The 116,331-nt window shown below is 42.9% G+C and overlaps 4 protein-coding genes, 1 long non-coding RNA gene and 1 pseudogene across 9 annotated transcripts; 3 read left to right on the forward strand and 3 right to left on the reverse strand.

Moving 5' to 3' along the window:
• Positions 1 to 4,430: 4,430 nt before the first annotated feature.
• On the reverse strand, positions 4,431 to 27,032 carry LOC129841283 (N-acylneuraminate cytidylyltransferase-like). Its single transcript, XM_055909480.1, has 8 exons — positions 26,676 to 27,032; positions 19,021 to 19,163; positions 15,606 to 15,761; positions 12,277 to 12,407; positions 11,801 to 11,895; positions 10,228 to 10,399; positions 7,578 to 7,740; positions 4,431 to 6,383 (listed from the first exon to the last, which is right to left on the reverse strand). The coding sequence occupies exons 1-8, from the start codon at positions 26,894 to 26,896 to the stop codon at positions 6,169 to 6,171; spliced, it is 1,296 nt and encodes a 431-aa protein (XP_055765455.1). The 5' UTR covers positions 26,897 to 27,032; the 3' UTR covers positions 4,431 to 6,168.
• Positions 27,033 to 50,564: 23,532 nt separating this feature from the next.
• LOC129840953 (N-acylneuraminate cytidylyltransferase-like) lies at positions 50,565 to 62,581 on the forward strand. Of its 2 annotated transcripts, XM_055909016.1 has the most exons (9): positions 50,565 to 50,984; positions 51,916 to 52,058; positions 53,023 to 53,178; positions 56,340 to 56,470; positions 56,852 to 56,946; positions 58,349 to 58,520; positions 61,008 to 61,170; positions 61,744 to 61,865; positions 62,364 to 62,491. In XM_055909016.1, the coding sequence occupies exons 1-9, from the start codon at positions 50,758 to 50,760 to the stop codon at positions 62,391 to 62,393; spliced, it is 1,239 nt and encodes a 412-aa protein (XP_055764991.1). In that variant the 5' UTR covers positions 50,565 to 50,757; the 3' UTR covers positions 62,394 to 62,491. The 2 variants fall into 2 exon arrangements, with proteins under 2 accessions (XP_055764991.1, XP_055764990.1); XM_055909015.1 differs by lacking the exon at positions 61,744 to 61,865 and having other exon boundaries at positions 50,568 to 50,984; positions 62,364 to 62,581.
• Positions 62,582 to 67,487: 4,906 nt separating this feature from the next.
• LOC129840954 (sialic acid synthase-like) lies at positions 67,488 to 75,749 on the reverse strand. 2 transcript variants are annotated; one of them, XM_055909018.1, is made up of 7 exons: positions 75,486 to 75,749; positions 74,425 to 74,640; positions 73,183 to 73,282; positions 72,827 to 72,981; positions 72,355 to 72,621; positions 71,789 to 71,998; positions 67,488 to 68,717 (listed from the first exon to the last, which is right to left on the reverse strand). In XM_055909018.1, the coding sequence occupies exons 1-6, from the start codon at positions 75,615 to 75,617 to the stop codon at positions 71,789 to 71,791; spliced, it is 1,080 nt and encodes a 359-aa protein (XP_055764993.1). In that variant the 5' UTR covers positions 75,618 to 75,749; the 3' UTR covers positions 67,488 to 68,717. The 2 variants fall into 2 exon arrangements, with proteins under 2 accessions (XP_055764993.1, XP_055764992.1); XM_055909017.1 differs by having other exon boundaries at positions 67,488 to 68,853.
• An 861-nt stretch (positions 75,750 to 76,610) lies between these two features.
• Positions 76,611 to 87,106, reverse strand: LOC129841089 (sialic acid synthase-like; annotated as a pseudogene).
• A 3,462-nt stretch (positions 87,107 to 90,568) lies between these two features.
• On the forward strand, positions 90,569 to 93,528 carry LOC129841313 (uncharacterized). Its single transcript, XR_008757302.1, has 3 exons — positions 90,569 to 90,940; positions 91,275 to 91,688; positions 92,839 to 93,528. It is a non-coding gene; the product is annotated as an uncharacterized LOC129841313 (long non-coding RNA).
• Positions 93,529 to 100,485: 6,957 nt separating this feature from the next.
• Positions 100,486 to 110,555, forward strand: LOC129840961 (clathrin light chain A-like). Of its 3 annotated transcripts, XM_055909029.1 has the most exons (7): positions 100,486 to 100,793; positions 103,918 to 103,955; positions 104,246 to 104,363; positions 104,668 to 104,779; positions 105,831 to 105,884; positions 107,961 to 107,996; positions 109,544 to 110,555. In XM_055909029.1, exons 1-7 carry the CDS (start codon positions 100,601 to 100,603, stop codon positions 109,713 to 109,715), a joined length of 723 nt encoding a protein of 240 aa, XP_055765004.1. In that variant the 5' UTR covers positions 100,486 to 100,600; the 3' UTR covers positions 109,716 to 110,555. The 3 variants fall into 3 exon arrangements, with proteins under 3 accessions (XP_055765004.1, XP_055765005.1, XP_055765006.1); XM_055909030.1 differs by lacking the exon at positions 107,961 to 107,996 and having other exon boundaries at positions 100,488 to 100,793; XM_055909031.1 differs by lacking the exons at positions 105,831 to 105,884; positions 107,961 to 107,996 and having other exon boundaries at positions 100,488 to 100,793.
• The last annotated feature ends 5,776 nt before the right edge of the window (positions 110,556 to 116,331 follow it).

A 116,331-nucleotide genomic window follows, 5' to 3' on the forward strand; every position in this document is an offset into this window, starting at 1 on the left:
CCTGATGAGGTGGCGGGTGGTCTCCTGAGGGATCTTCTCCCAGACCTGGACTAAAGCATCCGCCAACTCCTGGACAGTCTGTGGTGCAACGTGGCGTTGGTGGATGGAGCGAGACATGATGTCCCAGATGTGCTCAATTGGATTCAGGTCTGGGGAACGGGCGGGCCAGTCCATAGCATCAATGCCTTCCTCTTGCAGGAACTGCTGACACACTCCAGCCACATGAGGTCTAGCATTGTCTTGCATTAGGAGGAACCCAGGGCCAACCGCACCAGCATATGGTCTCACAAGGGGTCTGAGGATCTCATCTCGGTACCTAATGGCAGTCAGGCTACCTCTGGCAGGCACATGGAGGGCTGTGCGGCCCCCCAAAGAAATGCCACCCCACACCATGACTGACCCACCGCCAAACCGGTCATGCTGGAGGATGTTGCAGGCAGCAGAAGGTTCTCCACGGCGCCTCCAGACTCTGTCACATGTGCTCAGTGTGAACCTGCTTTCATCTGTGAAGAGCACAGGGCGCCAGTGGCAAATTTGCCAATCTTGATATTCTCTGGCAAATGCCAAACGTCCTGCACGGTGTTGGGCTGTAAGCACAACCCCCACCTGTGGACGTCGGGCCCTCATACCACTCTCATGGAGTCTGTTTCTGACCGTTTGAGCAGACACATGCACATTTGTGGCCTGCTGGAGGTCATTTTGCAGGGCTCTGGCAGTGCTCCTCCTTGCACAAAGGCGGAGGTAGCGGTCCTGCTGCTGGGTTGTTGCCCTCCTACGGCCTCCTCCACGTCTCCTGATGTACTGGCCTGTCTCCTGGTAGCGCCTCCATGCTCTGGACACTACGCTGACAGACACAGCAAACCTTCTTGCCACAGCTCGCATTGATGTGCCATCCTGGATGAGCTGCACTACCTGAGCCACTTGTGTGGGTTGTAGACTCCATCTCATGCTACCACTAGAGTGAAAGCACCGCCAGCATTCAAAAGTGACCAAAACATCAGCCAGGAAGCATAGGAACTGAGAAGTGGTCTGTGGTCACCACCTGCAGAACCACTCCTTTATTGGGGTGTCTTGCTAATTGCCTATAATTTCCACCTGTTGTCTATTCCATTTGCACAACAGCATGTGAATTTTATTGTCAATCAGTGTTGCTTCCTAAGTGGACAGTTTGATTTCACAGAAGTGTGATTGACTTGGAGTTATATTGTGTTGTTTAACCTGTTGGGGATGGGGGCGCTGTTTAGACTATTTATGCTAATTGGGTAATTTTTGAAACAGCTTCCCACAAAATCCTTGATCGTACAATATGCATATTATTATTATTATTGGATAGAAAACAGTCTATAGTTTCTATAGGAGTTGAAATTTTGTCTCTAAGTGGAACAGAGCCCATTCTACAGCAATTTCCCTGACATGGAGTCAGATTTGAGAAATGTTGGCCACTGTTCTGAAGTCAGTTAAAAGGGCACTGTTATTGCTATGACTATACGGACACTTCTTACGTCTTCCCCTGGATGCCTTTACGTGATGACGATTCCAATGGGGTCGATTGCGCGTTCACAGGCACTACAAATGAAAAAACCCTGAGGCTAGTCATTCTTTTGGAGCTGCGTCATGCGCCTAGAGGACACCGGCCCGCACCTGTTCCAAGCGTTAGTTTAGCCTGTTATATTTCTCCGGTCATCTTTTCACTCGTTATAGGAGTTAAAAACATCATAAGGTAGTTAATTTGAAGCGTTTTATAGCAATTTATATCCGTTTAGTGCGATTTTGGGACATTTATTTTTGAAACGATGTGAATAGTTGGGCACGCTTTTCAGTTCATCCCGAACGCAGTTGGCATTTCCACATGGCAAGAGGACAGCTTTCCACCAAAAGACGATTACTCCCAAGAAAGGATCCTTTGCCCAAGATACTGATGGAAGAACAGCTCAAGGTAGGACATTTTTATTATGATAAATCGTGTTTCTGTCGAAACATTTTAGTGGCTTAGGACGCCATGTTTTTTGACGTAGCTTCGCTTGGCGCAAACTGTATTGAAAAGTAAGGATAAATTAAAAAATGTAATTCCGCAATTGTATTAAGAATTAAATTGTCTATCAATCCCTGTCCACCCTATATTTTTTAGTCACGTTTATGAGTATTTATGTATAAGAGTAGATCACTGTCTAAGTGGCGCAAGGACATATTCTGACCAGCTGAGTTACATTTCACATTGTCTAACCATGATTTTGGTGGCTAAATATAAACGTTTTCGATCAAACTCTATATGCATTGTGTAATATGATGTTACAGGAGTGTCATCTGAAGAATTCTGAGAAGGTTAGTGAAAAAATTAATATATTTTTGGCGATGTTGACGTTATCGCTCACTTTGGCTAGAATCAATGCTGGGCTGCTATGTGCTATGTGCTATGCTAATATAACGATTTATTGTGTTTTCGCTGTAAGACACTTAGAAAATCTGAAATATTGTCTGTATTCACAGGATCTGTGTCTTTCGATTCGTGTATGCTGTGTATTTTTACGAAATGTTTGATGATTAGTAAGTAGGTAAACACGTTGCTCAATGTAGTTTTTCTATTCCATTTGTGACGGTGGGTGCAATTGTAACCTATGCCATCTACCTGAAATATGCACTTTTTTCTAACAAAACCTATCCCATACCATAAATATGTTATCAGACTGTCATCTGATGAGTTTTTTTGTTGGTTAGGGGCTATAAATATCTTAGTTTAGCCGAATTGGTGATGGCTACTGGTGTTGGTGGACAAATAAAAGATGGTGGATTATGCTAATGTGTTTTTAGGTAATAGATGTACATCTTTACATATTGTGTCTTCCCTGTAAAACATTTTAAAAATCGGACATGTTGACTGGATTCACAAGATCTGTGTCTTTCATTAGCTGTATTGGACTTTAATGTGTGAAAGTTAAATATTTTAAAAAAATATTTTTTTTGAATTTCGCGGCACTGGTTTTTCAGTGGGGGGGGGGGGGTGTGCCGCTAGCGCCACGCTGATCCTAGACAGGTTTTTAAGTGTTCCCTTTATTTTTTTGAGCAGTGTGTATTGCGTGCACAATTATTAGACAAATTGTTTTCCTCAGGATTCATTTTATTGTTGAACAAACACAATGCTCTCAGTCAATCAAATGTTATTGAACCTGAACTTGAATGTTTAACAAAGGAAAAGTGAGTTGTCTTTCTCAGGGGAATATATGTGTGCAGAATTATTAGGCAACTAAATTACAAAAATAATTTCTCCCAACTTGTTTATTCTCTGTTTTTAGAGTAAGCGTAACATAAGTAACACAAAATGACAAATAACATTTTTGGCCTTTCAAAAATATTCTGTGACCAATATAGCCAGCCTCCTTTTCAATAACTGTCATGAGCGTTCCATCCATGGAGTCTGTCAGTTTCTTGATCTGTTCACGATCAACTTTCACTGAAGCAGCAACCACAGCCTCCCAAATGCTGTTCAAAGAGGTATTGTTTTCCCTCACTGTAAATATCACATTTGAGAAGGGCCCAAAAGTTCTCAATCGGATTTAAGTCCGGTGAGGAAGGGGGCCAGGTCATTATTCGGACATCTTTGAGGCCCTTGCTGGCTAGGCAAGCAGTGGGGTACTTGGATGCAGGTGATGGAGCATTGTCCTGCATAAAGATCATGGGCTTCTTGAATGCTGAGGACTTCTTCCTGTACCACTGCTTGAAGAAAGAATCTTCCAGAAACCGGCAGTAGGTTTGGGAGTTGAGTTTCAGTCCATCTTCAACCCAAAAAGGTCCAACTACCTCATCCTTAATGATAGCAGCCCATACCAGTACCCCTCCACCTTGCTGGTGTCTGACTCGAAGTGGTGCCCGGTGTCCATTACTGATCCAGCCATGTGGTTCATCCATCTGGTCCATCAACAGTCACTAATTTCATCTGTCCATAAAATCTGTCTTCAGGTATTCCTTTGCCCAATCTTGACGCTTCAACTTGTGAATCTTATTCAGTGGTGGTCGTGTTTCAGCCTTCTTGACCTTGGCCATGTCTCTGAGCACCTTGTACTTCTGGACACTCCAGGTAGGTTGCAGTTCTGGAATATGGTGGCACTGGAGGAGAATGGGTTTCTGTTAGCTTGGCGTTTAATTCTTCTCAAGTCTTTTGCAGTTCATTTGCACCTTTTCTCCTCCATGCGTTTTTTTGCGCCCCAGTTGACTATTCGCAACAAACCCTTTGATTGTCCGGTGGTCACGCCTCAATAGTTTAGCTATTTCAAGAATGTTGCATCCGTCAAAGGCATTTAACAATTTTTGACTTTTCAGTGTCAATTAAATCTCTTTTTTGGACCATTTTACCTGGGGTAATGAAGCTGCCTAATAATTATGCACAGCTTGATAAACTCAGCAAAAAAAGAAATGTCCCTTTTTCAGGACCCTGTCTTTCAAAGATAATTCGTAACAATCCAAATGACTTCACATATCTTCATTGTGAAGGGTGCCTTAGGCATGCTGCAAGGAGGCACGAGGACTGCAGATGTGGCCAGGGCAATAAATTGCAATGTCTGTACTGTGAGACGCCTAAGACAGCGCTACAGGATAGACAGCTGATCGTACTCGCAGTGGCTGACCATGTGTAACAACACCTGCACAGGATCGGTACATCCGAACATCACACCTGCGGGACAGTTACAGGATGGCAACAACAACTGCCTGAGTTACACCAGGAACCCACAATCCCTCCATCAGTGCTCAGACTGTCTGCAATAGGCTGAGAGAGGCTGGATTGAGGGCTTGTAGACCTGTTGTATGGCAGGTCCTCACCAGACATCACCGGCAACAACATCGCCTATGGACACAAACCCACCGTCGTTGGACCAGACAGGACTGGCAAAAAGTGCTCTTCACTGAAGAGTCGCGGTTTTGTCTCACCAGGGGTGATGGTTGGATTCGCGTTTATCGTCAAAGGAATGAGCGTTACACCGAGGCCTGTACTCTGGAGCGGGATCGAGGTGGAGGGTCCGTCATGGTCTGGGGCGGTGTGTCACAGCATCATCGGACTGAGCTTGTTGTCATTGCAGGCAATCTCAATGCTGTGCGTTACAAGGAAGACATCCTCCTCCCTCATGTGGTACCCTTACTGCAGGCTCATCCTGACATGACCCTCCAGCATGACAATGCCACCAGCCATACTGCTCTTCTGTGCATGATTTCCTGCAAGACAGGAATGTCATTGTTCTGCCATGGCCAGCGAAGAGCCCTGATCCCAATCCCATTGAGCACATCTGGGACCTGTTGGATCGGAGGGTGAGGGCTAGGGCCATTACCCCCAGAAATGTCCAGGAACTTGCAGGTGCTTTGGTGGAAGAGTGGGGTAACATCTCACAACAAGAACTGGCAAATCTGGTGCAGTCCATGAGGAGGAGATGCACTGCAGTACTTAATGCAGCTGGTGGCCACCCCTGATACTGAGTGTTTGTACAGGGACACATTATTCAATTTCTGTTAGTCACATGTCTGTGGAACATGTTCAGTTTGTCTCCGTTGTTGAATCTTGTTATGTTCATACAAATATTTACACATGTTAAGTTTGCTGAAAATAAACGCAGTTGACAGTTAGAGGACGTTCCTTTTTTTTTTGCTGAGTTTATAAGGTGTTATTCACTTTCGCCACATCCTCCTACACAAATATGATTAAATCCAATAAGCATTCAAGTTTATATGGTTTGGAGTTGTAAAACCAAAACTACCTCGATCTGACAACCTGTAAAAAACACCTCAGCCTGAGCTAAGTGCCTGAAAGTGAGTAAATACTCCAGAGAAAGTATTGAGAATTGTCAATAAGCTTCAAGGTCATTTAGCCTAATCTTTAGCACAGGCATGAGTTTAGGTTTGTCTGATAGTCTAGAATAAAATAGCCTGAGTGCCAGTCTGTTTCTGCTCTCTAGTTAACTCTTTTTGGAATTGTAATGCCAAATATGTTTGGAGTGACAAGGAGCTGGCAAGTGAGCAAAAACAGACTGGCACTTAGGCTTCAAGAATGCAACTCTTTGTTTAGAACATATCTGAGCCAGATTAGAGTTAGAGCACATTCTAGAGTTTAGAATGCATGTCTGTGACTTTAGAACAGATTCTAGAGTTTAGAATGTGTCTCTCTGACTTTAGAACACATTCTAGAGTTTAGAATGTATTTCTGTGGATGCGGTCCTGTTCCATCTGAGACTTGGCCTTCTTCTTGAGCAGCAGGATGTGTTCAGAAAACTCCCTCACAGCCCCGAGGCCTGCAACATTGTGGCAGGAGTATTTAGCAGCATTGATTGCTACCACTGGGGCATCCCTGGGTACTGCACTCAGCCCAGCCAGGTTCAGACAGTCAACATCTGGTGCATCGTTACCTGTAGGAGGGATGGAATGAGTTGAGTTTGTTTATCTATTAAAGTGTCCATAAGGTGGTTCTGGAAGTATTCATAGGATGATTAGTATGTTGCAAAAACACATTCATTTTTTTTGCTAAAACACATGATTTAAGGAAATCATAGAAATATATTTTTTTTAATGAATAGTTTACAATTTTGGGTTTATCTTAAAATCTTAAAAATGAATTACTGAAATCATACACTGAACAAAAAATAAACGCAACATGCAACAATTGAGGCTACAGTTCATATAAGGCAATCAGTCAATTGAAATAAAGACAGAGATTCGTCCGTGAAGGGCACGCTTCTCCAGCGTTCCAGTGGACATTGAAGGTGAGCATTTGCCCACTGAAGTCGGTTACGACTCCAAACCGCAGTCAGGTAAAGACCCTGGTGAGGACGACGAGCAAGCAGATAAGCTTCCATGAGACGGTTCCTGACAGTTTGTGCAAAAATTATTTGGTTGTGCAAACCCACAGTTTCATCAGCTGTTCTTAGATGATCCCGAAGGTGAAGAAGCTGGATGTGGAGGTCTTGGGCTGGCGTGGTTACACGTGGTCTGCGGTTGTGAGGGCGGTTGGATGTGCTAGATGAGGCGGCTTATGGTAGAGAAATTAACATTCAATAGAGTGGCCTTTTATTATCCCCAGGACAAGGTGCACCTGTGTAACAATCATGCTGTTTAAATCAGGTTCTTGATATGCCACACATGTCAGGTGGATGGACTATATTGGCAAATGAGAAATGCTCACTAACAGGGATGTAAACCAAAAAAAAACATTTTAGAGAAATAAACATTTTGTACGTATGGAAAATATCTGGGATCTTTTATTTCAGCTCATGTGTCATGGGACCAACACTTTACATGTTGCGTTCATATTTCTGTTCAGAATAGAAATTGATTCATTTTAAATTGAATCTCAATTTCTCCAGGACTTCACAGCTGACATCACCCTTCTCACATTGCCCATAAATATTAATTGACTGACAGTGACATGAACTCAGAACAATACTAGTAGTTTTCTGCAGTGGTAGCCTAACCTACATGCAGAATGCAAATAGAGAGCCACTTTACAAATGATCACTAAACAAGTGAATGTAGTAGCAAAATTATTATTAGTAGTAAGTAGTAAGTAGTAGTAGTCAGTTAAGTGAAAAGAATAGTGAGTTTACCCATATAGGCGACTTCCTTCCAGTCCAGATCCCTGTCGTCCATCATGGCTTTGGCCTCACCCTGGATGTCCTTGCCCAGCTGTCTGACCTCGCAGCCCGTCCTCTGGGACAGCTTGTCAGCCAAGGCCTTGGTCAGGTCCTCACTGGACGAGATCAGGATCACCTGGAGGAGACAGCATAAAACACTTGATTTATTGTCTAAGTTCTCTATGCAAGCTCTGATTTGTCCTTTTTTTTGGGGGGGGGGGGGGGGGGGACTCAGTTGGGGTCTCAACTTCCTGTTGAGTTAGAATAATAGAATACACAAGGTACAATTTCAACATTTGGTTGTGCATCAGCAGCCACTCAATTAGCCCAAGTCAGAATTATTATTATTATTTTTTAAAGATTGTTAAGTTAGTCTATCAGCCAGCTTTCTAAACTTGTGGTAAGCATGGACGAACTACCGACCGAGGTGGGCCGATGGATCATCAGTTATCATTAAAAACGGCAAACATTTAGCTCCACCCTATTGCAAATTTGTAGAATTGAAGGAAATTTGCTGTAAAACGGGATTTTTTTATTATTGACCTCTGCCTGACCCGTTTTGCTGCCCCCTGTCGTTTTGCCTGCCCCCTTTTCTAGGAATTAACTTTTGTTACTTCGACACTATCTGCATCTGGGTCTCTCCTGAAACGTGATACACATGACAGCTAGAGTAAATAGTGGTCTGTGAGTGTTTAATGGGTGGTGGTTTCAGTGATGAGCTGTGGCTTATCTAGATATACCAGGGGCAGACAGTAACTTGGCTATTGTGCTGGACTCAGGTATCTAACAGAGGTTTATTTTTTTTATAGCATGGCTTTTAAATGAAATCAGATGTTTGTGACTTATATTTATCTAATATATACACAGTGCACAAAACATTAAGAACAGACTTCCTAATATTGAGTTGCTAATATCAATTCATTGGGCAAGGACTCTATAAGGTGTCGAATGTGTTCCACAGGGATGCTGGCCCATGTTGACTCCCACAGTTGTGTCAAGTTGGCTGGATGTCCTTTGGGTGGTGGACAATTCTTGATACACACAGGAAACTGTTGAGTGTGAAAAACCTAGCAGCATTGCAGTTCTTGGCACAAACCGGTGCGCCTGGCACCTACTACCATACCCCGTTCAAAGGCACTTCAATCTTTTGTCTTGCCCATTCACCCACTGAATGGCACACACACACAATCCATGTCTCAATTGTCTCAAGGCTTAAAAATCCTTCTTTTAACCTGTCTCCCCCCCTTCATCTACACTGAATGAAGTGCATTTAACAAGTGACATCAATAAGGGATCATATTTCACCCGGTGAGTTTGTCATGGAAAGAGCAGCTATTCTTAATGTTTTGTACACTAAGTGTATATATACCTTGTAAGAATTTGTATCTGTCATGTGAATGTTGCCGTTTTTTTGTTTACTATATATCTTTATCTTATCTAACTTGCCACAACTAAAGTGTCTTCTGGAAAAATAAAGTAATTATATTCTAATACTAATTCAGAAGGTCCGGTCACACACATTTCCTAGATGGCAAAGGTTCGGATGGATATTGTCATTTATCAGCATATTAACAAACCTCTACCTCGCAACCCCAAACTGTTCGCACCCCTCTTGTTGGCAGAGAGAAATATGTGCAGTTTTGAAACTCTTTTCCCGCAATTCTACACATTTTCCATGTCTTATGTGTGTTCAGATCATACCATGAGTCAAATCCTAACAAAATGTCCCCCTCCCCCCAAATTGTATTTATATTCATATAATTATTATTTTAAAAACTCGGTCAGAACCCGCAGTCCGTACTGACCCCGTTCTGGGTCCAGATCACAGTCCGCCTATTTTTTTTAAAATAACTAGGCAAGTCAGTTAAGAACAAATTCTAATTTACAATGATGACCGGTGAACAGTGGGTTAACTGCCTTGTTCAGGGACAGATCACCACATTTTTACCTTGTCAGCTCGGGGATTCTCAAGGTACTCAAGGTGCAGGTTGATGGTCACTAGACTTGATACTGAATGTTTTGGATTATTCTCCTATCTGTTGATAGTAGTTGACGCCAGACTGGATGTACAAGGACCGAGGACACACTGATTATTCACTGTTGCATTGTATTGATGACAACCTGTGAACACTGTGATTCTGTAGCAGCTGACAGTTGCTGCCTTTTTGTTTTGTCTTCCTACAAGCCTCTCGGGCTGGTGTTTACAGAACATTTGGTGCTGTCTGATTAGGATAGAAAGGCCCCGTCTCCAAGAGGTCAGTTAGACGTGTTCTCTGCTTCTGGGCTGCATGGTGTCTCCCTTTTGCAACTTGTAATAAAACCAATATATTTTTGATTGACTTTACCAACGCTGTCCTTTTTGTTCACCTGGAAGTTCCTATTACAACATAGACAACACATGTATTTGTGGAAGCAGTAATCACATGATTGGGATTCTCTTTCAACTGTAAAAAATAAAGTAAGCCTGTCTGTCACTATTTGCTGTTACCATATGTGATCTTTTAAATTCCAATGAATCTACGTCAATCTTCAATCATCAGTATTCGTCGCATTATCTTTGTACTGTATCTCTTTTCCCTCTCTGGTGTATGTTCTATATGTTCTATATCTATAGTCTACGTACCTCCACCCCCTCTCTCTGCAGCATGCGGATACCCATGGTATCTCTGGTGTTGACAGAGATCATCTCCTCTCCAGAGACAGAGATGAGGACGCGGCCGTCAGTCAGACAGCCTGAGATGTTACACAGCAGCAGACGCACCACCTCAGGCTTGTCCAGGCCAAAGTAACCAAACCTGGAGAGGAACAGGTCAAATACAATTGTATCAAATCTTATCACATGCTTCGTAAAACAACTGGTGTAGACTAAAGGTGAAACGCTTACTTACGGGCCAATCCCAACAATGCAGAGAGAGAAAAAAAAGTACAAATTAACTCAAGTAATACATACACAATGAGTAATGATAACTTGGCTATATACACAGGGTACCAGTACCGAGTCATTGTGCAGGGATACGAGGTAGTTGAGGTAGATATGTACATATAGGTAGGGATAAAATGACTAGGCAACGGGATAGATAAACAGTAACAGCAGCGTATGTGATGAGTCAAAAGAGATTAGGGCAAAAACAGTCATTGCAGATATTCCAAGTAGCTATTGGTTTACTATTTAACTAACTATTTAGCAGTCTTATAGCTTGGGGGTCCTGTTGTTTCCAGACTTGGTGCATTGGTACTGCTTGCAGTGCGGTAGCAGAGAGAACAGTCTATGATTTAGGGCTGGAGTCTTTGACAATTTTTAGGGCCTTTTTCTGACCCCGACTGGTATAAAGTTCCTTAATGGCAGGGAGCTCGGACCTAGTGATGTACTGGGTCATATCCACTACCCTTCGTAGCGCCTTGCGGTCGAATGCCAAGCAGTTGTCATACCAGAACACACAGGGAAATACATCTGTATAACGGCTCCTCTGTGTTACATCAATGTTTATTGTGTTGCCTCTTGAGGATCCGCCCTTTTTTTCAATTTTCGCCTAAAATGACATACCCAAATCTATCTGCCTGTAGCTCAGACCCTGAAGCAAGGATATGCATATTCTTGGTACCATTTTAAGGAATGTAGGAGAATATAACACAATAGATGTGGTAAAAGATAATACAAAGAAAAAACAAACTGTTCTTTTGTATTTTTTTGTACCATCATCTTTGAAATGCAAGAGAAAGGCCATAATGTATTATTCCAGCCCAGCTGCAATTTAGGTTTTGGCCACTAGATGGCAGCAGTGTATGTTCAAAGATTTAGACTAATCCAATGAACCATTGCATTTCTGTTCAAACTGTTGTGTCATGACTGCCCAAATGTGCCTAATTTGTTTATTAATAACTTTTCATGTTCAAAATTGTGCACTCTCCTCAAACAATAACATGGTATTCTTTCACTGTAATAGCTACATTAAATTGGACAGTGCAGTTGGATTAACAAGAATTTAAGCTTTCTGCCAATATCAGACATGTCTATGTCCTGGGAAATGTTCTTGTTACTTACAACCTTATGTTAATCGCATTAGCCTACGTTAGCTCAACCGTCCCGTGGAAGGGACACCGATTAAGATTGTTCAAGTAAACACAGAGAGTGAAAGAGAGAGAGAGAGAGAGAGAACGTGAGAATGTGAGGCTCTGAGTTAGTGACTTCAGACTACCTCAGTACTCTCTGTTCTGCCACGGGCCAATCGATATCCACATCAATATCCACACTGTACTCTGGCAGCATCTCATAGTAAGCCCACTTTCCCCCCTGAGAAAGACAATGCAAGAGAAAGGGGATTTCAATTATCATTTGAAACAACGGCAGTTGACAATAGAATATCTAGAATTATAGATCAGCAAGTCGATTTCTCAGTGTGTCTTTTGTCTCTGGTCAAGCTCACATCCACTGAATGACTAAACATTATTGATCACCTGAGGAAAATAGGGTTCACCTCCAGCAGCAGACATACATATCAGGGCCAGTGTTCATAAAGCGTCTCAGGATAGGAGTGCTGATCTAGAATCAGGTCCTCCCTGCCCATACAATCTTATTAATAATGATAGAAAAGGGAAAACTGATCCTAGACCAACACTCCTATCCTGAAACACTTTGTGAGTATGGGCCCCGATGGGGTATAGTGCCAGTTACCTGCAGGCCTTCCTCTATTGTCGCTCTGGTATGAATGTAGAAAGATCCATTCTCACACAGCTCTCCATCCCAGTCCTGTCTCCGGGGCCTGTTAGACGGGTCAAGGTTCAGTGGCTTGGTGGCAACACTACCTGAAGAGGAGAGAGCAAAATAATCAATATTAGTTAATAGGTTCTAACTATGGTTAATACTATCATTAAGCTCGAGGCCCTAGGTCTGAATCTGGGTCCTGGACTTCCTGACTGGCCGTCTCCAGGTGGTGAAGGTAGGAAACAACACCTCCACTTCGCTGATCTTCAACACAGGGGCCCCACAGGGGTGCGTAATTAGCCCCCTCCTTTACTCCTGTTCACCCATTACTGCGTGGCCACACACCTCTAACTCAATCATCACATTTGCAGACGACACAACAGTAGTAGGCCTGATTACCAACAATGACGAGACAGCCTACCGGGAGGAGGTGAGGACCCTGGCGGAGTGGTGCCAGGAAAATAACTTCTCCTTCAATGTCAACAAAACGAAGAAGCTGATCATGGACTTCAGGAGACAACAGAGAGAGCACACCCCTATTCACATCGACGGGACAGCAGTGGAGAAGGTGAAAAGCTTCAAGTTTCTCAGCGTACACATCACTGACAATCTGAAATGGTCCACCAACACAGACAGTGTGGTGAAGAAGGCGCAACAGCGCCTCTTCGACCTCAGGAGGCTGAAGAAATTTGGCTTGGCCCTCAAGACCCTCACAAACGTTTACAGATGTATAATTGAGAGCATCCTGTCGGGCTGTATCACAGCCTGGTATGGCAACTGCACCGCCCAGAACCGCAGGGCTCTCCAGAGGGTGGTGCAGTCTGCCCAATGCATCACCGGGGCACACTGCCTGCCCTCCAGGACACCTACAGCACCCGATGTCACAGGAAGGCAAAAAAGATAATCAAGAACAAAAACCACCCGAGCCACTGCCTGTTCACCCCACTACCATCCAAGAAGGCGATGTCAGTACAGGTGCATCAAAGTTGAGACTGAAAAACAGCTTCTAACTCAAGGCCATCAGACTGTTAAATAGCCATCACTAGCCGGCTACTACCTAGTTACTTAACCCTGTACCTTAGAGGCTGCTGCCCTATGTACATAGACATGGAATCACTGGTCGCTTTAAATGGAACACTAGTTACTTTAATAATGTTTACATACTGTTTTACTCATTTCATATGTTTATACTGTACTCTACTGTATTTTAGTGAATGCCACTCAGCCAATGCTTGCCCTAATATTTATATATTTCTGAATTCCATTCTTTTACTTTTAGATTTGTGTGTATTGTTGTGAATTGTTAGATACTACTTCACTTTTGGAGTTTGGAACACATGCATTTTGCTACATCTGCATTTTGGGGCTAGGCCCCTTTTTTCTAAATTTCCGCCTGAATGACGTGCCCAAAGTAAACTGCCTGTTGCTCAGGCCCTGAAGCCAGGATATGCATACAACTGGTACCATTGTAAAGAAAACACTTTGAAGTTTGTAGAAATGTTAAAAAAATGTAAGAGAATATAACACAATAGATATGGTAGGAGAAAATCCAAAGAAAAACCAACCAGAATTTTTTTGAGAGAGAGCATCCTCTTAGAATGGCAAGTATAAGGTCAAACTGAAAATTAGCTCCCTGCAATTCCTATGGCTTCCACAGGGTGTCAGCAGTCTATTTTCAAGGTTTCAGGCTTGTAACTTCAAAAATGAATAAGAAATATCAGTTTTAGTACAGGGACACAGTCTTGGAAATTCGTGTTAGGGCGTGCCATGAAGACAGGACGCACCTGCTAAAATCGGTTTCCTATTGACCATACTTCTTTCTGTAAGAAATATTATATTTTGATTACATTTTAGGGTATCTGAGGAGTAAATAGAAACGTATTTTGACTTGTTGAAACAAAGTTTAGGGGTAGATTTTCGGATTCCTTTCTCTGAATGTTGAACGAGTGGATTACTCAAATCGATGGCGACAACTAAACTGACTTTTTGGGATATAAAGAAGGATTTTATCTAACAAAACGACACTACATGTTATAGCTGGGACCCTTTGAATGACAAATCAAAGGAAGATTTTCAAAAAGTAAGTGAATATTTCATCGCTATTTGTGAATTTATGAAACCTGTGCTGGTGGAAAAATATTTTGATGTGGGGAGCCGTCTTCAAACAATCGCATGGAATGTTTTCGCTGTAATAGCTACTGTAAATCAGACAGTGCAGTTAGATTAACAGGAATTTAAGCTTGCAACCGATATAAGACATTTATATGTACCTAAATGTTTAATATCCGTAATTGTTAAGATTATTTATTTGAATTGCCCACCCTCCAGGTTCACTGGAAGTTGTCCTGCTAGCGGGACTCCTAGCCCTTAAAGGTTACGTCTACTAAATATGTGTGTGACCAATAACATTTGATTTGATTAGATTTTCCTGGTCCAGAGGAGAAAAAAACATACTTGTCTAATCACCCCTCATCTCTCTATTGTGATACACAGTGATTGGTGGTGGATGGGATGACTTCCATGTATTGTGCTTGTGAAAGGCACTATATAAACAATTAATTATCATTGAACATTAGCATCTTACAACAAGCTATATTGGGTAGGTATTTTCAAATACAACATATCTAGGTCACTCAAGTTTTTCCTTGTCACGCCCTGACCTTAGAGATCCTTATTTATTCTCTATGTTTGGTTGGGTCAGGGTGTGACTCGGATGGGAAAATCTACGCTTTCTATTTCTTTGTTGTTTTGCTGAGTGTGGTTCCCAATCAGAGGCAGCTGTCTATCGTTGTCTCTGATTGGGGATCATATATAAGTTGTGATTTTCCGTCTGAGTTTTGTGGGGTGTTATTTTCTGTTTAGTGTCTGTGCCTGACGGAACTGTGCGCTTTCGTTTTTGTATTTGTTATTTTGGTTTGAGTGTTTCTTGTAAATAAATATCATGAACACTTTCCACGCTGCGCTTTGGTCCACTCTTCCTTCCACCGACGACGAGCGTTACATTCCTGGCTATGTTGATGTGGCCAGGGCAAACTCCTGGGACAGCTTTTCCTCAGGCACAGATTAAGCCTAATCCTAGACTACAAAGAATTTAATGGAGATTCTCCATTTACCTTTTATAAATCCAGGAATAGGGTTAATCTGTGTCCGGGAAAACAAACCTACGTGTAAGGCCCTAAACATAACACAAGGCTATCCTGGAAGTCCCGAAACATAGCACAAGGCTATCCCGGAAGTCCCGAAACATAGCACAAGTCTATCCCGGAAAGCTCTAAACATAACACATGGCTATCCCATACCTCCTTTCTTGACCTCCTGCCAGCGGAAGTGGTGTTGTCGGGCCACGGCGAAGACAGACGTGAAGCCCTGATTGGTGATCAACTCCAGGGCCTCCTTCAGGTGGAAGGGGTGCAAGCAGGGAGACGTAGCCTGGATGTGACAGATCACATTCACCTCTGGAGGAAGTCAACACAACACAGCAGATATTGGATTTATCCCTTATTTAATCAGATGGTCATATGATATGAGATATGAATAAACCTATATGGTCACTGTTGACATTTGTAGCTACGGAGTGAGTCCCACATTATTTGGATAATCTCCTATTCATGGGTTGTCTATAGTCACTCTCACACTATCAATAAGCTATCAACTGAAACTCTGTTTATACTTGATATGCAACAATTTACTCGGATTGGGATTATGTTTAGATTAGAAATTGAACTAAAAGACAACACATTTTCATTGATGACAGTCGTGCTGGTTTTGTTTCTACCTAGCTAGACAAGAACGGCCACTGATTGGCTGGAGAGTGGTGAGTCAGACAGTACATCTGGTTTCCCAGCAAGTGGTTCTCAGGCTCTGATTAAAAGGCAGGAATGAAAACCTGCAGCAGGCACTACGGCCCAGGAGGTCGTATGTAATAAAGTGTCTCAGAGGAGGACTACAGATTTACAATCAGTTTTGCCTCAAAGAACTAAGAACTAATAAGACTACATGGGCAGGGGGGGCCTGATCCTTGATCAGTATTATTGCTCTGAGATGCTTGATACATATCTCCCCAGAGCCGTAGTCTAGCTAATATTCCCAAAGCAGAAACCGTAGATTGATGGCAGCATTCGCGTGAAACTGAAAGCGCGAACCACTGCTTTTAACCAGGGCAAGGTGACCGGAAACATGACCGAATACAAACAGTGTAGCTATTCTCTCCGCAAGGCAATCAAACAAGCTAAGTCCCAGTATAAAGACAAAGTAGAGTCGCAATTCAACAGCTCAGACACAAGAGGTATGTGGCAGGGTCTACAGTCAATCACGGATTACAAAAAGAAAACCAGCCCCGTCGCGGACCAGGATGCCTTGCTCCCAGACAGGCTAAATAACTTTTTTGCTCGCTTTGAGGACAATACAGTGCCACTGACACGGCCCGCAACCAAAACCTGCAGGCTCTCCTTCACTGCAGCCGAGGTGAGTAAAGCATTTAAACGTGTTAACCCTCGCAAGGCTGCAGGCCCAGGCGGCATTCCCAGCCGCGTCCTCAGAGCATGTGCAGACCAGCTGGCTGGTGTGTTTAAGGACATATTCAATCAATCCTTATCCCAGTCTGCTGGTCCCACATGCTTCAAGAGGGCCACCATTGTTCCTGTTCTCAAGAAAGCTAAGGTAACTGAGCTAAACAACTACCGCCCCGTAGCACTCACTTCCGTCATCATGAAGTGCTTTGAGAGACTAGTCAAGGACCATATCACCTCCACCCTACCTGACACCCTAGACCCACTCCAATTTGCTTACCGACCCAATAGATCCACAGACGACGCATTCGCAACCACACTGCACACTGCCCTAACCCATCTGGACAAGAGGAATACCTATGTGAGAATGCTGTTCATCGACTACAGCTCAGCATTTAACACCATAGTACCCTCCAAACTCGTCATCAAGCTCGAGACCCTGGGTCTTGACCCCGCCCTGTGCAACTGGGTCCTGGACTTCCTGACGGGCCGCCCCCAGGTGGTGAGGGTAGGTAACAACATCTCCACCCCGCTGATCCTCAACACCGGGGCCCCACAAGTGTGCGTTCTGAGCCCTCTCCTGTACTCCCTGTTCACCCACGACTGCGTGGCCATGCACGCCTCCAACTCAATCATCAAGTTTGCGGACGACACTACAGTGGTAGGCTTGATTACCAACAACGACGAGACGGCCTACAGGGAGGAGGTGAGGGCCCTCGGAGTGTGGTGTCAGGAAAATAACCTCACACTCAACGTCAACAAAACAAAGGAGATGATTGTGGACTTCAGGAAACAGCAGAGGGAGCACCCCCCTATCCACATCGACGGGACAGTAGTGGAGAAGGTGGAAAGTTTTAAGTTCCTCGGTGTACACATCACAGACAAACTGAATTGGTCCACCCACACAGACAGCGTTGTGAAGAAGGCGCAGCAGCGCCTCTTCAACCTCAGGAGGCTGAAGAAATTCGGCTTGTCACCAAAAGCACTCACAAACTTCTACAGATGCACAATCGAGAGCATCCTGTCGGGCTGTATCACCGCCTGGTACGGCAACTGCTCCGCCCACAACCGTAAGGCTCTCCAGAGGGTAGTGAGGTCTGCACAACGCATCACCGGGGGCAAACTTCCTGCCCTCCAGGACACCTACACCACCCGATGTCACAGGAAGGCCATAAAGATCATCAAGGACAACAACCACCCAAGCCACTGCCTGTTCACCCCGCTATCATCCAGAAAGCGAGGTCAGTACAGGTGCATCAAAGCAGGGACCGAGAGACTGAAAAACAGCTTCTATCTCAAGGCCATCAGACTGTTAAACAGCCACCACTAACATTTAGTGGCCGCTGCCAACATACTGACTCAACTCCAGCCACTTTAATAATGGGAATTGATGGAAATTATGTAAAAATGTACCACTAGCCACTTTAAACAATGCCACTTAATATAATGTTTACATACCCTACATTACTCATCTCATATGTATATCTATATACTGTACTCTATATCATCTACTGCATCTTGCCATCTTTATGTAATACATGTATCACTAGCCACTTTAAACTATGCCACTTTATGTTTACATACCCTACATTACTCATCTCATATGTATATACTGTACTCTATACCATCTACTGCATCTTGCCTATGCCGTTCTGTACCATCACTCATTCATATATCTTTATGTACATATTCTTTATCCCTTTACACTTGTGTGTATAAGGTAGTAGTTGTGGAATTGTTAGGTTAGATTACTTGTTGGTTATTACTGCATTGTCGGAACTAGAAGCACAAGCATTTCGCTACACTCGCATTAACATCTGCTAACCATGTGTATGTGACAAATAACATTTGATTTGATTTGATTTGAATATGTTCTTCTGCATATTTTCCATTAATGCCTGTCATCTATAACAAAGCGCTGCCTACGAGTCCTAACAAAGACAGTGAAGCATCAAGGAGGGTGTGGTTTTGTCACAATAAATTATAACAAACGTTGATACTTCCCTGGTGCTATGCCATTGAGTAAATCACAATTGTATTATCTTGATTCCTCACACTTCCCTCCTTGTCTCCTTCTCACAGCACATTGGAGCAGAAGATTTGCAGTTCCTCCACTCAGATCTCCTCCTCTAATGCATTTCGAGAAGGAGGCAAGGAGTGAGGACATGAGGAATCAAGGAAATTACAATTGAGATTCACCCCTTACCTGGGTTTAATCGGGCAAATTCCTGGATAGTGTCGAGAGAGCTGGAAGAGTCTTTGGACACCTCTGGGCTCCTGCGGTGAACCTGAGCTCCCCATGCCTTGGCCACCTTCTCAATGTCATCATGATCAGTTGATACCCACACACTAGTGGGAGAAAGAACTGAAGAAGTTGATTCCTCAGGCTTTGTAACAAGTAGGCAGTGGTGGAAAAAGTACCCAAATTGTCATCCTTGAGTAAAAGTAAAGATGCCTTTATAGAAAATGACTCAAGTAAAAGTGACCAAATAAAATACCACTTGAGTAAAAGACTAAGAAGTATTTGGTTTTAAATATACTTAAGTATCAAAAGTATAAATAATTTCAAATTCCTTTTATTAAGCAAACCAGATGGCATGATTTAAAACATTTTTTAAAATTTTTATGGATAGGCAGGGGCACACTCCAACACTCAGACATGACTTAGAAATTAAGCATTTGTGTTTAGTGAGTCTGCCAGATCAGAGGCAGTTGGGATGACCAAGGATGCTCTCTTTATAAGTGTGTGAATTGGACCATTTTCATGTCCTTGTAAGCATTCAACGTGTAACGAGTACTTTGGGTGTCAGGGAAAATTGATGGAGTAAAAAGTAAATTATTTTCCTTAGGAATGTAGTGGAGTAAAAGTACTCAAACATATAAATAGTCAAGTAAAGGACAGATACCCCAAAAAATGACATAAGTAGTACTGCAAAGTATTTTTATTTAAAACCTGTTGAGGACAGAGGGCGCTGTTTTCACTTTGGGGGAAAATCGTGCCCAATTTAAACGGCCTCGTACTCAATTCTTGCTCGTACAATATGCATATTATTATTACTATTGGATAGAAAACACTCTCTAGTTTCTAAAACCGTTTGAATTATATCTCTGAGTAAAACAGAACTCCTTTTGCAGCAAACTTCCTGACAGGAAGTGGAAAATCTGAAATCGATGCACTGTTCTAGGGGCTGCCTATTAAAGTCCTTGATATTTATTAGTTTAGATGCACTTCATACGTCTTCCACTAGATGTCGACAAGCAGTGAGAGAAGAAATTGAGTGTGTAACTTGATCTGGACTCGAATTATAGCTCTTGGCATGACGTGTCACCAGTTTCCTGTTTTCTGGAGAGCGCGAGGAGGGACCTGGATTTGCCTTCTGATAAGCTGACGTTATGGACGACTAATATCTCCGGCTTTGATTTTATTTGATACATGTGACAATATCATCGTAAAGTATGTTTTTTCAATATAGTTTAATCAGATTATTGACATTTTTTCGGGAGTTTTGCCGTGTTCCGTTCTCTTCCGTTTGTTGACGATGGAGAGATTCGTGCCACTTGGCAAGTGTGCTTGCTAAATCGAGAGGGAAAAAGGCCGTTCTAAAACCAAACAACGATTGTTCTGGACAAAGGACCCCTTGTACAACATTCTGATGGAAGATCAGCAAAAGTAGGACCCATTCTATGATGTTATTTCATATATCTGTCGTACATGTGAACTAGTCGTTTGCGCCCAGCTTTTGGGTACTCTCTCGCCATAACGTAAACTGCATATCGTAATGAAGTTATTTTTAGAATTCTAAAACGGCGATTGCATTAAGAACTAGTGTATCTATCATTTCCTATACAACATGTATTTTTTAGTTATGTTTATGAATAGCTATTTGGTCAGAATATGTGTGTCAGAAAAAGTGTCAGAAAAATATCCGGACGTTGTGGGAAAAAGATGCTACGTTAGCACAACGTTAGCACAATGTATAACCACTGATTTCAGCTCTAAATATGCACATTTTCGAACAAAACATAAGTGTATGTATAACCTGATGTTATAGGACTGTCATCTGATGAAGTTTATCAAGGTTAGTCAAAATTATATATCTTGCTGGTTAATTCGCTATCGCTAACGTGCCTATTGCTATTGCCTATTGATTCTCTGACCCACCTCTACGCAGACGACACTATTCTGTATACTTCTGGCCCTTCTTTTGTCACTGTGTTAACAACCCTCCAGGCGAGCTTCAATGCCGTACAGCTCTCCTTCCGTGGCCTCCAATTGCTCTTAAATACAAGTAAAACTAAATGCATGCTCTTCAACCGATCGCTGCCTGCACCTGCCCGCCTGTCCAACATCACTACTCTGGACGGCTCTGACTTAGAATATGTGGACAACTACAAATACCTAGGTGTCTGGTTAGACTGTAAACTCTACTTCCAGACTCACATCAAACATCTCCAATCCAAAGTTAAATCTAGAATTGGCTTCCTATTCCGCAACAAAGCATCCTTCACTCATGCTGCCAAACATACCCTTGTAAAACTGACCATCCTACCAATCCTCGACTTCGGTGATGTCATTTACAAAATAGCCTCCAAAACCCTACTCAATAAATTGGATGCAGTCTATCACAGTGCCATCCGTTTTGTCACCAAAGCCCCATATACTACCCACCACTGCGACCTGTACACTCTCGTTGGCTGGCCCTCGCTTCATACTCGTCGCCAAACCCACTGGCTCCAGGTCATCTACAAGACCCTGCTAGGTAAAGTCCCCCCTTATCTCAGCTCGCTGGTCACCATAGCAGCACCTACCTGTAGCACGCGCTCCAGCAGGTATATCTCTCTGGTCACCCCCAAAACCAATTCTTCCTTTGGCCGCCTCTCCTTCCAGTTCTCTGCTGCCAATGACTGGAACGAACTACAAAAATCTCTGAAACTGGAAACACTTATCTCCCTCACTAGCTTTAAGCACCAGCTGTCAGAGCATCTCATAGATTACTGCACCTGTACATAGCCCATCTATAATTTAGCCCAAACAACTACCTCTTTACCTACTGTATTTATTTATTTATTTTGCTCCTTTGCACCCCATTATTTCTATCTCTACTTTACACTTTCTTCCACTGCAAACCAACCATTCCAGTGTTTTTTTTATTTGCTATATTGTATTTACTTCGCCACCATGGCCTTTTTTATATTTTTATTTATATATATATATATTTTATATATTTTGTTTGCCTTCACCTCCCTTATCTCACGTCACTTGCTCACATTGTATATAGACTTATTTTTCACTGTATTATTGACTGTATGTTTGTTTTATTCGATGTGTAACTATGTGTTGTTGTATGTGTCGAACTGCTTTGCTTTATCTTGGCCAGGTCGCAATTGTAAATGAGAACGTGTTCTCAATTTGCCTACCTGGTTAAATAAAGGTGAAATAAATAAAATAAAATAAATTGTTATCGCTAACGTGCCTTGATGAATGAATGCGGTAGTGTGGTAGGCTATTGTAGTAAGCTAATATAATGCTATATTGTGTTTTCGCTGTAAAACACTTAAAAAATCGGAAATATTGGCTGGATTCACAAGATGTTTGTCTTTAATTTGCTGTACACCTTCGATTTTTCAGAAATGTTTTATGATGAGTATTTAGGTATTTGACGTTGGTGTCTGTAATTATTCTGTCTGCTTTCGGTGCAATTTCTGATTGTAGCTGCAATGTAAACTATGATTTATACCTGAAATATGCACATTTTTCGAACAAAACATAGATTTATTGAATAACATGTTATAAGACTGACATCTGATGAAGTTGTTTGTTGGTTAGTTTGGTTGGTTCTTGGTTAGTTAGGTTGGCTTTGTGCATGCTAACTGTGCTGTGAAAAATGTCTGTCCTTTTTTGTATTTGGTGGTGAGCTAACATAAATATATGTGGTCTTTTCGCTGTAAAACATTTTAAAAATCGGACATGTTGACTGGATTCACAAGATGTGTATCTTTCATTTGCTGTATTGGACTTGTTAATGTGTGAAAGTTAAATATTTCAAAAAAATATCGTTTGAATTTCACGCTCTGCCTTTTCAGTGGAATCTGGGAGTAGTTCTGCTGGGCGGAACGCCTGAGCCAGACAGATTTTTAAGTACACCACTGCAAGTAGGCTACGTCAATGCAAACCGGTCTTGCGTAGCCAAGACAAAGTCAGTGTCACGCCCTGGCCTTAGTATTCTTTGTTTCCTTTATTATTTTAGTTAGGTCAGGGTGTGACATGGGGAAGGTATGTGTTTTTGTATTGTCTAGGGTGGTTGTATTGTTTAGGGGGTTAAGTAGAGTAGATGGGTTTGTGTTTAGTGTAGGTGTCTAGCTGTGTCTATGGTTGCCTGAATGGTTCTCAATCAGAGACAGATGTCATTAATTGTCTCTGATTGGGAGCCATATTTAAGACAGCCATAGGCACTAGGTTAATGTGGGTAATTGTCTATGTTGTACGTTTGTAGCTTGTGTGTGCACTTACGTCTATAGCTTCACGATCGTTTGTTGTTTTGTTTCAGTTTGTTAAAGTGTTCGTTGCGTGTTTTTTTCCTTTCTCTAAAATAAAAGAGAATGTATTTTGCACACGCTGCGCCTTGGTCCACTCTCTCTCAGCAAGACGATCATCGGACCAAGCGGCGTGTAAAGCTGCAACAGGAGCAATACACAAATTCATGGCCCTGGGAGGAGATACTGGATGGAAAGGGTCCTTGGGCACAACCGGGAGAATATCGCCTCCCTCGTGAAGAGCTGGAGGGAGCTAAAGCTGAGAGGAGGCGATATGAGGAGGCAGCACGGAAGCAAGGCTGGAAGCCCGCGAGTACAACCCAAAAATGTCTTGGGGGGGGAGGCTAAAAGGGAGTGTGGCGAAGTCAGGTAGGAGACCTGCGCATAGTCCCTGTACTTACCGTGGAGAGTGAGAGTACGGGCAGACACCGTGTTATGCAGTAGAGCGCATGGTGTCTCCTGTGTTCATAGCCCGGTGCGGGTTATTCCACCTCCCCGCACTGGCAGGGCTAGATTGAGGATTGAGCCGGATGTCATGAAGCCGGCCCAACGCATCTGGCCACCAGTGCGTTTCCTCGGGCCGGCTTACATGGCACCAGCCTTACGCATGGTGTCCCCGGTTCGCCTACATAGCCCGGTGCGGGTTATTCCACCTCCCCGCACTGGTCGGGCGACGGGGAGCATACAACCAGGTAAGGTTGGGCAGGCTCAGTGCTCAAGGGAGCCAGTACGCCTGCACGGTCCGGTATTTCCGGCGCCACCTCCCCGCCCCAGCCTAGTACCACCAGTGCCTATACCACGCACCAGGCTTCCAGTGTGTCTCCAGAGCCCTGTTCCTCCTCCACGCACTCGCCCTATGGTGCGTGTCTCCAGCCCGGTACCACCAGTTCCGGCACCACGCACCAAGCCTCCTGTGCGTCTCCAGAGTCCTGTGCGTCCTGTTGCTGCTCCCCGCACTGGCCCTGCGATGCGTGTCCCCAGCCCGGTACCACCAGTTCCGGCACCACGCACCAGGCCTACAGTGCGCCTCAGCCGGCCAGAGTCTGCCATCTGCCCAGCGGCGCCTGAACTGCCCGTCTGCCAAGCACCGTCTGAGCTGCCCGTCTGCCAAGCACCGTCTGAGCTGCCCGTCTGCCAAGCACAGTCGGAGCTGCCCGTCTGCCAAGCACCGTCGGAGCTGCCCGTCTGCCAAGCACCGTCTGAGCTGCCCGTCTGCCAAGCACCGTCTGAGCTGCCCGTCTGCCAAGCACCGTCTGAGCTGCCCGTCTGCCAAGCACCGTCTGAGCTGCCCGTCTGCCAAGCACCGTCTGAGCTGCCCGTCTGCCAAGCACCGTCTGAGCTGCCCGTCTGCCAAGCACCGTCTGAGCTGCCCGTCTGCCAAGCACCGCCTGAGCTGCCCGTCTGCCAAGCACCGTCTGAGCTGCCAGTCTGCCAAGCACCGTCTGAGCTGCCAGTCTGCCAAGCACCGTCTGAGCTGCCCGTCTGCCAAGCACCGTCAGAGCTGCCCGTCTGTCCCGAGCCGTCAGAGCTGCCCGTCTGTCCCGAGCCACTAGAGCCGTCCGCCAGACAGGATCAGCCAGAGCCGTCCGCCAGACAGGATCAGCCAGAGCCGTCCGCCAGACAGGATCAGCCAGAGCCGTCCGCCAGACAGGATCAGCCCGAGCCGTCCGTCAGACAGGATCAGCCAGAGCCGTCCGCCAGACAGGATCAGCCAGAGCCGTCCGCCAGACAGGATCAGCCAGAGCCGTCCGCCAGACAGGATCAGCCAGAGCCGTCCGCCAGACAGGATCAGCCCGAGCCGTCCGCCAGACAGGATCAGCCCGAGCCGTCCGCCAGACAGGATCAGCCCGAGCCGTCCGCCAGCCATGAGCAGCCAGAGCCGACCGCCAGCCATGAGCAGCCAGATCCGTCAGCCAGCCATGAGCAGCCAGATCCCTCAGCCAGCCATGAGCAGCCAGATCCCTCAGCCAGCCATGAGCAGCCAGATCCGTCAGCCAGCCATGAGCAGCCATATCCGTCAGCCAGCCATGAGCAGCCAGATCCGTCAGCCAGCCATGAGCAGCCAGATCCGTCAGCCAGCCATGAGCAGCAGTCCCTCAGTCCGGAGCTGCCGTCCCTCAGTCCGGAGCTGCCGTCCCTCAGTCCGGAGCTGCCGTCCAGTCATGAGCTGCCCTCCAGTCATGAGCTGCCCTCCAGTCATGAGCTGCCCTCCAGTCAGGAGCTGCCCTCCAGTCAGGAGCTACCCCTCAGTCCGGAGCTACCCCTCAGTCCGGAGCTACCCCTCAGTCCGGAGCTACCCCTCAGTCCGGAGCTACCCCTCAGTCCGGAGCTACCCCTCAGTCCGGAGCTACCCCTCAGTCCGGAGCTACCCATCCGTCCGGTGGCGCCCTCTGGGATGGTCTTCAGTCCGGGACTTGCTACAAGGGTCGCCGCTCCAGAGGCGCCACCAAAGCGGGTATTGACAATGGTGGAGTGGGGGCCTCGTCCCGCGCCCGAGCCGCCGCCATGATGGGGGCCACCCCGGACCATCCCCTTCTGTTTCAGGTTCTGCGGCCGGAGTCCGCACCTTTGGTGGGGGGGGGGGTACTGTCACGCCCTGGCCTTAGTATTCTTTGTTTCCTTTATTATTTTAGTTAGGTCAGGGTGTGACATGGGGAAGGTATGTGTTTTTGTATTGTCTAGGGTGGTTGTATGGTTTAGGGGGTTAATTAAAGTAGATGGGTTTGTGTTTAGTGTAGGTGTCTAGCTGTGTCTATGGTTGCCTGAATGGTTCTCAATCAGAGACAGATGTCATTAATTGTCTCTGATTGGGAGCCATATTTAAGACATCCATAGGCACTAGGTTAATGTGGGTAATTGTCTATGTTGTACGTTTGTAGCTTGTGTGTGCACTTACGTCTATAGCTTCACGATCGTTGTTGTTTTGTTTCAGTTTGTTAAAGTGTTCGTTGCGTGTTTTTTCCTTTCTCTAAAATAAAAGAGAATGTATTTTGCACACGCTTCGCCTTGGTCCACTCTCTCTCAGCAAGACGATCGTGACAGTCAGAGACAGCAAATTTTCAAACATCCTCTTGACAAACTATTTCAATAAGAATCTGACATGGGTTTATATTCACACACAAACAATTAATAATGTACCGATATGACTAGACGCATCAATCATCATAGACAACATAGACTTTATCACTAGGATGAACAATATTATCCGTGCACGCAAAACAAGAATGTCACATGCATTTGTTGCAGCTAATTATTATTAACAGCCTCAGAGCAAATCCATATACTGTAGCTACATTGGAAAATCATTTGTAGATTGAACTGAATCACCTGTCAAACTGTTTGGAATCCACGGCAGCTCTCAGAACCCATCCGATGAGCGGGACACCGGCCAGAACTTTTATATTCTTCAGGGGGATCCCCTTACTGCCTCCCCTAGCTAGGATCAGAGCTGCAATGTGTATCTTCTCGCCGCTGTCTTTGAAAATCTTTGTTTTCCCGTCTATCACATCTTCAAATCCAGTTAGCGTACGTTTTCTTGCAGCAGCCATTTGCCTGTGCTGATGAAGTCTATATTGGTCTGCTAATACAGGACTAGTAAAAGACTAGCGCACTACTTTTGTGAAACAATTTAAACTAAATGTATTGGATTGTTAACCAGCATTTGTAACGTGAGTCTGATCATTATCTGTACAGAACTGTTCATCTGATAATACTCTGTGGAATATAAAAATACTCGCTTGATATACAGTACCAGTCAAAAGTTTGGACACGCCTACTCATTCCAGGGTTTTTCTTTTTTTTTTTACTGTTTTCTACATTGTAGAATAATAGTGAAGACATCAACTATGAAATAACACATATGGAATAATGTGCTAACAAAACGTGTTAAACAAATCAAAATATATTTGAGATTCTGTAAAGTAGCTACCCTTTGCCTTGACAGCTTTGCACACTCATGGCATTCTCTCAACCAGATTTACCTGGAATCCATTTGAAAACGAAAGATCAAGAAATTATACTCTAGATATGAAAGTGTTTTACTTTAATGTGGCTGTCTAAAGTTAAGATGTTATCTGTAATCTAAGAGTCCTCAGCAATCTACATACAATACCCAATAATGACAAAGCAAAAACAGGTTTTTATAAATCTTTGCAAATGTTTTAATTAAAAACATACCTTTATTTACATATGTATTCAGACCCTTTGCTATGAGATTCGAAATTGAGCTCAGGTGCATCCCGTTTCCATTGATCGTCCTTGATGTTTCTACAACTTAATTGGTGTCCACCTGTGGTAAATTCAATTGATTTTACATGATTTGGAAAGGCACACAACTGTCTACATAAGGTCCCACAGTTGACAGTGCATGTCAGAGCAAAAACCAAGCCATGAGGTCGAAGGAATTGTACGTAGAGTTCCGAGACAGGATTATGTCGAGGCACAGATCTGGGGAAGAATACAAATTATGTAGCATTGAAGGTTCCCAAGAACACAGTAGCCTCATTCCTAAAGGGAAGAAGTTTAGAACCACCAAGACTCTTCCTACAGCTGGCCGCCCGGCCAAACTGAGCAATCGGGGGAGAAGGGTCTTGGTCAGAGAGATGACCAAGAACCTGATGGTCACTCTGACAGAGCTCCAGAGTTCCTCTGTGGAGATGGGAGATCCTTCCAGAAGGACAACCATCTCTGCAGCACTCCACCAATCAGGCCTTTGTGGTAGAGTGGCCAGACAGAAGCCACTCCTCAGTTAAAGGCACATGACAGCCCGCTATGAGTTTGCCAACAGGCACGTAAAGACATGCCGACCATGAGAAACCAGATTCTCTGGTCTGATGAAACCAAGATTGAACTATTTGGCCTGAATGCCAAGTGCCACGTCCAATGGAAACCTGGCACCACCCCTACGGTGAAGTATGGTAGTGGCAGCATTATGCTGTGGGGATGTTTTTCAGCGGCAGGGACTGGGAGTCTAGTCGGGACCGAGGGAAAGATGAACGGAGCAAAGTACAGAGAAACTTGATAACCTGCTCCAGAGCGCTCAGGACCTCAGACTGGGGACAACAACAACCCTAAGCACACAGCCAAGACAATGCAGGAGTGGCTTCGGAACAAGTCTCAATGTCCTTGAGTGGCCCAGCCAGAGCCTGGACTGAACACGATCGAACATCTCTGGAGAGACCTGGAAATAGCAGTGCAGCAACCTGACAGAGATTGAGAGGCTCTGCAGAGCAGAATGGGAGAAACTCCCCAAATACAGGTTTGCCAAGCTTGACACGTCATGCCCAAGAAGACTCAAGGCTGTAATAGCTGCCAAAGGTGTTGCAACAAAGTACTGAGTAAAGGCTCTGAATACTTATGTAAATGTTACATTTCTAAAAACCTGTTTTTGCTTTGTCATTATGAGGTGTGTGTGTGTGTTTTTTTTCTCCCTCAATCAATTTTAGAATAAGGCTGTAACCTAACAGTGGAAAAAGTCAAGGGGTCTGAATACTTTCCGAAGGCACTGTATATCCCAGTGAGCAAAACTGGTTCAAAAGACGTTAATGCAGCAAAACTGTTAGAAAATACATTTTTAACCAGTTATGCTCACTAGGATGTGATAATATAACAAATCACTATGGTACAAGTAGGGCAAAATTGGGCATGTTATAAAGTTTTATAAGAAAATTACTTAATTGTTGTGATGTAATTATACTACTATAGTCAGGATTCTCCAAACCTTTTCCAAGTAAGCTAACGTCCTGTAGGTTTTCGCTCCAACCATAGTCAAGCACAGCTGATTCTAATAATTAGTTGGCTGATGAACTGAATCAGGTTATTTACAACTGGGGTTGGACTGAACCTACAGGTCTGTCAGTCAACGGATTTAAACCAATGGAAGCTCTTGGATATGGTCATGTGACGTGTAGAGAAACCCATCCCATTGGGCAGTAGCATCGTGAAACACTCATCGACAGGTCTGTCTTCCCTGCTCAAAGTTCACGATTTATAATCTGCAGGTTGTGCTCGGGCATTTGAAATCAATCAAGTCAGGCTAGTTTTCTACTGCTCCTCCCAATGGCAACCCCCATTGACAATGGGAGGATCAAATTATTGTGTTTACTGTATGTGTGTGAGAGAGGTGTGTTTGTGTTTCCAGGAGGTTGGGGTTGAAGAGGGGCCTTCAGATGGAGATGGGGCACGTGATAATCTTGTCTTCAAGCATGATGCTGGTTACCAGGAAGAAGATTTACAGTAAAAACATGAGGCCTCCCAGCACCTTGCTCATCTTGCAGGTGATGGAGATGATGACGAAGAGCAACATGATGAAGAGGAGCACGATGGCGCAGAACAGGCTGTTGCTGCTCACCTGCGCTGCCTTGAAGTCATTGACTAGGCCGTAGATGAGCCAAGGGAACGGCTGGCTGGAAGGGAAGACGGAGAAACAGAGGAATCACATGCACTGTCTAGAGTAGACTATATGGTGTGTAAGTGAAGTCTGCTTAGAAAGACAGAAACAGAGAGAGAGGCCAGGAGTTAGACTTGAAGGAGAGACGGTGAGGCCCTGGAGGATGTACAATATATACTGCCTTCAGAAAATATTCACACCACTTGACTATTTCCACATTTTGTTGTGTTACAAGGCGTGATTAAAATTGAATGTCATTTTTTGTCAACGAATTACATAAAATAATCAGTAATGTCAAAGTGGACATTTTTTTGTAAAATAGTGTTTTTATACATATATATGAAAACACTATCTTGATTGCATAAGTATTCAGCCCCCTGAGTCAATAATACATGTTCAAGTTACATTTGGCAGTGATTACAGCTGTGAATCTTTCTAAGTAAGTCTCTTAAGAGCTTTGCAGATCTGAATTGTACAATATTTGTACTTTAATCTTTTTTTTAAATTTTCATGCTCTCAACTTGATTGTTGATCATTGCTAGATAGCCATTTTCATGTCTTGCCATAGATTTTCTAGATAATTTAAGTTAGCTTTAACTAGGCTACTCAGGAACATTCAATGTCATCTTGGTAATCAACTCCAGTGTATATTTGGCCTTGTGTTTTAGGTTATTCTTCTGCTGAAAGTTGAATTTGTCTCCCGGAAAGTAGAGAACCAGGTTTTCCTCTAGGATTTTGCCTGTGCTTAGCTATATTCTGTTTTCATTTTATCCCCCCAAAAACTCCCTAGTCCATGCCGATGACGAGCATACCCATAACATGATGCAGTCACCATCATGCTTGGAAATATGAAGAGTGGTACTCAGTGTTTTGGATTTGGCTGAACATAACGCTTTGTATTCAGCACATAATGTTAATTGCCCACCCAAAACACTCTAGCTTTTCGTTTGTAATGAATTTGTAAATATTTCTTAAAACATAATTACACTTTGACATTATGGTGTATTGTTTGTAGGCCACTGACCTAAAATCTCAATATAATCTGGGTACAAGTCTCTGGTTTACCACTCACTGTAATCCATGCAGGGCCGGCTCTAGCCTTTTGGGGGTCCTAAATTAGATTTTGTTGGTGGCCCCCCACCTAGTGGCAAAACATTTTAGTAGTCCCCCCTCTTGACGGGTGAGAGAAAATGTACATTTCCTGCAATTCTATACGTTTTGCAATGGGGTGGAGAGAAAATGGTGCAGCTTTATAAAAATGTATGCATATGATGCCATGCCACATGACAATTATTTTGTTTTCATTTATGAGTACATCATACAGCATTTCACAAACAAATTGCAAGCAAAATACAGTATGGAAGTAAACAACCAAGCCAACAAGAATCTCAAATCAATGTCCTACTACATAAAAAAAACATTAAGACAAAATTAAAAAGTGGTGAGAAAAACAATCAAAATCCCCTACAAATGAATGTCATATATACACTGCTCAAAAAAAAGGGAACACTAAAATAACACATCCTAGATCTGAATGAATGAAATATTCTTATTAAATACTTTTTTCTTTACATAGTTGAATGTGCTGACAACAAAATCACACAACAATTATCAATGGAAATCAAATTTATCAACCCATGGAGTTCTAGATTTGGAGTCACACTCAAAATTAAAGTGGAAAACCACACTACAGGCGGATCCAACTTTGATGTAATGTCCTTAAAACAAGCCAAAATGAGGCTCAGTAGTGTGTGTGGCCTCCACGTGCCAGTATGACCTCCCTACAACGCCTGGGCATGCTCCTGATGAGGTGGCGGATGGTCTCCTGAGGGATCTTCTCCCAGACCTGGACTAAAGCATCCACCAACTCCTGGACAGTCTGTGGTGCAACGTGGCGTTGGTGGATGGAGCGAGACATGATGTCCCAGATGTGCTCAATTAGATTCAGGTCTGGGGAACGGGCGGGCCAGTCCATAGCATCAATGCCTTCCTCTTGCAGGAACTGCTGACACACTCCAGCCACATGAGGTCTAGCATTGTCTTGCATTAGGAGGAACCCAGGGCCAACCGCACCAGCATATGGTCTCACAAGGGGTCTGAGGATCTCATCTCGGTACCTAATGGCAGTCAGGCTACCTCTGGCAGGCACATGGAGGGCTGTGCGGCCCACCAAAGAAATGCCACCCCACACCATGACTGACCCACCGCCAAACCGGTCATACTGGAGGATGTTGCAGGCAGCAGAAGGTTCTCCACAGCGCCTCCAGACTCTGTCACGTCTGTCACATGTGTTCAGTGTGAACCTGCTTTCATCTGTGAAGAGCACAGGGCGCCAGTGGCAAATTTGCCAATCTTGGTATTCTCTGGCAAATGCCAAACGTCCTGCACGGTGTTGGGCTGTAAGCACAACCCCCACCTGTGGACGTCGGGCCCTCATACCACTCTCATGGAGTCTGTTTCTGACCGTTTGAGCAGACACATGCACATTTGTGGCCTGCTGGAGGTCATTTTGCAGGGCTCTGGCAGTGCTCCTCCTTGCACAAAGGCGGAGGTAGCGGTCCTGCTGCTGGGTTGTTGCCCTCCTACGGCCTCCTCCACGTCTCCTGATGTACTGGCCTGTCTCCTGGTAGTGCCTCCATGCTCTGGACACTACGCTGACAGACACAGCAAACCTTCTTGCCACAGCTCGCATTGATGTGCCATCCTGGATGAGCTGCACTACCTGAGCCACTTGTGTGGGTTGTAGACTCCATCTCATGCTACCACTAGAGTGAAAGCACCGCCAGCATTCAAAAGTGACCAAAACATCAGCCAGGAAGCATAGGAACTGAGAAGTGGTCTGTGGTCACCACCTGCAGAACCACTCCTTTATTGGGGTGTCTTGCTAATTGCCTAAAATTTCCACCTGTTGTCTATTCCATTTGCAACACAGCATGTGAAATTTATTGTTAATCAGTGTTGCTTCCTAAGTGGACAGTTTGATTTCACAGAAGTGTGATTGACTTGGAGTTATATTGTGTTGTTTAAGTGTTCCCTTTATTTTTTTGAGCAGTGTAGTTCAATCTTGGTTTCATCAGACCAGAGAATATTGTTTCTCATGGTCTGGGAATCCTTTAGGTGCCTTTTGGCAAACTCCAAGCGGGCTGTCATGTGCCTTTTTCTGAGGAGTGGCTTCCGTCTGGCCACCATCGGGTTCTTGGTCACCTCCCTGACCAAGGCCCTTCTCCCCCGATTGCTCAGTTTGGCCAGTGGCCAGCTCTAGGAAGAGTCTTGGTGGTTCCAAACCTCTTCCATTTAAGAATGATGGAGGCCACAGTGTTCTTGGGGACCTTCAATGCTGCATCATTTCTTTTGGTACCCTTCCCTAGATCTGTGCATCGACACACAATCTTGTCTCAGAGCACTACGGACAATTCCTTCGACCTCATGGCTTTGTTTTTACTCTGACATGCACTGTCAACTGTGGGACCTTATATAGACAGTTGTGTGTCTTTCCAAATCAGGTCTAGTCAATTGAATATACCACAGGGCGACTCAAGTTGTCGAACATCTCAAGGATGATCAATGGAAACAGGATGCCCCTGAGCTCAATTTCGAGTCTCATAGCAAAGGGTCTGAATACTTATGTAAATAAGGTATTTCTGTTTGTTTTTTTAATAAATTAGCAAAAAAATCTATAAACCTGTTTTCGATTTGTCGTTATGGGGTATTGTGTTTCGATTGATGATTCCTTTATTTAATATAATCCATTTCAGAATAAGGCTGTATTGTAACAAAATGTGGGAAAAGGGAAGGAGTCTGAGTACTGTATATAATTCCATTCATTTTTTAAACTGGAACTGGGGACCTTAAAACAAGTCTTGTGAGTCTTGTGGGCACCCTAGAGCAAACTGAAGAACGCTAGTGTGTTCGTGAGTCTCAGCTTTCCAACTTTTTCAGCTTTCCCTTCGAACTCTACAGAAGTTTTAATGAGAAGACCGATTTTCGGGATGTCTCATGGTCTGACAAACTCTGCCACCTTTCACCGCAGATGCGGAAGGGCGATATCGGCGGATGCTGTGGATTGAGACGCAGGTCATGCAAAAATATATATCTCGACCCTCAGGGGCGCAACTTTGGGTTTAGGGGTCAAGGGGTCGTAATATTCTTCTTCTTTTTTTTCTTTTTTTATCCAGTCGGATAAACACTCCAAACAGCCTACCCGACCGCTCGGAGGCGTCCGCATGGTCCTAAAGCACACCATTGCCTCTTTTTGTATCACATTCCAATGATAAAACTTGGGGGTGCAAAAATGCAATTTAAGAATGTGGGGGGTTAGGGTTAGGGTTAGGCATGTCCCCCTGTCCCCAGTGAAAGTTGTGCCCCTGTAATAAGAGGTAGAGTGACGTGTTTGACAGATGCAATTATGCTATACATAGATTTGTCGGTATAGCCCAATCCTCCAATGCTCTCACCATGCACTCCTTAAATAGCTCCGTGTCTGGGAAGTGCTTGGTGTGTTTGGTTAAAACCAGGGCTCGTGGCCTCCCGGGTGGCGCAGTGGTCTAGGGCACTGCATCGCAGTGCTAACTGCGCCACCAGAGTCTCTGGGTTCGCGCCCAGGCTCTGTCGCAGCCGGCCGCGACCGGGAGGTCCGTGGGGCGACGCACAATTGGCATAGCGTCGTCCGGGGTAGGGAGGGTTTGGCCGGTAGGGATATCCTTGTCTCATCGCGCTCCAGCGACTCCTGTGGCGGGTCGGGCGCAGTGCGCGCCAACCAAGGGGGGCCAGGTACACGGTGTTTCCGACACATTGGTGCGGCTGGCTTCCGGGTTGGAGGCGCGCTGTGTTAAGAAGCAGTACGGCTGGTTGGGTTGTGCTTCGGAGGACGCATGGCTTTCGACCTTCGTCTCTCCCGTGCCCGTACGGTGAGACAAGGTAGTAATTACTAGCGATTGGATACCACGAAAATTGGGGAGAAAATGGGATAAAAAATAAATAAAAAAAAACAGGGCTCAAATTGTAGGAGGTATGCCATACCCTTTGTTAAAGAAAATGGCAAAAAGGATAGGCTACCTATTGTTAGGTTTATATTTTTAAATAAATAAAAATGAAATATCCAGATAATATAAAGCGTTCTGTAACAATGCTTAAGATGCCATGTGTTAGAAAAACAAGCTTTAAAATACCCACAAAAGACGCGACTCTGATGCATATGGGGATATATCGTGCGGCAGCTAGCCTAGGGGTTAGAGCGATGGGTCAGTAACCGAAAGGTTGCTGGACCGAATCCCAGAGCTGACAAGGTAAAAATCTGTCATTCTGCCCCTGAACAAGGCAGTTAACCAGTTATTTTGCATGTTATTTTGACATTAATAGGTGTCACATTTCAATTTGCAAACAATGTCAAACAAATAAAAATTAATATTGTGTTAATAAAGCTGCATACCAACTTGGTTTCTTTTTTGCTTTCTTGAGTAAGGCATCTCCAAAATGCAGGTGTTTCAGCATACCTCAGTGCTTCTGTGGTGGTGGGGCAGCCAGTGGAAAATACGGAGCGTAGGGGTTGGTAATGTGCTCTAGTTGCGCCATGATTGGCTCAGTGTTCTGTCACTCATTGGGAAACTATGTCACCGCCAAATCTAAGGGTAGAGCTAAAAAATTCAAGCCCCTTTGGTGCTGTTATACACGATAAAATGACGTCAAATGATGGTAGCTTTGATCGTGTCAACGTCATACTTTCAAAACCTTAGCTAGCAAGCTAGCAGTCATCATCATGAATCAAGTTGACAATCTACTGGCAAATGCTTTTTAATCCTTATCATATGAAGATAAATAATTAAGAGAAATTATAGATTAAACATATCTGTGCTCATCAACCATTGGACATAAACATTACACAACAAGTTGGAAATCGCAAATTCAACAATGAGTGGTTTGGAAGGAATCAGTGGCTAACTGCAAGCATTGCAAAGCAATCACTAGCCTGATATTTAGTGGAGTGGGTGTGTGGTCCCAAGTCTGGGTTTAAGGGTCTCTTTTCCAAGATTAAAATGATAAACATTCAACATTGGCCATGCTGTCAATCCAGCAGGACTTCTGCTGCGCTCAAAACAATTGGAAACTCAGAACTGGGTGTCACGTCCTGACCTATTTCTGTTAGTTTGTTGTATGTGTTAGTTGGTCAGGACGTGAGTTTGGGTGGGCATTCTATGTTTTCTGTTTCTATGTTGGTTTAAGGGTTGCCTGGTATGGCTCTTAATTAGAGGCAGGTGTTTGGCGTTCCTCTAATTGAGAGTCATATTTAGGTAGGTTGTTTCACAGTGTTCGTTGTGGGTGGTTGTCTCCTGTGTCAGTGTTTGTCGCACCATACGGGACTGTTCGGTTTGTTTTTGTACATCGTCATTTTGTGTAGTCTATTTTTCCCTGTTCGTGCGTTCTTTGTGTTTAATGTAAGTTCGTCGTCCAGGTCTGTCTACTCCGTCTGTTGTTTTGTTAGTTATAGTGAAGTTCGTGTTTTTTCGTCTTGTCTTTAAATAAATTATGTGTTCACAACCCGCTGCGCCTTGGTTCCATCACTACTCCTCCTTTTCGGTTGAAGAGGAGGAGGACTACCGTTACAGAACCACCCACCAATCCAGAATCAAGCAGCGGTGTAATCGGAGGAAGGGACAGCGCAAGAAGGAGGAATGGACTTGGGACGATGTTTTGGACGGTAAAGGTTGCTACACATGGGAGGAGATCCTGGCTGGAAGGGATCGCCTCCCATGGGAACAGCTGGAGGCACTGAGGAGAGCAGAGGCAACCGGAGAAGGGAACCGGAGTTATGAGGGGACGCGTTTAGCACGGAAGCCCGAAAAGCCCGTGAGTACCACCCAAAAATTTCTTGGGGGGGGGGGGCTAAGAGGTAGTGGGCCAAGGGCAGGTAGGAGACCTGCGCCCACTTCCCAGGCTAACCGTGGAGAGAGGGAGTACGGGCAGACGCCGTGTTACGCAGTAGAGCGCACGGTGTCTCCTGTACGTGTGCATAGCCCGGTGCAGGTTATTCCACCTCCCCGCACTGGTAGGGCTAGATTGAGCATTGAGCCAAGTGCCATGAAGCCGGCTCTACATATCTGGCCACCAGTACGTCTCCTTGGGCCGGCTTACATGGCACCAGCCTTACGCATGGTGTCCCCGGTTCGCCTACATAGCCCGGTGCGGGTTATTCCACCTCCCCGCACTGGTCGGGCGACGGGGAGCATTCAACCAGGTAAGGTTGGGCAGGCTCGGTGCTCAAGCGAGCCAGTACGCCTGCACGGTCCGGTATTTCCGGCGCTACCTCCCCGCCCCAGCCCAGTACCACCAGTGCCTACACCACGCACCAGGCTTCCAGTGCGTTTCCAGAGCCCTGTTCCTCCTCCACGCACTCTCTCTATGGTGCGTGTCTCCAGTCCGGTGCCTCCAGTTCCGGCACCACGCACCAGGCCTACAGTGCGTATCAGCCGGCCAGAGTCTGCCGTCTGCCCAACGGCGCCTGAACTGTCCGTCTGCCAAGCGCTGCATGAACTGCCCGTCTGCCATGAGCCTACAGAGCCTCCTGCCAGACAGGAGCAGCCAAAGCCTTCCGCCAGACAGGATCAGTCTGAGCCATCCGTCTCCGCAGCGCCATTTGAGCCATCCGTCTCCGCAGCGCCATTTGAGCCATCCGTCTCCCCAGCGCCATCTGAGCCATCCGTCTCCCCAGCGCCATCTGAGCCATCCGTCTCCCCAGCGCCGTCTGAGCCATCCGTCTGTACCGAGCCATTAGAGCCGCCCGTCTGTCCCGAGCCGTCAGAGCCGTTAGTCAGTCAAGAGCCGCTAGAGCCATTCGTCAGTCAGGATCTGCCAGAGCCGCCAACCAGACAAGATCTGCCAGAGCCGCCAACCAGACAGGATCTGCCAGAGCCGCCAACCAGACAGGATCTGCCAGAGCCGCCAACCAGACAGGATCTGCCAGAGCCGTCAGTGAGCCATGAGCGTCCAGAGCCGTCAGCCAGCCATGAGCGTCCAGAGCCGTCAGCCAGCCATGAGCGTCCAGAGCCGTCAGCCAGCCATGAGCGTCCAGAGCCGTCAGCCAGCCATGAGCGTCCAGAGCCGTCAGCCAGCCATGAGCGTCCAGAGCCGTCAGCCAGCCATGAGCGTACAGAGCCGTCAGCCAGCCATGAGCGTCCAGAGCCGTCAGCCAGCCATGAGCGTCCAGAGCCGTCAGCCAGCCATGAGCGTCCAGAGCCGTCAGCCAGCCATGAGCGTCCAGAGCCGTCAGCCAGCCATGAGCGTCCAGAGTCGTCAGCCAGTCATGAGCTGTCCCTCAGCCCAGAGCGGCTATTTATCCAGAACTGCCCCTCAGTCCAGAGCTGTCTCTCTGTCCGGAGCTGCCTTTCAGTCCGGAGTTGCCCCTCTATCCCGAGCTACCTCTCTATCCTGAGCTACCTCTCTATCCTGAGCTATCCCTCTGTCCTGAGCTATCCCTCTGTCCTGAGCTATCCCTCTATCCCGGTGCTGCCCCTTGTATCGATGTTACCCAAAAGATTTAGTGGGTGTAATATGAGGGTGGTCATTTGTAGGGGGAGATGTAAACTGGGATTGACTATGGTGGGGTGGGGACCTCGCCCTGAGCCTGAGCCACCACCGTGGTCAGATGCCCACCCTGACCCTCCCCTAGACTTTGTGCTGGTGCGCCCGGAGTTCGCACCTTATGGGGGGGGTTATGTCACGTTCCTGACCTATTTCTGTTAGTTTGTTGTATGTGTTAGTTGGTCAGGACGTGAGTTTGGGTGGGCATTCTATGTTTTCTGTTTCTATGTTGGTTTAAGGGTTGCCTGGTATGGCTCTTAATTAGAGGCAGGTGTTTGGCGTTCCTCTAATTGAGAGTCATATTTAGGTAGGTTGTTTCACAGTGTTCGTTGTGGGTGGTTGTCTCCTGTGTCAGTGTTTGTCGCACCATACGGGACTGTTCGGTTTGTTTTTGTACATCGTCATTTTGTGTAGTCTATTTTTCCCTGTTCGTGCGTTCTTCGTGTTTAATTTAAGTTCGTCGTCCAGGTCTGTCTACTCCGTTTGTTGTTTTGTTAGTGATAGTGAAGTTTGTGTTTTTTCGTCTTGTCTTTAAATAAATGATGTGTTCACAACCCGCTGCGCCTTGGTTCCATCACTACTCCTCCTTTTCGGTTGAAGAGGAGGAGGACTACCGTTACACTGGGAAATATGACTTCAGTGAGTTCAAGACAACTGGGAACTCAGAAAAAATTTGCTCCGACTGGGAAAATACGTTTTGAATGGTTGTTCAACACGGAATTGCAAGTAGGGAACTCGCGTCTCTTTCTAGAGCTCCGACCTGAAGATCACTGACGTCATCATGATTCAACCTTGTTTTTTTCGAGTTCCCAGTTGTCTTGAAAGCACCTTCTACGCCACCTTCCTGTTCAAGTGAGCACAGCACAACAAGGTGTCCAAAAATGTATTGTATACTGCTGCATAAATGATGTAATATGCCAGCGAGATATGTATACTGTACAGTAGCTAAAAGTAATACTAAGTACATGTTGTGTAGTAAACTTTTAGTAGCCCATGTGCCTCACCCTAATAATTTGGTCCCTTTTCCCCTCATAATTTTGCCTACTGTTCTGACTTGGTGGTGCACATGTAGCCTGTAGCCTGTTTTAGAGAAATGTCATCATCAAATATTGTAAGAGCTTTCATTATCTGCTTATATGCCCCCTTTATTTATCCTACGGTTCTGACTTGGTGTACAGGGAGAATACTGTAAGAACGGCCCATGGTCTGAATTCTGTCGCTCTAAATTTCAAAAGTGCTGAACAAATAAGCATTTCGCTACACTCGCATTAACATCTGCTAACCATGTGTATGTGTGACAAATAAAATTGATTTGATTTGAATAGTTATATTGACTACGTCCGTCCTAGCTCGCTCATTAATGTCTTAATCGAAATTACGGATTGCCTCTTATCCATTAATCGTCCCCTTATGCCATAGTTTGTACATCTCAATTGTCATTAGAAACCACATTTGCTGAAGCAAGTCAGCCATATCAGCTTTGTTTTTTTAAAAGGCAATAAATGAGGCTGAATTGACTGTTTCGCTGCCATGCAAGGCTCCCCTGATAGCCAGGTGTAGCAGTGGTAAGGTGTTGGGACTGCTGTTGGGACTCTGCTGTTAGGACAGCTTTATGTAGGTCCCAACAGTTTGTGGGCACTGTTTGTCACCATTATAGTGTAATTAATGTATTGTTTAGTGTTGTGTTGTGTAGTGACTTTGCTGGGCATGCACCCCAAACATTTTGGGGGAATTTGCCCCACCAGGATGTAAATGCTAAAATCGCCACTGGCACGGAGAACACCAGCACCCGGCACACCTGAAAGTAACGAGTGCTCTAAACAGCTGACTGACAAAAGCAAACAATGATAAATAATCGGATAAATCTAATGCATTGGAATCAAGGCTAATTTGATCAAGGACGCATGGCATAGAAATTGTGAAAATGAGGAAGTAGACCTACAAAGGAAAGTCTATGCATAAAGGAGCTCAGTTGAGGCCGAAATTCAGCACTAATGGATGGACAGTCACACCACAGAAATGAATGGTTAGACCATGAGAGAGAGGTGGGGGTCTTCGTTTCTTTGGAAGATCTTCATATTTACTACTGTAAAACATATATACCACTGCATTTTAAAGAAATACAAGAAGGGTTAAATTAGCATTATTTACATCTCATTCAGGGGAGCTTGTACCTGTACACTTTCCATCACCATGAAGAAAAACAATGCACAATACAGTAATTGAGTATATTGAGACATCAAGTGGTTTGTGATGATATGATGTGGCTCGGGTTGGTAGAGCATGGCACTTGCAATAATAGGGTTGTGGGTTTGATTCCCACGTTGGACCAGTATAAAAATGTATGCACTCAAGTTATAAGTTGTAAGAGCGTCTACTGAGAAGGAAGGAATAGATCATTTCAGTTGTCACAGAAATACACTACATGACCAAAAGTATGTGGACACCTGCTTGTCGAACCTCTCATTCCAAAATCATGGGCATTATGCAGTTGGTCCCCCCTTTTCTGATATAACAGCCTCCACTCTTCTGCGAAGGCTTTCCACTAGATGTTGGAACATTGATGCGGGGACTTGCTTCCATTCAGCCACAAGAGCATTAGTGAGGTCGGCCGATTAGGCCTGGCTCGCAGTCAGCGTTCCAATTCATCCCAAAGGTGTTCAGTGGTGTTGAGGTCAGGGCTCTGTGCAGGCCAATCAAGTTCTTCCACACCGATCTCAACAAACCATACCTGTAAGGGCCTCGCTTTGTGCACGGGAGCATTGTCATGCTGAAACCGGAAAGGGCCTTCCCCAAACTGTTGCCACAAAGTTGGAACCACAGTCTAGAATGCAATTGAATGCTGTAGTGTTAAGATTTCCCTTCAATGGAACTAAAGGGCCTAGCCCGAACTATGAAAAATAGCCCTAGACCATTATTCCACCACCACCAAACTTTACAGTTGGCACTATGCATTGGGAAAGGTAGCATTCTCCTGGCATACCCCAAACCCAAATTTGTCCATCAGGACTGCCAGATGGTGAAGTGTGATTCATCACTACAGAGAATGCGTTCCACTACTCCATAGTCTAACGGCAGCGAGGTTTACACCACTCTAGCCGACGCTTGGCATTACGCATTGTGATCTTAGGCTTGTTCGTGGCTGCTCGGCAATGGAAACCCATTTCATGAAGCTCCTGACAAACAGTTATTGTGCTGAAGTTGATTATTTAATATTTATGATGTTATTTTGTATTTTTGTTGACTCTGTTGACTCCAACATGGCGGAGAATGGCTGAGCGCTGTCTCAGATTATTGCATGCTGTGCTTTTTACTAAAGTTATTTTTTTTAATCTAACACAGCGGTTGCATTAAGAACCAGTGTATCTTTAATTATATGTACAACATGTATTTTTCAGCAAAGTTTATGATGAGTATTTCTGTATTTCACGTTGCTCTCTGTAATTATTCTGTCTGTTTTGGAGCCATTTCTGACCATGTCGCCAATGTAAAACCACGATTTGGAGCTATAAATATGCACATTTTCGAACAAAACATAAATGTATTGTATAACATGATGTCATAAGACTGTCATCTGATGAAGTTGTTCAAAGGTTAGTGATTAATTTTATCTCAATTTGTGGTTTTTGTGAAAGCTATATTTGCGGTGAAAAAATGGCGTTGTGTGTTGGGCTATTGTGGTGAGCTAACATAAATAAATGTTGTGTTTTCGCTGTAAAACATTTTAAAAATCGGACATGTTGGCTGGATTCACAAGATGTTTATCTTTCATTTGATGTATTGGACTTGTGATTTCATGAAATTATATTATATTCTCTGTGGCGCTAGGCTAGGCTATGCTAGTCAGCATTTCTGATGAGAATGATCCCGGATCCGGGATGGGTAGTCCAGAAAGGTTTTAAGAGGCATTAGAAGAAGACAAACATGTATGTTACCAATTGAACGACATCTATTGCAGGATAAGTCATTGTTAAAGTTTACATAGCTGGCCATATATGGATGTTACATTTTACTTTATGGGTTGGTTATGTAAGCATCTTCTAACCCATTGCTTTCTACTACATATAAAAATACGAGTAAATTATGTCTTTACATTAAAAACCGAAGTCTATCAGAATTCCTGTCATTCCAACAAATGTTATAGCCCTTGGAAATATGGAAGTATAGATTAGCTAATTTGTTTTTCCTGAGCATGGCCCCAAAACTAAGGACTTATTAGCCAGCCCTACTCGGTTGTTTGATTTTGTTGTCATGGAGGACTGATTGGGTTCATTGATTTGAGTTGAAAAATAAATTATACGCTCATGGAATGGCATGCTTTGCCAAGAGTGTGCAAACTGTCATCAAGGCAAAGGGTGGCTACTTTGAAGAATCTAAAATGTAAAATATATTTGTATTTGTTTAACACTTTTTTGGTTACTACATGATTTCTTATGTGTTATTTCATAGTTTTGAGGGCTCCTGTCAGACTCTGCATCTCAGTGCTAGAGGCGTCACTACAGACCCTGGTTCGATTCGAGACTGTATCACAAGGCCGTGATTGGGAGTCCCATACGGCGGTGCACAATTGGCCCAGCCTCGTTTGGGCTTGGCCGGGGTAGGCCGTCGTTGTAAATAATAACTTGTTCTTAACTGACTTGCGTGTGCAAACTTTTGACTGGTAATGTATATATCAATCAATCAATCAATCAAGTTTATTTTATATAGCCCTTCGTACATCAGCTAATATCTCGAAGTGCTGTACAGAAACCCAGCCTAAAACCCCAAACAGCTAGTAATGCAGGTGTAGAAGCACGGTGGCTAGGAAAAACTCCCTAGAAAGGCCAAAACCTAGGAAGAAACCTAGAGAGGAACCAGGCTATGAGGGGTGGCCAGTCCTCTTCTGGCTGTGCCGGGTGGAGATTATAACAGAACTATGCCAAGATGTTCAAAAATGTTCATAAGTGACAAGCATGGTCAAATAATAATCATGAATAAATGTCAGTTGGCTTTTCTAAGCCGATCATTAAGAGTTGAAAACAGCAGGTCTGGGACAGGTGGCGGTTCCATAACCGCAGGCAGAGAAACTGGAATAGCAGCAAGGCCAGGCTGACTGGGGACAGCAAGGAGTCACCACGCCCGGTAGTCCCGACGTATGGTCCTAGGGCTCAGGTCCTCTGAGAGAAAGAAAGAGAGAAGGAGAAAATTAGAGAGAGCCAAGATTTTCAAAATGTTCATAAATGACAAGCATGGTCAAATAATAATCAGGAATAAATGTCAGTTGGCTTTTCATAGCCGATCATTAAGAGTTGAAAACAGCAGGTCTGGGACAGGTAGGGGTTCCGTAACCGCAGGCAGAACAGTTGAAACTGGAATAGCAGCAAGGCCAGGCGGACTGGGGACAGCAAGGAGTCATCATGCCCGGTAGTCCTGACGTATGGTCATAGGGCTCAAGTTCTCAGAGAGAGAGAAAGAAAGAGAGAACGGGAGAATTAGAGAGAGCATACTTAAATTCACACAGGACACTGGATAAGACAGGAGAAGTACTCCAGGTATAATCAACTGACCCTAGCCCCCCGACACATAAACTACTGCAGCATAAATACTGGAGGCTGAGACAGGAGCGGTCAGGAGACACTGTGGCCCCATCCGAAGATACCCCCGGACAGGGCCAAACAGGAAGGATATAACCCCACCCACTTTGCCAAAGCACAGCCCCCGCACCACTAGAGGGATATCTTCAACCACCAACTTACAATCCTGAGACAAGGCCGAGTATAGCCCACAAAGATCTCCACCACAGCACAAACCAAGGGGGGGGGGGGGGGCGCCAACCCAGACAGGAAGATCACGTCAGTAACTCAACCCACTCAAGTGACGCACCCCTCCTAGGGACGGCATGAAAGAGCACCAGTAAGCCAGTGACTCAGCCCCTGTAATAGGGTTAGAGGCAGAGAATCCCAGTGGAGAGAGGGGAACCGGCCAGGCAGAGACAGCAAGGGCGGTTCGTTGCTCCAGAGCCTTTCCGTTCACCTTCACACTCCTGGGCCAGACTACACTCAATCATATGACCTACTGAAGAGATAAGTCTTCAGTAAAGACTTAAAGGTTGAGGCCGAGTCTGCGTCTCTCACATGGGTAGGCAGACTGTTCCATAAAAATGGAGATCTATAGGAGAAAGCCCTGCCTCCCGCTGTTTGCTTAGAAATTCTAGGGACAATTAGGAGGCCTGCGTCTTGTGACCGTTGCGTACGTATAGGTATGTACGGCAGGACCAACTCGGAAAGATAGGTAGGAGCAAGCCCATGTAACGCTTTATAGGTTAACAGTAAAACCTTGAAATCAGCCCTTGCCTTAACAGGAAGTCAGTGTAGGGAAGCTAGCACTATAGTAAAATATATCAAATTTCTTGGTTCTAGTCAGGATTCTAGCAGCCGTATTTAGCAATAACTGAAGTTTATTTAGTGCTTTATCCGGGTAGCCGGAAAGTAGAGCATTGCAGTAGTCTAACCTAGAAGTAACAAATGCATGGATTAATTTTTCTGCATCATTTTTGGACAGAAAATTTCTGATTTTTGCAATGTTACGTAGATGGAAAAAAAAAAGATGTCTTGATATGTTCGTCAAAAGAGAGATCAGGGTCAAGAGTAACGCCGAGGTCCTTCACAGTTTTATTTGAGACGACTTTACAACCATCAAGATGAATTGTCAGATTTAACAGAAGATCTCTTTGTTTCTTGGGACCTAGAACAAGCATCTCTGTTTTGTCCTAGTTTAAAAGTAGAAAGTTTTCAGCCATCCACTTCCTTATGTCTGAAACACAGGCTTCTAGCGAGGGCAATTTTGGGGCTTCACCATGTTTCATTGAAATGTACAGCTGTGTGTCATCCGCATAGCAGTGAAAGTTAACATTATGTTTTCGAATAACATCCCCAAGAGGTAAAATATATAGTGAAAACAGTAGTGGTCCTAAAACGGAACCTTGAGGAACACCGAAATGTACAGTTGATTTGTCAGAGGACAAACTATTCACAGAGACAAACTGATATCTTTCCGACAGGTAAGATCTAAACCAGGCCAGAACTTGTTCGTGTAGACCAATTTGGGTTTCCAGTCTCTCCAAAAGAATGTGGTGATCGATGGTGTCAAAGGCAGCACTAAGGTCTAGTAGCACGAGGACAGATGCAGAGCCTCGGTCTGACGCCATTAAAAGGTCATTTACCACCTTCACAAGTGCAGTCTCAGTGCTATGATGGGGTCTAAAACCAGACTGAAGCATTTCGTATACATAGTTTGTCTTCAGAAAGGCAGTGAGTTGCTGCGCAACAGCTTTTTCTAAAATCTTTGAGAGGAATGGAAGATTCGATATAGGCCGATAGTTTTTTATAATTTCCGGGTCAAGGTTTGGCTTTTTCAAGAGAGGCTTTATCACTGCCACTTTTAGTGAGTTTGGTACACCTCCGGTGGATAGAGAGCTGTTTATTATGTTCAACATAGGAGGGCCAAGCACAGGAAGCAGTTCTTTCAGTAGTTTAGTAGGAATAGGATCCAGTATGCAGCTTGAAGGTTTAGAGGCCATGATCATTTTCATCATTGTGTCAAGAGATATAGTACTAAAACACTTAAGTGTCTCTCCCGATCCCAGGCCCTGGCAGAGCTGTGCAGATCCAGGACAGCTAAGCCCTGGAGGATTATGCAGATTCAAAGAGGAGTCCGTAATTTGCTTTCTAATGGTCATGATCTTTTCCACAAAGAAGTTCATGAATTTATTACTGCTGAAGTGAAAGCCATCCTCTCTTGGGGAATGCTGCTTTTTAGTTAGCTTTGCAACAGTATCAAAAATAAATTTTGGATTGTTCTTATTTTCCTCGATTAAGTTGGAAAAGTAGGATGATCGAGCAGCAGTGAGGGCTCTTCGGTAGTGCACGGTACTGTCTTTCCAAGCTAGTCGGAAGACTTCCAGTTTGGTGTGGCGCCATTTCCGTTCCAATTTCCTGGAAGCTTGCTTCAAAGCTCGGGTATTTTCTGTGTACCAGGGAGCTAGTTTCTTATGACAAATGTTTTTCGTTTTTAGGGGTGCAACTGCATCTAGGGTATTGCGCAAGGTTAAATTGAGTTCCTCAGTTAAGTGGTTAACTGATTTTTGTCCTCTGACGTCATTGGGTAGGCAGAAGGAGTCTGGAAGGGCATCAAGGAATTTTTGTGTTGTCTGAGAATTTATAGCACGACTTTTGATGCCTCTTGGTTGGGGTCTGAGCAGATTATTTGTTGCGATTGCAAACGTAATAAAATGGTGGTCCGATAGTCCAGGATTATGTGGAAAAACATTAAGATCTACAACATTTATTCCATGGGACAAAACTAGGTCCAGAGTATGACTGTGGCAGTGAGTAGGTCCAGAGACATGTTGGACAAAACCCACTGAGTCGATGATGGGTCCAAAAGACTTTTGGAGTGGGTCTGTGGACTTCTCCATATGAATATTAAAATCACCAAAAATTAGAATATGATCTGCTATGACTACAAGGTCTGATAGGAATTCAGGGAACTCAGAGAGGAACGCTGTATATGGCCCAGGAGGCCTGTAAACAGTAGCTATAAAAAGTGATTGAGTAGGCTGCATAGATTTCATGACTAGAAGCTCAAAAGACGAAAACGTCATTTTTTTTTTTGTAAATTTAAATTTGCTATCGTAAATGTTAGCAACACCTCCGCCTTTGCGGGATGCACGGGGGATATGGTCACTAGTGTAACCAGGAGGTGAGGCCTCATTTAACACAGTAAATTCATCAGGCTTAAGCCATGTTTCAGTCAGGCCAATCACATCAAGATTATGATCAGTGATTAGTTCATTGACTATGACTGCCTTTGAAGTGAGGGATCTAACATTAAGTAACAATATTTTGAAATGTGAGGTATCACGATCTCTTTCAATAATGTCAGGAATGGAGGAGGTCTTTATCCTAATAAGATTGCTAAGGCGAACACCGCCATGTTTAGTTTTGCCCAACCTAGGTCGAGGCACAGACACAGTCTCAATGGGTATGGCTGAGCTGACTACACTGACTGTGCTATTGGCAGACTCCACTAAGCTGGCAGGTTGGCTAACAGCCTGCTGCCTGGCCTGCACCCTATTTCATTGTGGGGCTAGAGGAGTTAGAGCCCTATCTATGTTGGTAGATAAGATGAGAGCACCCCTCCAGCTAGGATGGAGTCCGTCACTCCTCAGCAGGTCATGCTTGGTCCTGTTTGTGGGTGAGTCCCAGAAAGAGGGCCAATTATCTACAAATTCTATCTTTTGGGAGGGGCAGAAAACAGTTTTCAACCAGCGATTGAGTGCTGAGACTCTGCTGTAGAGCTCGTCACTCCCCCTAACTGGGAGGGGGCCAGAGACAATTACTCGATGCCGACACATCTTTCTAGCTGATTTACACGAGGAAGCTATGTTGCACTTGGTGACCTCTGACTGTTTCATCCTAACATCGTTGGTGCCGACGTGGATAACAATATCTCTATACTCTCTACACTCGCCAGATATATAATTTATAAATCCAAAAATAGATGTAGCAAGATTTCCGCTTTAAGTCTATCAAAAGTGTGCAAGTTTGAGCATGTGTCCATTAGGCCTATGGATTTTTTTTGTCAGCATGAATTAGACTGAGCAATAAAAGCTCCACTTTTATTCCATAGTCTGGGATCCGCACTAAACAGCTTTTACAAGAGTGCATTTTTCTCTGCCTGTCCACTGGTTTCAAAAACAATGATTGGTAGGCAGCTTAAAACTTCTTGCGACTATAGGGGGTGCTGTTTTCTCATTAGCATAATTTGCATTACAGATTAAACGGCTTCCTACTCAATTCTTGCTCGTACAATATGCATATTATTACTATTATTGGATAGAAAACACTCTCTAGTTTCTATAGCCGTTGGAATTTTGTCTCTGAGTGAAACAGAACTCAATCTACAGCACTTTTCATGATAGGGAGTCAGATTTCAAACATTTTGGCCACTGATCTGGAGTCAGTTTAAAGCTCACTGTAAATGCTTTGGAGAAACAGACACTGCTTACATCTTCCCCTGGATGTCAGTGCGTGATGATGCTTTGAATGGTGTCGATTGCGCAATCAGTTTCTCTATAAGACACCAAATAGCGGAAGTAGCTTCCCTTTGCTGCCTGCGCCTTGCGCGCGAAGGACATCGGGCTCGCCTCCTTCCAAGCGTTAGTTTAGCCAGTAATATTTCTCCGGTCATGTTTTTACCCGTTATAGGTGTTAACAGCATCATAAGGTAGTTAATTTGAACCGTTGTATAGCAATTTATATCCTTTTAGTGCGATTTTGAGGCATTGCTTTGTTGTGCACTTTGAAGCGCTGGGCACATTTCGGGGTCCCGGTCGTACGTTAGTGGGCATTTCGACGGACAAGTGGACATCTTTCGACCAAAAGAAGATTAGACCCATGAAAGGATTCTTTGCCCAAGATTCTGATGGAAGAACAGCTCACAGTAAGAACAATTTATGATGATAAATCGTGTTTCTGTCGAAAAATGTTAAACGCTTATGCCGCCATTTTGTTTTGTATAGCTTCGCTTGGCGCAACCTGTATTGAAAAGTAAGGATAATTTAAAAAATGTAAATCAGCGATTGCATTAAGAACTAATTTGTCTTTCGATTCCTGTCAACCCTGTATTTTTTAGTCAAGTATATGATTAGGTATTGATTAAACTAGATCACTCAAAGATGGCGAACGACATTTCCAGGCTTGTTATGCTACTATTTTCATTGTATAACCACGTTTTTTATGGCTAAATATGCACATTTTCGAACAAACTCTATATGTATGTTGTAATATGATGTTACAGGAGTGTCATCTGAAGAATTCTGAGAAGGTTAGTGAAAATATTTATATATATTGGCGATGATACGATATCGCTCTCTTTGGCTAGAATCAGTGCTCGGGTAACGTTTGCATATGTGGTATGCTAATATAACGATTTATTGTGTTTTCGCCGTAAAACACTTAGAAAATCTGAAATGTTGTCTGAATTCACAAGATCTGTGTCTTTCCATTGCTATGTGCTGTGTATTTTTAAGAAATGTTTTATGATGAGTAAATTGGTCATACAAGTTGCTCTCTGTAGTAATTCTAGTCGCTTTGGTGAGATTTGTGATGCAAATGGCAAACTATGATTTATACCTGAAATATGCACATTTTTCTAACAAAACCTATCCTATACCATAAATATGTTATCAGACTGTCATCTGATGAGGTTTTTTCTTGGTTAGTGGCTATCAATATCTTAGTTTAGCCGAATTGGTGATAGCTACTGGTGTTGAGAAAAAATGGTGGACAAAGAAAAATAGTGTATTTTGCTAACGTGTTTAGCTAATAGATTTACATATTGTGTCTTCCCTGTAAAACATTTTAAAAATCTGAAATGGTGGCTTTATTCACAAGATCTGTATCTTTCATTAGGTGTCTTGGACTTGTGATTTAATGATATTTAGATGCTACTATTTAAGTGTGACGCTATGCTAGCGATGCTAATCAGTGTGGGGGGTGGGGGGGGGTTGAGGCTCGTTAGAGGTTAAACTTCTAGAATTCAACCATTATTGGGTTCAAATACACATTTAGATTTGTGAACAGCCATCCACAACAACCACAATCCGTAAACGCAAATAACTTAATGAGAGAGTAGTAGTGTGATTAACATCAATGCGCTATGTAGATATCAATAATAAGTGATATCCGTATCGCCGTAGACTACACCACTACTGTCATCTTTACCTCCAAGTGTTAATTCAAATTGGATCATCTTCGGATGCCGACAGCAGTCGCATAATTGAAGACATAGCTTGGACTGTAGCCTACAAAAGCCTATTCCTGCTCTTTTCCCACGATCTATTAAACACATTTGGTCTGTTATCATAGTGGTCTCTGACTTGTGGTCAGACTCGCTCAGGTGGAACAAATTTAAATGTGCGCCTTTTTTCAATGCTGATTTGAAAGTCATTGAGTAAACAGAGAAGTGTCAAATATTGTTTTCCGCAAACAACCTTTCTGAATTTAAAACTAATCCTCGAAGTAAATCATCTAGTTTTTCAAAAGTATCGGTAATCTGATAATGTAGTTTTGCTGGTAATGTAACGGATTACAGTTCCCGTTTTTGGTAATCCCTTACATGTAATCCGTTACTCCCCAACCCTGTAAAATAGTAAAATAAAGAAAAACCCTTGAATGAGTAGGCGTGTCCAAACTTTTGACTGGTACTGTATATCAAGCAAGTATTTTTATATTCCACAGAGTATTATCAGATGAACAGTTCTGTACAGATAATGATCGGACTCACGTTACAAATGCTGGTTAACAATCCAATACATTTAGTTTAAATTGTTTCACAAAAGTAGTGCGCTAGTCTTTTACTAGTCCTGTATTAGCAGACCAATATAGACTTCATCAGCACAGGCAAATGGCTGCTGCAAGAAAACGTACGCTATCTGGATTTGAAGATTTGATGGGAAAAGACGGGAAAACAAAGATTTTCAAAGACAGCGGCGAGAAGATACACATTGCAGCTCTGATCCTAGCTAGGGGAGGCAGTAAGGGGATCCCCCGGAAGAATATAAAAGTTCTGGCCGGTGTCCCGCTCATCGGATGGGTTCTGAGAGCTGCCGTGGATTCCAAACAGTTTGACAGGTGATTCAGTTCAATCTACAAATTATTTTCCAATGTAGCTACAGTATATGGATTTGCTCTGAGGCTGTTAATAATAATTAGCTGCACCAAATGCATGTGACATTCTTGTTTTGCGTGCACGGATAATATTGTTCATCCTAGTGATAAAGTCTATGTTGTCTATGATGATTGATGCGTCTAGTCATATCGGTACATTATTAATTGTTTGTGTGTGAATATAAACCCATGTCAAATTCGTATTGAAATAGTTTGTCAAGAGGATGTTTGAACATTTGCTGTCTCTGACTTTGTCTTGCTACGCAAGACCGGATTGCATTGATGTAGACTACTTGCAGTGGTGTACTTAAGTAAAAATAGTTTGCAGTACTACTTACGTCGTTTTTTGTGGTATCTGTACTTTTACTTGACTATTTATATGTTTGAGTACTTTTACTCCACTACATCCCAAAGGAAAATAATTTACTTTTTACTCCATCAATTTTCCCTGACACCCAAAAGTACTCGTTGAATGCTTACAAGGGATGACCAAGGATGTTCTCTTTATAAGTGTGTGAATTGGACCATTTTCATGTCCAACTGCCTCTGATCTGGCAGACTCACTAAACACAAATGCTTAATTTCTAAGTCATGTCTGAGTGTTGGAGTGTGCCCCTGCCTATCCATATAAAAAAAATGAAAATCATGCCATCTGGTTTGCTTAATACAAGGAATTTGAAATTATTTATACTTTTGATACATAAGTATATTTAAAACCAAAAACTTTTTAGTCTTTTACTCAAGTGGTATTTTATTTGGTCACTTTTACTTACGTCATTTTCTATAAAGGCATCTTTACTTTTACTCAAGGATGACAATTTGGGTACTTTTTCCACCACTGCCTACTTGTTACAAAGCCTGAGGAATCAACTTCTTCAGTTCTTTCTCCCACCAGTGTGTGGGTATCAACTGATCATGATGACATTGAGAAGGTGGCCAAGGCATGGGGAGCTCAGGTTCACCGCAGGAGCCCAGAGGTGTCCAAAGACTCTTCCAGCTCTCTCGACACTATCCAGGAATTTGCCCGATTAAACCCAGGTAAGGGGTAAATCTCAATTGTAATTTCCTTGATTCCTCATGTCCTCACTCCTTGCCTCCTTCTCGCTCGAAATGCATTAGAGGAGGAGATCTGAGTGGAGGAACTGCAAATCTTCTGCTCCAATGTGCTGGGAGAAGGAGACAAGGAGGGAAGTGTGAGGAATCAAGACAATAGAATTGTGATTTACTCAATGGCATAGCAACAGGGAAGTATCAACGTTTGTTATAATTTATTGTGACAAAACCACACCCTCTTTGATGCTTCACTGTCTTTGTTAGGACTCGTAGGCAGCGCTTTGTTATAGATGCCAGCCATTAATGGAAAATATGCAGAAGAACATATTAGCTAGACTACGGCTCTGGGGCGATATATATCAAGAATCTCAGAGCAAGAATACTGATCTAGGATCAGTCCCGCCCTGCCCATGTAGTCTTATTCATTGTGTTCTTTGAGGCAAAACTGATTGTAAATCTGTAGTCCTCCTCTGAGACACTTGATTACATACGACCTCCAGGGCCGTAGTGCCTGCTGCAGGTTTTCATTCCTGCCTTTTAATCAGAGCCTGAGTACCACTTGCTGGGAAACCAGATGTACTGTCTGACTCTCCACTCTCCAGCCAATCAGTGACCGTTCTTGTCTAGCTAGGTAGAAACAAAACCAGCACGACTGTCATCAATGAAAATGTGTTGTCTTTTAGTTCAATTTCTAATCTAAACGTAATCCCAATCCGAGTAAATTGTTGCATATCAAGTATAAACAGTTTCAGTTGATAGCTTATTGATAGTCTGAGAGTGACTATAGACAACCCATGAATAGGAGATTATCCAAATAATGTGGGACTCACTCCGTAGCTACAAATGTCAACAGTGACCATATAGGTTTATTCATATCTCATATCATATGACCATCTGATTAAATAAGGGATAAATCCAATATCTGCTGTGTTGTGTTGACTTCCTCCAGAGGTGAATGTGATCTGTCACATCCAGGCTACGTCTCCCTGCTTGCACCCCTTCCACCTGAAGGAGGCCCTGGAGTTGATCACCAATCAGGGCTTCACGTCTGTCTTCGCCGTGGCCCGACAACACCACTTCCGCTGGCAGGAGGTCAAGAAAGGAGGTATGGGATAGCCATGTGTTATGTTTAGAGCTTTCCGGGATAGACTTGTGCTATGTTTCGGGACTTCCAGGATAGCCTTGTGTTATGTTTAGGGCCTTACACGTAGGTTTGTTTTCCCGGACACAGATTAACCCTATTCCTGGATTTATAAAAGGTAAATGGAGAATCTCCATTAAATTCTTTGTAGTCTAGGATTAGGCTTAATCTGTGCCTGAGGAAAAGCTGTCCCAGGAGTTTGCCCTGGCCACATCAACATAGCCAGGAATGTAACGCTCGTCGTCGGTGGAAGGAAGAGTGGACCAAAGCGCAGCGTGGAAAGTGTTCATGATATTTATTTACAAGAAACACTCAAACCAAAATAACAAATACAAAAACGAAAGTGAACAGTTCCGTCAGGCACAGACACTAAACAGAAAATAACACCCCACAAAACCCAAACGGAAAATCACAACTTATATATGATCCCCAATCAGAGACAACGATAGACAGCTGCCTCTGATTGGGAACCACACTCAGCAAAACAACAAAGAAATAGAAAGCGTAGATTTTCCCATCCGAGTCACACCCTGACCCAACCAAACATAGAGAATAAATAAGGATCTCTAAGGTCAGGGCGTGACAAGGAAAAACTTGAGTGACCTAGATATGTTGTATTTGAAAATACCTACCCAATATAGCTTGTTGTAAGATGCTAATGTTCAATGATAATTAATTGTTTATATAGTGCCTTTCACAAGCACAATACATGGAAGTCATCCCATCCACCACCAATCACTGTGTATCACAATAGAGAGATGAGGGGTGATTAGACAAGTATGTTTTTTTCTCCTCTGGACCAGGAAAATCTAATCAAATCAAATGTTATTGGTCACACACATATTTAGTAGACGTAACCTTTAAGGGCTAGGAGTCCCGCTAGCAGGACAACTTCCAGTGAACCTGGAGGGTGGGCAATTCAAATAAATAATCTTAACAATTACGGATATTAAACATTTAGGTACATATAAATGTCTTATATCGGTTGCAAGCTTAAATTCCTGTTAATCTAACTGCACTGTCTGATTTACAGTAGCTATTACAGCGAAAACATTCCATGCGATTGTTTGAAGACGGCTCCCCACATCAAAATATTTTTCCACCAGCACAGGTTTCATAAATTCACAAATAGCGATGAAATATTCACTTACTTTTTGAAAATCTTCCTTTGATTTGTCATTCAAAGGGTCCCAGCTATAACATGTAGTGTCGTTTTGTTAGATAAAATCCTTCTTTATATCCCAAAAAGTCAGTTTAGTTGTCGCCATCGATTTGAGTAATCCACTCGTTCAACATTCAGAGAAAGGAATCCGAAAATCTACCCCTAAACTTTGTTTCAACAAGTCAAAATACGTTTCTATTTACTCCTCAGATACCCTAAAATGTAATCAAAATATAATATTTCTTACAGAAAGAAGTATGGTCAATAGGAAACCGATTTTAGCAGGTGCGTCCTGTCTTCATGGCACGCCCTAACACGAATTTCCAAGACTGTGTCCCTGTACTAAAACTGATATTTCTTATTCATTTTTGAAGTTACAAGCCTGAAACCTTGAAAATAGACTGCTGACACCCTGTGGAAGCCATAGGAATTGCAGGGAGCTAATTTTCAGTTTGACCTTATACTTGCCATTCTAAGAGGATGCTCTCTCTCAAAAAAATTCTGGTTGGTTTTTCTTTGGATTTTCTCCTACCATATCTATTGTGTTATATTCTCTTACATTTTTTTAACATTTCTACAAACTTCAAAGTGTTTTCTTTACAATGGTACCAGTTGTATGCATATCCTGGCTTCAGGGCCTGAGCAACAGGCAGTTTACTTTGGGCACGTCATTCAGGCGGAAATTTAGAAAAAAGGGGCCTAGCCCCAAAATGCAGATGTAGCAAAATGCATGTGTTCCAAACTCCAAAAGTGAAGTAGTATCTAACAATTCACAACAATACACACAAATCTAAAAGTAAAAGAATGGAATTCAGAAATATATAAATATTAGGGCAAGCATTGGCTGAGTGGCATTCACTAAAATACAGTACAGTATAAACATATGAAATGAGTAAAACAGTATGTAAACATTATTAAAGTAACTAGTGTTCCATTTAAAGTGACCAGTGATTCCATGTCTATGTACATAGGGCAGCAGTCTCTAAGTGACAGGGTTGAGTAACTGGGAAGTAGCCGGCTAGTGATGGCTATTTAACAGTCTGATGGCCTTGAGTTAGAAGCTGTTTTTCAGTCTCAACTTTGATGCACCTGTACTGACATCGCCTTCTTGGATGGTAGTGGGGTGAACAGGCAGTGGCTCGGGTGGTTTTTGTTCTTGATTATCTTTTTTGCCTTCCTGTGACATCGGGTGCTGTAGGTATCCTGGAGGGCAGGCAGTGTGCCCCGGTGATGCATTGGGCAGACTGCACCACCCTCTGGAGAGCCCTGCGGTTCTGGGCGGTGCAGTTGCCATACCAGGCTGTGATACAGCCCGACAGGATGCTCTCAATTATACATCTGTAAACGTTTGTGAGGGTCTTGAGGGCCAAGCCGAATTTCTTCAGCCTCCTGAGGTCGAAGAGGCGCTGTTGCGCCTTCTTCACCACACTGTCTGTGTTGGTGGACCATTTCAGATTGTCAGTGATGTGTACGCTGAGAAACTTGAAGCTTTTCACCTTCTCCACTGCTGTCCCGTCGATGTGAATAGGGGTGTGCTCTCTCTGTTGTCTCCTGAAGTCCATGATCAGCTTCTTAGTTTTGTTGACATTGAGGGAGAAGTTATTTTCCTGGCACCACTCCGCCAGGGTCCTCACCTCCTCCCGGTAGGCTGTCTCGTCATTGTTGGTAATCAGGCCTACTACTGTTGTGTCGTCTGCAAATGTGATGATTGAGTTAGAGGTGTGTGGCCACGCAGTAATGGGTGAACAGGAGTAAAGGAGGGGGCTAATTACGCACCCCTGTGGGGCCCCTGTGTTGAGGATCAGCGAAGTGGAGGTGTTGTTTCCTACCTTCACCACCTGGAGACGGCCAGTCAGGAAGTCCAGGACCCAGATTCAGACCTAGGGCCTCGAGCTTAATGATAGTATTAACCATAGTTAGAACCTATTAACTAATATTGATTATTTTGCTCTCTCCTCTTCAGGTAGTGTTGCCACCAAGCCACTGAACCTTGACCCGTCTACCAGGCCCCGGAGACAGGACTGGGATGGAGAGCTGTGTGAGAACGGATCTTTCTACATTCATACCAGAGCGACAATAGAGGAAGGCCTGCAGGTAACTGGCACTATACCCCATCGGGGCCCATACTCACAAAGTGTTTCAGGATAGGAGTGTTGGTCTAGGATCAGTTTTCCCTTTTCTATCATTATTAATAAGATTGTATGGGCAGGGAGGACCTGATTCTAGATCAGCACTCCTATCCTGAGACGCTTTATGAACACTGGCCCTGATATGTATGTCTGCTGCTGGAGGTGAACCCTATTTTCCTCAGGTGATCAATAATGTTTAGTCATTCAGTGGATGTGAGCTTGACCAGAGACAAAAGACACACTGAGAAATCGACTTGCTGATCTATAATTCTAGATATTCTATTGTCAACTGCCGTTGTTTCAAATGATAATTGAAATCCCCTTTCTCTTGCATTGTCTTTCTCAGGGGGGAAAGTGGGCTTACTATGAGATGCTGCCAGAGTACAGTGTGGATATTGATGTGGATATCGATTGGCCCGTGGCAGAACAGAGAGTACTGAGGTAGTCTGAAGTCACTAACTCAGAGCCTCACATTCTCACGTTCTCTCTCTCTCTCTCTCTCTTTCACTCTCTGTGTTTACTTGAACAATCTTAATCGGTGTCCCTTCCACGGGACGGTTGAGCTAACGTAGGCTAATGCGATTAACATAAGGTTGTAAGTAACAAGAACATTTCCCAGGACATAGACATGTCTGATATTGGCAGAAAGCTTAAATTCTTGTTAATCCAACTGCACTGTCCAATTTAATGTAGCTATTACAGTGAAAGAATACCATGTTATTGTTTGAGGAGAGTGCACAATTTTGAACATGAAAAGTTATTAATAAACAAATTAGGCACATTTGGGCAGTCATGACACAACAGTTTGAACAGAAATGCAATGGTTCATTGGATTAGTCTAAATCTTTGAACATACACTGCTGCCATCTAGTGGCCAAAACCTAAATTGCAGCTGGGCTGGAATAATACATTATGGCCTTTCTCTTGCATTTCAAAGATGATGGTACAAAAAAATACAAAAGAACAGTTTGTTTTTTCTTTGTATTATCTTTTACCACATCTATTGTGTTATATTCTCCTACATTCCTTAAAATGGTACCAAGAATATGCATATCCTTGCTTCAGGGTCTGAGCTACAGGCAGATAGATTTGGGTATGTCATTTTAGGCGAAAATTGAAAAAAAGGGCGGATCCTCAAGAGGCAACACAATAAACATTGATGTAACACAGAGGAGCCGTTATACAGATGTATTTCCCTGTGTGTTCTGGTATGACAACTGCTTGGCATTCGACCGCAAGGCGCTACGAAGGGTAGTGGATATGACCCAGTACATCACTAGGTCCGAGCTCCCTGCCATTAAGGAACTTTATACCAGTCGGGGTCAGAAAAAGGCCCTAAAAATTGTCAAAGACTCCAGCCCTAAATCATAGACTGTTCTCTCTGCTACCGCACTGCAAGCAGTACCAATGCACCAAGTCTGGAAACAACAGGACCCCCAAGCTATAAGACTGCTAAATAGTTAGTTAAATAGTAAACCAATAGCTACTTGGAATATCTGCAATGACTGTTTTTGCCCTAATCTCTTTTGACTCATCACATACGCTGCTGTTACTGTTTATCTATCCCGTTGCCTAGTCATTTTATCCCTACCTATATGTACATATCTGCCCTCAACTACCTCGTATCCCTGCACAATGACTCGGTACTGGTACCCTGTGTATATAGCCAAGTTATCATTACTCATTGTGTATGTATTACTTGAGTTAATTTGTACTTTTTTTTCTCTCTCTGCATTGTTGGGATTGGCCCGTAAGTAAGCGTTTCACCTTTAGTCTACACCAGTTGTTTTACGAAGCATGTGATAAGATTTGATACAATTGTATTTGACCTGTTCCTCTCCAGGTTTGGTTACTTTGGCCTGGACAAGCCTGAGGTGGTGCGTCTGCTGCTGTGTAACATCTCAGGCTGTCTGACTGACGGCCGCGTCCTCATCTCTGTCTCTGGAGAGGAGATGATCTCTGTCAACACCAGAGATACCATGGGTATCCGCATGCTGCAGAGAGAGGGGGTGGAGGTACGTAGACTATAGATATAGAACATATAGAACATACACCAGAGAGGGAAAAGAGATACAGTACAAAGATAATGCGACGAATACTGATGATTGAAGATTGACGTAGATTCATTGGAATTTAAAAGATCACATATGGTAACAGCAAATAGTGACAGACAGGCTTACTTTATTTTTTACAGTTGAAAGAGAATCCCAATCATGTGATTACTGCTTCCACAAATACATGTGTTGTCTATGTTGTAATAGGAATTTCCAGGTGAACAAAAAGAACAGCGTTGGTAAAGTCAATCAAAAATATATTGGTTTTATTACAAGTTGCAAAAGGGAGACACCATGCAGCCCAGAAGCAGAGAACACGTCTAACTGACCTCTTGGAGACGGGGCCTTTCTATCCTAATCAGACAGCACCAAATGTTCTGTAAACACCAGCCCGAGAGGCTTGTAGGAAGACAAAACAAAAAGGCAGCAACTGTCAGCTGCTACAGAATCACAGTGTTCACAGGTTGTCATCAATACAATGCAACAGTGAATAATCAGTGTGTCCTCGGTCCTTGTACATCCAGTCTGGCGTCAACTACTATCAACAGATAGGAGAATAATCCAAAACATTCAGTATCAAGTCTAGTGACCATCAACCTGCACCTTGAGTACCTTGAGAATCCCCGAGCTGACAAGGTAAAAATGTGGTGATCTGTCCCTGAACAAGGCAGTTAACCCACTGTTCACCGGTCATCATTGTAAATTAGAATTTGTTCTTAACTGACTTGCCTAGTTATTTTAAAAAAAATAGGCGGACTGTGATCTGGACCCAGAACGGGGTCAGTACGGACTGCGGGTTCTGACCGAGTTTTTAAAATAATAATTATATGAATATAAATACAATTTGGGGGGAGGGGGACATTTTGTTAGGATTTGACTCATGGTATGATCTGAACACACATAAGACATGGAAAATGTGTAGAATTGCGGGAAAAGAGTTTCAAAACTGCACATATTTCTCTCTGCCAACAAGAGGGGTGCGAACAGTTTGGGGTTGCGAGGTAGAGGTTTGTTAATATGCTGATAAATGACAATATCCATCCGAACCTTTGCCATCTAGGAAATGTGTGTGACCGGACCTTCTGAATTAGTATTAGAATATAATTACTTTATTTTTCCAGAAGACACTTTAGTTGTGGCAAGTCAGATAAGATAAAGATATATAGTAAACAAAAAAACGGCAACATTCACATGACAGATACAAATTCTTACAAGGTATATATACACTTAGTGTACAAAACATTAAGAATAGCTGCTCTTTCCATGACAAACTCACCGGGTGAAATATGATCCCTTATTGATGTCACTTGTTAAATGCACTTCATTCAGTGTAGATGAAGGGGAGGAGACAGGTTAAAAGAAGGATTTTTAAGCCTTGAGACAATTGAGACATGGATTGTGTGTGTGTGCCATTCAGTGGGTGAATGGGCAAGACAAAAGATTGAAGTGCCTTTGAACGGGGTATGGTAGTAGGTGCCAGGCGCACCGGTTTGTGCCAAGAACTGCAATGCTGCTAGGTTTTTCACACTCAACAGTTTCCTGTGTGTATCAAGAATTGTCCACCACCCAAAGGACATCCAGCCAACTTGACACAACTGTGGGAGTCAACATGGGCCAGCATCCCTGTGGAACACATTCGACACCTTATAGAGTCCTTGCCCAATGAATTGATATTAGCAACTCAATATTAGGAAGTCTGTTCTTAATGTTTTGTGCACTGTGTATATATTAGATAAATATAAGTCACAAACATCTGATTTCATTTAAAAGCCATGCTATAAAAAAAATAAACCTCTGTTAGATACCTGAGTCCAGCACAATAGCCAAGTTACTGTCTGCCCCTGGTACATCTAGATAAGCCACAGCTCATCACTGAAACCACCACCCATTAAACACTCACAGACCACTATTTACTCTAGCTGTCATGTGTATCACGTTTCAGGAGAAGACCCAGATGCAGATAGTGTCGAAGTAACAAAAGTTTATTCCTAGAACAGGGGGCAGGCAAAACGACAGGGGGCAGCAAAACGGGTCAGGCAGAGGCCAATAATAAATTTTTTCAGTTTTACAGCAAATTTCCTTCAATTCTACACATTTTGCAATAGGGTGGAGCTAAACGTTTGCCGTTTTTAATGATAACTGATGATTCATCGGCCCAACTCGGTCGGTAGTTCGTCCATGCTTACCACAAGTTTAGAAAGCTGGCTGCTTGACTAACTTAACAATCTTTAAAAAATAATAATAATAATACTGACTTGGGCTAATTGAGTGGCTGCTGATGCACAACCAAATGTTGAAATTGTACCTTGTGTATTCTATTATTCTAACTCAACAGGAAGTTGAGACCCCAACTGAGTCCCCCCCCCCCCCCCCCAAAAAAAAGGACAAATCAGAGCTTGCATAGAGAACTTAGACAATAAATCAAGTGTTTTATGCTGTCTCCTCCAGGTGATCCTGATCTCGTCCAGTGAGGACCTGACCAAGGCCTTGGCTGACAAGCTGTCCCAGAGGACGGGCTGCGAGGTTCGACAGCTGGGCAAGGACATCCATGGTGAGGCCAAAGCCATGATGGACGACAGGGATCTGGACTGGAAGGAAGTAGCCTATATGGGTAAACTCACTATTCTTTTCACTTAACTGACTACTACTACTTACTACTTATACTAATAATAATTTTGCTACTACATTCACTTGTTTAGTGATCATTTGTAAAGTGGCTCTCTATTTGCATTCTGCATGTAGGTTAGGCTACCACTGCAGAAAACTACTAGTATTGTTCTGAGTTCATGTCACTGTCAGTCAATTAATATTTATGGGCAATGTGAGAAGGGTGATGTCAGCTGTGAAGTCCTGGAGAAATTGAGATTCAATTTAAAATGAATCAATTTCTATTCTGAACAGAAATATGAACGCAACATGTAAAGTGTTGGTCCCATGACACATGAGCTGAAATAAAAGATCCCAGATATTTTCCATACGTACAAAATGTTTATTTCTCTAAAATGTTTTTTTTTGGTTTACATCCCTGTTAGTGAGCATTTCTCCTTTGCCAATATAGTCCATCCACCTGACATGTGTGGCATATCAAGAACCTGATTTAAACAGCATGATCGTTACACAGGTGCACCTTGTCCTGGGGATAATAAAAGGCCACTCTATTGAATGTTAATTTCTCTACCATAAGCCGCCTCATCTAGCACATCCAACCGCCCTCACAACCGCAGACCACGTGTAACCACGCCAGCCCAAGACCTCCACATCCAGCTTCTTCACCTTCGGGATCATCTAAGAACAGCTGATGAAACTGTGGGTTTGCACAACCAAATAATTTTTGCACAAACTGTCAGGAACCGTCTCATGGAAGCTTATCTGCTTGCTCGTCGTCCTCACCAGGGTCTTTACCTGACTGCGGCTTGGCGTCGTAACCGACTTCAGTGGGCAAATGCTCACCTTCAATGTCCACTGGAACGCTGGAGAAGCGTGCCCTTCACGGACGAATCTCTGTCTTTATTTCAATTGACTGATTGCCTTATATGAACTGTAGCCTCAATTGTTGCATGTTGCGTTTATTTTTTGTTCAGTGTATGATTTCAGTAATTCATTTTTAAGATTTTAAGATAAACCCAAAATTGTAAACTATTCATTAAAAAAAATATATTTCTATGATTTCCTTAAATCATGTGTTTTAGCAAAAAAAATGAATGTGTTTTTGCAACATACTAATCATCCTATGAATACTTCCAGAACCACCTTATGGACACTTTAATAGATAAACAAACTCAACTCATTCCATCCCTCCTACAGGTAACGATGCACCAGATGTTGACTGTCTGAACCTGGCTGGGCTGAGTGCAGTACCCCGGGATGCCCCAGTGGTAGCAATCAATGCTGCTAAATACTCCTGCCACAATGTTGCAGGCCTCGGGGCTGTGAGGGAGTTTTCTGAACACATCCTGCTGCTCAAGAAGAAGGCCAAGTCTCAGTTGGAACAGGACCGCATCCACAGAAATACATTCTAAACTCTAGAATGTGTTCTAAAGTCAGAGAGACACATTCTAAACTCTAGAATCTGTTCTAAAGTCACAGACATGCATTCTAAACTCTAGAATGTGTTCTAAAGTCAGAGAGACACATTCTAAACTCTAGAATGTGCTCTAACTCTAATCTGGCTCAGATATGTTCTAAACAAAGAGTTGCATTCTTGAAGCCTGAGTGCCAGTCTGTTTTTGCTCACTTGCCAGCTCCTTGTCACTCCAAACATATTTGGCATTACAATTCCAAAAAGAGTTAACTAGAGAGCAGAAACAGACTGGCACTCAGGCTATTTTATTCTAGACTATCAGACAAACTTAAACTCATGCCTGTGCTAAAGATTAGGCTAAATGACCTTGAAGCTTATTGACAATTCTCAATACTTTCTCTGGAGTATTTACTCACTTTCAGGCACTTAGCTCAGGCTGAGGTGTTTTTTTACAGGTTGTCAGATCGAGGTAGTTTTGGTTTTACAACTCCAAACCATATAAACTTGAATGCTTATTGGATTTAATCATATTTGTGTAGGAGGATGTGGCGAAAGTGAATAACACCTTATAAACTCAGCAAAAAAAAAGGAACGTCCTCTAACTGTCAACTGCGTTTATTTTCAGCAAACTTAACATGTGTAAATATTTGTATGAACATAACAAGATTCAACAACGGAGACAAACTGAACATGTTCCACAGACATGTGACTAACAGAAATTGAATAATGTGTCCCTGTACAAACACTCAGTATCAGGGGTGGCCACCAGCTGCATTAAGTACTGCAGTGCATCTCCTCCTCATGGACTGCACCAGATTTGCCAGTTCTTGTTGTGAGATGTTACCCCACTCTTCCACCAAGGCACCTGCAAGTTCCTGGACATTTCTGGGGGTAATGGCCCTAGCCCTCACTCTCCGATCCAACAGGTCCCAGATGTGCTCAATGGGATTGGGATCAGGGCTCTTCGCTGGCCATGGCAGAACACTGACATTCCTGTCTTGCAGGAAATCATGCACAGAAGAGCAGTATGGCTGGTGGCATTGTCATGCTGGAGGATCATGTCAGGATGAGCCTACAGTAAGGGTACCACATGAGGGAGGAGGATGTCTTCCCTGTAACGCACAGCATTGAGATTGCCTGCAATGACAACAAGCTCAGTCCGATGATGCTGTGACACACCGCCCCAGACCATGACGGACCCTCCACCTCGATCCCGCTCCAGAGTACAGGCCTCGGTGTAACACTCATTCCTTTGACGATAAACGCGAATCCGACCATCACCCCTGGTGAGACAAAACCGCGACTCTTCAGTGAAGAGCACTTTTTGCCAGTCCTGTCTGGTCCAACGACGGTGGGTTTGTGTCCATAGGCGATGTTGTTGCCGGTGATGTCTGGTGAGGACCTGCCATACAACAGGTCTACAAGCCCTCAATCCAGCCTCTCTCAGCCTATTGCAGACAGTCTGAGCACTGATGGAGGGATTGTGGGTTCCTGGTGTAACTCAGGCAGTTGTTGTTGCCATCCTGTACCTGTCCCGCAGGTGTGATTTTCGGATGTACCGATCCTGTGCAGGTGTTGTTACACATGGTCAGCCACTGCGAGTACGATCAGCTGTCTGTCCTGTAGCGCTGTCTTAGGCGTCTCACAGTACGGACATAGCAATTTATTGCCCTGGCCACATCTGCAGTCCTCGTGCCTCCTTGCAGCATGCCTAAGGCACCCTTCACAATGAAGATATGTGAAGTCATTTGGATTGTTACGAATTATCTTTGAAAGAAAGGGTCCTGAAAAAGGGACATTTCTTTTTTTGCTGAGTTTATCAAGCTGTGCATAATTATTAGGCAGCTTTATTACCCCAGGTAAAATGGTCCAAAAAAGAGATTTAATTGACACTGAAAAGTCAAAAATTGTTAAATGCCTTTGACGGATGCAACATTCTTGAAATAGCTAAACTATTGAGGCGTGACCACCGGACAATCAAAGGGTTTGTTGCGAATAGTCAACTGGGGCGCAAAAAACGCATGGAGGAGAAAAGGTGCAAATTAACTGCAAATGACTTAAGAATTAAACGTCAAGCTAACAGAAACCCATTCTCCTCCAGTGCCACCATATTCCAGAACTGCAACCTACCTGGAGTGTCCAGAAGTACAAGGTGCTCAGAGACATGGCCAAGGTCAAGAAGGCTGAAACACGACCACCACTGAATAAGATTCACAAGTTGAAGCGTCAAGATTGGGCAAAGGAATACCTGAAGACAGATTTTATGAACAGATGAAATTAGTGACTGTTGATGGACCAGATGGATGGACCACGTGGCTGGATCAGTAATGGACACCGGGCACCACTTCGAGTCAGGCACCAGCAAGGTGGAGGGGTACTGGTATGGGCTGCTATCATTAAGGATGAGGTAGTTGGACCTTTTTGGGTTGAAGATGGACTGAAACTCAACTCCCAAACCTACTGCCGGTTTCTGGAAGATTCTTTCTTCAAGCAGTGGTACAGGAAGAAGTCCTCAGCATTCAAGAAGCCCATGATCTTTATGCAGGACAATGCTCCATCACCTGCATCCAAGTACCCCACTGCTTGCCTAGCCAGCAAGGGCCTCAAAGATGTCCAAATAATGACCTGGCCCCCTTCCTCACCGGACTTAAATCTGATTGAGAACTTTTGGGCCCTTCTCAAATGTGAGATTTACAGTGAGGGAAAACAATACCTCTTTGAACAGCATTTGGGAGGCTGTGGTTGCTGCTTCAGTGAAAGTTGATCGTGAACAGATCAAGAAACTGACAGACTCCATGGATGGAACGCTCATGACAGTTATTGAAAAGGAGGCTGGCTATATTGGTCACAGAATATTTTTGAAAGGCCAAGAATGTTATTTGTCATTTTGTGTTACTTATGTTACGCTTACTCTAAAAACAGAGAATAAACAAGTTGGGAGAAATTAGTTTTGTAATTTAGTTGCCTAATAATTCTGCACACATATATTCCCCTGAGAAAGACAACTCACTTTTCCTTTGTTAAACATTCAGGTTCAGGTTCAATAACATTTGATTGACTGAGAGCATTGTGTTTGTTCAACAATAAAATTAATCCTGAGGAAAAAAATTTGTCTAATAATTGTGCACGCAATATACACTGCTCAAAAAAATAAAGGGAACACTTAAACAACACAATATAACTCCAAGTCAATCACACTTCTGTGAAATCAAACTGTCCACTTAGGAAGCAACACTGATTGACAATAAATTTCACATGCTGTTGTGCAAATGGAATAGACAACAGGTGGAAATTATAGGCAATTAGCAAGACACCCCAATAAAGGAGTGGTTCTGCAGGTGGTGACCACAGACCACTTCTCAGTTCCTATGCTTCCTGGCTGATGTTTTGGTCACTTTTGAATGCTGGCGGTGCTTTCACTCTAGTGATAGCATGAGATGGAGTCTACAACCCACACAAGTGGCTCAGGTAGTGCATCTCATCCAGGATGGCACATCAATGCGAGCTGTGGCAAGAAGGTTTGCTGTGTCTGTCAGCGTAGTGTCCAGAGCATGGAGGCGCTACCAGGAGACAGGCCAGTACATCAGGAGACGTGGAGGAGGCCGTAGGAGGGCAACAACCCAGCAGCAGGACCGCTACCTCCGCCTTTGTGCAAGGAGTAGCACTGCCAGAGCCCTGCAAAATGACCTCCAGCAGGCCACAAATGTGCATGTGTCTGCTCAAACGGTCAGAAACAGACTCCATGAGAGTGGTATGAGGGCCCGACGTCCACAGGTGGGGGTTGAGCTTACAGCCCAACACCGTGCAGGACGTTTGGCATTTGCCAGAGAATACCAAGATTGGCAAATTTGCCACTGGCGCCCTGTGCTCTTCACAGATGAAAGCAGGTTCACACTGAGCACATGTGACAGAGTCTGGAGGTACCGTGGAGAACCTTCTGCTGCCTGCAACATCCTCCAGCATGACCGGTTTGGCGGTGGGTCAGTCATGGTGTGGGGTGGCATTTCTTTGGGGGGCCGCACAGCCCTCCATGTGCCTGCCAGAGGTAGCCTGACTGCCATTAGGTACCGAGATGAGATCCTCAGACCCCTTGTGAGACCATATGCTGGTGCGGTTGGCCCTGGGTTCCTCCTAATGCAAGACAATGCTAGACCTCATGTGGCTGGAGTGTGTCAGCAGTTCCTGCAAGAGGAAGGCATTGATGCTATGGACTGGCCTGCCCGTTCCCCAGACCTGAATCCAATTGAGCACATCTGGGACATCATGTCTCGCTCCATCCACCAACGCCACGTTGCACCACAGACTGTCCAGGAGTTGGCGGATGCTTTAGTCCAGATCTGGGAGAAGATCCCTCGGGAGACCATCCGCCACCTCATCAGGAGCATGCCTAGGCGTTGTAGGGAGGTCATACTGGCACGTGGAGGCCACACACACTACTGAGCCTCATTTTGGCTTGTTTTAAGGACATTACATCAAAGTTGGATCAGCCTATAGTGTGGTTTTCCACTTTAATTTTGAGTGTAGACCTCCATGGGTTGATACTCCAAATCTAGACCTCCATGGGTTGATAAATTTGATTTCCATTGATAATATTTGTGTGATTTTGTTGTCAGCACATTCAACTATGTAAAGAAATAAGTATTTAATAAGAATATTTCATTCATTCAGATCTAGGATGTGTTATTTTAGTGTTCCCTTTATTTTTTTGAGCAGTGTATATATGACATTCATTTGTAGGGGATTTTGATTGTTTTTCTCAACACTTTTTAATTTTGTCTTCATGTTTTTTTATGTAGTAGGACATTGATTTGAGATTCTTATTGGCTTGGTTGTTTGTTGTACTGTATTTTGCTTGCAATTTGTTTGTGAAATGCTGTATGATGTACTCATAAATGAAAACAAAATAATTGTCATGTGGCATGGCATCATATGCATACATTTTTATAAAGCTGCACCATTTTCTCTCCACCCCATTGCAAAATGTATAGAATTGCAGGAAATGTACATTCTCTCTCACCCGTCAAGAGGGGGGACTACTAAAATGTTTTGCCACGAGGTGGGGGGCCACCAACAAAATCTAATTTAGGACCCCCAAAAGGCTAGAGCCGGCCCTGCATGGATTACAGTGAGTGGTAAACCAGAGACTGGTACCCAGATTATATTGAGATTTTAGGTCAGTGGCCTACAAACAATACACCATAATGTCAAAATGTAATTATATTTTAAGAAATATTTACAAATTCATTACAAACGAAAAGCTAGAGTGTTTTGGGTGGGCAATTAACATTATGTGCTGAATACAAAGCGTTATGTTCAGCCAAATCCAAAACACTGAGTACCGCTCTTCATATTTCCAAGCATGATGGTGACTGCATCATGTTATGGGTATGCTCGTCATCGGCATGGACTAGGGAGTTTTTGGGGGGATAAAATGAAAACAGAATATAGCTAAGCACAGGCAAAATCCTAGAGGAAAACCTGGTTCTCTACTTTCTGGGAGACAAATTCAACTTTCAGCAGAAGAATAACCTAAAACACAAGGCCAAATATACACTGGAGTTGATTACCAAGATGACATTGAATGTTCCTGAGTAGCCTAGTTAAAGCTAACTTAAATTATCTAGAAAATCTATGGCAAGACATGAAAATGGCTATCTAGCAATGATCAACAATCAAGTTGAGCATGAAAATTTAAAAAAAACATTAAAGTACAAATATTGTACAATTCAGATCTGCAAAGCTCTTAAGAGACTTACTTAGAAAGATTCACAGCTGTAATCACTGCCAAATGTAACTTGAACATGTATTATTGACTCAGGGGGCTGAATACTTATGCAATCAAGATAGTGTTTTCATATATATATATAAAAACACTATTTTACAAAAAAATGTCCACTTTGACATTACTGATTATTTTATGTAATTCGTTGACAAAAAATGACATTCAATTTTAATCACGCCTCTAGACAGTGCATGTGATTCCTCTGTTTCTCCGTCTTCCCTTCCAGCCAGCCGTTCCCTTGGCTCATCTACGGCCTAGTCAATGACTTCAAGGCAGCGCAGGTGAGCAGCAACAGCCTGTTCTGCGCCATCGTGCTCCTCTTCATCATGTTGCTCTTCGTCATCATCTCCATCACCTGCAAGATGAGCAAGTTGCTGGGAGGCCTCATGTTTTTACTGTAAATCTTCTTCCTGGTAACCAGCATCATGCTGGAAGACAAGATTATCACGTGCCCCATCTCCATCTGAAGGCCCCTCTTCAACCCCAACCTCCTGGAAACACAAACACACCTCTCTCACACACATACAGTAAACACAATAATTTGATCCTCCCATTGTTAATGGGGGCTGCCATTGGGAGGAGTAGTAGAAAACTAGCCTGACTTGATTGATTTCAAATGCCCGAGCACAACCTGCAGATTATAAATCGTGAACTTTGAGCAGGGAAGACAGACCTGTCGATGAGTGATTCACGATGCTACTGCCCAATGGGATGGGTTTCTCTACACGTCACATGACCATATCCAAGAGCTTCCATTGGTTTAAATCCGTTGACTGACAGACCTGTAGGTTCAGTCCAACCCCAGTTGTAAATAACCTGATTCAGTTCATCAGCCAACTAATTATTAGAATCAGCTGTGCTTGACTATAGTTGGAGTGAAAACCTACAGGACGTTAGCTTACTTGGAAAAGGTTTGGAGAATCCTGACTATAGTAGTATAATTACATCACAACAATTAAGTAATTTTCTTATAAAACTTTATAACATGCCCAATTTTGCCCTACTTGTACCATAGTGATTTGTTATATTATCACATCCTAGTGAGCATAACTGGTTAAAAATGTATTTAACAGTTTTGCTGCATTAACGTCTTTTGAACCAGTTTTGCTCGCTGGGATATACAGTGCCTTCGGAAAGTATTCAGACCCCTTGACTTTTTCCACTGTTAGGTTACAGCCTTATTCTAAAATTGATTGAGGGAGAAAAAAAACACACACCTCATAATGACGAAGCAAAAACAGGTTTTTAGAAATTTGAATATTTAGGTCAAAATAAAACATTTACATAAGTATTCAGAGCCTTTACTCAGTACTTTGTTGCAACACCTTTGGCAGCTATTACAGCCTTGAGTCTTCTTGGGCATGACGTGTCAAGCTTGGCAAACCTGTATTTGGAGAGTTTCTCCCATTCTGCTCTGCAGAGCCTCTCAATCTCTGTCAGGTTGCTGCACTGCTATTTCCAGGTCTCTCCAGAGATGTTCGATCGTGTTCAGTCCAGGCTCTGGCTGGGCCACTCAAGGACATTGAGACTTGTTCCGAAGCCACTCCTGCATTGTCTTGGCTGTGTGCTTAGGGTTGTTGTTGTCCCCAGTCTGAGGTCCTGAGCGCTCTGGAGCAGGTTATCAAGTTTCTCTGTACTTTGCTCCGTTCATCTTTCCCTCGGTCCCGACTAGACTCCCAGTCCCTGCCGCTGAAAAACATCCCCACAGCATAATGCTGCCACTACCATACTTCATCGTAGGGGTGGTGCCAGGTTTCCATTGGACGTGGCACTTGGCATTCAGGCCAAATAGTTCAATCTTGGTTTCATCAGACCAGAGAATCTGGTTTCTCATGGTCGGCATGTCTTTACGTGCCTGTTGGCAAACTCATAGCGGGCTGTCATGTGCCTTTAACTGAGGAGTGGCTTCTGTCTGGCCACTCTACCACAAAGGCCTGATTGGTGGAGTGCTGCAGAGATGGTTGTCCTTCTGGAAGGATCTCCCATCTCCACAGAGGAACTCTGGAGCTCTGTCAGAGTGACCATCAGGTTCTTGGTCATCTCCCTGACCAAGACCCTTCTCCCCCGATTGCTCAGTTTGGCCGGGCGGCCAGCTGTAGGAAGAGTCTTGGTGGTTCTAAACTTCTTCCCTTTAGGAATGAGGCTACTGTGTTCTTGGGGACCTTCAATGCTACATAATTTGTTTTCTTCCCCAGATCTGTACCTCGACATAATCCTGTCTCGGAACTCTACGGACAATTCCTTCGACCTCATGGCTTGGTTTTTGCTCTGACATGCACTGTCAACTGTGGGACCTTATATAGACAGTTGTGTGCCTTTCCAAATCATGTAAAATCAATTGAATTTACCACAGGTGGACACCAATTAAGTTGTAGAAACATCAAGGACGATCAATGGAAACGGGATGCACCTGAGCTCAATTTCGAGTCTCATAGCAAAGGGTCTGAATACATATGTAAATAAAGGTATGTTTTTAATTAAAACATTTGCAAAGATTTATAAAAACCTGTTTTTGCTTTGTCATTATTGGGTATTGTATGTAGATTGCTGAGGACACTTAGATTACAGATAACATCTTAACTTTAGACAGCCACATTAAAGTAAAACACTTTCATATCTAGAGTATAATTTCTTGATCTTTCGTTTTCAAATGGATTCCAGGTAAATCTGGTTGAGAGAATGCCAAGAGTGTGCAAAGCTGTCAAGGCAAAGGGTAGCTACTTTACAGAATCTCAAATATATTTTGATTTGTTTAACGCGTTTTGTTAGTACATTATTCCATGTGTTATTTCATAGTTGATATCTTCACTATTATTCTACAATTTAGAAAACAGTAAAAATAAAGAAAAACCCTGGAATGAGTAGGAGTGTCAAACTTGACTGGTACTGTACATACGGTATGTTTTCACTTTTGACACTGATTTGTACCAGAATTTTATCACAAAATAATATAATTGCAATCAAGGAGTGTGATTTCGGATGAAAAAGGTAAAGATGACAATCATTAGTGTTTGGCATTTTGTATTTGACATTTTTGTAGTGCAATTAATTGTGCAATTTAACAGATGGCCATTTCATTTATACATGAACAGTTAAACATTCAATTAGAACGCAATCATTTCAGTCACTACTGAACATAGTTTGTATTTTCTCTTCTTAACTAGGCACTTTCAGTCAAGTCTGATTCATTGAATGTTTGTTTCCATCTAGTAAAAAAAATAAACATGAAACCAGAAAAATAAAACATGTCCCGTCAACTGAAACTTCTAGGCCTCTAAATAATATCTGTATTATCGATGTTCCCACAATCACCTTTTCACTTTTCACAGCCTGTAAAAGTGCATTGTGTTGTTTGCTATTGTGGTTAAGGTATTACAATGGTTACAGTAGGCTATTGCCAGGGTGTTACAAGGGTGATTACTCAACTCAGCACTTGATCTTCTTGCCGTAGCTTTCGACCACGTCTGGGGTGATACTCTCGTCCTCCTCCACGTCCTCTGTGACGGACTTGCCCACCAGCTGGAAGATGTTCTCGGGGGGAACACCCTTCGGCTCTCCCACCTTCACCCCCAGCATGTCCATACTCAGCACCGTGCCTTTGGGGATCGCCACCTTGGCCACCACTGATTTCCCCAGCTGGAAGAGAACACAATCAATATATTAAAAGAAGATCTGACATCCTTTCCTGTTTGAAGCAACATTATTGGGCCCAGTACTTGGGTAAATCAACAAACCCTAAAAATCAAAGATCACATAGCCTATAAGGTACAGAGTTTTTCCAGGTCAGGTGACAAGATTAGGGGGGAAAACTCCTAGCCCTAACACACACCCACCCCTGAATTGGAATAAATGCTTAAATAATGTTTGTAAAAAAAATGACCCCCTTGTCTTGCATCAGATTGCCATTAATCATTACAGTTAGCCGTCAGGCTATGTGGTAAGAATAACGTCATCTGTTGGAACACAATGAAAAGTGCCCATCCAGGAAGTACCTTATCGTGGCATGGCTTCTCACAGGGCAGCATCTGCTTGATGCTCGTCCCCAGAGACCTCTCCACCAAACGGATGGCTTTCACCAGCTCTGTCAGCTCAGAGGGCTCCAGAGAAGCTTCGTGGTCACTTCCCTTCCAGCTCTTGTCCAGGGTCACGTGACGCTCAATGACCTTTGCCCCCAGCGCCACTGCTGCCACGGAGATGTGGACCCCAGACTCGTGCCCGGAATATCCGATGGGAATATCAGGGAATTCCTTCTGGTATTCCTATGAACAAGATTATGTGTCATTTTCCTGCCTCTAAACATGTATTCTCTCTGGATTTAGCATTAACCACAGACTAACACTAACGGTCCATTGACTTATAACAGAAATAAGATGCACCGTGTGTTTAGGGGTGACAAAGTTGACAGCCAACTTTCTGATCTTGCCTGAAACAATTCCTTCGTTTAAACCAATGAAAAACTCTTACTGCGATGACACGCAGGTTGACATCTTCAGCCTCCAATGGGTAGGCACTGGTGCACTGCAGGATGCAGAAGTTCTGATTGTGTTTCTTGACTGTCTGGTAGACCCGTCTCATTGTCTCCATCGACTGCATCCCACTGGATATCACCATGGGGCGACCTAGCATTAAACCAGAGATTTGAGATTAATTTCACCAACAGCAAAAAACCACTTCGCTTTATCCTTGATATTCAACATTTTTTACTACACTTTCAGGGGTATAAAGTAGACCAAATAATCAAAATACCTCAGAAGCTAAAATGTTAATTTAGCAACCTAAGACAACAAATATCTATCACACTGTAAAGTTTAATCACTGACCTTTTTTTGCAGTCTTTTCCAGATAGGGAAAGTTGTTGGTGTCCCCTGAACCAACTTTGAAGAAGGGCACATCAAGCTCATGTAGGAACTCCACAGCCATCTAACAAGAGATTAACAGTTTTTATATGCATTATAAAGGCATATTCAATATAGTACCACAGTAGGAGTCATAATAGCCCCCAATAAACCTAGCAGTCAAACAGGGAAATGGTTCCAATTGTTTTTCCCCCATTCATTTTTCCCATAGGGGATTTCAGTAACACTTAAAATTAAGTTAAAGGAAACCGCACACTGCTCTTGATAGTATCACCGATATTTAATAAGCTTACGTATCGGCCACCTGGTCAGTCTATGTCATGGAAATAGCAGGTTGCTATTTAGCAGACCTGCTATTTCCATGCCATAGACTGACCAGGTGGCCGATACGTAAGCTTATTAAATATCGGTGATACTATCAAGAGCAGTGTGCGGTTTCCTTTTCCTTCATCTTGTTCAATTGATGCCATGCACCTGCAAATAAGATTGCTCAGATGTGCGAGTGCCTTTTTGTATTAGTAACACTTAAAATAAAAGGCTGTGTTTCATGTAGGATTACCCTGGTGTGCTGTTTTGATAACCGTGTAAATCTCTCTAGGACAAGGTGACGTAACAATATACTTGCCTGTATTTACCCCACAAAAATGAAATGCTAATTAGCTGCTAATGTGGCTATCATAAAGAACTACAAATACCATGAACTGGATGACATGAGTCGAGGCAAAGGTAAGAATCTCTGGATAAATGTACTAATGTTAGCTAAATGTACTAATGAATAAATTGGCTACACTTCCTTAAAATGTACAATCCTGTGAACTGTCTTGTGCAAGTTTTAAATTGACAATATCTGTCAGCAAAGGTGTCAGTTAGAGATGAAGTTCAGGAGTGCAGGGATTTGTAGTTTTGCATGTCTACTTTGATGCTAATTAGCATTTTCGAATCTGAGTGTAAATAGAGCTGAATATATTAATAAAAGTCACCCTGTCAGATTGAGATGTACATGGTTACCAAAACATCACGCCAGGGTAAGGATACAGGAAACACAGCCCTTCTTTTTTTTTTTTTTACATTCCTAAAAATTCCCAATGGGAAAAAATTGTGAAACAATTGGAACCATTTCCCTATTTGACTGCTAGATTTAATGGGTATTATGACACCTTCACTATGGGGCTCTACGGGCCTATTCCACATCACCATCATTCTTACCTCATCCATTCCTGAAGCAGTAAAGAAAATTCCAACCTCCTTTGCATAATTCTGAAGCTCTACGTATTGTATATGACTGAACTCAAGGTGGCGCTTGTGCTCTCCATACGTCTTTCCCCAGGATTGTTTGGAGGTGTACGGACGCTCCAGGGCACGCTTGTTGAACTTGTGCTCAAGTTCACTCTTCTGAAACTTGGCGCAGTCTGCCCCACAGTCCTGTGAATTGATTTTCAATATGAGTAGGGTCACATAGTTGTAAAATGTGCTACCAATAAGGGTGAGGGAACCTTGTTTCAAATCTTCTCTCATTGATTGAAACAGGTGGGTCCACACACCAAAGTGCCACATGTCATGATGACACTCACCTGTCTCCAACAATGAGATTAGATTTGAAATAGACAAGATGGCGACAAAGACATTGTTGGATTACTCATGGAGCACAACATTAATACATTTAAAAACGCATCACCTGCAACTGGACACTGACATTTTAGAAGATACATGTTTGGCTGAATCAAAAACAAAGATAGTATCGCCAATTTAAGGTTGGTCGAAATGTCACTGTGCTACACCAAACAGTACCTAACCTGTAACTAAGGCAAGAAAGCCATTTCACTGTACTTGTGCACGTGAAATTAAAAAGCTTAAACTTAACTTGAATGGATACCAAAAATCTTTGGTTAAATCACATTATCACGTAAATCTGTAGCTAACACACCCACTGCCTTTTCATAAAACAGTCAAATGGTGTGATAATTTTGAGTATGAGGTTGGGTATCTGTTATGCCACATCTCTGGCAGGAATTCCGTATCCACCATTATCAGTCCTTACTAAATTGACCAATAGATGCCCATGGTCTCAATGTCACGATTTTAAATACAGCCCCAGCAAGCAACAGAGCAGTTAGCAGCAGAGCTACTGACATTTTACAGTTCTGTGGGCACTGGAATCTACTTTATACTAAAGTAGCTGCTAGTTTACTAGCAAGTAAGTCAGTACCATGGTCCCCAATACAGCAGCTGAGTTAAGATAACTGATTAAAGCATGCTACTAACATTACCTTAGCCATCTTGATCATTTTCTTGGCAATTTCGATATCTCCCTGGTGGTTCTGTCCAATTTCTGCAATAATGAAACAGGGGTTAGAACCCCCAATCATCCTGCCAGGACAAAGCTCGAATTTCAGAGGCATTTTGGAAATGTGATAAATGCGGTTTCCTAAAATGTTTGTAGCGATAAGATGTTCGCTTGCTCTGAGCCAGTAGTACAAAGACAGTCAGGTGTGGGTTCTCGCGGAAAAATTCGAGCTAATTTACACGTTGCACATCCGGAATCCACATGGGTTCCTCTCCACTCATGTTTCAAAATAAAGGTTCTCCATTCACTCACAGGTAATTGGTTTTGTAATTTAATATAAAACATTTATTTGTTTTTAGATTTTTATTTGAAATTAAGTTTAGTTTAGTTCGTTTTCAGACTTGATGTACTAGTTTTTATTCAGTTTCGCTTATGTATTATTTCGTTTCAGTTTTAATTTTAGGGACAGAAAGTAGCCTATTGGTGGAATACTGGGAGCCATTTATGTTTACTAGGCCTATAGTATAGTTTTTGGGGATGTCACTTCGTGCCAATGGGGGGGCATTAAAACGTAAAGTGATGGGCCAGGTCATATGTTTGGTTAGCTCAATCTTGATGTGACTTTGATTTAAAAGAATAATAGCCTAGACTGGTGCAATAAACATGGTGAAAGGAAACTCTCTTGCCCATGTTTACACCAATCCAAAGCTTTTTTAAACTTTAGTAGTACATGTTAAAAGAATCAAGTAGCCTACCTTTACCTTTATCTGAGTGAAAGACAAAGAAGGGCGGGACGACGACAAATTAAGTCAAGGCACATGCTATGTTTATGTAATATTGTAGAGTTTTGAAACTGAAAAACCCATTTTTGGATGACAGCCAGGTGTATTTTGTTACACCAAAATTAACATCAGTTTTAGAGGAATGAGGATCAATAGTCCGCCACACAAACCTTTTTAAATTGTCCACAATGAACGCTTGTGACGCAGTGTAAATATTATGTAACTAATAACATTTTCAGCCAGAGTTATTAAGGTTAAACGTATGATTCACTAACACCTTCAAATAAGGTTAATAAAAAACAGCTGCAACAAAAGCAAAAACAGCAAAAAATCCATGTTATGTTTATGTCATATTTTTGTTAAACAGAAATGAACATCCGTTTTTTTTATGATGCAGGTCAACAATCCACCACACAAATGTTTTTAAATTGCCAACAATGAACACTTATTATGTAGTGTTAAATACTCCTGGCTCCTCGCATAGTCTTTAGACTTGACAGGCTCAATGAATAAATTAACCAGTGCTTCTTTTCTCTTTTTAAACTAATTTGAATGAGGTTGCCAAGTTTCTGCTCTCTGCAACTGGTTGACGTGGAGCTACTAATAGCTGGAGGCTGTCTCAACTTGTTTATCTTGATTTTATTTGATCTCTGTTCCACACTGGCTGCCATCTTCTGACACTACAATACATTTCCCTTTGTCCTTTCCAGCAATGGACTCTAAATAATCTCCTACGGGGTTTTGACTTTCTTCACTGAAGAAGTGATGCACAAAAACATCGCCATCTACTGGAAGCATTTTAACCGCCGGAAGCTTGAAAACCAATGACGTGTATATACCCTGGATTGCTATTGGTACTCCGTTGTAGGAGCAGTCCTCCATAGGAATGAATGTAATTTTACAGTATTTCAATTAAATATTTAAAGGGAAAAAATACACGTATTTAAGTATGTTTTGTTGTTGTAGAAGTAGTAAAAGTAGTACTCTCTATAAAAAAAAAGACTAAGAAATGTTTTATATATTTTTTCATTTTTTATGTTTAGCTCACATAATATAATTTCAACGTATGCTTTAAGGTGTGTGTAATATAATACACATGTCAAAAACTAATTAATAAATTAATTAATAAATGAATTTCTATAGCTTCCAAAATATTTTTACAAATGAGGAGTGCCAAGATGGCTATGCGGTGGCCTCAATACAGCGCCCCCTGTCAGTAATTCATGGTTTATACACATCAGTGTCGAAAACCCCAGTAGTAAAAAAATAAAGGCCTTAAATTGTAGTTTCAGTATAGTTTTTCAAATGTTTTTCTTAATTATTTAATTTTTACTTTAGTTTAAGTTGTTACACTTACATGTTATTCAATCATTTCCCCCACATCTCTCGCGTGCTTGAACGTGCCTCTGCGTAGCCAAGAGCTACAATAGAACTTGGTTCTATTTGAGATGCACGGTGTGTTGACTGTCGCCTCATTGGATATCAGGAAAAAGATACAAACACACGTTGATGCTTGAAATACACGAGGAGAGATTCATTAAAGATAATTAACTAGGTTTCCCTTTTCATCTGTGGATTTATCGTTGGAGTAGAGAAACACACGATTTTGTACGACTCCGGGTCAAAATTATGCATATTTTCCTGTTTTTAGCTGGTTCTTTGTACGTCAGGTAAAATAGTATCTCAATATTAATCTCCCAGGACAAACTAACTAGCAACAGCTAGCTACCTAAATGTTCATGATTGTTTCGACCTGTCCACAGCTGAATATAGTTTGTTCACAGTTGGCTTTGATATTTTAACCTGAGTGTCATGATCGCATCTGATGTGGATGGACAAAATCAACATGCGAATGCATGCGTGTGGCAGCTTCACCAAACTAGCCCCTCAAGTACATACACATGTTGATTTTGACTATCCCCATCAGACACGTTCATGACAAGCAGGTTAAATTAGCAAAACAAACTACAGTATATTAATTTGAGGACAGGTTGAAACACACGACTCATTCATGGATATTTAACTATTGCTAGCTAATTTGTCCTGAGACATAAACATTGGGTTGTTAGTTTAGTTGAAATATAGGGTCCATTTTTTTGCTGGATCTTTGCAGAATTTTTTTTTGTCATACAAAATCATGTTCTCTACTCCGACAATTAATCCACAGTTGAAAGGGGAAAACTAGTTCGTTTTTAGATAGAGTTCTTTGATTCATTTCTTCTCGTTCATCTTTCAATCACCCACGTGGGTTAAAGTGTGCTCGTGAAAACCAATGAGTAGATGGGAGAGGCGGGACTTGCAGGCATTAAGGGTCTGAAATATAACCAAGTTCTATTTACCGCCTGGCTATGCAGACGCCCATTGATGCACATGAGCAGTTACATGATTGAATAATGGGTACATTCATTTTGTCACACTTCCGCAGTTAACGTGGCTGTCTCGTGATACTGACCGTATGTCGGATTGATGGTCTGTTTACATAGCGGGTTGCGGTAATTAACGTGGCTGATTAGGGGAACCAACACATTAGGTTAGGTGAAATAACAGCAGGTTAGGAGACAGGTTAAAGTGAGGAAAATGATGAAGGTTAGGCGTTGCTACAATGCCGACATGACCACTAGATGAAGATGTAGGCCTACTCCATCTACCCACAATGCTAGAAATGTAAACAGAACATCAGTCCTCACATACCATCAGTATCATAACACTTTTCTAGTCAGCATGTTAACATGTATGTCAGCCCTTGTTGTTGTAGCCGTCCACCATACGTGGCGTGATGCTTCCATCCTTCTCCACATCCGCTGTGACGGCCTTGCCCACCAGCTGACCCATGTCTTCAGGAGAGACGCCCCTCGGCTCGCCCACCTTCACCCCCAGCATATCCATACTCAGCACCGTGCCTTTCGGTATCGCCACCTTAGCCACCACTGACTTCCCGAGCTGGAAGAGAAAATAATATGGAGATTTCCGCCTACAGTATGTGCTGTTGTAGGTTATACAGTACAAAGAGAATACTTGATGTAAGGGAGGTTTATGACAAACATAATGGGCCTACCTTATAAATGAAAGTGAATATAACAATTTTTTGAGAAAGTTATTAATACAAATGTCAATGGGGAAACTATTCAGACCCCAGGACTTTTTCCAGATTTTGTCATGTTAAAGCTTAACTCAAAATGTATTAAATAAAACATTTTCCTCATCAATCTATACACAATACCCCATAATGACAAAGCAAAATCAGGTTTTTAGAAATGTTTGCAAAACATAAATACCTTATTTACATTAGTATTCAGACCCTTTGCTATGAAACTCGAAATTTGTATTTTGTATTTATTATGGATCCCCAGCTACTCTTCCTGGGTTCCAGTAAAATTAAGGCAGTTTATACAATTTTAAAAACATTACAATACATTCACAGATTTCACAACACACTGTGTGCCCTCAGGCCCCTTCTCCATCACTACCACATATCTACAGTACTATATCCATGTGTACAGTGAGGAGAACAAGTATTTGATACACTGCCGATTTTGCAGGTTTTCCTACTTACAAAGCATGTAGAGGTCTGTAATTTTTATCATAGGTACACTTCAACTGTGAGAGACGGGATCTAAAACAAAAATCCAGAAAATCACATTGTATGATTTTTAAGTAATTAATTTGCATTTTATTGCATGACATAAGTATTTGATCACCTACCAACCAGTAAGAATTCCGGCTCTCACAGACCTGTTACTTTTTCTTTAAGAAGCACTCCTGTTCTCCACTCATTAGCTGTATTAACTGCACCTGTTTGAACTCGTTACCTGTATAAAAGACACCTGTCCACACACTCAATCAAACAGACTCCAACCTCTCCACAATGGCCAAGACCAGAGAGCTGTGTAAGGACATCAGGGATATAATTGTAGACCTGCACAAGGCTGGGATGATCTACAGGACAATAGGCAAGCAGCTTGGTGAGAAGGCAACAACTGTAGGCGCAATTATTAGAAAATGGAAGAAGTTCAAGATGACGGTCAATCACCCTCGGTCTGGGGCTCCATGCAAGATCTTACCTCGTGGGGCATCAATGATCATGAGGAAGGTGAGGGATCAGCCCAGAACTACACGGCAGGACCTGGTCAATGACCTGAAGAGAACTGGGACCACAGTCTCAAAGAAAACCTACGCCGTCATGGATTAAAATCTTGCAGCGCACGCAAGGTCCCCCTGCTCAAGCCAGCGCATGTAAAGGCCCGTCTGAAGTTTGCCAATGACCATCTGGATGATCCAGAGGAGGAATGGGAGAAGGTCATGTGGTCTGATGAGACAAAAATAGAGCTTTTTGGTCTAAACTCCACTCGCCATGTTTGGAGGAAGAAGAAGGATGAGTACAACCCCAAAAACACCATCCCAACCGTGAAGCACGGACTGCACCGTATTGAGGGGAGGATGGATGGGGCCATGTATCGCGATATCTTGGCCAACAACCTCCTTCCCTCAGTAAGAGCATTGAAGATGGGTCGTGGCTGGGTCTTCCAGCATGCCAACGACCCGAAACACACAACCAGGGCAACTAAGGAGTGGCTCCGTAAGAAGCATCTCAAGGTCCTGGAGTGGCCTAGCCAGTCTCCAGACCTGAACCCAATAGAAAATGTTTGGCGGGAGCTGAAAGTCCGTATTGCCCAGCGACAGCCCCGAAACCTGAAGGATCTGGAGAAGGTCTGTATGGAGGAGTGGGCCAAAATCCCTGCTGCAGTGTGTGCAAACCTGGTCAAGAACTACAGGAAACGTATGATCTCTGTAATTGCAAACAAAGGATTCTGTACCAAATATTAAGTTCTGCTTTTCTGATGTATCAAATACTTATGTCATGCCATAAAATGCAAGTTAATTACTTAAAAATCATACAATGTGATTTTCTGGATTTTTGTTTTAGATTCTGTCTCTCACAGTTGAAGTGTACCTATGATAAAAATGACAGAACTCTACATGCTTTGTAAGTAGGAAAACCTGCAAAATCGTCAGTGTATCAAATATTTGTTCTCCCCACTGTATGTATAGTGCGTATGTTATCGTGTGTGTTTGTATGCATGTGCCTGTGCCAATGTTTGTGTTGCTTCACAGTCCCCGCTGTTCCATAAGGTGTTTTTGTATCTGTTTTTTATTCACATTTTACTGCTTCAGTCAGTTACTTGATGTGGAGTAGAGTTCCATGTAGTCATGGCTCTATGTAGTACTGTGCGCCTCCCATAGTCTATTCTGGACTTGGGGACTGTGAAGAGACCTTTTGTGGGCATGTCTTGTGGGGTATGCATGGGTGTCTGAGCTGTATGCCAGTAGTTTAGATAGAGCTCGGTGCAGTCAACATGTCATTCAACCTCTCATAAATAAAAGTATTGATGCAGTCAATCTCTCCTCCACTTTCAGCCAGGAGAGATAGACATGCATGTTATTAATATTATCTCTCTGTGTACATCCAAGGGCCAGCCGTGTTGCCCTGTTCTGAGCCAATTGCCATATTCCTAAGTCCTTTTTTTGTGGCACCTGACCACACGACTGAACAGTAGTCAAAGTGCAACAAAACTAGGGCCTGTAGGACCTGCCTTGTTGATAGTGTTGTTAAAAAGGCAGAGCATAATTTATTATAGACATACTTCTCCCCATCTTAGCTACTACTGCATCAATATGTTTTGACCATGACAGTTTACAATCTAGGGTTACTCCAAGCAGTTTAGTCCTCTCAACTTGCTCAATTTCCACATTATTTATTACAATATTTAGTTGAGCTTTAGGATTCAGTGAGTGTTTTGTTCCAAATATAATGCTTTTAGTTTTAGAAATATTTAGGGCTAACTTATTCCTTGCCACCCACTCTGAAACTAACTGCAGCTCTTTGTTGAGTGTTTCAGTCACTGTCGTAGCTGACGTGTATAGTGTTGAGTCATCCGCATACATAGACACTGGCTTTACTCAAAGTCTGTGACTCTAAGCACACAGAAATTGAGCTCAGGTGCATCCTGTTTCCATTGATCGTCCTTGAGATGTTGCTGCAACTTGATTGGAGTCCACCTGTGGTAAACTAAATTGATTTGACATAATTTGGAAAGGCACATACCTGTCTGTATAAGGTCACACAGTTGACAGTGCATGTCAGAGCAAAAACCAAGCCATGAGGTCGAAGGAATTGTCTGTAGCTCCAAGACAGGATTATGTCGAGGGAAGGGTACCAAAACATTCTGCAGCATTGAAAGCCCCCAAGAACACAGTGGCCTCTGTCATTCTTAAATGGAAGAAGTTTGTAACCACCAAGACTCTTCCTAGAGCTGGCCAAACTGAGCAATCGGGGGAGAAGAGCCTTGGTCAGGGATGTGACCAAGAACCCGATGATCACTCTGACAGAGCTCCAGATTTCCTCTGTGGAGATGGGAGGACCTTCCAGAAGGACAACCATCTCTGCAGCACTCCACCAATCAGGCCTTTATGGTAGAGTTACCAGACTGAAGCCACTCCTCAGTAAAAGGCACATGACATCCCGCTTGGAGTTTGCCAAAAGGCACCTAAAGGACTCTCAGACTATGAGAAACAAGATTCTCTGGTCTGATGAAACCAAGATTGAACTATTTGGCTTGAATGCCAAGCGTCACATCTGGAGGAAATCAAGCACCGCTCATCACCTGGCCAATACCATACCTACTGTGAAGCATGGTGGTGGCAGCATCATGCTGTGGGGATGTTTTTCAGAAGCAGGAACTGGGAGACTAGTCAGGATCGAGGGAAAGATGAACTGAGCAAAGTACAGAAAGATCCTTGATGAAAACCTTCTCCAGAGCGCTCAGGACCTCAGACCGGGTCGAAGTTCACCTTCCCACAAGACAACGACCCTAAGCACACAGCCAAGACAACGCAGGAGTGGCTTCGAGCAAGTCTCTGAATGTCCCTGAGTGGCCCAGCCACAGCCCGGACTTGAACCTGATCGAACATCTCTGGAGAGACCTGAAAATAGCTGTCTAGCTGTCCCCATCCAACCTGACAGAGCTTGAGAGGATCTGAGACGAATGGGTGAAATACCCCAAATACAGGTGTGCCAAGCATGTAGTGTCATACCCAAGAAGACTTGAGACTGTAATCGCTACCACACTCTTGGCATTATCTCAACCAGTTTCACCTGGAATGTTTTTCCAACAGTCTTGGAGTTCTCACATATGCTGAGCACTTGTTGGTTGCTTTTCCTTCACTCTGCAGTACAACTCATCCCAAACCATCTCAATTGAACTGAGGTTGGGTGATAGTGGAGGCCTGGTCTTCTGATGCAGCACTCTATCACTCTCCTTATTGGTCAAATAGCCCTTACAACAGCCTGGAGGTGTGTTGGGTCATTGTCCTGTTGAAAAACAAATGATAGTCCCACTAAGCGCAAACCGGATGGGATGGTGTATGGCTGCAGAATGCTGTGGTAGCCATGCTGGTTAAGTGGGCCTTGAATTCTATATAAATCAGACAGTGTCACCAGCAAAGCACTGTTACACCTCCTTCTCCATGCTTCACGGTGGAAACCACACATGAGGAGATCATCTGTTCACCTACTCTGCGTCTCACAAAGACACAGCGGTTGGAACCAAAAATATAAAATTTGGACTCATCAGACCAAAGGACAGATTTTCACCGATCTAATGTCCAATGCTCGTGTTTCTTGGTCCAAGCAAGTCTCTTCTTATTATTGGTGTCCTTTACTAGTGGTTTCTTTGCAGCAATTAGACCATAAAGGCCTGATTCATGCAGTCTTCTCTGAACAGTTGATGTTGAGATGTGTCTGTTACTTGAACTTTGTGAAGCATTCATTTGGGCTGCAATCTGAAGTGCAGTTAACTCTAATGAACTTATCCTCTGCAGCAGAGTTAACTCTGGGTTTTCCTTTCCTGTGGCGCTCCTCATGAGAGCCAGTTTCATCATAGTGCTTGATGGTTTTTGTGACTGCACTTGATTAAAACTTTTTTTCCGGATTGACTGACCTTCATGTCTTAAAGTAATGATGCTTATTTGAGCTGTTCTTGCCATAATAAGGCCTTGGTCTTTTACCAAATATGGCTATCTTCTGTATACCGCCCCTACCTTGTCACAACACAACTGATTGGCTCAAATGCATTATGAAGGAAAGAAATTCCACAAATTAACCTTTAACAAGGCACACCTGTTAATTGAAATGCATTCCAGGTGACTAACTCATGAAGCTGGTTGAGAGAATGTCAAGAGTGTGCAGAGCTGTCATCAAGGCAAGGATGGCTACGTTGAAGAATCTCAAATATAAATGTGTTTTGATTTGTTTAACACTTTTTTGGTTACTACATGATTCCATATGTGTTATTTTATAGTTTTGTTGAAAATAGTAAAAATAAATTAAAACCCTTGAATGAGTAGGTGTGTCCAAACTTTTGACTGGTACTGTATGTAAATGTGTTATTTCAGTTTTACATTTGTTATTAATTAGAAAAAATGTCTAAAACCCTTTTTTTGTCTTTGTCATTATGGGGTATTGTGTGTAGATTGATGAGAGAGAAAAAAACAATTTAATACATTTTAGAATAAGGCTGTAATGTAACGTAACGTAATGTTGAAAAGGGAAGGGGTCTGAATACTTTCTGAATGCACTGTATGTCAAAATATACTAAATAAATATTTTCCCTTTACCATTCACAGTAATAACAGTCTCCAAAAATGATGTCATATTTATTTTCATTTAAACCTCCCGAGGCTAACTCACCTTGTCATGGCAGGCTTTCTCACAGGGTAGCATCTGTTTGATGCCCATGCCTTTGGCCCGCTCCACCAGGCGGATGGCTCTGACCAGCTCTGTCAGCTCAGAAGGCTCCAGTGACGCCTCGTGGTCGTTGCCCTTCCAGCTCTTGTCCAGGGTCACGTGACGCTCCACGACTTTTGCCCCCATTGCCACGGTGGTGCTGATTCCCCTCTCATGGCCAGAATATTCGATGGGAATATCAGGGAATTCCTTCTGGTATTCCTACAGTATCAGGAAAAGGAAGAGTAAAATTCCATTGGTCAATTCATTTCCTTCAGTGGTGGCCTGAACAGAAATATGTCAAATTCTTGTTGTTTTTTTTCTCTCTCTCTCTCTCTCTCTCTCTCTCTCTCTCTCTCTCTCTCTCTCTCTCTCTCTCTCTCTCTCTCTCTCTCTCTCTCTCTCTCTCTCTCTCTCTCTCTCTCTCTCTCTCTCTCTCTCTCTCTCTCTCTCTCTCTCTCTCTCTCTCTCTCTCTCTCTCTCCCTCTCCCTCTCTCTCATCGCTGTGCACTTGACTCAACCTATGTTTCCTTATGATGTTACTCTGGGGTGACAACAGATAACTTGCTGTTCCTGCCTGACAACCCTTTCCTTGTAATAAACCAATGGGAAGTCTTACTGCTATGACACGTAGGTCGACATCCTCAGGGTCCAATGGGTAGGCACTGGTGCACTGTAGGATGGTGAAGTTCTGATTGTGTTCCTTGTCGGTCTGATAGACCCGTCTCATTGTTGCCATTGACTGCATCCCACTGGATATCACCATAGGCCGTCCTGAGGTTAAACAGAGTTGTAATTTCAACAGTAACTAACTTTACTGATATGCCGCAAATTACACATGTTGACTGCACATTCAGAGAACATAAAATTGGTAACATTTAACTTCTACCACAGTAACAGGTGGCAAAGATGTAGTACATATATAACACAGTGTTAACTTAAATCACTAACCTTTTTTTGCAGTCAGTTCCAGACAGGGGAAATTGTTGGCATCGCATGAGGCCACTTTGAAGAAGGGCACATCAAGCTCATCCAGGAACTCCACAGCCATCTAACAAGCGATGCAAAGGAGTTGGGATAGTCATGCATGTTTTGCTTGAAATCCGGAATATAAACACAGTCACAGCAGACGAATTCAATAGACATTTATCATGGAATAACCTCTTACCTCGTCCATTCCAGAAGCGGTGAAGAAGATTCCAACCTCCTTTGCATATATCTGGAGCTCTCTATAGTGTTCATGACTGAACTCAAGGTGGCGCTTGTGCTCTCCGTACGTCTTTCCCCAGGATTGTTTGGAGGTGTACGGACGCTCCAGAGCACACTTGTTGCTCAAGCTCACTCTTCTGAAACTTGGCACAGTCTGCCCCACAGTCCTGTGAATTGATGCCAACATGAGTAATAGCATCAAACACACACACACACACACACACACACACACACACACACACACACACACACACACACACACACACACACACACACACACACACACACACACACACACACACACACCCACACACACACACACACACTGTGCAAATCCATGCACAGCAGCAGTACACTATCAGGATCATAGCAGAAAATACCTTTCCCCTCAGTCATGCCATTTCTACATTAGCTTTTGATTTGAGGTTATTAAGGGAAGATTTACATGGGAGGGATGCAGGATGACTAAGTTGCCCCACACTCATACATGTATATGTGTGCCTTTCTATCCGATTCTCCCAGACAATCTTGTCACCCAATCTATTGTATTAAACTGAAGCTTAAACCACACTAAAGGGCAGTTAGGCTAACACAGATTAAGCCTAGTCCTGGACAAAAAAAATACTTTCAATGAAGACCATATTCTGTATTCAGCATGCTTTTTGTCCATAACTGTGTACAGGAAACCAGTCCTTACAGTCTTACAATGTCTCTTCATTTAGCTTCCATTACCTTGGCCATCTTGATCATTTTCTTTGCGATTTCGATATCTCCTTGGTGGTTCTGTCCAATTTCTGCAATAATGAAACAGGGGTTAGAACCCCCAATCATCCTGCCAGGACCAAGTTCGAATTTCAGAGGCATTTTCAAAATAAACGTGAGAAATTAAGTTGGTAAATGATTAAAAGTCTATGGAAAATAACATTTTAAGGATGAGATTGTCAGAGGCAATCGTGCACAGTGGAAAAAGGAAGAAATTGCTTATCGTCTGCCCTTTTATCCAAATCCTTAAAGTCAGCCCATCCAATGATATGCCAGTATCCTGACCAGTTATGCAAAAAGTGACAGGTAGGGCCTATTGTTTTTTTTCGCCTGGGTGCCAGTCTGTTTCTTTTCACCTTATGGAATTGTTCTCACGTTATTGTCATTTGACAAGAGCTCAAACAAATCTGGAACCAGGCAACAAAAAACCCACAAATGAGATGTAAATAAGGATATTTGCAAATATATTCAATAAGGAAATGGGTACAGTGATACTGAGTTTTCTCTCACGCACAGTTTAGATAATTAGTGAAGGAGATAGTCTTGTACGTAGGCTGTTGCCTTTTTTTTACTGGAAGAAAGACCCACGTTGTACGCAGCGTTTAAAAAACATGATTTACGTTGAGTATAAAATACTGTTTTATATTACTGCTTTATATCTTTACCTTTTCATAGCATTATATTCCCTTTGATTGTTTTTATATATCCGTAAGAGATTGAAAGTAGTGCTAGGTTTAAGCTCTTTGTGTATGACAAGTTTAGTGGACTGCAGTGGACTGTAGGAATGTGTAGTCCCAATAACTCAAGGCCTCTACTGACTGATTAGAAGTCCTGTGACATGCACAGAGAAATCCTGGGTGGTGGAAAAGTACTGAAGTCCATATTTGTGGAAGGGAGGGGGTGAGAGCTGATGGTGTAAGTGGACACGGCACTGTATTGAATGTATGTATTCAGCTGGACATCTTTGTTGAGTACACGTTTGAAACGTCACTTTGAGTTTGGGCTCTTTTGTATGATAAATATGTTTATGGTATATTGAGATACTGGTCTTCTTATCGATTGGCATTGTCGCCAGGATATCACGCTTAAGGAACAGAGAGTTTTCCGTAGAGAGTGAAGTTTCAAAAGTTTAAACAAATCGTAGATATGGCCATTTAGGAAACATCCTGTGTGTGTGTGTGTGTGTGTGTGTGTGTGTGTGTGTGTGTGTGTGTGTGTGTGTGTGTGTGTGTGTGTGTGTGTGTGTGTGTGTGTGTGTGTGTGTGTGTGTGTGTGTGCGTGCGTGCGTGCGTGCGTGCGTGCGTGACAGGTGGATAGTGCAACCGTTACTAAATCCGAGGGGATAGAGATAGTATTTAGGACTTAGCAGTGTATGGTTTTGGGGTGGAGATTCCCACAGGAGAATAATATATTGTACATGTACAAAATATTCCAAAATAAATGAATGAATCCAAAAATTTAGACTGGAAAATTAACACAATTAGTGAGTTACGATTGGTGCCGAAAGGATACATTGTAAAAACATCACAATATAACCCACAACTTGGAATTAAAGTCGTTTTTTAGAAGGAGTCACTGCTTATTGGGAATAAACGTGGGTTCCAATATAGGAATATGATGGGAATGAGAGCCATTGTCAGTTCATTGAACCTATACAGGAGAGGGAGAGGCAAGGACTGAGAGCCTTGTGGTGATATGGCTCTTCATGCCTCCCAATCCACTGACTGGTGGGCAAAAACAGTGAAGCAAACAGAAGAGAAGTTTAAAAGTGTGTATAAAGGTTATCACAGTAAGTTTCCAGAGACAGGAAAGGACGTCTCAGGGGATGTGTTAAAGGAAGTGATCATGGTATGTTATCACTGAGCTAATATATGAACTACAGACAGCCTCCAAGATGTCTGAAAACCGATTTGTGGGGGCTGACATCTTGCTAGTTCCTGTTTCAGTAGCTCATTAGTATATGACCACTGGCACTAGAGCCCAGCCAAGACGTGCATTCCAGGTCAAGCCAGAGCAGGCCGAAGATATTGATTAGTGGTGGAGGGGAAATCTGCAGGCATGAAGAACCACCACACAACCCTGACACAACCACTGAAAACGGGACTAAGAGTTCAGTGCTCCAGCCTGCTCTATATGTGCACCTCAGGAGACAGTTGGATGATATTTTCTGTTTAAGACAACAAAATAACAACTTGTTTCAAACTTATTGAATGTCCTTGAGTGGCTCAGCCAGAGCATAGACTTGAACCCGATCAAACATCTCTGGGGAGACCTGAATATAGCTGTGCAGGGAGACTCCGCACCGAACCTGACAGAGCTTGAGAGGATCTGCAGAGAAGAATGGTGGAAACTCCGCAAACACAGGTGTGCCAAGGTTGTAGCGTCATGAAGACTTGAGTCTGTTATTGCTGACACAGGTGCTTCAACAAAGTACTGAGTAAAGGGTCTGTATAGTTACGTAAATGTAATATTTCAGTTTTTTATTTTTTAATACATTTGAAAAAAATGTTTAAAAAAACAATCATTATGGGGTATTGTGTGTAGATTGATGAGGGAAAAAACAATTTAATAAATGTTAGAACAAGGCTGTAATGGTACAAAATGTGGGAAAAGTCAAGGGGTCTGAATACTTTCCGAATGCACTGTGTGTGTGTGTGTGTGTGTATGTGTGTGTGTGAAATATATATATATATATTTTGTTATACAAGACGACTGTACTGATTGATAGAATGAGTTTTTCCCCCCCTCATCAATCTACACACAATACCCCATAATGACAAAGCAAAAACTGTCACAACGCTCACAACAACATTATGTGTGGCCACGGACATTATGAGTGACGTCAAACCACTAATGGGAGCGATGTCTGATGTACCTGTCACGTTCTGACCATAGTTCTTGTGTGTTTTGCTTGTTTTAGTATTGTCAGGACGTGAGCTGGGTGGGCATTCTATGTTGTGTGTCTAGTTTGTCTGTTTCTGTGTTTGACCTAATATGGTTCCCAATCAGAAGCAGGTGTTTTGTGTTGTCTCTGATTGGGAATCATATATAGGTGGCTTGTTTTGTGTTGGGGTTGGTGGGTGGTTGTTTCCTGTCTCTGTGTGTTCTCTGCACCAGCTAGGACTGTATCGGTTTGCCACTTTTTGTTATTTTGTATTTGTAAGTGTTCTCTGTTTATCGTTTAATTAAACATGTTGAGCACTGGCTACGCTGCGTGTTGGTCCGATCCCTGCTACAACTCCTCTTCTCTTGAAGAGAAGGAAGGCTGCCGTTACAGTACCGTTTTCTGTGACTACATAGATCTCTTCAAACTTTCTTTTCAAGATGAGTACAGCATGAGGCACTTTACGTCCTGCTATACAAAACAATCAACAATTGCTTAATCAGAGTAAGAATGGTTCAAATAATATTTATTTATTTAAAAAGGAATATTTTAAATGAGAACAACTATGTAAGAAATTATTCAATCAAATCAATTAAATGAAGAAGAAAAATCATACAGCCCTGGTCTATGATGTTCTTCTCCCTTTATAATAGCTATTTAAGGATGAGATGGATGGCGTTTAAAAATATCTAATTACCCAAAGGGGTGAAATGAACTCCGTCACGCAGAAATAGGCGGGGCTATTATGTTTCATGTGAGGATGGCTAACCCAGTGCCTTTCCAAAACCTGAACAAATTTGATAAGCGCATTGTTTACACATTTCCTTGCTCTGTCTATTTTGGAAGGCCTGCCAGCACTCCACAGGGACCTTGAGGTGACGTAGGAGAAAGGAAGCACCAGTAAGGGGCCTGCAGGCATCCTTCATCTCTTTTACAGCCTTGGCTGAAAGCAATGTGCAACATCGTAAATTGTCCGAAAATCCGAAAATGGTGATAGAAAATGGTGTTTCATAAAGAAGGTATGCATATTCCCCCCCCCCCCGCCTTCTCGCCATTGAAGCTAGTTAAGAAAGAAAATTATGCTTTTGCAGCCTGAATGGAGGATGCTTTATGTACAAGTGTATTGCCGGGAATGCACATCAAGCCTAGACGATAGTGCAGATCGGCTGCCTAGGCTAGGCTTAATTGAGCTTCTCTGACAAAATGCAATAAGCTCGATTGGAAAATAGAGGGAGGTACATAGGCCTAGTACTGAATATTGACATTTTTCGACTGATTAAGATTTGGAATATTTAGGACAGATTATGATTTAGTATAGTGAAAACGAACTAAATGTTTATTTTTCTCTTCCAGGAGAGGATGGAATGTCCACTACCAAGTATTCTGATGAGTTTAACAATTATTCTTTATCTCTTCCTTTGAAATGATTCTGAGGCCTTATGCGTTGTGACAGCAGTTATTGAAATTCTGCAAGTATAAAGGTACCCAAATCCGGCAGTTAACGGAGCTCCCAAATTAAGAAAGGCCTGGCCATTTGTTTATTTTGCTTCTACTTTTTACCCCCATGCAGACACCTGCATACACAACCCACCCATCTATACTTGTGAATATTTGTTAGTGGTGTTAATACCATGTCTGATTTATTATGTGTGGTCTTTTTATTTGGTTTTAGTATGTTCTTCACAGGTGTGAAAGGATACACCTTTAAAGGACACGCAAAACAAAGTTTTCTGAAGTATCTGGAGTCAGAATTTTGGCTGCACACAGGTAAGTTCTCCCGATGAGAAATGTACTGAACAACTATACAAACCTGGCACAGAGAATGTTTCAAACAAGGAGTCTGAAGTACAGGGAAAGAACAGACTCACAAGGGTTGGGCGTATCCAGATTTTCATACCGTTTCTGTACCATACCGGGGTATAAGATAAGACCACCTTCCGGAGACACCTGAAACCCCACCTCTTTAAGGAATACCTAGGATAGGATAAAGCAATCCTTCTGACACCCCCCCCCCCCTTAAAAGATTTAGATGCACTATTGTAAAGTGGCTGTTCCACTGGATGTCAAGGTGAATGCACCAATTTGTAAGTCGCTCTGGATAAGAGCGTCTGCTAAATGACTTAAATGTAAATGTAATGTTATCCAAAATGCACACAAGGGGCACAATTGATAAAAAAAACGGAATAAAAAAACAAATTCTTTTTTTTAGACACAAAACTATTTGGGTCACAGGGATTTTGATCCAGGAGGGGATTGAATGTCTCTGCTCTAACCAAAAAGCTTGATCTTGACATCTAGCCATCAAACCAAATGCAGCCCTGAGCTGAAGAAAATGTATTTGACACATTTTATATTTCTTATAGTTATACTCAGCTTAGTTATAAGCAGTGGGGTAGCACGCTCCCCGCAGCACCTCGGGGGTTTATTTTTCAATTGTTCTGAAAATCATACCTTCGGTATTTCGAAATACCCCGGTATACGGTATAAACGGTATATTGCCCAACGCTAGTGTTGACCTCTATTCTGACTTTCTGGTGAGGCCTGATCACCCAAAAAGATCGGAGACATTGGGTGAAATTGTTATATAATATGTAAATGAGATAATTAGGAAGAAGTGTATTGCTGTTGTTGCTCACCAGATTGGGTCTGCTGTATTATCGATATTTCTTGCCAAGGGTTGGCCCTCCAACTCCATGGCCCTGTAACTGTGTTGTGACATCGCCAAATATGACAGGAAATATAAGTCAACTTTCAAAATGGTTTCAAAAGTGTTTTGGTATTATTGTCAATATTTATTTTAGACATTTGTATTAAGAATTTTGGAAAATGGTATAATTAGTCATACAATGAATAGTCTATCTTGAATTCCTGAATCAGAAATGCCATAAACTGTTGTTCTGGTCTGTCTTCTCTCGAGGTTATGGTGATAGTGACCCCGAATGGTATCTAGATGTATGGAAGGGATAATTTGACCGAGATCAGTGGGAGCCCCACCCCCTCCAACCGGCTAAAGTAATGGCGTCCACTACAGCCCTGTCCACTACAGCCCACCACTTCTATCTGAGACCTGAATCCAAGCCAGCAACATATGCAGCATTCAGTCGAAGCTATCGACTGCCTTTTCTCTCAGGAGTGCTGCATGAGTTGTCCCGAGATCGAGTGCGTGGGGTGAGCATGGAGGGATCACTTCTAAAGGCAGAATGGACATTAAAGGATGTTTGCGGCAGCTCAGGTGAGAGATCGTCTAGTTTGGAAAATCCGAGTATCCCTTAGATATTGACATCGGGACCCACTCTGACAGGCATGAGTTACATCAAATTGGGTTTGTCACATGCGCCGAATACAACAGGTGTAGTAGACCTTACAGTGAAATGCTTACTTACAAGCCCTTAACCAACAATGCAGTTTTAAGAAAAATACCTAAAAAAATAAGAAATAAAGTAACATAATTAAAGAGCAGCAGTAAAATAATAATAGCGAGGCTATATACAGGGGGTACCGGTACAGTGTCAATGTGCAGGGGCACCGGTTAGTTGAGGTAATTGAGGTAATATATGCATGTGGGTAGAGTTATTAAAGTGACTTATGCATAGATAATAACAGAGAGTAGCAGCAGCGTAAAATATGGGGGGGGTGGGGGGGGGAAGCATTTTGTCTGGGTAGCCATTTGATTAGATGTACAGTAGTCTTATGGCTTGGGGGTAGAAGCTGTCTAGAAGCCTCTTGGACCTAGACTTGGTGGTCCGGTACCGCTTGCCGTGCAGCAACAGAGAGAACAGTCTATGACTAGGGTAGCTGGAGTCTCTGACAATTTTTAGGGCCTTCCTCTGACACCGCCTGGTATAGAGGTCCTGGATGGCAGGAAGCTTGGCCCCAGTGATGTACTGGGCCGTACGCACTACCCTCTGTAGTGCCTTGCGGACGGAGGCCGAGCAGTTGTCCGAGCCCGAGCAGTTGTCATACCAGTCAGTGATGCAACCAGTCAGGATGCTCTCGATGGTGCAGCTGTAGAACCTTTTGAGGATCTGAGGACCCATGCCAAATCTTTTCAGTCTCCTGACGGGGAATAACTTGAAGCTCTCAACCTGCTCCACTACAGCCCAGTCGATGAGAAAGGGGGCGTGCTCGGTCCTCCTTTTCCTGTAGTCTTGATCACGTTGAGGGAGAGGTTATTGTCCTGGCACCACACGGCCAGGTCTCTGACCTCCTCCCTATATGCTGTCTCGTCCTCGTTGGTGATCAGGCCTACCAATGTTGTGTCATCAGAAAACTTAATGGTGATATTGGAGTCGTATCTGGCCGTGCAGTCATGAGTGAACAGGGAGTATAGGAGGACACTGAGCACGCACCCCTGAGGGCCCCCCGTGTTAAGGATCAGCGTGGTGGATGTGTTATTACCTACCCTCACCACCTGGGAGCGGCCTGTCAGGAAGTCCAGGATCCAGTTGCAGAAGGAGGTGTTTAGTCCCAGGGTCCTTAGCTTAGTGATGAGCTTTGAGGGCACTATGGTGTTGAACGCTAAGCTGTAAATGAATAGCATTCTCACATAGGTGTTCCTTTTGTCCAGGTGTGAAAGGGCAGTGTGGAGTGCAATAGAGATTGCATCATCTGTGGATCTGTTGGGCCGGTATGTGAATTGGGGTGGATCTAGGGTTTCTGGGATAATGGTGTTGATGTGAGCCATGACCAGCCTTTCAAAGCACTTCATGGCTACAGACGTGAGTGCTACGGGTCAGCAGTAATTAAAGGCAGGTTACCTTAGTGTTCTTGGGCACAGGGACTATGGTGCTCTGCTCGAAACATGTTGGTATTACAGACTCAGACAGGGAGAGGTTGAAAATGTCAGTGAAGACACTTGCCAGTTGTTCAGCGCATGCTCAGAGTACACGTCCTGGTAATCCATCTGGCACTCCGGACTTGTGAATGCCGACTTGTTTAAAGGTCTTACTCATATCGGCTGCCGAGAGCGTGATGACACAGTCGTCTCGAAGATCGGGTGCTCTCATGCATGTTTCAGTGTTACTTCCCTCGAAGCGAGCATAGAAGTAATTTAGCTCGTCTGGTAGGTTTGTGTCACTGGGCAGCTCTCGGCTCTGCTTCCCTTTGTACATGTGAGGCCATTGTGAGAATAAACTGTAAAGCTATCTGAAGAAGAAAATTAAGAGATGCCAGAAGAATGAATGCTGGGAGGGGGGGGGTCAACCTTGGCCATAATTGATTGGGTATTCCCCTCCCCTCCGAAAATTGGGGTCTTCACACTGGGAATGTATAATAACCTAGACTTTAAAACACAAGAAGATATCGAGGTCTGTACTGACAAAAGTTAATGCTAGAAATGTAAGATTAATCAAGTTTATGTTGACGTTAGTAGGATACTGTATATACACTCAGTGCCCAGTTTATTATGTCCACCACCCCATTCACAAAAATGGATCGCTCCTACAAACTGTTAGTAACGTGGCCGTGGCATGCTATATAAAGCAGGCAGACGGGCATCGAGGCATTCAGTTACGGTTCGATTGTACGTAAGTATGGGCATAAAAAGTGACTTTAGCAACTTTGAGCGTGGTATGATCGTTGGTGCCAGACGCACCGGATCCTGTATCTCAGAAACGGCTGCCCTCCTGGGTTTTTCACCCGCGACAGTGTCTAGGGTTTACAGAGAATGGTGCGTCAAACAAAAAACATCCAGTCAACGAAAGTCCCGTGGGCGAAAACAGCTTCTTGAAGAGAGAGGTTGAAGGAGAATGGCAAGAATCGTGCAAGCTAACAGGCGGGTCACAAACAGACAAATAACAGCCCAGTATGACAGTGTTGTGCAGAACGGCATCTCGGAACGCCCAACTCATCGGTCATGGATGGGCTATTGCAGCAGACAAACACACCAGGTTTCACTCCTATCAGCTAAAAACAAGAAGGAGCTGTTCCACGGGGCACGTGATCTCCAAAACTGGACAATTGAGGAGTGGAAAAACATTTCCTGGTCCGACGAATCCCAGTTCCTGTTGTGTTTTGCTGATGGCAGTGTCAGAATTTGGCGTAAGCAGAATGAGCCCGTGGACTCATCCTGCCTGGTGTCAACGGTACAGGCTGGTGGCGGTGGTGTAATGGTGTGGGGAATGTTTTCCTGGCACACGTTAGGTCCCTTGATACCAGTTGAGCAAAGATGGAACGCCAAAGCGTCTCTGAACATTGTTGCTGACCAAACCCAATATCTTTTGGATGAGATGCAGCAAGTGCATGATGCCATCGCATCAGCATGGACCAACATCCCTGTGGAATGTTTATGGCACCTTGAAGAATCCATGCCGAAGAATTTAGGCTGTTCCGGAGGCAAAGGGGGGGTCCGACCCAATACTAAACAGGTGTACCTAATAAACTGGCCACTGAGTGTGTACATATATTTCTCCCTTTCTGGAAATGTATGTTCTACCAGTGTCTGTTTGGGCTAAATTGAGGGTCGAATTATAGACTGAACGTGAATCACCCTTTCATGGGGTTTCGGGGTGTCACAAAGTGCATGAGTCAGTGGCAGTGACAGCTAAATTAATAACTGGGTCTATTTGGCTATGTCCATAGTTTTATTCTGTCATCAATGGCTTCGCCGTTGAATACTTTGACGGGAGTGGGGAAGCAGGGACACGGCCCAGTAGACTGGAAAATAGTGTCAAGAAGAGTTTGAGAAGTTAAAACAAGCGCTGTGCTAATTCCTCGCTCTGGGAATACCAGATAGGGAGTTTGAGATGTTTGTGCATGAAGATAAGGGGCTGTCATTCTAAATTTGGGTTGTATCATTTATCAGTAGTTCCAATTTGGATTCGTACAGGCGAGAAGGAGAGACACAGAGCGCTGTCCCTGAACTGTGAAGAAAGCACAAAGGGAAGGGCGTGTGCGCTACTCACACACAGCAGCGCATGATGAGTGTGAGAGAAACCTGTCTCTAGTCTATTTGACTATTCCTTGAATTCCCTTATGGATGAAAATGATTTCCTTGTGAATTTATTAAGGGTTACAATTATAATTTGGCTTGGGTGATTCATTATATTTGTTATTCTGATTCATTTTTTATTTTATTCTGCTGAGGTAATATTGAGTTACACTGCCAAGGGGGAGACGTAGGTGGTGTTATCATATAATATGGGGTCATCCTGCAAATGGTTTCTGAAACAAATTCAATCTTTGTACAAATGAATCTAGCTTCTCGACCTTAGAAGAAAACCCTCCCTAATTTAGACTCACTAAGTTACGGAGGGTTTCCTCCCAAGGTTGAGATAGAAGGCCCTACTGTAGACTCCAGCCGCTAACAAGCTACTCTGTATCAGTGATTATACCAACAACACTGTTGTAATGGTTAAGCTAGTCACCTAGAAGCTTAGACAAACATTGTCTACTGATTTATTGAAACTCTACAATTAAGCTGTTGTGATATGTTGAATTTGATTACTGTAACCAATTATTGCAATTTCATACTCTGTTGACTACATAAGGGGAGGGTTTTACTGACGAAGGAAAAACCTGTGAACGATTAGCCACAAGCCCTATATACAGGAAGCCAGTTCACCAGAGGAATAGTTGTATGTCTTAGTGGTTGCTCATCTGCTGCGGAGTGTTATTAGGAAATATGTGACTCAGAGTTTCGTTGAAATGACATGAAAACAACGTTGATTCAACCAATGTGTGCCCAGTGGCATAGAACGAAGTGAGGAGGACATGGCGTGGGAACACATTCCGTAGACCTGGGGGAAGACTGAGTGGAAGCTTGGGGAGGTGGATAGATCCTTTATTTTTGTCAATCTCAGCTGAAAAGCAGCCCACAAGCATAGAGCCAGGTCAGTCAAGAGGTGGGAAGCGCCGGGTTTCTTACTTCGCACTTCAAGTATATCCACATATTAGTATGTGAATCTATTGTAATGCGTTTCTATGTTTTTCACTCCATCAAGTGTCTGTTTGTACACTCTTGGGTCTCCAGCAGAAGGAGGGGAAAAAAGGTCAAAAGTGCCAGTTGGAATGTTAGTGCCTATTGTATAAAACGTTTCAACAATAGGGAATGTAGTTTAAAAGGGGGGACTGATAGAATGTAAATGACTGTTTTACAGCATTATCATTTTAGTATGAAAATATTGTTTTTATATATCCGTAGAGATTGAAAGTAGTGCTAGGTTTAAGTTCTTTAGGGTGAAACAAGTTTAGTGGACTGCAGTGGACTGTAGGAATGCGCACTCCCAATAACTCAAGGCCTCTACTGACTGATTAGAAGTCCTGTGATATGCACAGAGAAATCCTGGGTGGTGGAAAAGTACTGAAGTACATATTTGTGGAAGGGAGGGGGTGAGAGCTGAGGGTGTAAGTGGGCACGGCACTGTATTGAATGTATGTATTCAGCTGGACATCTTAGTAGAGTACACGTTTGAAACGTCCCTTAGAGTTTGGGCTCTTATGATATATAAGCTTATGATATATTGAGATATTGGAGTTTTAAGGCGTGTTTTTCATGTCAAGCAAGAAGGAATCTCCATTGGAATGTACATATCAGTTAACCATCTACTACATTCAAAAGAGTCAGATATCTCTGAATATTAGTCACAAGCAATGGACCTCAGTTGAGTTCCGGAATTTTGTGGCCAAGTTAGGTTTTTGTGGGTGAACCACAAGGAATGCAAATAAGGATATTTACAAAGGAAATAGGAAGGCTACAGTGAGACAATTAATTATTTCATTAAATGTATAATGTGTCAATTAATTAAATGTCAGGGCAGGCAGAGGTCAGTAATCCAGAGTGGTGTGACAAGGTACAGAACAGCAGGCAAACAGAGAACACAGGTATAAGCACACTGGGGTTAATGGGGAAGATGGGCGACACCTGGAGGGGGGTGGGGACAAGCACAAAGACAGGTGAAACAGATCAGGGTGTGACAAAAAATGCTCATTCATGTTGGTTAATTTAGGATTCAAAGATAATCTTTGAAAATATATAGTTTAGCTTAGTCCCACGCAAAACATAAATTACATGACAGAGTACAGAGCAGTTATAGACAAGAAAAACACAAGAAAATATTAGATTAAATTAAAAATAAGAGTCAGATTGTCAAGACAACAAAAATACTTCTTACACACTATTAATATGTAGGTATTCATAGTATTATACACAGTACATTTCAATTAGATATTTTAAAAGTAAAGAGGCCCTGTGACACTGTTTAATTTGTTTCTGTTTATTAAAACTTTTTGCCTGAGTAATCTCTGGTCCAAGATTAAATGGTTCTATACATAACTAGGCGACAGATTAAATTCATTTTTGGTTTGGGTACAGTAGACCTAAAGAAACCCACAGTGGTGTGTCTGGTGGGGTATATACAGTGCCATGCAACTTATTATGCAACTTTTTACACCTGAATTTAGGCTTGCCATAACAAAGGGGTATTGACATTTCAGCTTTTCATTTTTTATTAATTTGTCAACATGTAGAAAAATATAATTACACTTTGACATTATGGGGTACTGTGTGTAGGCCATGACAAAAAAATCTCAAAATGGGAAAAAGGTTAAGGGGTATGAATACTTTCTGAATGCACTGTATGTCTGTTTGACTTTGTAGTATTACCCAACTAGAAGTGGGTTATTTCTATGGGTTTCTTCTCAGTAGCTGCTTCATAGACTGGTCCCAGATCTGCCAACTCCATTGCTGTCTTTGTCAAGCCAAAAATCGTTGGCATGAAAATGAGTGACAGAGTTGGCATAATAGCACAAACAGACTGTCACTCAGGCTAGAAATGATACCTGATGGTGTCTAACTCCTTCATTTTTAATCATTAAAAAAAGTAACCTTTATTTAACGAGGCAAGTCAGTTAAGAACAAAGTCTTATTTACAATGACGGCCAACGCTGGGCCAATTGTGCACCGCCCTATGTGACTCCCAATCACAGCCAGATGTGATGCAGCCTGGATTTGAACCAGGGACTGCAGTGATACCTCTTGCACTGATATGTTTACACTGCTGCGCCACTCTGGATCACTGGATTTAACTAAGAAATGCATTTTGAATGTAATACAGTATAGGCCTGGAGTAGCCCATCACTGCCATAATAGGCACCAATTATCATAGACCACTTGAGTGAAAAGAGAAGTCTATCAAATTGGTTATAGATATCTGATACATCCCATAACCCATTGATTATATCTATTAAATTAACCTCGGGAGAGTTGAATATTATGACCACAGGCTAGCAAAGATTTTTGACAGTATAAATCACGTGTCATCTCCCCATTTGCCCTTTTAAGAGATTTAAAAAATGATTGTTTTTCTTTGAACCATTCTTTGCTTTACACGTTTTTATAGTGCAGACAATATTATACACACTTGCTGTACCCTGCATATAGATTATATTCATGAAATTACTAATATTCTAATTCCTAATTCTTTGACACCCCTGAGATTCAAGATTGCCTAACCCAAGACACGCTAGATCATGGGACCCTTACGTATCAGGTGCAATCATATTCCTTGTGTGGTTGGTGCACAGCACAGTCAATAAAAATTCCTCGTTTCTGACTGGCCCTGCCAGAGTTTACGCTTTTTCATTGTCTCCTCCCTTATCTCTCGAGCTGATCCACTGATCTACTTCCCCATTAGATACTGTAACGTTATCAATAGCTAGCCACCACCATCAAATAGCTAGATATGGACGATTTTGACATGCTCAGCGCACCACAGGCTGCGGCCGGCAATGGGACTGACGAAGACCCCGCTGCCGCATTCTTGGCCCAGCAAGAAAGCGAGATCGCGGGGATTGAGAACGACGAAGGATTCAGCATCCTGGACAGCGGAGAGGTTCCAACGTCGCTAGACAATAATCTGACAGGCGACGCAAACGGTAACTGTGTTCTAAAAACTCTTCATTTAGCAAGTTACAGTGGCTAGCTCGTTCGTATTATTTGGCAGAGTCAAAGCCGAGCAATTGGCTATAACTGACTAGCTATGGGCTAGCCAGCTACTGTATACACAGTTACCTAGCCATCTTAATTAACTAGCTAGCCAGCAAACGAGCTACTTTAGCAAGCTACATCGACTGTCTGCAGGAGATTTCAATTAAAGAGATTACGAGAAAAACAAGTAACGTCAATTTACCTGGCTGGATCCGATATTTCAGACCATCTATTTAAAATGTTCTGGAAACTAGCTCGTAATGCGCAAGGTGACGCTAGTTTCCCAATTTGTAAGCTCGCTAACGGCGCTAGTTAGTATCTACATTACATGTGTATATGCTAGTTAATAACGTAACTTTACTTATTGATATCTTGATGTTTGTGAAGTGTCGTGAATAAACTAACAGAAAATATCGTGTCTTTGAATGACTGGTTAGCTAGTTATTGCGTCTATATCCTGGCTAGTTGTCATTGGATTGATCCCACTGCACCAACAACATTACTGGCCACTTAATTACTGCAATTTGATATGGCCCAATGACCATTGGACTTTCATACAAAACTGTCGCCTTCAGGAAGTTAGATAATTGACTGATTAGTTAGCTACATTGGCCAAAAGCAAGTTCATGTTATGCAACTCTTTAGGGAGGGGATGTACAGTTGAAGTCGGAAGTTTACATACACTTAGGTTGGAGTCATTAAAACTCGTTTTTCAACCACTCCACAAATTTCTTGTTAATTAACAAACTATAGTTTTGGCAAGTTGGTTAGGTCATCTACTTTGTGCATGACACAAGTAATTTTTCCAACAATTGTTTACAGACAGATTATTTCACTTATGTAGTGAAGTGAAGTTGATGTATAACTGTATAACAATATAACTGTATAACAATTCCAGAGGGTCAGAAGTTTACATACACTAAGTTGACTGTGCCTTTTAAACAGCTTGGAAAATTAATTGAAAATTATGTCATGGCTTTAGAAGCTTCTGATAGGCTAATTGACATAATTTGAGTCAGTTGGAGGTGTACATGTGGATGTATTTCAAGGCCTACCTTCAAACTCGGTGTCTCTTTGCTTGACATCATGGGAAAATCAAAAGAAATCAGCCAAGACCTCAGAAAAAAAATTGTAGACTTCCACAAGTCTGGTTCATCCTTGGGAGCAATTTCCAAACGCCTGAAGGTACCATCTGTACAAACAATAGTACGCAAATATAAACACCATGGGATCACGCAGCCATCATACCGCTCAGGAAGGAGACGAGTTCTGTCTCCTAGAGATGAACATACTTTGGTGCGAAAAGTGCAGATCAATCACAGAACAACAGCAAAGAACCTAGTGAAGATGCTGGAGGAAACAGGTACAAAAATATCTATATCCACAGTAAAACGAGTCCTATATTGACATAACCTGAAAGGCAGCTCAGCAAGGAAGAAGCCACTGTTCCAAAACCGCCATAAAAAAGACAGACTACGGTTTGCAACTGCACATGGGGACAAAGATCGTACTTTTTTGAGAAATGTTCTCTAGTCTGATGAAACAAAAATGGAACCGTTAGGCCATAATGACCATCGTAATGTTTGGAGGAAAAAGGGGGAGGGCTTGCAACTCGAAGAACACCATCCCAACCGTGAAGCACGGGGGTGGCAGCATCATGTTGTGGGGGTGCTTTGCTGCAGGAGGGACTGGTGCACTTCACAAAATAGTGGAAAATTATGTGGATATATATATATAAATATATATATACATATATATATATATATATATATATTGAATATATATATTGAAGCAACATCTCAAGACATCAGTCAGGAAGTTAAAGCTTTGTCACAAATGGGTCTTCCAAATGGACAATGACCCCAAACATACTTCCAAAGTTGTGGCAAAATGGCTTAGGGACAACAAAGTCAAGGTATTGGAGTGGCCATCACAAAGCCCTGACCTCAATCTTATAGAAAATTTGTGGGCAGAACTGAAGAGTGTGTGCGAGCAAAGAGGCAGTACAATAGCTAGGAGGAAGGAGGAATGGGCCAAAAGTCACAACTTATTGTGGGAAGCTTGTGGAAGGCTACCCAAAACATTTTATCCAAGTTAAACAATTTAAAGGCAATGCTACCAAATACTAATTGAGTGTATGTAAACTTCTGGCCCACTGGGAATGTGATGAAAGAAATAAAAGCTGAAAGAAATCATTCTCTCTACTATTATTTGGACATTTCACCTTCTTAAAATAAAGTGGTGATCCTAACTGACCTAAGACAGGGAATTTTTACTAGGATTAAATGTCAGGAATTGTGAAGAACTGAGTTTTTAAATGTATTTGGCTAAGGTGTATGTAAACTTCTGACTTCAACTGTAGCTAGCTAGCTAGTTCCAATGAATGAATCGTTCATCGTAAAGATATTGCCTAACCAAGCATTTATGTACTAGTGCACTAGACTAGAACAGGTGGGTATAATTGGTGGAACGTTCCAACAGGAATCTGTTCCTAAAACATTGTAATGTACAAGGTTACCAACAAACAACGCATACAAAGTATTATGATCAATTCACCTAGTTAACCAGCTGCCGAATAGGCATCAACTCACCACGTAGCTTATTCTTAATGTTTGTCCATAGGCTACCAGATTGAGGACAAACATTTTTCGGAATAAACGTGGTGAGTGAATTTAATGAATTAGCCCACTACTTGGTATCTCATTCTGCCGCTATACAACTTTGTATGTGTTTGTTGGCAACCTTGTTATTTACGAAGTTTTTGGAACAGATTCCTGTTGGAACATTCCACAAACTATACCCACCCGACAAGAACAAACCTACGTGTAGTATTTTGCAAGCTTACAACGACAAATCCATAATCAGAATTTGATCATTGTGAAAGCTTGCTGATTTGTGATGAGCCCATAGTCGTGTTGGTTTTGAAAGCAAATGCAACCACCCTATCCGTCTTAGAATAAGACGCGTAGTGAAGTCTGATACACACCCACTCTAATGTGAATTGATGATGTTGGCCATTTCATTGTCTTTGATATTGCTTTGTTCATGATGAATGGTTAATTTTATTTGCAGATGCAGTGGATGGTGCTGTCAATGGAGACTTTAATGAGGTAATATCTTGTGTTTTCCATTTTGTCTTACAGCAGAGATTGTGATTATATCGACTCAAGGAAAACATTAGAATACTTAGCCATGCATGTTTTGTTTTAACATAGCCTAATGAATACTAAATGCCATGGTTGTGTCATATTATTGACCATGGTTGTGTTCAGGAGGCACAAAACGGAAGAAAATGCTCTGGAACAGAGTGAGAAGGGGGGAGTTGCTATCTACTTGTCCAATGAGACGTTTTAACGTTGCTACTGTGTGCCCTGTTGAACACCACCCATGTGTTTGTTAGGAGAGCAACGGCCCGTCTGATGCATACTCCGCCATCTCCAGTGCCGACCGGCTGCAGGCTGAGCCAGAGAGCCTGCGTAAATGGAGGGAGGAGCAGAGGGAGAGGCTGGAGGTCCTAGGTAGGGAGAGGCCCCTGGTATATCCTGGCTAGAGGGCCATAGCAGCGTAACAGTAGAATAGAAGGAACCGATGTGACTATTTACAGTTGAATCCAAAGTGCTGAGCGCCCAATTCTAACACCACAATCTTTGGAAAACGTATGGCCTGACAAGAAATGCAAGAAAAACACTAAGCGCATTTTGCTGATGTTGAAATCGCCCCTGGTTTTAGAAGTCTTCTTTTTGTGATGTCATTTTTCAAGAGAATTGCATGTACTGTGTGAATCATAAGGCATCTTCTTCTTCCTACTTTCCCCTTCCTCAGACGCTAACTCTCGTAAGCAGGAGTCTGAGTGGAAGGACAAGGCCAAGGTAGAGCTGGAGGAGTGGCACACTAGACAGGACGAGCAGCTGGAGAAGACTAAAGTGAATAACAGGTAAAAATTCAGAGAAAGAGTCTATTCATTCTATTTCTATGTAAAAACAGCCCCAGGTTGAGCCAAGAGGACTAAAACCCACTGGACTCCAAGGAAACCTTTTGTCCACTGACTCACTTTTCTCTACAGGAGCCGTGGAAAGGAAACCCTGTCCATTGAGTGTAAATAACACTCTGCAGAAATATCCTTGCAGAATAGTTAGTTATTGTGCAGCATGTGTTCCCTCTATGTTCTCTACTACCTCATGTGTTTTAAAGTTTATATAGGCCTACATTAAAAGACGTAGGCTAGCAGTGTGCAGTCTCTGGTAGAACAGTGAAAAAGATCAGTATAGTATGTTCCCGGAATGAAAAATGATCATGTATATTCATTCACAGGGTCATTTATTTCTGATAATGACCTGGAGCGGCAATCCAAGTTATGCATGGTGTTGCTAAGAGGTGAAGCGCTGTTGCTAAATGACGAGACCCCAGAGTTGACCCTTGAACCACAAGCCATTTGAGCACGGCATATTCCGAAATATCTAGTTGAGGTCAGGAATTATAATATCAATTGGTGTTCATATCGATCGAAAGATAACAGGACAGCCCCAGCAGCAAACAGAAATGTAGGATGTTTAAATAATATATGTATTAGGATAATGTTTTTGGAACGCCTTGCCTCCAAGTGCTCAGATAGTATAAAGTCTAGTTTTCACTAACTTGAGCGTCTGTAACCCAAGCCCTCCCTCTGCTCTGAATAATGTATCAGCCAATGTTCCAGTCTCTTGTCTAATGTCTAGCTACCTCTAACCTGCCTCTGTTATGTTGTTTGTAGTCTTTTGTATATAGCAGCATCCCAAATGGCACCCTATTCCCTATGTAATCTCATAGGTCTCTGGTTAAAAGTAGTGCACTAGGTAGGGAATATGGTGCCATTTTGGACGTAACTTACTGTATGAGTGAGAGCTCTGGGCTGGGTTTGTTCTGTCGTTTTGCTCTTCTCCTTTTTACCGCTCTCTCTCTTCTCTCCTGCTTGCTGCTTTCCTCTGGGACATCCCCTGTGTCTCCAGGGTTCTGGATGAGGATTTCTACAAACAACCCTTCTCTGACCTGATTGGTTATGTGTATGTTGCTAAACTAACATTTGTTTCTTTTTTTCACGTGACGTCACTCGCGTCAATCGCCCGCCGCATCTTCCATTTTAACACAAATTTTTACGTTTGGCTTTCCCCTTCATTTTTTGTTGTTGGTTTTACGTCATTTTTCAAAGAAGTAGACTTTCATTGATCTTGAGCGTGCGTGACTGTTTTTGCGACCTATAAACTCACCAGGTGCCTCTTTTTTAAATATATTTAAAAAAAAAAATTATGCAGTGAATGTGTGTTGGCTGAATATCATTGCATCAGCCTTAATGCTCAGTTTCCGTATGAATTCTGTTGCCATAACTGTAGTGTAGTAAATCGAGTGGCCATTTTCTTTTACTTTGGTCTTGTTTAATTCCATCATCCATGATCCATCTATATGTCCCTTCATTTTATCATGCCATCTCATGCCATTTGCAAATGTTTTTGTATTCTTAGGTCCCTTTTTTAAATCTATACTTGTATTATTCATATGTGCACATGGAACACTAGTTATAGAAATTGACGCTATGTAGAAAACAGTGGTTAGGTGTGTTACTTGGCGACGCACTACTTTAAATGTATTGACGGAACCGTATAGCTACTACCTCAGCTGCGTGTCGATACCGTGTGGCTAATGTCTTTAGTAGAGGTAAGCCTGTAGTTTTGTTTCAAGCAACTGTGTCTCCAACTCTTAACAGTCCTATCAATATAGTAGTACCTTCATATAATATGCAGGCATATTATCTGAAGGTTAACTTGAGTCTGTTAAATACTATTTAAGAGATCTCATGCCATTAGAAAGGCTTTATTTATTTATTTATTTATATGTATATATATATATCTCTGCTTTATACCTGGTAACCTGCAGCCTTTCGGGTTCAATAAGGCTCCTGAAAAGCTGTACAAAGGCAACCATGTTGTTGGAGGGCTGTTTCCTTCCAACATTATCTCAACATTATTCCAACATTATCTCTGCTGTTTCAGTGTCTTCTAGAATAACCACACACACACACCCCCTCACACAAATAACTGCAGAGATGGGTGTTTTTTTTTTATAGGAGTTATTTATGCAATAGCTATTGTACTGTACTAGAATGTCTGTTGGTTGACATAATGTTGAATGGACACTCTGAATCCCTCATTTGAAGAGCGTCATTACAATTTTTAAGAATGAATACGCCAACTTGGTGGCCATGTGGTTGGAGTGTCCGCCCTGAGATTGGAAGGTTGGGAGTTCGATCCCTGGCCGAGTCATACCAAATACTGTCAAACTAAGACTCTGCATTAAAGATATATATTGGGGGGGGGGGGGGGCTGCAATAGACTAGCGTCCTGTCCAGGGTGGTGTACTTGTACAGCTGCCTCACGCTACAGGAGATGGGCTCCTGCTCCTATGAGCTGTTCTGGCTGGCACAATCCAAGGCTTGTACGAGGCGACTTATGACAAAATCCAACAGTTGAAGTCTATTTTCAGTAGCCTGCATAGCCTGATACTGTCGCAGAGCCCTGCATGTAGACAGTCACCTGTTGTGTTGATGTCGCTTGTACGTCTGTGTTTCTAAACTGAAAGCTCATTGGATAACACCGTTGCTTCAAACATGCGAATGTGATCTGTTTAGAATCTGTTACTAGCTACTAGCAAGCCACTGTCTACCATAGAATGCCATGCTACTGTTGCTGCCCAACTCGCACTCTTGGTATTGCAGCCCTTGTATCTATCTGCCATTGAATTCATTCGATCGCTAAAGAGCAAAGGTTCCCATATAACCAACGTCCTTGTCTCTGCCAAAACAAAGACCCACAGCTACTGAGACCAAGGGGGCATGTATTTTTTGCCTCACCTAACCAACTCAATGGCACAGCAGATGAAGGCTGCAAGCTAAGCACACTTCTTAGTGGACAGATTATTATTATATATTTTTTTTTAAATCTGCCCCCCCCTGAAAATGACTTTTTTTCTCTCTGGGAAAATGCATGCTGGCTTTTGTCATCTGCATAAAGCTCATTTACTTTTCATTTCTATATATCTGACTTGTGATCTGTTTCTCCTTGTTTCTTTTCCTATGCACCTTTAAGCACACACATTAACCATCCTTGCTACCGCCTAGACCAGTTAAGTAAAAAAACAAAAAGACAATATCCTAGTAGGGAGAAGTGTATATTAGCCTAGAAAAATGGCAAAACAATATTCAATAGTAGTGCACAATTAGACTAGACTGTAGTCGGGGTTCTCCAACCCTGTTCCTGAGATATTCGCTCCAACCCTTAAAAAAAATAATTAACTGGTTGATAAGCCGAATCAGGTTCGTTACAACTGGGGTTGGAGTGAACCTACAGGAGGGTAGCTCTCCAGGAACGGGATTGGAGAGTCCTGCTGTAGATGAATAGAAATCCACTGCCAATTTAAATGATTTTAGAAGCTGGGTGTCCCTCCTGTGATGCGTTGGTTCCACTAGTCCTGTTCGTATCTGTAGTTTCGTTGTGACAGTGAATTTTCATTGGCTTCTCATCCCCATTTTGCTATGTGTATTGTGTTCTAGTTTATAGAGGGCGTCTTTCATTTTCTTAACTCTTTGGCAGTGGAAGTGTCCTATCTTGAGTGGGTGGGTGGCTTTGGGTTTTGCTATTCCCCCTGGCTTGCATTTCAAAATGTCTTATTGTGATTGTGGCACTATCATTTTTATTTATTTAATTTCAGTTATGTATGCTAAGCCTTCTAGCGGAATTAGATGCCCTTTTGGGTTCAGTATTGCTGTAAAGATTATCTATGTAAGTTATTAGTGAAGATTGTGACATGTCAATCAAAAGTCTCGTATGGTTATTATATCAAGTATTTGCTGCATTTCAAATGGCCTGCTTTCCAACCGCAGCAAAATGCATGACAAAGTCTCAGGTATCCAGGTTTTGGTTGTTAAAAAAGAAAAAAGGAACTTGCCACTAAGTGCACTTATCAAGCACAAGTATAAAGGACATAAAACAAAACATATTCCTAATGCTATACTTGGATCTTGAGAGAATATTTGAAGGTAACCAAAAAGCAAGTTACACCCCCCCCCCCCCCCCCACAGTTCTGTGACGAACTGCATTTTTAACCAACCAAACCGCGTTTTAACCGTTCCAAAAAAACCTGCGCTTGTTTTTCCAAAACCCCTTGATTAGACTGACAGGGAAATGCAGGTAACTAGCTAGCTGTATGACTGGGGATATAGGGGGCATGCTGTATGATCTTATCCAGCCCTGTACTCTTCATGTTTTTGATGTGGCCACCCGGAGAATGTTTATTTTTTTGGATGTACTGTAATGTAGTTGGGTCTCCGCTGCTGTCTACTCGACACTTCCTCCTCAAGCAAAGTTTTAGATTCAGACCTCACTAAAACTGTTGGACTAAAATGGTGAAAAAGCCAAGCTAAAATGGCACCATTTAAAAAAAATGTTATTGGCAACTCACAAAATGAGTGTCATGCTGAATGGATCTAAACTACCTGCATGTATTTATATGGGGATTCCCCATGTCTAACCCTGTGGTGTTGCAGAGGAGGTGGTGTGTAAGTGAGCAGCAGTAAGGCCCTCTGTAAAACTCTGCTGATATCTGGGGCCCAGGCCTGCTCCCTCCCTCTCTAAAGCTTTGTCCCCCCCCCCCCCCCCCTGTTGCCTTGCAGAGCTGCCGAGGAGGCCATGCTGTCGGACATGGACGAGAACAACCCGGGCACCGAGTGGGAGCGCGTGGCGCGCCTCTGTGACTTCAACCCCAAGTCCAGCAAGCAGGCCAAAGATGTGTCCCGCATGCGCTCTGTCCTCATCTCCCTCAAGCAGGCCCCTCTGGTCCGCTAACCCCCCCCCCCCCTCTCTGTCTCAATTCAGTCCCTACCACTCCCCTTCGCACTAACCATTCATTCAGTGTTTGCAGATCTGAAGGCTCTGGATACGTAAAAGCAGTGTAGTGGTGGAGCTTCCACAATCCACCATGTCGCTTTCACCTTACAGATCTGTTAACGTTGAGGGGAAAGGGGGTGAATTGAGACGGCTGTATCTACCCTGGCCCTAACCCTCTCTGGACCCAGATTGCAACCAACCTCTCATAGGGCAATGTATCATTCCAACCCCCCCCCCCCCCAACCTGACCTGTCGTCGTTGTTTATGGATTGATGATATCATTCCTCTCTTCCATTGCCCTTTCCATCATTAAAAAACAAAATAAGTATATACGCATTTATTTTTTGTTTCTATTCTTTTAAGGACCAAACTCTGTTTTTATTAAGTGTGTTGAAAACCCATTTAGAGCCGGCTTGTGGCATTTTTTGTGACTATTTCAATCTATGCATTTTTCCCATTTGAACCCAGAATCAAGTACGGTAAATATCTATTTGTGTGTGTAAATATCAAGGTTGGGGTCAATTCCATTTAAATTAGTCAATTCAGAAAGTACACAATTCCAAATCAAATATCTGCTCATTGAAATGAATTGGAATTTCAGTGTACTTCCTGAATTGAAGCGGAATTACCCCCAACCCTGGTAAACATCGTGTACCTATGTACATATACAGGCAATATATAAATTTACAAAATGTTAATGTCAGAGTACAATTGTGGTTTAAAGGTTTACTGTAGCCCAAGTGTTGCTTAATGTGTTCGTTGTCCATCAATTTCAATATCAGTAAAACATGAAGTAAACTTGTTGTCAACGTCGTTATTGAAGTGTTGTCCGTGACATTCAAATTATTATGGTTGCACCTAATTGGTGTAAGTAAAATTTCAGGTGAGACAAATTACATTTTGTACTGCGTTTTCAATTAAATTATGTTTAGTGTGCCTTTAGGCCCTCTACCACTATTGCGGTTTGTTGTATGGCCTTGGGTTCTCTCTGGCTTCAAATTAATCTCTGGTGAAAATGGCAGAGGAAGAGGTGAAGCGAGGGTTTTTTCTCCTGTTAAAATCTGTCCACGGGAAGCAGACCGCCTGCCTTTTGGATGACACACATCGTTAGGGCAGAGACGATCATCTCAACATATGCGGTATCTCAAATGGTCAAACCGAAGTTGCCTACCTTTGATCAAAGCCACGCTGTTGGTTGGGAGGTGGCCAGTCAGAACGTGACATCTTTCAGCTTGAATCTGTTCAACCAATAAATGGCTTTAGAGATTGTGACATGTCAATCAAAAGTCTCGTATGGTTATTATATCAAGCATTTGCTGCATTTCAAATGGCCTGCTTTCCAACCGCAGCAAAATGCATGACAAAGTCTCAGGTATCCAGGTTTTGGTTGTTAAAAATTGTTATGTTATGTTCATGTATATTTGGTGTAGCAACGAGCTATTGTGGATTTCACAAATGCAAACTAATTTTGAACGTCTCCATCAGGAGTATTCAACTCTTAAAGCCAATTTCTGTTTGATCCGAAAATGTGGTCGGAGGCTCCTTTACGGGGTTGTGACACAAATGCAGAGGCCGAATTGAGTTCCGTACGCATTGCCGTGTGCCTCCCAAATGTTGTACCAATGCGGAGGGCTCCGCACTGACATTGGTTGGCGGAAGGTCCTGTTTAAACACAAACTGCACTGCTCATCGAAGCATTAATTCTTTGACTTCGGTAGAGGCTGTATCAACGTAAATACTGCATGGCCAATGCAGACGTGGGATTGACAATGCGGTGCCTTTAACACTACGAGGTCTGGAGCCTGCTGGTTTTCTGTTCTACCTGATAATTAATTGCACCCACCTGGTGTCCCAGGTCTAAATCAGTCCGATTCGAGGGGAGGAATGTGAAAAAGCAGTGGAACTAGCTTCAAGGTCCAAAGTTGAGTTTGAAGGGTTTTATATGACCATTCCATATAGGCTAGATATATAATAGCTAGGCTATGAAAACATTCCCAGAGGACTGAAGGACCTGCTGGTTTACGTTGTCATACTCTTGACAGTGTAAAGTACTAATTAATTGTTCAGGGAAGAGTATTTACCTAATTTTGTAAGCCAGGCCCCTCGCATCTCACTATTTGTACATGGAAAACAGTGTGGTGACATACTGTAACCAAGTGGTACATCTATATCAGTAAATATTAGGCTTAACGCGAGAGAGGCATTGTTGATGGCCATGTTCCACCCTTTATGAAAACAGGCATTCCAGTCAGTAGTACAGCTCTACGTTTCCTTTCATCATTGATAGGTGATGGTCTGACTGACTGCTGCTCAGGTGAATTGTCTGACTCAAGACATGTTAACGACACTGAACAAAAATATAAACTCAACATGCAACACTTTCTTAGATTTGACTGAGTTAGTTCATATAAGGAAATCACTCAAATTAAAGTCCTTAGGCCCTAATCTATGGATTTCACATGACTGGGAATACAGATATGCATCTGTTGGTCACAGTTACCTTAAAAAAAGGAAAACCAGTCAGTATCTGGTGTGACCACCATTTGCCTTGTGCTGCGCGACACATCTCCTTCGCATAGAGTTGATCAGGTTGTTGATTGTGGCGAGTGGAATGTTGTCCCACTCCTCTTCAATGGCTGTGTGAAGTTGCTGGATATTGGCGGGAACTAGAGCACGCTGTCGTACACGTTGATCCAGAGCATCCCAAACTTGCTCAATGGGTGACATGTTTGGTGAGAATAAAGGACATTTTCAGCTTCCAGAAAGATTGTACAGAGGTAGGGTTGCAAAGGGTCGGAAACTTTCCGGTAAATTTCACAGAAAGTTTCCATGGGAAGTTAAGCCTGGGAATTTGTGGAATTTTGCTTAAATTCATCAAACAAGTTAGCTTATAACAGTGAACCTTTTTTTGTGGGATACACAAGGCAATTCTAGGTCTTGTGGCTATTTTGGTTAAACTATCCCCAATTCAATGGAAGTGCAACCCTCTGCATGCACAGTGCATTCTTCCATCACATATACAGCTGATGCTATTGAGCCCACACTACTACACTGTCTGAGCCAAGGACTACATGCTTTTTGGTAAATTTTGATTACAATACTGGGTGGGGTGAATATATTTTGACTTTTTGTTAACTAGTAAATAGTAGCCTACAGAAAAGTGTGTTTAAATAATTTGTTAACAATTTCTGCTAGTCAGTTTTTTCTACTATGTGGGTTTTAGCTTGCTTGAGACTGCTAACTGAGGAGTGTTAATTCACCTGTTTCCATACATGTTTCATTTGAAAACATTTATACAAAGGAGTTGTTTAATCTAACTGCTTAACTATTTATCTGTACATGGAATTGTATTTATTTATTTGTACAATCTTTTTCCTAATTTTTACAGGAAAATGCCACGGACACTATCTGATGTGTGGAGACATTTCACTGCAGCTAATGTAGAAGGAAAAGCTGTGTACATTTGCAAATACTGTGCCAAATCATATGTGAAGAATGCAATAAAGATGCAGAATCATCTGGCAAGTGCATAAAGTTCCCTTAGCGCTCACAACAAGCAACCGCTGGACAAAAATCCCTCTACTTCTATTCAAGGGGAAAATTATGAATCAGACACCTTATCGATCGCAACAGCCCATGGTCCTCCTGGAATCAGACATTTTTTTTTTTTACTGTATGGAGGAACGGAGTCACAGAAATGCTGATGAATGTCTTGCTCGAGCTGTGTATGCAACTGCTCACAGGTAATGTGTATTGGAAGAGATTTCTGAATGTTCTTCGCCCAGTATACACCCCTCCAACCAGACATGCTTTATCTACTAACTTGCTGGATGCAGAGTTCAAGTGAAGGTTAAGCAAATCATAGAGAAAGCAGACTATTGCAATCATCTCTGATGGGTGGTCGAATGTTCGTGGGCAAGGAATAATTAACTACATCATGTCCACCCCTCAACCAGTATTCTACAAGAGCACAGACACACGGGACAACAGACACACCAGTCTCTAGAGTGCAGATGAGCTGAAGGCAGTCATCAATGACCTTGGACCACAGAAAGTATTTGCACTGGTGGCAGACAATGCTGCGAACATGAAGGCTGCTTGGTCTAAAGTGGAGGAGTCCTACCCTCACTTCACACCCATTGGCTGTGCTGCTCATGCATTGAATCTGCTCCTCAAGGACATCATGGCACTGAAAACAATGGATGCACTCTACATGAGCCAAGGAAATGGTTAGGTGTGTGAAGGGTCATATAGCAGCAATCTACCTCACCAAGAAAAGTGAGAAGAATAAGAGCACCACATTGAAGCTGCCCAGCAACACCCGTTGGGGTGGTGTTGTCATCATGTTTGATAGTCTCCTGGAGGGGAAGGAGTCTCTCCAAGAAATGGCCATATCACAGTCTGCCGATATGGACAGCCCCATCAAGAGGATCCCCCTGGATGATGTATTTTGGGAGAGTGGTAAGCAGCCTGAAACCTATAGCAGTAGCCATTGCACGGATTGAGGGAGACAATGCCATCCTGTCTGATGTTCAGACTCTGCTTGCAGATGTAAGATAAGAAATCCGTACTGCCCTGCCCACTTCACTGTTGCTTCAAGCAGAGAAAACTGCAGTTCTGAAATATATCAAAAAACATTTAGACTTCTGACTGAAGCCCATACACGTCACAGCGTACATGTTGGACTCCAAGTATGCTGGCAAGAGCATCCTGTTTGCTGCAGAGATCAGCAATGCCTATGGTGTCATCACTAACGTGTCTCGCCACCTTGGCCTGGATGAGGGCAAGGTTCTTGGCAGTCTGGCGAAGTACACTTCCAAGCAAGGGCTTTGGGATGGAGGTACAATATATGGCAGTCATGCCAACATATCTCATCAGCTACCTGGTGGAAGGGACTCCGTGGATCTGAGGCTCTGTCCCCTGTTGCCTCCATCCTCCAAATCCCACCAACATCAGCCACCTCAGAGCGCAACTGGTCCTTGTTTGGGAACACACACACTAAAGTGCGCAACAGGCTGACCAATACAAATTGAGGCTTTTTGAGTCTGACAACGAGCCATCCTCAACAAGGTTGGAAAGTGACAGTGAAGATGAGGCCTCAGAGTCTGATGTTCAGAGGTGGACTTTGAGGATGTCCAGGGAGAAGACATGGAAGCCTGAGAGGAAGACAACCAAACCTTTAGTTTCTAGACTATCATTTTACAGATGTTGAAAACATTTTTGTGAGATGCGATGGATCATTCAATATTAACTTTCTTTTGTTCAGTGAAATCAACTCATTTAAAGTTCAATTCATTTATTTTTTCTATTGGAAGGATTTAATCATGTCTACTTATGATAAGGTAAAAGGTTTATTTGTCTCCATATGATATAGTAAATATATCCAATGCAAAAAATATCTACATTCAAATGATATTAATATTAATTCCCATATATTCCCAAGGAGCATTTCCACCTCTGAATATTCCCCAAAAAGTGCAACCCTATACAGAGGCCATGCAACATCATGCTGAAACATGAGGTGATGGCACGATAATGGGCCTCAGGATCTCGTCACGGTATCTCTGTGCATTCAAATTGACATCAATAAAATGGATTTGTGTTGGTTATCCATAGCTTATGCCCGCCCATACCATAACCCCACCGCCACCATGGGGCATCCACACGACGCCAACGCTGTCTGCCATCTGCCCGGTACAGTTGAAACCAGGATTCATCCTTGAAAAGCATACTTCTCCAGCCTGCCAGTGTTCATCGAAAGGTGCGCATTTGCCCCTTGAAGTTGGTTACGATGCCCAACTGCAGTCAGGTCAAGACCCTGGTGATGACGATGAGCACGCAGATGAGCTTCCCTGAAACGTTTTCTGACAGTTTGTGCAGAAATTCTTAGATTGTGCAAACCCAGTTTCATCAGCTGTCCAGGTGGCTGGTCTCAGACGATCGTGGAGGTCTTTGGCTGGTTACATGTTACATGTGGTCTGCGGTTGTGAGGCCGGTTGGACGTACTATTAAATTCTCTAGCAACAGCTCTGGTGGACAATCCTGCAGTCAGGATGCCAATTGCACACTCCCCTGAGACATCTGTGGCATTGTGTTGACTTTTATTGTCCACAGCACAAGGTGCACCTGTGTAATGATCATGCGGTTTATTCAGCTTCTTGATATTCCACAACTGTCAGGTGGATGGACTATATTGGCAAAGAAGAAATGCTCACTAACAGAGATGTAAACAAATTTGTGCACAAAACTTGAGAGAAATAAGCTTTTTGTGCATATGGAAAATATCTGGGATCTTTTATTTCAGCTCATGTTTCATGGGACCAACACTTTACATGTTGCGTTCATATTTTTGTACAGTATAGATTCTAGTGTCCGTCTATGACATGGTCAAAACAGACAAAAGAACAGAGGTATTGCCACAGGACTACTTTGTATTGTCACATTTGAAACCATACTTACATATTGTAAATACGTTTTTTTTCTCCCTTTACCAAGTAGGTACCTGGCCATTTCTGTACAGTAAAAGAGTGCAACTGTTTTGTGAACCTGATGCGATTCTATAAAATCACACTAC

The sequence above is a fragment of the Salvelinus fontinalis genome, chromosome 42 (genome assembly GCF_029448725.1).
Source record: "Salvelinus fontinalis isolate EN_2023a chromosome 42, ASM2944872v1, whole genome shotgun sequence".
NCBI lineage: Eukaryota > Metazoa > Chordata > Actinopteri > Salmoniformes > Salmonidae > Salvelinus > Salvelinus fontinalis.

Excerpts from the sequence above, each read along its gene's own strand:
- LOC129841283 (XM_055909480.1), bottom strand. The coding sequence starts at position 26,896 with ATGGCTGCTGCAAGAAAACGTACGCTAACTGGATTTGAAGATGTGATA. Across the intron at positions 19,164-26,675 it reads GATTCCAAACAGTTTGACAG|TGTGTGGGTATCAACTGATC; the intron begins GTGATTCAGTTC and ends TTCTCCCACTAG. Across the intron at positions 10,400-11,800 it reads GCAGAACAGAGAGTACTGAG|GTTTGGTTACTTTGGCCTGG; the intron begins GTAGTCTGAAGT and ends GTTCCTCTCCAG.
- LOC129840953 (XM_055909015.1), top strand. The coding sequence starts at position 50,758 with ATGGCTGCTGCAAGAAAACGTACGCTATCTGGATTTGAAGATTTGATG. Across the intron at positions 56,471-56,851 it reads CAATAGAGGAAGGCCTGCAG|GGGGGAAAGTGGGCTTACTA; the intron begins GTAACTGGCACT and ends TGTCTTTCTCAG. Across the intron at positions 56,947-58,348 it reads GCAGAACAGAGAGTACTGAG|GTTTGGTTACTTTGGCCTGG; the intron begins GTAGTCTGAAGT and ends GTTCCTCTCCAG.
- LOC129840954 (XM_055909018.1), bottom strand. The coding sequence starts at position 75,617 with ATGCCTCTGAAATTCGAGCTTTGTCCTGGCAGGATGATTGGGGGTTCT. Across the intron at positions 73,283-74,424 it reads CTGCTTCAGGAATGGATGAG|ATGGCTGTGGAGTTCCTACA; the intron begins GTAAGAATGATG and ends ATCTCTTGTTAG. Across the intron at positions 72,622-72,826 it reads TCAACCTGCGTGTCATCGCA|GAATACCAGAAGGAATTCCC; the intron begins GTAAGAGTTTTT and ends TCTTGTTCATAG.
- LOC129840961 (XM_055909029.1), top strand. The coding sequence starts at position 100,601 with ATGGACGATTTTGACATGCTCAGCGCACCACAGGCTGCGGCCGGCAAT. Across the intron at positions 104,364-104,667 it reads GGAGAGGCTGGAGGTCCTAG|ACGCTAACTCTCGTAAGCAG; the intron begins GTAGGGAGAGGC and ends CCCCTTCCTCAG. Across the intron at positions 107,997-109,543 it reads CCTTGCTACCGCCTAGACCA|AGCTGCCGAGGAGGCCATGC; the intron begins GTTAAGTAAAAA and ends GTTGCCTTGCAG.